The sequence below is a fragment of the Mixophyes fleayi genome, chromosome 2 (genome assembly GCF_038048845.1).
Source record: "Mixophyes fleayi isolate aMixFle1 chromosome 2, aMixFle1.hap1, whole genome shotgun sequence".
Classification (NCBI taxonomy): domain Eukaryota; kingdom Metazoa; phylum Chordata; class Amphibia; order Anura; family Limnodynastidae; genus Mixophyes; species Mixophyes fleayi.
In genome coordinates this window covers 272,195,975-272,340,153 of record NC_134403.1, presented here as the reverse complement: position 1 = coordinate 272,340,153, position 144,179 = coordinate 272,195,975, and the positions used below count along the sequence as shown (strand labels likewise).

Here is a 144,179-nt window from a genome sequence, read left to right as displayed (position 1 = left end):
GAGAACAAGAAATCTCTAAGCCTCACTACTGTCTGCATCAAATCTGCTTTTGTTCAGCACTATATTGGCAGACTTGATAAACTTTAGTCATTATGTTCATTAGGAGATCTGTAGTGTTAATGAGGAATAAAAATGTGTCTGGCATATAAATTGTATGATGCAATGGGCTAAACAGATTTACAATAGAACATCTATGTTCATGGATAAATTATTAACGAAAAAATATTTTCTTCTCAAATTTCAGTATAATTTTCTTCCTTTATTAATGTTTTACGCTATGTGCTCTCCTTGCAAGCTTAGTAAAGCAGGCGCATGTCCACTTTACACTTGTTGGTACCACACCTAATAAAAAAGTGGCTGCAGAAGGGGGTGGGACCCAAGATGGCCACATGCGCTTTTCAGTAGCTCTGTGCAGCCTATATTTCCAGCCGGGTCCATCACCGTAGGTGGACAATTAGCATACCCCATAAGGTCGGGCAATAAACTTATCCCAGATGCAGGGACATATCAACAACTGCAAGAGTAATCCCGCGCCATCCCTGGTGGATTTTCTTCTGGATGTTATTTTGGCAGGAAAACAACAAGGTGCTCATTCCCCCGACAGTGGCACAACAGACTCTCATCTCAACTCTGGACCCTGCATCTATCCCTATTGGCACCCATATACCCACCTACCATCCAGTAAAGCCCTGAGTTCCGCAGAAGCAATCTGCCCTCTGGCTGGGCTGGAGGAGCCTCATTTCCGGTGGGCTTTAAGCTGCAGCTGCCGGCACTGGCACCACCAGCTCTATTCTATAGGCCTGGGCCTCCTGCCCCCATCCAGGACCTGACGGGCAATATACCTAGCCAACGGATGGCTCTCCACAGGCACCACCTGCATTGTCACTGGGACTGAGGACTCTTTGTCTCCACCACCCACTGAATGCACAGCACTTCTGACCTGACACAGTCTCCTGCTTAGGGTAAGAGGCAGCTGCCTGCTCTTTTCAATATTGTTGCTGAGCCCACAGATTTAAGTTTGACTGGGACTTTCTGCCGCACTATCCTGGTGATACTGCAACCACTCCGAGTTACTCTGTGCAGCTACACCCCTCTATTGCCCCTCTGGGTACAGTGCCAGAATCCCCCTTAGAGATTTCAACCATTTCTGCATTCTAACTACCCCCTGCTAGGATCTGCCTCCACGTGTACTGCAGCATCGCCTTAGGATGCTGCTTTGTCTTGGCAGATGCTGTCTCCTGGACTATTTTGGACTTAGTATTATTTGTATTAGCCTTGCAGTACCTCTGACTCACCAGAGGTGCTGATATTATACTCTTGCCTCTTCCCTTTCTAGCAGAGTTTAACGTGTGGATTCTGTTAATTACTGCACCTGTTATCTGACTATGTATGCCTGCTTCCCACAGTTTATCTTTGCTGGTCATTGATGTTGTTGTTGTGTTGCTGATGTTACTACTGCTCTTGTTTCCTTGGACTACTGCAAGCTGTCAACTCATCCCTGTTCCTGGTTTCATCTCACTCAGCCAGTAAACCTGTACCAGCCATATTCTCTGTTATTTTACCTGCTTTCAACATCACCCAGAGATCCGTTGTTCAGTCTCAGCTATATCTAGTTTGCACCCTTTTCCTTCACTATTCTGGACTATTTTTGCTCAATAAATTGCTAGATTTTCACCATACACTGGGCTCCATAGCTGTCATGTCCAGCTTTTAGCACAGAAATGTGACAATATGACCAGCCTAAAAGACAGCATTGGAGTTATGTGATGATTTCGGCTTTAGATATTATTTCCTGGGACTCAAACTGCCAATTGTTTCCATTTATTTTTTCCCTGCAATATGTCTGCCTTACAAATTGCTGAACTGCTTTTGCTACAGACTTTACAAGCAGATCAAATTTTGTTACTCTCTCAGCTGGCTCAGTTTATTGCATTACTTACAGATCCACTTAAAAAACTGTTGGATTTTGTTTCTCCCAGGACTCCTTGTTCAAACGCTGTCATTTTGCCTCAATCAAATTTGTCAGCTTCTGAATCATTGCAAGCAGCACCTCTTAATATTGCTACCACAAAATTGCAATTAACAAAGAACTACTGTGCAGCAAACTCCAGAGTTGGTCTACGCCCCCAGCTGACCGAAGAGGAGCAGTGGCGCAGAAGAATCAACAAATTATGAGAAACCTCTTACAAAATCTACTATCTGTTATGGTTCTGTTCTAAACCAATTCCTTGATTACAGCCATGGAGCCAGACACATAAAATAAACGTTTAAACTGTTTATTGCAGTAAAGTATAGTCCAGGAAAGGCAAAAATAAACAGTAACACTTCAGGCTGAATGGAACAATGGATTTCCAGATCTTGGCAAACAAGCAGTAAATAATAAAGAAATGCAGCAGATGACTTAACTGAAACCAGTTTGCAGTAGTAGTCAGAAATATGCAGGTAATTCAGGAACAGAGCAACATGAGCAGGCTAGAAACTTCAATGACCAGCAAAGGCTTCTGGAACAAGCAGGCATAAATAGGCCACAGACAGGTGTGGCTGATTAACTAGCAGTAGTAGTTAACCCCTGATAGTAGGAAAAGGCCGAACAGCAGCACCTCTGGAGGATCACAGGTACTGCAGGGTAATATACACACAGGGAAACAAGGCAAATCATAACACAGGGTAAAATGCACACAAAGATATAAGGCAGATCATAACACTATCACTGGTATTCTAATCCTATCCGACTCCATAGCATGTTTCCCTCCTCCTCACCTGAATGGAGGGGCTGTGGCCACAAGGAATCTATTCTCCACATATGCTGGACCTGTCCAATTATCTCCTCCTTCTGGTACAGTGTACATGGCTTCCTAAATTCTTTATTTGAGGCTCCTGTTGCAAAGGAACCTTAGGTGTTCTTATTATGTTATCCTCCACAGGATCTTGACAAATTTTCTAAAAAACTAACTGAGCACAAACTGACGACTGCCAAATCCCTTATTAGGCATATGATTTCACAAAAGAGCATTTGTGCTGTGGATTTGCACTTATGTACTGTCATAAATGAGCCCTAGTGCTTTATTCATGTCTAGTATTTAGAAGCTAATAGGCAGGTAAGGTAAGTGGTAGGTCAGAGAGACTGGATGATTTTTATGTACTCTAAATAGGGAGACAGTAATGCAGACTCCATCCATAAAAATAACCATAGGCTCATATTTGCCGATAAAGTTATGAGTTCTGCTCATGTCTGCAATTCAATATCTCTGAGATCCATGCAGGCAGATCTTAATTTGTTTTTTATACAAAACAATTATTTGCAGGAAAGCCCATTTTATCTTATTTTAATAATCTTTTTCTGTAAATCTAGACACGCCCATATGCCTACCAAAGGAAGGGCTTTTTCTTCCATCGAATAATCAAATTTTGTCCCTCTTTCCATATTGCCATCTTTTATTCCATGTACCCATGCACTTCAGCATAAGTTGCGGTGTACTTGAGCACAAATAGACACAAGAAGTCACCAAGGAGGTCTTTTTAACTTTGTCTGAAATCTAGGAATTGCGTTTTGTCAGAATCAGCCTATGTGAGACAACCGCACTGCACACTCTCAGCCTGGGAGTGACTGGGAGCCACTGTATTCAGGGCAGGGACTGTAGTGCCTCTATTGCAGCAGGGAGAGCACCAGGCAACACACCTTGCTGGAGAGGCCAATAAGTCAAGGGTCCAATGCAGACACCTTCTGGCTCATAGGCACGTGTGTACTGCACACATGATAAATACATTACTAGTACACTTGCTACTTTGCTAGATACCCAAGAGATGGCTGTTCAGAAAGAGGCCTGTGTCTAGACACCAGAGGTTCGGTCTTGAGACAACTGCACCTATATTGGATGTGACAATCATATACCTGAATTGTGCCTCAGGATTCTGTTCTTGATGTCTGAGTTAATCATGTTACCAATTGGGTCATTACTTGGCTATTTACTATGTGTGCTGCTTTGAGATTGATTTCTATTTACTATTTGTGCTACATGAGGGTATTCAAACTCCACAATTTCTACCATAAAATTTCAGCGACTAGTGTTATTGCCCAATGAACCTTCTGTGGCAACACAAACTTTATGGTTGGTTTTGTTGAACATCTTTTACCTTGTATGGAATGGTGTAGGCTAAGGAACTAAAGTTCCCAACCCTGGACACGCTAATGGCATTGCAAAATTCCTGCCAAAAGTTTCAGAAAATGTTAAGCTAAGGCTTTGCTGACAGCCTGCAGTACTGTTTTAAACCTGAACTTCTGGTGAAGCTATTCTCCTGTAACTCACAGTAACTATCTGAACACTAGGTATGGATATTTTACTTTCTCCCTTTATAAGCCAGCTAGGCCTAACACATATGCCCATATATTCTTACCTGTTTCCCCATTCTGTATCTTGTGACCTGATTTACATCCTGCTCCCCATTCTGTATGCCAACATGGCTTCCATTTGACTATTCATTCATAGCCCAGTTACTGAGTGCCCTGAGATTCACTACACATACTCATGTTATTTATAATGCTATAATAAACAGCTTGTTTGTGCCATTTGGCTGTATATGGTACAGTTCAACAGAGAACCTAGAGGTAACTTATGATGCCACATAGTTTGCCACCCTGTACCATGTCCCACTCTCCAACCCCACAGAATAACAGTATCAAAAAGAACATGCTCAAACATATCTTATATGACAAATGAATTGTAATAATACTCTTGCAATATTTATAAGCCTTAAAAGATAGAAAAAATATTTGTATTTTTGCAGTTTTACTATATAACCTGTTTGCTGCCATCCATAACTTTCTCCTCACCAGTTTGTGCCCCACATGCTCCTCTTCTGGATGATAATAAAAACAATCATTATTAAAAGACAAAAGTTTCAAGGTCACTGTTTCTGAATCACTTATAATGTGTTTTGTCTAAACAAATTTCCTAATCCCACTGTGTGCATCATTTCATATTGCAATATTTAGTCAACATCTGCATAATGGTAATCTGAAGTCCCGGTATGCCATCCATCAACAATTTACCATTTACGTAAAACATTTGTCACAAAAAAAAGCTTACACTGCTTTATTGAGGACCATAACAGTACTTAAACTTCCAGTATAGTCTCCCTATATAAAAATTATTCACAAAACAACCAACTGAGGAGGATTGTCTTAGTGCACCTGACTATATCTGAAGAGGTTCTTGAGCTGCATCGATGCGCTTTACACCCCATAGTTTTTAAACTGCAAAAGCGTTAGTAATAGCTATGCTTTTTTAAGTGTGGTTTACTAGAGATAAGTATCAGATTTCCTATTTACACTATGCATCTGTTTCTCATATACAAATGAAGAAACAGATCTTGCCCACTTATTCGACTTCATTAATTTCCCATTGTGAAATGCACAATAGTTACTGGAGCTTATTTCTGAAGCACACTCGATCCACATTGCAAAATGCCTCAGTCCATACAGCGCACTTCAAGGTGTGAATTCTGCCCCAGCTCAAAGTTTGTAGATCTTGGTTCTCATAATATTGTTTTAATGGGACCCGTTTTGAGCCTTTACGCATTTCCATACGCACCTCAAGTTATGTAAATAAATAACTTCTCATATATACAATTGCAACCTGTAATAGAGACAATGTCCTTGTCCCCACATTACCATATCCCTACTGTTTTCAGATGGATCTGCAAGTGTTCTATGGGACTTATATCTGGACACATTGCTGGCCACTTCAGAACAGTTCAGCATCTTGTCTTGAACCATTCTTTGTGGTAATTTTATCAAGCTGCGGGTTTGAAAAAAATTGAGATGTTGCCTATAGCAACCAATCAATTCTAGCTTCATTTTGTAGAATGTACTAAATAAATGATAACGAGAATCTGACTGGTTGCTAAAGGCAACATTTCCACTTTTTCAAACCTGCAGCTTGATAAATATACCGTCTGGGGGCTTTTTGAAGTGTGTGTGGGCAAAGTGTCCTCCTGGAAGACCCATGAGCTTCGACGGAAACCCAGCTTTCTGATACTGGCTGAATACATTGTTTCAATGTCCTATTTACTACAACTTTAGCGCCCCCTTCATTAAAGAATTTTTATTCCTTTTTTTCTGCTAAAATTCTGTTCTTTCCACTATTATAAATTAGTCATGAGAGTGATAAGACATCAATATTATCTTTGTTACATGTGACATTTCTTGTATGTTTAAGTATATTTACTACATGGGTATGTGTGAGCTTATAAATGTACTTACACACAACAAATATGTCTGGATAGTAAAAAGAAAAAAAAGTCCCCTTAAGAATGTATAGGATAAATGCAATAGTGCAATAGCAGGCATCACCTGAAAACAACCTTTTTATAGCCACGCGGTAACCGAGGAAGAAGTAGGCAAGGGTGTTATATGAATACAATAGACAACTGCAGGAGGCAGCTGTTTTGACAAGTGGGCCAAGCTGAGTCACTTGGGTTTCCTCATGATCAGGCCCCATAGCATCTGATTGGACTTCTACCCTTATCATTAAGCCACTACACATGGGGCTTTGACAGGTGATTAAACCCACCCCCCAACTGCAAGCCCCATAGCAACTGCACCTCCTACTTCTATGTTAGTTCCACCTTTGCATGAAAAACATAAGGTAGTGTGAGCACATAATACTATAAGAAAGATATAAGAAACAGTCCATATTAGGAAATGCAGTAGAGTGAATGGTCAAATTGTGATTAAATAATGGATAATGTAATATGCAGTATAATCAAAGCTTCATAAGATGTTTTTGGTAGTTCATAAACATCTAGTGAGAATAAAACACATAGGTACAGTGCAGAATCTCATAGGCATCTCATAGAACTCATGGGGACTTGTGAATAAGCACAGCAGGGAGAAAGGTACCAAAATGAGTTATGTGTACTCATGGTTTACCACGAATCAATAGCCACAGGTTCTAGTACGGATGGGTTGTCTAATTCATAGGAAGTACAACAAATATCATTGGGGTATACTTGGGCTGTGGCATACCTGGGGTGCTCCAGGTATGTACCCACCTCCAGCTGTATGGATTGAAATTGAGTTGGGCCATACATGTGAAACACAGAGGTGAGACCCAAGAATAGATTAAAAGAATAATAAATAGTCCAATATGCCCTTATTGCCACCAAAATAAATGCCAAAGTATATACAAAAGTACATAAAAGATTTTATGAAAAACATTTTATTTACCTTACTGTACCTGCCCTTGTTCTATGCATAATTAAACAATGCCCTCTGTATTTCTGGTAATTAGTAGTAGTAATCAAAATGGTAAACTATATATCGAAAAAACATAGTAATCCAATGGTTAACATGATTAAAAAAAATCTGAATCTTTCTCAATTTTAGATTAATCTAACATTCAATGGTCATGCCATGCTGTGTGGAGTATTGCATCATGCCTGCATGTAGTGCATAGTACATAATATGCATACACACAGGTGCACATCATATCCAAATGTTGGCAACTATTCATACAATTATGTGCATTATACCTGTAAGCTATGTACAGTGCTGTATCAAGTTGTGGCATCTTAAAATGAAGGATAATTGAAAAAAAAAGAAGGTAGGCATGTTTAAAGACTTTACTGAATATGTTTTGTTTTGTTTGGGGTCATTGAGAAAAGCTATTGCAATTCTGCATTTATACTCTTGATTTCTGTTAAATTAAAGGGACACTATAATCAAGGTATAGTTTTAAACACTTCGCAATCAAACTAAATAATAGTATTATAGTATTGCTTTGTTCACTTCCTCCTCTTTTTCAGCATTTTGGCTTGTTTTGATGACTTTAAAAAAAAATAAAAAAAAATTGGTAATCAACATCACGCATTTAAATACATCGATTTGAAGATAAGTAAATACACCTATATATGTAGACGAGACCCATACATCATTTTAGAAATAACCTTTTTTGTTTTTTTTCAATGTAATATCTCTTTTAAAATATTCACCAACAAAACAAATGTACTCAGAATGAAATAGAAAATTATTTACTTTTTTAATTTTCAAAGTCTTAAACCCTTTTAAGTTTTATTCACTTATTTTATTTTACTTCATGAATACAATTCTTAAGGGCACGCTTAACAACTGCTAGGAATCAGCAATATTTTAATTAGCCCCTAAATGCAGAATTTTCTCTGTGCCTAGCCAACATTATACATAGTTATTATATTTACCAAAATAATGCTGGCTCCTCAGTTTTGTCTCAGCATAATGCAGCTATACACAAGTCATTGACAAATATCTGCCCAGAATATTAAGCTTAATGGTGTCTTAGTTAGAATTCTGTGTGCTGCTTACTTTTGTGGTTAGTCTACAGCACTTAACTTTGTTATTTTTTTATTGTAAAATATCCCTCTTTACTTGGAATTCACTGAGAGTACAAATACAATAACACACATATACAATCTCAAACATACAGTCATTAGTCCAAGCCTGGCCATCCTGTAGCTCTCCAGGTGTTGTGAAACTACATGTCCCAACATACCTTGCCAGTTATTGGCTAGCTATCTACTGGCAAATCACGCTGGAGCTTGTAGTTTCACAGCACCTGGAGAGCCACAGGTTGGTCAGGCCAGCATTAAACCATTTCACCAGTCAGCATTAGTGAACCTTGGGCCACATTTATGAAGCACACTAGGGGCCTGATTACCGAGCAAAAAAAGGAGCAAATTTGCACTTTGGAAAAACTATGTTGCATTGAAAGGGGAGTTAAATTTAAAATGCCTGGAAAATGTATAGTTTGGATAGGGCATGTACTAGATACACTTTAAATTTCAGTGTAAAAAAAGCTTTGAAGTATTTGTGTGCTACATAAAAAAGCAGGCAGTAATTTCCTTTTGTGCAAAAAAAATAATTAATTTCCACCCTTGCATTGTAAAGTGGTTTGTTCAGGAGCAAACTTACTCCTTGTTTTGCTTTGTTTCTAACTCAGCATCAGGTCCTCAATGCTCACTGCAAATTGCATTTGTTTTGTACTGGTGCTACCGCAACTAAATGTTGTACAGGGGCTGACTGGCAAGTTTTAGCCTGGGGGAGCAAGACCCGGCTCAGCAGCCTATTAAGAATATTTTAAAGGAAAAAAAATGCAGCTTACACAGTGACCCAGCCCGAGACAGCCCACTAGAGGACCCCCCTGATCAGTCGCCCCTGACGTTGAACTCCTAGCCTATGCTCTTGGAAGATGCATACATTAGCTAGAAATGTGCAAAGTTGTCGGAAGGAGCCAACAACTGTACAATGTTTCTTACAAGTGTTTCTTGTAAAGTCGCCGACTCCTTCCATTACTCGCTTAACAGCAGGAATAATAGTGTCGTGTTTGACAGTGACGTTATTTGCTGGTGCCAGGATGTGGATTGCTCGAAATTGTTGGATGTCAGTTTTTCAAACAGTTGTGATTATAACTCTGTCGGGAATGACAGCTTTGCGCTCAACATCTCAGGGTAAATGTTGTTGGTGTTTTGATCATCGATATAGTGACTACCACCCCTTACATAGTCGGACACACAGTTTGCACCACTATTGTTAGTTTAGATATCTGCTCAGGCCAGAACAAGGTCCTTTTTGATTGACCCGTCTGCAAAAACTTGTAGACAGTAGAGTATTTACTGAACTGAAAGATTAGCACAGCCACAATAAATCCTGTTGAAGTTTAATAATTGGACGGTGGTGATCAATAATTTCTGTACACTACAATAAGTTGCGATTAATGCACAACATTATTATTGTAGCAATATTTAAATATGTTTAATGTATCTCTATCATCTAATATATAATATAAAGTGGTGAAGATACAGTTTGGTATCTTTCTGTTCACAATTGCATGAGAACATTTCTGGTATTATCAGGCGCGGGCTGGCAGATGTCACAGGCGACCGCATCACATGACACGTGATGTGGCCGCCTGTGCCTGACGCGGCCGCATCCCATGTCATAGGATACGACCACCGGTAAAAACAGGAGCTAATTTATCCGGGGGCGGCCGGCCTGCCTACTGCACGGCCCTATCAGCGGTAAGACTGAGCGGCCCGGGCCGCTGCCCCCCTGCCCCCGGGCCAACCCGCCCCTGGGTATTATTTATGTAATGTTCACACATATCACTTTTCATACACCAAATAGCTAGTGCAGAGATATCATAAAAGAACCAGTTTATACAGGTCTAGAGGCAGGAGCCTGAGAAAAGGACACCTGAAAACCTCAAGGAACGATCAGATGAATCATGACCATTTGTTCTTTGAATTTGGACCCTAATACTGTAACTGTGTATCTTTGTGATGTTGCTGCTTTTTACTTCTGTACAGTGTATAAATTGTTCACACCTGACTTTGGAAACCAAAGCATTCCGATAGAAGTTTCCGTGTGCCAATGGCGCAAGCATATATATGCTAACCTTTGTGCTTTGGAACCACAGCAATCGCATTGGAAAATCTTTATTGCAACCGATACATACGGATGTAACAAACCTTACATGGTATTGTAAAACGGGAAAAGGGATGTGATGTTAAAGTAAGCATTAACTTAAATCTGCAGTGTCAGGATTGTTTTAAGTAATTGACTGTGCCTACAGTGGCTATCATTTTAAGACCAGCCACTCTTAGCATTTGAAAAAATCGCAGCATAATACATTTACCCCCAGGGGTCCCAGTCTTGTTAATTACCCCAGCTCCTACAGCCCAGGGGGTTTAGTAAGAGTCCAAGTGATATTCAGCATGGGGCTGGCAACCTAAAGGAGATGATCATGCCTTTTTGTGCACCCCTTCATATAGTTACCAACTCTGCACACACTAGCATGAACAGGTTTATATAATGGGAGGGGAACCCCACAGTCATGGTCTTCCTGTTATTGTAATAACCAGTTTTCGCTGTGTAGCACTGGTATTGGTTGTAGATTTTGGGATGAGGGTACACTGTCCCATTTTTACTTTTTTTTTAATATTAAACAATGTACATTACATGGGGACTGGTTGTTTACAGGTGACAATTCTGAGAATTATTTTTATCAAATCACTCAGCACAGGTCTGCAAATGAGCTTCTGCATAAAAAAAGACCCCATTAAAATTATCTGTGTCAGCCTGCAGCAGAGAAGCACATTACCAAGCTAAGCAAAAGCTTCATACACAAAAATGGGAGGTAAGTGTTTTATGCAGCACTCTCTGCAACTCGCCGATTATTATTATTGACAGCTAAATTTAAAATGGCAATGTCTTTAAGGGCAAACCTTATCATTTAAATTTGCCCAGCAAAGTAGCCGAATATCGGCGACTTGCAGAAATCGCAGCACAATACTTTTATCCCAGAATGTTCACTCACTCTCATAATTTAATAATTTGATAAGATTAATTTAAAAGGTGACTTAACGATAGGGTACACAGAATTCTTGTTCACTTTGGAGTTAATTACTAATGAACTGTGAAAGGTATGGTTATTAGAATTTGGCAATACTATTTATTGTAGTGTCCTAGCTGTTGCAAAAATATGCAAGTAGTAATGCCGCTGAGATTGCAGGTGCAAAACTAGTTTAGCCTCTAGCTATACAGTTATGGCCAAAAGTTATGAGAATGACACAAGTATTGGTTTTCACAAAGTTTGCTGCTTCACTATTTTTATACCTTTAAGTCAGATGTTGCTGTGGTATACTGAAGTAAAATTATAAGCATTTCATTTATTGACAATTACATCAAATTTATGCAAAAAGGCAATATTTGCAGTGTCTACCCTTCTTTTTGAAGACCTCTGCAATTTGCCCTGGCATGCTGTCAATCAACTTCTGGGCCACATACTGATGGCCGCCCATTCTTGCCTAATCAATGCTTGGAGTTTGCCAGAATTTGTGGGTTTTTGTTTGTCCACCCGCCTCTTGAGGATTGACCACAAGTTCTTAATGGGATTAAGGTGCGGAGAGTTTCCAGGCCATGGACCCAAAATTTAGATGTTTTTATCCCAAGCCACTTAGGTGCTCCATTATGCTGGAAAAGGCATTGTTCATCGCCAAACTGTTATTGGATGGTTGGGAGAAGTTGCTCTTGGAGAATGTTTTGGTACCATTCTTTATTCATGGCTGTGTTCTTAGGCATGACACAGTATTGATGGTATCGCTCACCTTTCCTTCTCCAGACAAGCGTTTTTCCAGATTCCCCAAACAGTCTGAGAGGGGATTCATCAGAGAAAATGACTTTACCCCAATCCTCAGCAGTCCAATCCCTGTACCTATTGCAGAAAATCAGTTTGTCCCTGATGTTTTTCCTGGAGAAAAGTGGCTTCTTTGCTGACCTTCTTGACACCAGGCCATCCTCCAAAAGTCTTCGCCTTACTGTGTGTCCAGATGCACTCACACCTTTACACCTGCCTGCTGCCATTCCTGAGCAAGCTCTGCACTGGTGGTGACCCCATCCCGCAGCTGAATCAACTTTAGGAGACGGTCCTGGCGCTTGCTGGATGTTCTTGGGCGCCCTGAAGCCTTCTCACAACTATTGAACCTCTCTCTTTGAAGTTCTTGATGATCCGATAAATGGTTGATTTAGGTGCAATCTTACCAGCAGCAATATCCTTGCCTATGAAGCCCTTTTTGTACAAAGCAATGATGGCTGCATGTGTTTCCTTGTATGTAACAGAGGAAGAACAATGATTTCAGCACCACCCTCCTTTTAAAGCTTCCATTCTGTTATTCTAACCCATTCAGCAGGACAGAGTGATCTCCAGCCTTGACCTCGTCAACACTCTCACCTGTGTTAACGAGAGAATCACTGATCTGATGTCTGCTTGTCATATTGTGGCAGGGCTGATATGCAGTGGAAATGTTGTTTTTGGGATAAAGTTCATTGTCATGGCAAAGAGGGACTTTGAAATTAATTGCAATTTATCTGATCACTCTTCATGACATTCTGGAGTATATGCAAATTGGCATCATACAAACTGAGGCAGCAGAATTTGCGACAAATAATATTTGTGTCATTTTCAAACTCTGTATGTGTTTTTTGTGTTTGTTTTTTAACACTTAGGTACCCATTCTATTACAGTGTGAACTCTTGGGTTTTCACATTTGTCACTCCAGGGGGTAAATGTATTGTGCTGCGATTTTTTTCAACTCGCCGGAAATCGGCCACTTTGCAGCTAAAATTTAAAGCGGCGATGGCTTGTAAAGACTTGTAAAGGCAAACTTGCCTTTACAAGCCATCGCCGCTTTAAATTTTAGCTGCAAAGTCGCCGATTTCTGGCGAGTTGAAAAAAATCGCAGCATAATACATTTACCCCCAGGGGTCCCAATCTTGTTAATTACCCCAGTTCCTACAGCCCAGGGGGTTTAGTAAGAGTCCAAGTGATATTCAGCATGGGGCTGGCAACCTAAAGGAGATGATCATGCCTTTTTGTGCACCCCTCCATATAGTTACCAACTCTGCACACACTAGCCTGAACAGGTTTATATAATGGGAGAGGAACCCCACAGTCATGGTCTTCCTGTTATTGTAATAACCAGTTTTCGTTGTGTAGCACTGGTATTGGTTGTAGATTTTGGGATGAGGGTACACTGTCCCATTTTTACTTTTTTTTTAATATTAAACAATGTACATTACATGGGGATTGGTTGTTTACAGGTGACAATTCTGAGAATTATTTTTATCAGATCACTCAGCACAGGTCTGCAAATGAGCTTCTGCATAAAAAAAGACCCCATTAAAATTATCTGTGTCAGCCTGCAGCAGAGAAGCACATTACCAAGCTAAGCAAGAGCTTAATACACAAAAATGGGAGGTAAGTGTTTTATGCAGCACTTTCTGCAACTCGCCGATTATTATTATTGACAGCTAAATTTAAAATGGCAATGTCTTTAAGGGCAAACCTTATCATTTTAAATTTGCCCAGAAAAGTAGCCGAATATCGGCGACTTGCAGAAATCGCAGCACAATACTTTTATCCCAGAATGTTCACTCACTCTCATAATTTAATTAAGCCATAAATATGGCTAAACAAAGGAGTATTTTTAGGAGAAAAACAAGAGTATGTTTAATTGAAAGGTGTGGTACTAAAGTGGTGGGAGGGTAACTTTTGATATGATGTATCCTCTTTTGCACAGCGCACCTACTAAAGATCTTTTCCAGAGAATAGGTGTGGCATCTTGATGTATGCTGAATTGAACACCCAGACACAGGTGTGTAAAAGCGGGGTCTCAGCTGACCTTCAAAATGTTCTCCATTGATTGTATATGGATGAAAGAAAGTGGGTGGAGCAAAATAGAACAGAGTTCCTCAAAATTGAAGTGTGGTTTGCAAGTAAAATTTAAAAAAAATAAAAAACCGGGGACTTCAAACAATCCTACTCACTGTGCCTTCTCTGGCGTTATTTTCTATACATCTTCATAACAATGATTTTTTCCTCCACCAGTTAATTCTCAGACAATATAATTTTGTTTTCTGGAATGCAATTTCAATTGTGGCTTAGCATACTGCATGATGAGTGCAGGGCAGTATTGTTACACCATTGACTTGTGGGCCTACCCTGCACCTATGTCGAGGGCCCGTCAGTACCCTTCTCCAGCCACAGTGGATGAGCTGGACCTCCATGTGATCCTGTGGCTCCCAGTTATTGATAATCTGGGAGAGTAGCATGAAGTGACCACATTATCGCGCAATTCGCTCCCAGTCTATAAGTGACGGAGAGCCACCACATCACATGATTTGGCGCAAAAATCCAACTATTCTACTCTCTACTGTGTGAGTGTCATTAAGAGGACCAGACTAACCTTGTGTGTGTAAGGTAAGTGAAGAAGGCAATGAAGAGGGTTAGAGAGATTAATAAGGAAGATACAGATTGGATCACAGTCAATGGTCGAAAGGGGGTGTATACGGTGATCTGCCGTACCACCACTTCCCCTACTGCCTTAATTATACAACTATTAAATTCCATTCACTTACATTCTCATTACAATTTTCATACCGTAACTTATAAATGTCCATACTGCCACTTCTAAATTTCTCAATGTTCATATAGATCACAGTACCTAAAGATACTTAGCAACCCGGATAGTTAATTCAAAAATAATTTGCTACGCTGTGTTCCTAGATGGAATTACAGTTATGAATCAGGTTAACATAAATGCCTTTGGGAAAATGTTAACTGAATCTGGCAGTAATCCCTATGTGCCTTAGTCACCACGTAAATGGGGGGTTTTAGCAGAGGGAAAGGGGTCTGGGGTAGCACTCCCTCAATGTGACATTCAAAAAAGTTGAGAGATGTGGACATTCCATATGTATGACAGCAGACAATTACTAAAATGTATTCTGGTAGACTTATGTAAGAACAAATACACAGGAGATGAATAAGGAAAACAAATACATATAAAGCACATGAAATTATTAACTTTACACAGTATACTGCAATTTTATTGCTCAACATTCCACTTAACATAGAAATACAAATGATATTTTTTAATTAAGCATTATACTGTATAATAATACTTATACTCAAACACAAACTCTAGAGATAGCAACAGGTCAGGTGCCGTATCAAAGGTGAATAGTCATATAAATGTATACCAATACACATGTTGTGTGCTTGTATGTTTATATACTGTATTTAGTTTTCTTGTACACTTTCTTCAGGATATGCTGTAATGGTTACTTTTCAATAGAACACAGTAGTTGTAGCCCAGACTCCTTTGTAGGTTATGCTGACACTGCTACATACCTATTGTGCTTCACCCCACTGAAATCTGGTTGTGTATGAGACAGACTCCGGTGGAATGAAGGACAGCAGGATATGTGGATTGTTCTTCACACCGGTGACCTGAAGCTGGTAATCCTGTGGTCTTCGAACTAGCAAATGTTAACATGCAGTACAATTTCAGGTTATCGTGATGTTAAGTAGGAAAAGAAAAATTGGAGTGCCAACTCATGTATTCCTATTATTATTCATGAAAAACAGGGATAACTTCTCATAAGGTTCCAGAATAGATTCTCCATGGCAAGCACTGAAATAGAAATCTGCCCCAATCTGAATTGAGTTAATCTGTGGCCTTGGGGGTAAAGAAGCTTGAGACAGAATAAATTGTAGTTTGCCATTTTGGGGATCATGTTTTGTATGACGGAGGTGGGCGCTCTTCATTACATTTTAGATTTGCATTTAATTCTTTTGTAACTCAATAAATCAATTAGTTATTGGCAACTTTATTTTAATTGCTCATCTGATTGCCATTAAAAATATATGAGGGGCCTTGTTAATAACTTCTCAGTAGTAGTTATTTAAGACCTGTTATAGCAACTTGACAAAAGTCACAGCATGGTAGAATTTCTTGTATCCAGGTTTGTAAATCTTTGACATGATTGATAATGTGGCAACATTAAAATATTTTTGCAATATTTACTCACCTCATCACTTGTCCTTGTTGACACTGTTTATAAAATCATTTCATTCATAAAAAAGTATAAACAAATTAATCTACTCAAATATAAAATACTTGATCTTCATCATCTCTTAAGGGGCTGTAGAAGCTATTAAAATTAGTTTCTATCTGTCTTTAAAGTTACTCCCATGTAACATCTAAGCATTAGGCTATATGAATGTGTGGGGGATCATGCAGACTTATACCATTAATAGAAAGGATGCATAAACTTGTGCGAGCATTTTAGGAGAATAATAGTCTCCTTAATATCTGGAGTACAATTTCATAAGTATCACAGACAGAAAGCAGTTCTCATAAAGTCATATCCTGAAAAGTTGACATTAAACAAATAAGTTCGGGACTATGTAGAATGCACTGTAAGGAATAGTGAAAAATAAATAAAGTGCTAAAAATCGTAGTACATTTAAACATAATTTATAGTAGATTCAACGCTAAACTCACTGCAGAGTTGAATAATTATAATCTTTATTTCTTGACCCCCTTGTATGTGTTGCAAGATTCTCATGGATGGCAGCCTTTTGCAGGACTTGAGAAACACAAACCTTGCTCCTGGTTGTTTTCACTGCCTTGCCCTTATTCCTGTGAAGACTTGTTGTGGATGAGCATTCTTGAATCACCATATATGGTATGGAACACACCTGGAGAGCCAAATTCCACCACGCAGTCTGGGCCTATCTGAAAGGTTTCTTCTTCTGGACATGTCTTAACGAGCTTTCACACAGTAAATAGTTTCCATTGCATGATCACGCAGTGGACTGGGAGTGAGCAAAAAAATAGCTGAAGGCAAAAAAACATCTTAAAAAACGCTTTGTTGGCACTGTGACGTGGACAAAGTTAGGATCCCCACAGTATTCCTCTGTTGATATACAGATTCCTTTGCACAATGTGAGTTTTCCCAAAAATCAATTGGAGAAGTTTTCAAAGCGGATGATAGACATATTTCCTCTTTGGATGTTATGTCTCATATTTGCCTTATCATGATAATAATTCAATATTAATTATGGATGTTCACTAAGCCATTTGAAAAAATAAAACACTTTTAGATATTAAAGAGACATGATCGCATTTCACTAACACAGCTTACCCACCAGTGCAAAATTGTATTATGTCACAGAAAGCGCATTACTGCTATATTATTTCCTTAGGATATTACATAGTTGCAAATATTACAGTGATATTAATCTCATGATATAAGAATTAAATAGTGAAAATTGCATTTAGGATACAAAATAACAGGAATGTTGCTATGTATATGTTCAATATTGAAAATCAGGGACCAAATCTTTAAAAACTGGAACTATTTATATCAAAGTAAGAAGCAATAAAGTTTATTGACAAAATGTGTATAAAAAAGTAGAACGTGCAGCTTATTGCAATAAAAGTCTGTAAAAAAAGTTATGTATACATATAAAGGCAAAGAGATGCTGTGATTTTTGCACTCTCTCATATAATATAATTAATAATAACGTAATTACTAAGCACTGCTTATAAGACATATACAACTGCTTATATGACATATTTTATACAACTAAATCACTTGTGAATCACAAGTGAATAAAAACTGGACAAACCTGGAAAGCTTCAAGTTTATCTTACTGCATGAACATGTGACAACTCTAGCTGCCTTACACTAGCTAAGTTATCTAATATCTATAGAACGAACATAAAAACATTGGAAGTTGAGGGAGTTTTTTTTAATGAGATCTACCTTATACAATGTAATCTTGCAGCTCTACAAATCCATACATTAAAGCAAACCACGTCACTCTGTGCTTGGAAGCCATCTGTAGCTTTGTGTTAAAAATAAATAAACCAGAAGTTTTTAATCAGACATCTGCAGAATAAATGATAACGTTGTGATTCAACATATTATAAACTTGGGTATTTAGATTGCATCTTAACACTAAACTATCTTATTTAAACTTTCAAAGAAAATCCTAGTGTTCAGTTACCTGAATCCTTAGAGAAGAGGTTCCACAGACAATTATGCTTCATAATCTCAAGATACATTGCAAAGCGTGATTTTATGTATTCAAGTGTTTGCACTATAAATGTAAATATACCATTAACCCAACAGATATTGAGAATGTATGTTTGCATCCCTGGGTCAAAATTTCAACTACTAGGAAGGGGATAAGCACTAAGATTTTATGTAAATATATATATATATTCCCATTAAAAGCTCCAAAGAATTAGTACTGTCAACAATTCCGTAGGTTGTGGTTAAGCAGATAAATTATGTGTATGGTAAGCATGATTAGTTAACCTCCATTTAAATAAAAGCAAGCAGATCTTGTTTTTTTTTTTTTGCTTTACACTAGTTTCCTACAGCAATATAAAGTGTAGGCATTTTTATCGCCTTCAGCAAAGTCAACCTCAATTTCAATTAGAATATCTATTCCTATATATGTGTGTACATAGGAGAAGGATGCTGGGGGAATCCAAAGAGAGATCAATAATTGGGTGCATGGTAGACTAGGTGGCAGATAAAACAAAAAATAGCGTCAAAATACCCTGAGTCTGCTAGTAATAAAAAAGGTGATATAATAACCAGGAAGACATACTGGTCAATATTTTAGTGCAAGAACGTACTGGAATTTAGAAAATAAGGTCTGAATCTACAAGAAGGCTGGGTAATGGCATAGGCAAAAAAAGTAATTAATGTAACCTTTTATTTTTAATTATTTGGTGCCAAAACTCTACATTACTATTTTAATGCTCTAATCATTACATATATTTTAGCTTTTCATCTTGTATTACACAACAAGTTAATCTCCCTCTACATTAGTGCATCTTTTTCTAGCGAATGTCTGTGCTATTGTTTTTATCCATTCATCACAAACATGTTGCTGTATCTCTGCAAAGTATAAAACACAAAGCATTTCCACACTCACCTTTCCGTTTAGGTAAAGAATCCGAACACTGAGCCTTTACTCTTCTTTCACTAGATAAAGTGCAAAGATAAACAAAGGAGCACAGGGGTAAGGAAAGATAAGAGAGAACAGCAGAACAGTCAAGATATATATTAGTCTACTAAGGAAACTCATCTGAAGAAATGCAAAAGGGAACTTTTAACACAGCCTATGTTATATTATGCCAGTTACTATCAGTATATAAAGTAATAATTTCTACACGGCTGTAGAAAAACACAGCAAAAACATTGTTTGTGATGCTAAGTAATTGAAGCAAAGAGGTAAAAAGAAAAGGAGCTAAATGGGAAACATTAGCAGGTTCAGACAGTAGTACAACATAAAGAAAGTTTGGCATTGCAAAGAATGAGTGATCTGCCCATTTTAAGGTGATGGCTTTTGTATGTCACTTAATTTAAAGCAATGTTGACAGACGGGGCGAGGTAGCCTATCAGGAATTGCATATTGGAAATGGGTGGTTTCAGGTGCTGCTTACCTGAGGGGGAGTTAATGATGCACTCCTTAAAGACCACACCTAAGTAAAAGACAGAAAAGCTTCTTAACAGATGTCTTCAGGAATTTGGAGGATTGCATGTTTTGCCGAATTGAATTATATAGAATTTGTTGGATTTTTTCACAATCACGTGCCTCTTTTACCCCTTTCTGCCCTATAGAACGTATAATCTTTGGTTCATGGGGCACTAGTGAATGTAATTAAAACGCTGTCATTATTTTATCCTGTCTTGTCCAAAAGAACAAGGGGGCAATCCTGCAAAGCTTCAATATTCCATACAAGTCAGAAGACACTAAACGTCCTGCACTTTCCTGCATTTATGATGCAGCATTTTTATGCATGGAAGCCGTACTAAGAACTAATAAACAGCTGATGCATTTTGTTCACACTTGAATTTTTCATGTGGATTTTGTGCAGATTGTTAGGACTTCTCTTCTCTGCAGGATGAATCCAATGAGAATTTGTATTAAAATTGCTGCATACTGCATAAGTATTGACTTTCTCTTGTTCACCGGGTTTTGATTTGGTCAAACTGTATAAAATTTGTCTGAAAAAAGTAAAAGGGTGAATGAGCTATAAAAGCATTGTTTTACATTATTGTATTATTTATGCATCAACATCTGATCCCCTTTAATTATGAAAAAAGAGAAAAAACTTAGGACACTTAGTAAAGGATAAGGAGAGATATTCACTATTAGTGAGTTGAAAAACAGGAATAGTGATAATTGAGATCGCAAGCTATCTGTCAAAATCTACATTTTGATAATGAATTATATCAAACTGCATATAATAATTGAGCAAAATAATATTTTCATGACACTAGTGCTGAGAAATCATCCACCAGTTTCGGACAGCAATGGTCTACATTTACAAAATTGTGGCTCCACAAATGCTATATTTGTTTTTTTGTGCATAATGCACTCAATTTTATGCAACGTGCATGAAATTACATATGAATGTGGTGACATATGAGGGGGTGTAAAGTTTTACGTCTACTCCATGGATCAGAGTGTTTGCAGGATAGGAGCTTAAACGCGTCTTCTTATGCACCCACATGCAGAAATATGATTTAATTTTGCGGGATCTTATCACAGCACAGTGGCCTAGTGGTTAGCACTTCTGCCTCACAGCACTGAAGTCATGAGTTCAATTCCCGACCATGGCCTTATCTGTGTGGAGTTTGTATGTTCTCCCTGTGTTTGCGTGGGTTTCCTCCGGGTGCTCCGGTTTCCTCCCACACTCCAAAAACATACTGGTAGGTTAATTGGCTGCTATCAAAATTGACCCTAGTCTCTCCCTCTCTGTGCCTGTATGTGTGAGTGCGTGTCTATAGTAGGAAATTTAGACTGTAAGCTCCAATGGGGCAGGGACTGATGTAAGTGAGTTCTCTGTACAGCGCTGCGGAATTAGTGGCGCTATATAAATAAATGATGATGATGATGATGACATTAAATGAGTTTTCTGATTGGAAACACTGCCTTTTGTGGAATTTCCCTAATAGGGGGCTGCACTGTTTTTCCCCCCAACAAAAGGATATATTTTTCAACTTCCAAGGTGGCAGAAACCAGGACTTAGCATATATTTTCAATAGGATGCATTATGTACCTACCAGACATACTTTATACTGGAAACAGCACATATATGCATAAAAGTAGATTTTGAACAGTGGATTTTGAACAATGCAATACAAACATTTAAACAAACAAAAGTAACATGTAATAAGAACCTTACCAATATGGGCTGTTTTTAAAAAAAAAAAAGTTTAAAACAATGAAGCGGTTGATCCAGTGGTTCCCAAACTTTTGCAGTTCACGGCACCCTTAGAGTCTCCATAATTTTTTCAAGGCACCCCTCCAAAATAATTACCGAGCAGTCCCATTTTATAAGTAGTCAAAAAGACTTAATAAGTATTTAGGTCAGAACAGAAATACTTATTTAGTTGTATACAAAAATAATACACATAAATCCAAGGGAAAATAATTTATTTATGTATATTTTTTTCAATTATATTTCTGTCAAAGAATAATTTACAGCTAACACACTCTGTGCCCCCTGCATCCACACACTCTGTGCCCCTGCATCCACACACTCTGTGCCCCCTGCATCCACACACTCTGTGCCCCCCGCATCCACACACTCAGTGCCCCCCGCATCCACGCACACAGTGCCCCCTGCATCCACACACTCAGTGCCCCCTGCATCCACACACACTGTGCCCCCTGCATCCACACACGCTGTGCCCCCTGCATCCACACACTCATCCACACACTCAGTGCCCCCTGCATCCACACACACTGCCCCATGCATCCACACACAATGGGCCCCCTGCATCCACACACACTGTGCGTGGACGCTCTGCCACCTCAGCCTCTGCGCTCTGCCCCTTCAGCCTCTGCCCGCTCTGTCCCCTCAGCCTCTGCCCACTCTGTCCCCTCAGCCTCTGCCTCTGCCCGCTCTGTCCCCTCAGCCTCTGCCCACTCTGCCCCCTCAGCCTCTACCCACACTGCCCCTGCCCGCTCTGCCCCCTCAGCCTCTGCCCGCTTTGCCCCCTCAGCCTCTGCCCACTCTGTCCCCTCCGCCTCTGCCCTCTCTTCCCCCTCAGCCTCTGCCCGCTCTGTCCCCTCAGCCTCTGCCCGCTCTGTCCCCTCAGCCTCTGTCCGCTCTGCCCCTGCCTGCTCTGCCCTCAGCCTCTGCCTGCTCTGCCCCCTCAGCCTCTGCCCGCTCTGTCCCCTCAGCCTCTGCCCACTCTGTCCCCTCAGCCTCTGCCCCCTCAGCCTCAGCCTCTGCCCGCTCTGCCCCCTCAGCCTCAGCCTCTGCCCGCTCTGTCCCCTCAGCCTCTGCCCACTCTGCCCCCTCAGCCTCTACCTACTCTGCCCCTGCCCGCTCTGCCCCCTCAGCCTCTGCCCGCTTTGCCCCCTTAGCCTCTGCCCGCTCTGTCCCCTCCGCCTCTGCCCACTCTTCCCCCTCAGCCTCTGCCCGCTCTGTCCCCTCAGCCTCTGCCCGCTCTGTCCCCTCAGCCTCTGCCCGCTCTGCCCCTGCCCGCTCTGCCCTCAGCCTCTGCCTGCTCTGCCCCCTCAGCCTCTGCCCCCTCAGCCTCTGCCCGCTCTGTCCCCTCAGCCTCTGCTCACTCTGTCCCCTCAGCCTCTGCCCCCTCAGCCTCAGCCTCTGCCCGCTCTGCCCCCTCAGCCTCAGCCTCTGCCCGCTCTGTCCCCACAGCCTCTGCCCACTCTGCCCCCTCAGCCTCTACCCACTCTGCCCCTGCCCGCTCTGCCCCCTCAGCCTCTGCCCGCTTTGCCCCCTCAGCCTCTGCCCACTCTGTCCCCTCCGCCTCTGCCCGCTCTTCCCCCTCAGCCTCTGCCCGCTCTGTCCCCTCAGCCTCTGCCCGCACTGTCCCCTCAGCCTCTGCCCGCTCTGCCCCTGCCCGCTCTGCCCTCAGCCTCTGCCTGCTCTGCCCCCTCAGCCTCTGCCCCCTCAGCCTCTGCCCGCTCTGTCCCCTCAGCCTCTGCTCACTCTGTCCCCTCAGCCTCTGCCCCCTCAGCCTCAGCCTCTGCCCGCTCTGCCCCCTCAGCCTCAGCCTCTGCCCGCTCTGTCCCCACAGCCTCTGCCCACTCTGCCCCCTCAGTCTCTACCCACTCTGCCCCTGCCCGCTCTGCCCCCTCAGCCTCTGCCCGCTTTGCCCCCTCAGCCTCTGCCCGCTCTGTCCCCTCCGCCTCTGCCCGCTCTTCCCCCTCAGCCTCTGCCCGCTCTGTCCCCTCAGCCTCTGCCCGCTCTGTCCCCGCAGCCTCTGCCCACTCTGCCCCCTCAGCCTCTGCCCCTCACTGTGCCCCCGCCGTGGAAAGGGAAAAAAAAAACAAAACCCAAAAACTACTAACCAATCCGGCAGCGCCCGGGACCCAGCATCCTCCTCCTTCCTCGCTTCTCACTGAAGCGAGGAAGGAATGCCGGACGTCACGCCCGGCATTCAGTGAGAAGGGGTGCCGCGGCGCACAGTTTGGGAACCAAGGGGTTGATCCTTTAGGGATCCTTTAAGTCTTAAGTGGTCGTGCTGAGTATTAAGTAATTTGCGAATATGGCGTAAACTTACTTCTGAGCAAGTGCACAGAAGCAACAGTTCCAAAACTTGTGGTTCATGCTCCCAACTGAGCATGTCCCAACTCTACCTACAGCTCAACATGCGCTAAACAGAACTTATCATCTTCCCTTATGCCAGAGTAACCACCTCCCCTAAAATCTCCCTCACTGCCAATAACACCACAATTTCCTCAGTCTCCCAAGTGCGCTGCCTTGGTGTCACAGTTGACTCTGTCCTCTGCTTTATTCCTCACATCCAGACTCTCTCCCAGTCCTGTTGACTCCAACTTAAAAACATTGCCAAATATGCCCTTTTCCTACTTCCCACCCAACTTGCTACCAAAATTCTTATTCACTATCTCATCATCTCCTATTTTGACTACTGCAACCTCCAGCTATCTGGCATTCTGAACAACCATGTATCTCCACTTCAATCCATCACAGGTGCTGTTGCAAGATTGATCTTCCTCTATCAACTTGCAAATCCCTACACTGGCTCTTTGTGTCCTCCAGAGTCCAAATCAAAATACTTACTCTTACCTAAGCCCTAAGCAACCCCACCCTTTATACATCTCAAATCTTATATCAAAACATTATCTCTACCGCCCTCTTAGATCTACCTCTAACCTGCGTCTTGTCTGGTAACCACTTTCACTACCAACTACAAGACTTCTCCTGTGCTGCTCCCCACTTGAAGAAATCCCTACCACACCCAATCAGGCTGTCCATAGACTTTAAGGGCTTGAGTCATTAAGGAGAGCAAAGCATAAAAAAGGAGTAACATTTGCACCTTGGCAAAACCATGTTGCATTGGAGGGGGAGGTAAATTTAAAATGTGGGGACAGATTTATAGTCGGGATAGGGCATGTCCTAAATCAACTTTATATTTCAGTGTAGTAATAAAGCTATTATTTGTGCTAGATGAAAAAACAGCCAGTATTTAACTTATGTGCAAAATAATAAACTAATTTGCACTCCTTGCATTGTAACATGGTTTGTCCCAGAGAACATTTACTCCTTTTTTGACTTAATGACTCAGGCCCTAAATCTCTAGATGTTCTCTGAAAACCCATGTCTTCTTTAGTGCTTAATTTTGCCCGATGATACTACTCACACTAATGTACCCTCATAACTGTCCCAATCTCCATTATGAACTACACTCACTCCTCTTGTTTCAGCTGTGCCCTCTTTAAAAATCAAAGAAATCTATGCTAATAATAGTAATATGGAGTCAGTTTAAAAGCCTGAAATAAAAATGTACTATGTGCTCCTTGTTATGTGTAAGACAGACAATTTGACACACTTGTGCAAATAACATTGTGTTATTTGCACCCTCCTGACCTTTATTGATACTCTTTATATACTGTAATTTTTCAGTAGTTTCTCCTCTGGTATCATAGATTTACATATTAGGCGTCTAACTGCTTTGAATCTTTTACAAGCTTCATGTTTAAGATTCTGCACAATTTTGAAAACCCTTCTTTGAATCCCTTCTATTTTGTTAATGTTCTCTAAAAGTGGGGTATACAGAACACAATACTAATGCTACAGCTAATTACTGTGTCTATGCAGGATTCTGCTCACATAACAACTCGCTTGTCTGCCCTGTTAAAGGCGGAAACCCCTGTAAAACTGAGGTGTATTTCTTTACCACAAATCATGCTGGTTACCTGTAATAAGTTATTCTGTGCTTTCACCATTGTGCACTTTATTTATCCCATGCTTCACCTACTCTCTGCTTATAAATAGGCAGGGGCAGAGGGTCAAACAGATGTAGAAGATGGAGGTGAAATTACACTGCTACTCCCGAGAACTGAAATGGCACTCTGGAACTCTGGATTATGATGGGAAAGAGTGTAAGATGAAGCTATATAGTATAGTACTCCATATAACACATGTTATTCTGTATGACCAGATTGGCTATTTGGTGGACATATTGGCTACCTAGTGGCACGTCAAACTATATGACCATATTGGCTATATACTGGCTTATGAGTTTAAATGCAGATCATTTTTTTAATGTTAGTCTATTTAGAGGTATATTGGTTAAGCTGTGACATATGATGTGAAGCCATATGCATCTACCTTGACTATAATAATCATATAAGCTAACTGGTGGCATATGATGTGAGGCTTTATGGTGATATATTGGTTATATAGGTGTATGTGGGCAGCACGGTGGCGTAGCGGTTAGCACTTCTGCCTTACAGCACTGGAGTCATGAGATTCGTGACCATGGCCTTATCTGTGTGAAGTTTGTATGTTCTCCCTGTGTTTGCGTGGGTTTCCTCCGATTCCTCCGGTTTCCTTCCACATTCCAAAAATGTACTCTAGTCTCTCTCTCTCTGTGTGTCTGTGTATATGTTAGGGTATTTAGACTGTAAGCTCCAATGGGCAGGGACTGATGTGAGTGAGTTCTCTGTACAGAGCTGCGGAATTAGTAGCGCTTTATAAATAGCTGCTGATGATGATGATGATGTGAGGCCATATGGAGCCTAATATAGAGAAAAAAAGTGTATCCTCTAAAACAGTGCACCTCACTGTAGTGAATCCACCTCAGAGATTTGGTGAAAACAACTAGGAAGCTATAATGTCCTTTAAGTTAAAAACATGATCTAGGGTATTTTTCCGATACTCATCATCTTGGGCATGCAGACATAGTATTACAATGTAAATATTTCTATAAATTAAAAGGAAAAGATAACTTTCACATATCTACAAAACTTGAATATCACTGTTCAAAGGCATTTAACTATTAGTTTATTACTATAAACCTTGCTGGACAAAGTAAACCTAAAAATAAAACAGGGTGTGTTTTAATTATGTGGTGAATCCTGGGCTGTTATATTTGGGAGTTTCTGGCTTTCAAGAATATTATTTATGTAAATAATTATACTATCCAATAGTAAGCATGGCGTTGCCCAAGCAATAAAGTATTTATAAGATTCTGTACTTACATGTTAAATACCTTAGTTCACCGCAGCTACAGAGCTACAGTTGCAAGACTTTAAAAAACTAAAGTTACATTTGTGAGCTACAGTTTCAGCCACAGCTCTAACCACCTCATTTTCTCTTTCACAAACACATAATTTTATCCGCTCTGATCCGGCACTTTCGATTCTCCTGAGGCCATTTTTACTTACACTCACTGACAGCCGTACACAGAATTACTGTCTAAATGAAAAAGGAATCATTGATCCTTATTGCAGCTACAAGACTTTTAAAGCATGGGTCAACTTAAATTTCTGCACTAGAAATGTAACTTAGCTCCCAATGCTTTCAGGATCTACAGTAATTATCCATTTTTATTCACAGGGGTGATTCCAGTCATATATTTTACCAATAAAAAAATTAAAAAGAATATTTCGAGCAAATTTTATTTAACATTATTTAGGCGGCATATTGCAGGTGGTTAAATGTTCATGAGGCTTTACCTTTATGGTTATCTTTAGCACTAAAGTAAAAGACAACATACAGTGATCAGCCACAACATTAAAACAGAGGTGACTTATTGAGGCATGGACTCCACAAGACCTCTAAAGGTTTCCTGTGGTATCTTGCACCAAGGTGTTAGCAGCAGATTCTTTAAGTTCTGTAAATTGCGAGGTAGGAATTCCATGGATTGGATGCTCAATTGGATTGAGATCTAGGGAATTTGGCCAAGTCAACACGATGAAGTCTTTGTCATGTTCCTTAAACCATTCCTGAACAATTTTTGCAGTGTGACAGGTCGCATATCCTACTGAAAGAGGCCACTACTATCAGGGAATAACATTGCCATGAAGTGGTGTACTTAATCTGAAGCAATGTTTAGGTAGGTGGTATATCTCAAAGTTTCATTCACATGAATGCCAGGACCCAAGGTTTCCCAGCAGAACATTTCACAGAGCATCACACTGCCTCCACCAGCTTGCCTTCTTCACATAATGCATCATGGTGCTATCTCTTCCCCAGGTAAATGATGCACACCCACCTGTCTGTCCACATGATGTAAAAGAAAACATGATTCATCAGATCAGGCCACCTTCTTCCATTGCTCCATGGTGCAGTTCTGATGCTCACGTGCCCATTGTAGATGCTTTCAATGGGGGACGGGGTTCAGCAAGTGCACACTGACCGGTTTGCGGCTATACATCCCCATATGCAGCAATCTGCAATGCACGGTGTAATCTGTCACCTTTCCATCATAGCCAGCATTAACTTTATCAGCAATTTGTGCTACAGTAGTTCTTCTGTGGGATTGGACCAGATGGGCTAGCCTTTGTTCCCATCAATGTGCCTTGACCAAGCAATAATGAGCATGTGTATCATGTTGTAGCTTCAGAGAAGCCCCCATATACGCTAGGCGGTAACACAGTCGCAGTCCCCAGTGAAAGAACAATAGCCACAGCAGAGGTGGACGCAACAGAGACTGGAGGAGGCAGAACACCAGACTAACTATCTATGGCCCCCGCTCTACTCTTCTGGGGGCAGAGCGTGAACTTCCGGAGGAGTGGTCAACCCCCGGCCTTGCTTACCCCGTTTACTGCGTTCCACCAGCCCTGTTTGGACTGGAATTATTCATTGATTCTCTTGCCAAATTTCGCTACAGGGTCAGTCGATTCTGTATTCTTCCCAGTCTACTGCTTCTATCCCTCTTCAACATGTACAATGTTCCTCAATTATGGTTCAGAAACACCCTGCAATAAAGGTGAATTCTGACTATATTTATAGAAACCACACAAGTATAATCACCTGTAGCCAAAAGCAGGGGTGGATTGGCCATAGGGCTTACCAGGAATTTTCCCGGTAGGCCGACGGACTAATGAGCCCCCCGAAGGCCACATAATGCGTCACTGTGGGTTTTTTTTGCTATTATACTATTTTTTTTTAAAATAGATTTTTTGGGTTATACATGGCGTAAAACCATGGGGGCGGGGCGGACAGCATTTGGGGCAATGGGGGGGAAACGCTTGAGCAGAGGGCTGGGTGGTGATCAAAGGATCACATCTTATTGCTGAGTGGGAGAGAGCTACACATCCATCTGTGATGACATCACCACAGATGCAGATCCTGTGTGTGAACACAGGGCAGTGGGACGAAGGGATGAAAGCTCCTCTGACTTCCTGACTTATGACTTAGTTTACATGAAGAAAAAGTGCAATACATATCAGGTTTGTTAACTCTGCCTGCCTCTAACTCATATCTGAATATCCAGTGTCAGCCTTAGTAATCACATGTGAAGTGGAGAAAAAAAGCAGTATTGTCACTGCACAAACTGGTACATATACAGATTTTTATGCTCTCTCTACCTGAAGACAATAATTGATAATTGTTGTCCTCGACTTCAATATATATGCTTCCCACCATCCACCTTCCATAGGCTCTAATGCAGTGGTGGGAAACAGGCAGTCCTCTGAACCTCCACCTCTGGCCCTCAGGGGGGGAAAGGGGTTGCAATCAAAGGGATCAACTGTAGTCCAGTCACTGGAGAGATACAGGTACACACACTGGGCACACTCCTACAGGGCAGACACACTGGGCGCACTCATATTGAGTAGACACACTGAGTGCACTCATACAGGGCAGACACACTGGGTGCACTCATACAGGGCAGACACACTGGGTGCACATATACAGGGCAGACACACTGGGCACACTCATACAGAGCAAACACTATGGGTGCACTCATACAGGACAGACACACTGGGAGCACTCATACATGGACAGACAGACTAGGCACACTCTTACAAGGACAGATACACTGGGTGCACTCATATAGGGACAGACACAATGGGGGCACTCATACAGGGCATACAGACTGGGCACACTTATACAGAACTGCCAGACTGGGCACACTCATACAGGACAGACAGACTGGGCACATTTATAAAAGGACAGACAGACTGGGTGCACTCATAGAGGGACAGAAGCACTGGGCACACTCATACAATGGCAGACAGACTGGGCACACTGATACAGGACAGACAGATTGGGCACATTCAAATAGGACAGACAGACTGGGCACACCTATACAGAGACAGACAGACTGGGCACACTTATACAGAGACAGACACACTAGGCGCACTCATACAGGGACAGACACAGTGTGCATGCTCAAACATGGACAGACACACTGGGCACACACATACAGGGACAGACACACTGTGCACACTTATTCAGGAACATTAACTCTGGGCACACATATACAGTCTTTTGCTAAAACTGAGGGAGGTACTGAGTGGGTTAATGAATATGAATAAAATTAATTTGATGATGTGGAGATTAATAAGTAACCTGGACAAGGGAGTTAATAATTATAAAAGGGGTATGATGAAGGGCTTTTTATGATGAGGCTGCACTTAATGAGTTTGAGTCATTAGGATGCTCAGTGTATTGCGGACACAAGAATGCCCTCTGCATTGTATGGTTGACACAAGAATGCCCTTTGTCAGTGGCAGAACTACCATCGGTGCAACAGGTGTGATGCACCGGGAACTAGCAAGCTGTGGCCCAGGTCCCCTCCTCCTCGCTTCCCTGCACTGAGGCTCACAGCTTGCTAGTTCCGCCTCTGCCTTCTGTAATAAATGGCATTCACTAGGATACTCTTTGCATTGTATTATGGTCACTAGGATGCTTTTTGTATTGTATGGCCAGTCATAGGAATGCTCTCATGCTCTCTGTCCTGTATGGCGGTCACTAGGATGCTCTTTGTATTTTATGGCGGGCACTAGGATTCACTCTGTCTTGTATGGCGGTCATAGGAATCCTCTTTGTGCTGACTGCCTACCTTGTGTTTGCTCCCCCTACATGTGCAATGCTTTACGAATTTGTGTGTTAGCTCCACCAACTGTGACAAATGGACCATTGCGTATTGCATTTGCCTTGCCTAAAAACCGTTCAGGCTAAGGCTAATGGAGTGCTTACTCCGCCTGCTATTTGCCCTGTCTACCATTTATTTGGTCCTGCCTACATGAGGCCACATTCAGATTTTTATTCAGGGCCACTTTAAGTATTGGGGGGGTTCCCAATACCCCCCCCCCCCGACCAGAAGTAATACAGTTTGCAGCTGAAAGCACCAAGCATAGAACAAAACTGTAAGTATTTAACTGTAACATACAGAGGCAACTTTATAACTAAACAATAATCATGTGTAATTACAGGTTTCCTAGCATGAATCACACATTACTGGTAGTTGCTTTACAATTACTGTGCAGATTCTATGCTTATGCGTCTACATGGGAGAAGACTTGTGTCTTCAAGTGACTTGTAAGTGAAATCACAGGGGGGGGGACATAATGTTCTATGAATTTATATATGATGAGCTACATGCAAGTCCAGACAGGTGTAATTTTCACTATACCATAAACACATTGTTCATATTAATACAAACAGGAATTTGACTTGTGATATATTGGTTTAGTGGCAGCTCAAGATAGTGGAAGGCTCTGCTGCAGAAATGTTAGCAAGGTCATACACCAGAAAACTTACAGTTATCAGATGCATATATTTGCAAAACTGTGTACACTGCTTATAATGAACTTCATATATGACATAGTAGTCATAGCACAACAGTCCCAGTATTATTCCATAGAATATGCACAACATTAAAAATATGCCAGCAATAGTAACATACCCATACACTTTAACGATAAATGCTCAGGCTCGTATCCCCGAGAACCGAACACATCCGAACTTAACAGATCCGAGTACTGAGCCGAGTCGGCTCGGTACTTTCACGCACCCTCGGAATTGAAAACGAGGCAAAATGTCATTGCTACGTCATCAGATCTCGGATCTCGCGAGTTTTGGTTTCTATAAGCACCGCCCTCCACGGTGATCCAGCACTATTTCACAGAGGGACACAGAAAGGTGTGTATGTCTTTTTTAAAATCCAACAAAAGGGTGGGTGGGAGGGCCCAAAGACAATTCCATCTTGCACCACTTTTTCTTTCAGGTACCGCTGTGTGCCAATGTTACCTACATGTGCTATATACTGTTGTCTGCTTTGCAAATATCAAAGACACCCATTGATGATGCAAATGACTCAGCACAACATTTAGACATCTGGGGGTAAATGTATCAAAGTGCGAGTTTGCCAGCGTGTTTAAATCGTGGAAAATCGCGGGTGTTTACCCGCGAGTTTTGAAAAAAGCCCTGAAATGTATCAAGCTGCGATTTTGACACTGATGTTCAAAATCGCTTGTCATCTCTGGCGATTTTGGGCGATGTAAACACTCCCGAGATTAGCTAACTCTCCTGTGTTGTAACAGTGAGTTGTAAACACTGCCCCTGTCATACAGCTGCCAGAGCTCACTAGTCAGGCAGCACTAGGGTTAAGCATGAATAGCAGGGGGACCTCACGCTTTTTTTTTTTCCAACTTTTATCTATTCTTTAACATTTTTACAAGCAGCGTGTTGTATCTGGCGTGTTTTGAAGCAAACTCTCCTGAGTTTGCTAACTCGCAGCTTCATACATTTGAGAGCTGTATAGCTGCAGTGGCAAACAGTCGGGAGTTTGATCTCTGGCGATTTTGCAGATAGCGATTTTGACAGAAGCAGAACTCTGGCGATTTTGCATGAAATCTCAGCTTCATACATCGGCGAGTTTCAACTCTCCCGAGAAAATCGCTGGAGTTGCAAAATCGCACTTTGAGACATTTACCCCCTGGTCTTGTCTACTGTAAAAGAATTGACCAGAAGCTCCTCCTTCAGTTTCTCAAGCTGCTTTTCCAATAGTCTAATTACGAAACTAGCAGAGTCTGCACTCACCTCACACGTCACAACTTCAAATGGTTTGAGCACCTTGCACAGCACTGAAAGGATTCCCCACTGTGCAAGAGTGAAATACATTCCCCCTCCTTTCCCAATGTCATGGCTTGTGCAATATGTTTGGATGGCTTTGCGCTGTTTCTCCATCCTCTGAAGCATGTACAAGGTGGAATTCAACCTAGTTACCACCTCTTGCTTAAGTTGGTGGCAGGGCAAGTTAAACTGCTCTTGGAGCTGCTGTAATCTTCTACATGCTGTGGCTGAATGCCTAAAATGGCCTGAAATTTTACGGGCCACCGAAAGCATCTCCTGCACCTCACGGTTATTTCGTAGGAAGCTCTGCACCACCAAGTTGATGGTGTGAGCAAAACAGGGAAATGTGTTAGAAATCACCCAGCTGTAATGCTTGCACTATATTGTTATCAGAAATGACATGTCCTGGGAAGAGTCTAAGTGGTATAAGCCATGTATCAATCACATCTCTTAGTTTGCGTAACAAATTGTCCACTGTATGCCTGTTAGTGAAGCCGGTGATACAAAGAGAGGCCTGCCTGTGACAAATGTTACGTAGTGGTGTAAATGCTGCTGCTGTTCCTGCTGGTGAAGGTGAATGACCAACCCAGTGGGCTGTCACAGTCATATAGTCTTTGGTTTGGCCTCTTACACTTGTCCACATATCTGTGGTTAAGTGGACAGTGGGCAGAATGGCATTTTTCAGCGCAATCTCTACATTTTTACACACTTTTTGGTATAGTTGTGGAATTGCTTTACGGGAGAAATGGTGTCGCAATGGAATTCTGTAATGCGGACACAACACCTCAATTAACTCTGAAACACCAGCTGCATTTATTGTGGATATTGGACGCAGATCTAACACTAACATTGCAGCCATGGCGTCTGTGATTCGCTTGGCGACTGGGTGACTGCTGTCATATTTGCTTCCCCTAGCAAATGATTGTTTCACAGTTAATTGCTGAAATGTAGGACTGCTCATTTTCTTGACCTGCCTCTGGGCTGATGATTTACCACCAGCAGCAGCAACAGCAGCAGCAGCAGTGAGATTAACGCTTTCTTCAGAGGAATCAATAATAGTGCAGGAGTCATCCAGCCTTAATAAGTGTGATGCCGGGCTAACTCCGAGCGCTTCTGAGGATATTGATGAGGATGGTGTGGTGGGTGTATTTTGTAGCCGTCGTGATGTCGGTGACCGGAGGGTCCTGGCTGATGATGGAGTGCTTGTAGTTTTTTTTGAAGAACTTTCAGCTTTTTTCAACACTTTGCCATGAACTCTCGTTAAATGGCGTAACATAGACGAGGTTCCAAGATGGTTAAGGTCCCTCCCTCGACTGACTGTGGCTTGACACACTACAAATGGCTAAACAATTGTTGTCTGGATTTGGGTAGAAATAATTCCACACATAAGAAGTGGATTTTTTTGTTTTATGCCCAGGCATGACAATGGCCTTTTTCTTGTCACGTGCCAGAACTGCTGCCACTGGTGCAGGACTTACACAAACAACCTCATCCTCATCAACATCCTCATTAGTGCCCTCGTCACCTACACAAATCTCCCCCTCATCCTTCTCTAATTCCAAAGTGGCATCCTCAATTTATGTATCACCGGCTACACTCGGGCTGTTCAGGCACACATCAGCAGAACTGCTGAAAGGTCCCTTCTTTATGGGTACACTAAAAAAATGCTCACGATTAAACATCCCACTGTTGGATGGACTCTCCACAGGGATTGGTGTCATTTGTGAATCAGAGCAAACATTATCCTCTAATGCCTTACTGTTATCTTGCAGCTCGTCTTTGACGTGTAACAGTAGTTCTGCACCAATTGTAGGCTTTTTTGGATCTGCCACTAATAGAGAAAGGTGAAGGCCTCATTCTCTCTTTGCCACTGCGTGTGTAGAATGGCATATTGGCAAAAAAAAAAATTATCGGCACTTAACTTTTCCTCGGTTACACTTCTTTTTCGCTTCAACACAGTAAAATTTTTTTGGGTGTGTGTTTTTTGGACTGATTTCGAAACACTGTGTAGTTTGACATCGCCTTGTCCAGATGACGTACTGGGAACACTACCATCAGGACTGGTGACAGAACCTGGTTGCTCATCCTGCTCATATGCGGACTGCTTTGAATTCCTTCTGAGCCCAAAGCACTTGTAGTGCTAAAAATTATTTGGTAGATACTGCTGACAAATATGACTTTTGACAGCCAGAAATATTTATGCACAATTATGGGTACACCCCAAAAGCACTTGGGAGTGCTAAAAAATATTTGGTAGATACTGCTGACAAATATGACTTTTGACAGCCAGAAATATTTATGCACAATTATGGGGGACACCCCAAAAGCACTTGGGAGTGCTAAAAATTATTTGGTAGATACTGCTGACAAATATGACTTTTGACAGCCAGAAATATTTATGCACAATGATGGGGGACACCCAAAAAGCACTGGGGAGTGCTAAAAATTATTTTGTAATTCTGCTGACAGATAATACTTTGGACAGCCAGAAATATTTATGCACAATTATGGGGGACACCCCAAAAGCACTGGGGAGTGCTAAAAATTATTTTGTAATTCTGCTGACAGATAATACTTTGGACAGCCAGAAATATTTATGCACAATTATGGGGGACACCCCTAAAACACTGGGGAGTGCTAAAAATTATTTGGTTAATCTGCTGACAGATAGTAATTTTGACAGCCAGAAATATTTAGGCAAAATAATGGAGGACACCAAAAAGCACTTTGAGTGCCAAATATTAAAAAAAAAAACTCCTCTATCCTCCTCTCTTCTCTAGCGATTTTTGTTAGCACAACTGGAATCAGAATATTGTATTCTCTGTCCCTGCTCTAATCAGCCTGTGAATACACCCTGCTCTCTCCCTCTGTCAAATGGCAATGGATTGCTGTGGAGGCGTGTATTTATAATCTTTAAGTATCGCGAGAACCGAGCCCCGAGATCCGACGACGTCACAGTGACGTTCGGCCTCGATTTGGATTCCGAGCGGGCGGGAGGGTACCAATCCTACTCGGCTCGGTACTCGGATAGCCAAAGTTCGGTTGGGTTCGGTTCTCGGGGAACCGAGCCCGCTTATCTCTAGTGTGAAGTAGATAATTGTAAAAATCCATTTTGTCAATGGTGCACTACAGATCCCAGGATGCCCACACTGCGATTAAGTGTTTGGGAATACTTGCTTGTGTAGTTCTACAAGCACCAGCAAACCCATGGCTTTCAGGGCATGCTGAAAGTGCCAGGAAACCATAATTGTCAACATGCCTTGGTACTGAGTGCCCAATGGAAACTGCAGTGCACCAGGGAAAAATGTCACTGAAACACACACACAGGTTTAAAAATAATTTATTTGAAACAAAAACACTCCTACACTACTCTCATCCACCATCCTTATTGTTCACCTATATCCAGGCATGTCATTCTCTTCATCTGTAATAAAACCATGGATCCTGGGCTTCGCAAAAAAGCTTATAATCAATGCAATACTAGCTGCTAAGAGCTCCCATTGAAAATTAGCTCTTAGCGGCAGTAGTCATATATAGAGTATAACATTTCCCACGGCCTGAACTCGAGGCATAAGTTCAGGCCGTGGGAAATCCTTATGTTAGGTATATGACTACTGCCACTAAGAGATCATTTTAAGTGTAAATTGTGTCCAACTCTACATGAGGCCCTCATAATTTAACAACAACAAAATCCATTGCAAATGCATTTCCTTGGGATTGTTTAGGAAAGACAGGAGATGATCAATGCGGTGAAAAGCAGATTCTGTATGTTTGTTATACTATTGTGTTTGCATATTTATTTTTGAAGTAAGATTTGTGCACAACAATGTCACCTATGTGAACAAAGATAACTGCTTTGCATTCCACTGACTGATGCTAGTCAATATACCGGTGGTTGGAGTTGCGACAGCCGGTATAATAACAAAATAATGTTGATGGTACTAATTCCAAAATATATAAAATGTAGACTTACTATTAAGAAGACAGACCACATCTCCCACAGGATTCATTGAAGGCTGCTATATGTTCCGAAAGAACGAAATGCAGGAACTTTAAAATGACGTCATTTACAATGGAGACAATCGTTTTTAAAGTGGCAATGCCAGGACCTACCGTCTATAAAAAGTACTCAGAGCATTAAGGTTAGGCTTAGGTTTAGGATTAGGGTTAGGGATTAGGGTTAGGATTAAGGTTAGGGATCAGGGTTAGGGATAAGATTAGCCACTTTAAAATGAAAGAGATATTGCCACATTAAAAACTAAAATCTCTGTGTCTCTATTGTGTAAGTGACATCAATTTAAACATTTCCTTATTTTTGAATGTATAGCAGCTGTCAATAAGTCCTGTCGGAGATGTGGTCTGTCTTCATAATAGTAAGTCTACATTTTATATATTTCACAATCAGTACCATCGACAATTTTTTGTTGTTATACCAGTTGTCAGAATTCCAACCACTGGTATAATGTACCCAACCCCCACGGACAATGTACAGATTGGAGATGACTGTTGGAAAGTGGTTAGTAGACGTGTGTTAAGACGAGTGTTAAGAATATAATATACAATCATAAGGACTCAAAGTAGACTCAGGGGATTCATGTTAGAGCCTAGCAAGGCTCTCTACGTTGGCAAGAGGATATCTTTTCCAGTAAAATTAACTTGGATTACGAGGTGTGTCTGAGGTTGATACAAAGTTGCAGTTTTGGTGGTGAAGTCTGCCAAGACATTTCTTTTGAACAGATCATTGTGTGTCCTGTGGTGTGCAGTGCATTTAATATTAACAGTTGTAAAAGGTGATAGTAATGTGTCTAGAAGTGTCAAGGTTTTAAAAAGTTTGTTTTGTAGTTTGCTGAAGTGAGGAACTCACATTGTTTCCATAGCTGCCCATGCTGCAGTTCTTACTGAAGGGACAAAAAGATGTCCAATTCAGCTTACATTGCAACAAATAAATAGGTAGAAGAAAGGAATAACATAAGACATCAGACACGTGTCCCAACATGCCATGACTCATAGTTCTTGGTCCAGGAACTATCTCAAGTATGCCCTTGTGATCGAAGTCTGTTCCTAGAATCTTCGAGGGGGGTTACAAATATTTTGTGTAAGTCCCTCTAATCAGTTCACACAGGGTCCTGATATCAAAACAGCATCCTTTTTGTCCTTTCACTCAAAGGAAGTGGTTTTTCAAGAGAGAAGAGAAGGAATGTTTTTCAATTGCATTTCCCACAGTCATGGAACTCAAATGAGTTTCCTCCAGACCTGGTAAGCGAGAACATTTCTCTCGATTCAGCAGATGCAAGGATTTTTCTCAATTCAGACAACTATTCATTTGCTACCACAATTTCAATTTCTCTTTTGTGTTACAATGTCCTGTATAACAGAAAAAAAATCAATAGAAACACAAAGCCTACCCGAAGTACAACTTCAGAGTAAAATAATAAAATCCATTAATTATCACCTCGACATGCACCTGGACAGACAAAGGTCAGATGTAGTTAGCAATAAGAAGGAATCGCAGGTTAGCCCTTAGGCGTTAAAACACCATATAGGGATTTCAAAGAATACTTTACATCTTTTGTGGTGCCAGTGCTGAAATCTGGATTGGTCCGTGCTTCTCAGGGCGTTCACCCCCCCCCCACCCTCGTCTTCTGACACCACATAATTGTGGAAGAAGGTCACAAATACCTTGAAATCAGGTACCTAATAGAAAGTTCACACTAGCATAGATTAGACATGCAAGTTAATAGACACTCTCTCATTCTCTTTCACTACACTCTTATTTGTAGCTTGAAACAAAGAATAGAACATGGTGCATGTGCAGTACACAATAAGACAACAGAGAAAACATCCTGTGTATAGTATATTTTCTTCTTGGTAATCACTTGGCTCACATATTTTAGGAACTAAAGGGTTACAGATATCCCTTTAACATACATATTATATGCACAAATTAAGGCATTTTTAATCATTTAATTGAGCTGCCAGATCATGGCCATTTGATTGACTTAAGACCTCTTTACCCACATTTAGAGATCAGCGGCCCAGCAGATGCGAGAAGTACAACAATATGTTCTGAATTTTAAATGTGGTGATCCAGAAGAATGAATAACAAACATCCAGTGTGCCTGCTGTATTACTAACCTTATAGAATGCTACAAATGTGCTACTGACACTTGTCTGGCTGTACATAAAGACTCTTGTTGTAGTGGAGGAAAATAGGGAGGTTGTGTCCTCATATTACCATCATAGTAGTTATTATGTAATGACAAGGGGGATGTTATTTATGTTATTTTATTGATGGAGATATTGGTAAACGTTCATAAAATATAATGTATTATTATTAAAGTAATATTGACTGATTTGTTTGGTGTACAGAGCATCTGTGCCAATAAGTCTTATTAACTAAGATCTCTGGGGCCAGCAAGGTTGTCAGACATGGGGAGCACCAAGCAGGAGAACCTGGATAGGCCAAACTCAGCCAGATTTGGCTAATAGGTGGTATGCAGATACTGTACATAATTGTGCATAATTGATGAAAAAAACACATTCTAACAACTGATGCAACCCTCAATGTCAGACTAAAACTTGGATCACTTACCAGCTGTAGTAGAGAATGGTCAAGCAAATATATGTGTTCATGGCAACCAATGCCAGCAATCAGAAAGAGGACATAAGTATATCATAGTTGTTCTAGAAAGTTCAGGTCCTGAATTTATTCACCACCAATGCATGACACAACTTATAATACTTACGCATAGTGTCAAACAGGTACCTATACATTGCTAGACATAATGCATATAAAATACTCCTAATCTGACTCTCATTTTCAAGTGAAGCAGCTGATTGGGCAAGTCATGGTGCCGTTTCAAATGAGTGAAAAGGACAATGCTCGCTAGTCTCACATTATCAATGTACAGAGAACGTGACCACTTTTCAACACTGCAGATTAGTACACCTTGGAAAAAGTGCCAAGGAAATGAACTGTATCTGCAGGTGCTAGGTTACGCTTAAAAACTGGCTGTAACAACAGTTGTTGTCAATGGAGAGCTATTGTCATTGGCTGGTAGGTTCCGCCCTTTATAAAACATTCACTACATACTGAGGCTGCGAAAATTCCTGCAAGTTCCGCTGCTAGTTCTGCCATAATTTGCACTTGCTGGAAGTGCTCACTGCAGCTCTATACTCCCAATTTTTTTAAAGTTGCTTTAACACTACAGACACCAAACAAAGAATGGGGTTGACAGGATTGGATCCCCTGCAGTCAGATACTGGCCTATGTGAACCCTCCGGCTCTTTTATTGTAAATGCCACCATCCAGTCTAATATTCTGTTATACAGTGTAGGATATTATAATGAGCTTACTTCAAGATGTAATGTTTCACATATTTCACAGTGTGTCCATTTCATAGGGAATTTGTTGAGCTTTTGGAGTCTAGCAAATTAAAAGTGTGTCACTTGTAATTAAAACATCCCCAGTGTCTCTTGACTGAGTTTTATAGTACGCTTGTGAGGATAAGACCAGCAGAAGTGGAAAATTGGTAATAAAACAGTTTTTTTGTTTGTGCTAAATTGGACACAATACCACTGATAAATATGTTCATCAAAGATCACCTTTTTGCATGTTTTATAATTCCTTGTATTTTCATTTTAGTAAGCTCAATTTATATTAGCTAAAATTATGTTCAATTACTTTACATTGAAAAGCATAAAGCATGCCATATTGATTATTTAATATGGCATCGAGTTCAAAGCATATTAAAAATTAGAAAAAAAAGTTCTATAACACACACTAGATACTGTATATGTTTGTCAAAAATGGTCACTTGGATTAATAGTCAAAGTAGCAGTTCAGCAAAATATTATTAACTATATTGTTTTCCCACTTTTATGACCATCTATCAATGCCTCAATGACATAGACAAGATGCACGTGGGCAAGGCGCTGGCACTCCCAACGCAAAATCCACCGACCCTGCTGGAGTTTGTGCATGTGCTGTGAGTCCTCTTTGAGGCATCATTGTACATGCGCCATTGCCCTATCTGACTCAGATATTAACGGGGGAGGTGAGCTCTCCATAAAATATTTTTTTTCCGGCACAGGTGAAATGGTGAAGGGCAATGTTAAGGGCTTATCCATCAGTCTGCATGTGTGACTCGTGGTATTATGTTCCTGTATGAAGACTTTCCTAAGCTTCATTTGACAAGGCTCATCAATGGGCAGCAACTAATTAATTTAGTTCCTAACATCATGATTGCTTGTACGTAGCACCTAATGTGAGTGCTACATTTAAATTGTGGGCATTACCCATCACTTCTACATTCATTGCTGGTTGGGTGCTAGGAAACATTGAGATATGGGAAATCCTTTAGAAGTATAGGGAAGGTCTAGGATCTCCATCGACATTGGATTTAGTGTAGCCTAAAAAGTCTCTTCTTCAGAAATCTAGGTGCACAAGGAGTGTGACATCACGAAAGATATGTCAATGTGTGCATCATAATTACCTAAAATAGTGTGGAACAAGAAACTAGAAGCTTTAGCTTATTTCTGCTTATAAGAACAACATTGTGGCTGGATTTCACACAAAACTATTTTTTTGCAGAATGGACTGTTTTGAACACAATTAAGGATCTTAAATTAAGAAGTGTCTTATTTAAGTCTCCTGGACAAAACCATGTTACAATGCAAGGGGTGCAATTTAGCTTTCTGTTTTGCACATAAGTTAAATACTGACTGTTTTTTCATGTAGCACACAAATACTTGATAGCTTATTTGTACACTGAAATTTAAAGTTGATATTTGTGTCCTACATGAAAAAACAGTCAGTATTTAACTTATGTGCAAAACAGAATACTAATTTGTACCCCTTGCATTGTAACATGGTTTTGTACAGGAGACTTAAATAAGAAAATTCTTCATTTAATATCCTTAATGAATCAGGCCTAGTATGTGGAACTTTCTGCCAATGAAATTTTTGAGGTTTCTCTTGCATAGCCATCCTGCTATGGCCATTCTACTAATGATGAGCGGACTCGGATTATCGCAATCTGAGCCCACCCGAACAGTGCGGATCCGAGGGTGATCCGAGCACTGTTCGGGTATTTCCGCCGCTGAGAAAAACTGAAAACGAGGCTATGAGTCCAAATCCCGCCGTCGGATCTCGCGATACTCAGATTCTATAAATTCCCCGCTTGCCGTCGCCATCTTCACTCGGGCAATGATCAGGGGAGCGGGAGGTTGGGTTTTGTTAGTGGTGCTGTGTCCTGTGCTCTGTCTTGCTGAGTCCAGTGGTGCTTTGTCCTGTACTCTGTCCTGCTGAGTCCAGTGGTGCTGTGTCCTGTGCTCTGTCCTGCTGAGTCCAGTGGTGCTGTGTCCTGTGCTCTGTCCTGCTAAGTCCATTGGTATAAAAAAATTATAAAAAAAGTATAAAAAAATTAGTACTGCAATATCTAACTACGTTCACTGTTCCTGCAGTAAAAAGGAATTACTACTGCAATATATAACTAAGTTCACTGTTCCTGCAGTATAAAAAAAATACTACTGCAATATCTAACTACGTTCACTGTTCCTGCAGTAAAAAGTAATTTCTACTGCAAAATATAACTACGTTCACTGTTCCTGCTGTATAAAAAAAATACTACTGCAATATCTAACTACGTTCACTGTTCCTGCAGTAAAAAGGAATTTCTACTGCAATATATAACTACGTTCACTGTTCCTGCAGTATAAAAAAAATACTACTGCAATATATAACTACGTTCACTGTTCCTGCAGTATAAAAAAATTAGTACTGCTACCTCGGTGCAACCTTTTGGCCTAAAAACAATATTGTGAGGTGTGAGGTGTTCAGAATAGACTGGAAATTAGTGGAAATGAATGTTATTGAGGTTAATAATAGTGTAGGAGTGAAAAAAAACAAAAATATGGATTTTAGCACTTTCTATGCTTTTTTTAAAAAAAATCAGAACCCAAAACCCAAAATCAGAACCAAAACCTTTAGTGGGGTGTTTTGGCAAAACAATCCGACCCCAAAACCTCAAGCTAATCAGAACCCAAAACACGAAAAGTGGCCGGTGCACACCCCTACATTCTACACAATAGTTGTCAATTCAGCATCATTTATCATTTATAAATAAAGTTGGGATAATGACGATATCATTTTATTCTTATTTTCGGTATAGTGAAATGTGCAAAATTCTACACCCAAATGCAGAATGAGGTGAAAACTCTGTAGGGCAGTTGTGAAAATTTGACTTGCTGTTGCCCATTCAACAATCTGCACTTCCAATAATAAAAAACTTAAAAGAAAAAATTTCAAAAAGCTAAATACTAATACAATGAAAGAAAAATAAACCCCCCTCATTCTTTTGTTGTTTCTCTGTGTAGTGTGTAAAGTGCTTCCTGAGTAAATAAGCAGTTGCCCTGGGCATTGAGTATCATGACACACATAGTTTTGTTAAGGACAATTAATTTTGCCAAATGAACTGCAGGAGTAAATGTGAAAGTAAATATAAAAGATCTGTGAAAGACTATTGAGTAAAGTAAGAGTAGAAGACTAGTGTGATTCTTTGCTCTATGTAATAGATGAAGTATAACACAAAAATATACCTCCAACAGTGCAAATGGCAACTGTCCCTGGTTTTGTGTAATTGTGACTGATTTTATGCAAGGTGCAAAAATGTTGCACCCTTACAATCATCTGATTGATGATGCTGAGTGGACTGAGGGGTGCCTTGCTGATTGAGGGCCCATGAATGTGCCTAATTATGCACCAACATGTAAATAGAAGATTTTATTTTGTGGGACAAGATTATTTAGGGGTGAAGGAGGTAAATTGTGGAGAGGATGTTCCCTGTTTAGCGGGACGTCACATTTTTCTCTCTGCAAAGAAATAGTTTTTTCCATATCCAATATTCCCAATTGATAAGATGATTTCTAAACATAATGGTTAACATTTATGCTGCCTTATGGTTGAGAAATATTTTACTTACCAGCGTCTTGTCATCACTAAGGGTAAAAAATGAACAGTGCGGTTGGAGTAGACCTAGCCATTCTGAGGTGATTTGTTAATTGATTTTTGTATGTTTGTTTAGTTTTTTTTATATTTTGGATCTAAAACTGCTGGTTTCAAAAAGTGGAGATGCTGCCTATAGCAACCAATCAGATTTTAGTTTTTATTTTTAAGAATGCAATAAAAAAATTAAAGCTAGAATCTGATTGGTTGCTAGGCAACATTTACACTTTTTCAAACATGCAGTTTAGTAAATTTATCTCTAAGTCTTAACAACCACTAATATGCTTCCTTCATTCATTTTTTAATTGTTTTACTGTGTGAGACCCCACCACAACCACCAGGGAGACTATTCTGTGGCTATATCACACTTACTGTATTCCTCCCTTCCACGTAAAAGTGTGTTCCCTTATTCTAGAAATGTTTTTACCTCAAAAAAAACTTTCTTATCTTTATTGAAACCTTTCCACAAACTAACAGAAATCAAAAATGTTCTGCAAAATATTTGCCTCGTTCCACTTTTGGCCGTGATATTTTGCATGTTTTGCCGGCTGCACTTGGCCTTGAGTATTTCCAGTCCCAGCCCACAACACAGCAGAAAGAGTCAGCCATGTTTACCCCAGCTCTGTTAATAGAGTTTAAATGATTTGAAAAGTAGCCAAAACAGTGTGGAATGAGATTCCACAGAATGGTGAAGCAAAACCTGAACCGGAAGATTATGTTTTCTGAAACTTCACAGCGCTGCACAATGGCCTGTTTTGCCGCAAAATTTCGTTTATGAGAAATTTCAGTGGAACTTCTCTTATCTCTGAAATGTATACTATAAAATACAGGACCTTCTGGAAAGTTTTCACCTTGATAAAACATGTTTCACTGCTGTGGGGGAGTGTGGGTTAATTTAAAAGGTGGAACCTATTTAGAATTGGAAGGAGACACATCCTAGCGAACTCTAAATCACAACACCAAATTTACGCTGAAGGACTGAAGCGGCATGAGATGGGCCTGACATTATGTTCTCATGGGCAGCACAGTGACGTAGTGGTTAGCACTTCTGCCTCACAGTGCTGGGGTCAAGAATTCAATTCCCGACCATGGCCTTATCTGTATAGAGTTTGTATATTCTCCCTGTGTTTGCGTGGGTTTCCTCCAGGTGCTCCGGTTTCCTTTCACACTCAAAAACATACTATTAGGCTAATTAGCTGCTCTCAGATTGACTGTAATCTCTCTTCTCTGTCTGTCTATGTATGTTAGAGAATTTAGACTGTAAGCTCCAATGGGGCAGGGACTGATGTGCATGAGTTTTCTGTACAGTGCTGCGGAATTAGTGGCGCTATATAAATAAATGATGATGATGATGATGAATTTTTAACAGAGTAGAAGGTAAGGGATGGAAAATTAGCACCACTTTTTAGTGCTATTTAATGTAGTCTTGCTTGTAAACCTGTTATCTATCTCACTGCAAGTTAGTGTACTGTCCTGTTAGGAACCTCGGTCATTGGTGGGGGGAGCAGGGTAGTTAACAATATATAAACATACTCACGTGAGCGCGTCCCTCCTCTCTGCTGCTCTGCTCCATTCAGACTGCATGCCGAGCGTGATATCATCATGTCACGCCCCCGGCAGTCAGTCTGCATGGAGCAGAGCAGCAGAGAGGACCAAGAATGAAGAGAGAAGAAAAGGAAAAGGTAAGTAAAAGGGGGAAAACAAGGGGGGGGGTTAAAAAACGAGGGGGGGCCAGCACAGAAGGGTTAAAAAACGAGGGGGGGCCCAGAACAGAGGGGTTAAAAAATGAGGGGGCCCCAGCACAGAGGGGTTAAAAAACAAGGGGGCCCAGCACAGAGGGGTTAAAAAACTAGGGGGGGCCCAGCACAGTGGGGTTAAAAAATGAGGGGGACAGCATGGCACAGTGGGGTTAAAAAGGGGGGGAGGCATGGCACAGTAGGGATTGAAAAAGGGGGGGGAGCAGCATCGTATAGTGTGATGAAGGGGAGCCAGGTGAAGGGGGCAAAAGCAGCATGGAGGGCGCAGTGTGATCATAAGGCATGACGATGATGAAGGGGCACATTATTGTAATGTTGGAACTGTGGAGGAAGGCCTAATTATTAATCGTGGGTGGTATTGATTTAACGCCAGGGTTGTTTGGAATTATCTAAATGTAGCCATTTTTTTCCAAATAGGACCCCCCAGCATTCCAGGATCCAGACAAGCCACAACTAAAGAGACCTGCAGCCACAGGTGGTGAAAGTGAGAAGAACAGGTAGGAGAGATCAGGACAGTATGTGAAATGTTGTGATTCTAGTAGGGACAATGGCAATTTTTGGTGAGTGTTGTGCCCAATGTAAGGTGCAGGCCAAGACTGAACTCTTTGTGTACACACTACATTCTTTGTATACTACACTGTGGTGCTAGATGTCCTGAAAGTCAGGAGTGCTTGGACAAATGTGACGCTCTGGAGTATTCAGAGGCTAGTGATTTTGATTTGTTAGCCACGCCCCAATGGCGCATTTGCCACACCCCCAAAATGCATGACCACATCCCTGAAAAACCTTTTTTCATACTTGACTATAAGGGGGGCCCCATGAATTTGTTGTACCGGGTCCCTGAATTCCTCTTGGCAGCCCTGGTTGTGAGCTGTGGCCACCAATCATTTGCTGTCTTTGCTGGCTCACGGTCATATGCAGCGCCCTCTTTCAGAGCTCATATTCCATTGTCAATAAAACCAGTAATTGGCATTTAATAGTAGTTTGCAGATCCTTTAAGGGTAATTTTAAATTGTGGATTCTGCCAATATATGTTTTTGTTTCTTTGGTTTATGAAATAATACAATTTTTATATGGCTTTAATGTTTATGTTATGATGCCCTGTAGTGATCAATAACAATGTTTGCAAATAATAATAATAATAATTTTTATATATACAATAATAAATTTGTCAAGACTTATCAGGGTGTCATGGCTGCTGTGCCGCATTTTTATATTAGCTATGAAGAACTATGTTAGTGGATGATGCATATATGCAAAAAGCAGTACCTGCTTTAGCTGTCACTGAATTGAAATAAGGAAAAAGAATGTTCACTTGTCACACAGTCAAGCTGCTCCCCTCTCGGTTTTTAAACCAGGAGCATTTCTACACTAACAAGAGAATGGAGCAGCAAGTTGGGACCTGTCAGTTTTACAACATATATCCTAGGCGTTCACTCTCATTCGTACATAGGCCTGCAGGCAAAGTAAGTTATTAGGACCTGCAGACTTAATGGTGCTGAGTTCATTTCCCACCAGTGTTTGTGCTAGCACATACTTTTCTAGTCCAAGGTTGTGTTTTTTTGTTCTTTATTGGTGCTGGCTGGATAAATAATTTCCCACTGCAGTAAATGCTTGTTTCGGTTTCTTGTATTTCCAAGAGAAAGAAAATCATAAATAATGTTTCAGGACTAGATTCGTCTTAACAATACAACTAAATGTTGGTCAATGATATAAAATGCAGCCATATATTGTGATTCTGCTGCATATGCATCCAGAAAATCTAGCTGCTAGACAAAGAAACTGGTCTAGTTTTAAGGTTTATCACACATTGGGCAAAGCTGGGCCTGTCAAACTATCTGGACAAATACATTGTATATCTCACAAGTGTTGCATAAAACATGCCTAAAGGTCTTTATTTCACTAAAGTTTCACCATCAATTCTGGATTTTAGTTTTTTATTTATTGTCCAAATTTTCTAAAAAGAGATGTATAAGAAAACAAACAAAGAAAGGGGAGTCCAGGTACATACCCAAGTTGTAATCAGGTTGGGATCTGGAGTGTTTTTTACAGATTCCTACCATAAAGCGGAATGCAATTTTATTGGTTTCTGTAAAATGTCGTGTGTATCTAGTTTTTTGCCTTTGCTACAGTTTTGAAAGTTGTTGTTTCATTCTCATTGCTTATAGAAATATGCAGAGTGTGCTTATTGCTGAACTAGGACGTACTCTACCTCTTAAGCACTGTTCCCTCCAGAATATAACAGCTTCCGGAGCTCTGTAAAGCAAAGTAGGAGGGAGCTGGTACTGAAGAGACACAGCTCTACCCAGTATGACTCCCTCATGCTAATCCCTATTCAGTTACTTAACTGTTCCAGAGAGCCAGGAGCTGTGGTGGTGTAAGAGGCGGCAGAGCACATCACAGTGTTGCATTAGCATACTGGGCATGTACTTTTTAATTCTCTACATTTTTATTGTTCCCCAATTTGTTACTGCAATAGATAGCTGTCTCTGTTTACCTTATTATATTCAGGCACACCTATCACCCTAACAATAAACCCAAGACAGCCCAATTTTACTGTAGTTCATCATGAAATCAGGTTAAGTGGAGACGTGAGGATGCAAGGAAATGGATGTCTAATTGCTGCCTATGAAAGGACCCTTCAAATATTGTGATTTACTGTAAAATATTCCTATGGAAAGTAAAATCATTACAGATATTTTTACTTACTAATTGTTTAACTAGCTGCCCAATTTTAGCAGTTAATCAATATTGCAGTAAATTAATAAAGTATCATTTTATAGCACCTCTAAACTGCCCTTTTATCATGCTAGCCATCTATTTCCATTAATACATACTTTTGACACTTACAATACTTTCTCTTGCCTTGTCTGCCTAATGTCAATTATAATCAATGATCACAAGAAGGGAAGAGTTGATATTTGAATTTTAAACATGACTTTTGCCATGGGGAGTGGAATAATTTTCTATCTGTAGCTCACAGTCAAGAAGTCTATAATTGATGTCATATAGGCACCCTTGAATTTTTACAGTGTGTGGACATGATGAACAGGGCCAGGACAAAGAATAGGCAGAAGAAGCACCTGCCTTGGGTTCAACAATCCACCAATGAAAACAGAATTCTTTTTTATCAATAGATGGACAATATCTACCGTATGAAGATCATCAATACCAAGTAGGATTCCATGCTTTTCCATGGCATAGTAGACTGATTTAGACCCTTCCATAAACACAGACGGGCAATATTTAAGCACAACAGCATCATATTATATATTATATATCATTTTCATCTTGTGTGTCAAAGCACCTTGTAACAGTATTTTATGTTTAAGCAAGATGAATGACAGATTGGACTATCTACCTACTTACACTAATTATGAATTAATTGATTGGACTGTTATATCATTTAAGGCAGAGGTTAGTTAGTGTGAATGACTGAAATTCACATTCTGCCATTAACTCAGTTATTGCCCAATTATTAATTGCAGAGTAATAAGCAAAGCATTTAAACTTAGCACTGACTTAACAAGAACTCATCTCAAGTTCTTGCAGAGTTTTTCTTACGTCTTGAGACTCATTTAATACAAGGAGACTTTTTTTTAATGTGTAAGAGAATTGGAATTATAGTGTCTTTGAAATCTGAGAGGGAACATGTCATAGTTTGTGGTGTGTCTCAACAAGAGCAACACCATTTCAATTGGGTATATGCTACAAACAGTAGCCCATTGTATCTTTGTAAGGCAGTACTTATGTTCTAATGTTTACTTAAAACAAATCAATGACATCAAATCTATTCTATACTTGCTCCTGATCTATTCACTATTGGTAGTAACATTACATAGAAGAAAGCTTGATTTCTAGAGTGTTTAATATAAACCCGAGTGTCATTAAATAATATTAAAAGTACGATATAACACAATCTATAACAAGGCATTCATAGCTATGGTTGTTTCCAAGCCTGTGTTTCCAAATGAACAAAAAGTAAATCTGTAGATCACTGGCAGAATGTGAATAATTGCTCAGGAGCAGATGGGTTTGTTGGAGAGAGAGGCATAGAGTTACAGAATTAATCTACAGTGTGGTGTATAAAAGGCATGACTCTAGATGAGTATCATATTGTTACCTCTCTTGCTGTCAGCAAAATTATAACACTTTGCATTCCAGTAAGGTGGAATAATATGTGGAAAATAATTATAGGAATTGAAGACACTTATGTACTTATTATAATGCTATTGATAACAGCACATTAACATGTGAAGTGTAATCAATGTTATTTAGGCATTCACTAAAGCTACTACTAAATGCACCCCAAAAATGACCCCTCTTTCAAAGTCACTTTCAGATACAGTAGCCCAAATTACAGGCAAAAAGGGCACTCTGGTGTATTCTGTATATGTGCCTGACTATGCTGGGATGTTATTTGCATGAAAATCGTTGTTTTCAATATGCTTGGTAGTCTCTATTTCCCTATGTGTTTCCATTTTTTGTCATGTACCTATGTTTTAAAATTTCTAAGTGAATTAATAACTCTCTAGTGTTCTAGCTTGCCTGGGATTGTCCTGCTGTCAGGATGCCTTCTCCAAAGCTCTAGGCTGTCTCAAAATGTTCAATTTTTGCAAACTTACTCTAAAAACGAGGTCGTGACATTGGCAGACTGGTTGCAGGAGCAGGGCAGTGTGTGGAGTTCATGCTGCCCTAGGCAAATCTGCGTACTAACACCATCTACTGCAGCACAAAAACATATAAAAGCCCTCACTCACCTTGTACATAAAATAAAACCCTTCTGCTTTCAGTTTCTCTCCACATATCACATAGTAAAATTAAAAAAATAAGAACATATTTCAATAACTATAAATAGTCTAAAATAATTTTTAGCTACACATACAATTTCATTTGGGGTACAACCCATATTTCTTATATGCTTCCCCTTCCTTGATCCACAGTTTTTGTGTGCCCCATATATCTTACTTCCCTTTGTATGTTCTCTACATCTCCTATATGCTTCCCAATATTATCACTCCATATTTCCTATGTTTCCCCACCTGCTCCATATCTCTTTATCTCTACTTATACATGTGTACTCACTAATCCCCACATGTTTGTTGTCCCAAGTGTCCCCTTTTCTACTCTCTCACACTGTGTACTGTAGTAGTGTTCTCTCCAGAACTGCACCACCTCCTCTTTTATCAGCAGAGTGGCTTACTCCGTAAGTATAGAACATACTTGCCCACCCTCTTGGAATGTCTGGTGGGAGAGCAGGTCATTCTCCTGCATCTTCCCACTTTCTAGTGAATTGGTTAGAATGGGGGTCTCCATGAAGGGATTGTCTGTGAATTGTGTCATTGTGGCCCCGCTGTAAAATGACGCATTTGCATCACTGTGTCAGGATTTGCTGCGCGACGCCCTGCCCCCTTCCGTCCTTACACCCCACTTTAAAAAATTGGCGAGTATGACATAGAAACATTTCAGATTGTATATTTTAGCACTGTGTAATGACACTACACTATACATTCATAATATAGACAGCTTCTACAGTTAAAGGGTGGGCTGGGGGGCCTTGCAGAAGAGGGTGAGGTGCCATGCAGTACAACTGGGTCATGGGCCTAGTTGAAACTTAACCCTGCTGCCACAATACATAAAGAATTGTAAATCTATATTAGCGGATTTGGGGGCTGTCACCAATTAAGTACTGCCCTAGGCATGTGCCCTCCAGCACCTATCTGGCATTATAACTATAGGCAGGGCCCCTACAATACAATTACATCAGGTGTTCTAGAGAGGTCTGGCTAGGGCATTTCTGCTATACAGCTATTAGATTTTTTTAATATATTTTACTCTTTATTAAAGCAAAACACTTATTTCACGGTAAATGTAACAGTTTGCTTAAGTCTCTGAAGAGTGAAATATGATTAAAAAGCACTATATTAAATATGACGTGACTGCAATGAAATGCCCTATTCACAGCTGTATGCTTGTCTTATTAGAAAGAACAACTAGTCAGGTGATAATTGTTTCTTAACAGTTTCTGAATGTTTGTTTAAAAACTTGATTAAACTTTGCATTTCCTAACGTGCCCAGCTAAAACAAATTTCGTGACCTTTGCTATGAGGCCATATCTGATACCAAGTTAAAGTTTCTTAGTGTATTTACATGTTAAAAAATATATATATTTGCCTATAAAATAGCCAAAACAACTAAGCAGCACTTGCATGCATATGGCAATGCATGTACTTTTCTGGAATATACTTTTAACGAGGTATACTTTTGCATTAATGAACATATTTACTGTGAAATGAAGGTATTGCGCCTGAATAGAGTTGGACGCAATTTACACGTACATCGTAAGTGTAAATTGCAATCCATAATATACATAGGCAGGGGAGGGCTGAAAATTTTTTGCCCGAAGGGCAAGACTCAACTCAGCAGCCTATTTTAATGGAAAAAAAATGCAGGTGACCCAGTGTCCCAGCACAAGGTAGCCCATTATGGGACGGGCCAACCCCCCAGCCCAGCCAGCTCCTGTACATAAGATTACCAGCTGCACCAAACCTAGTGCTACCAATATAGGTTGGTACTAGCAAAATCGGGAGGGCAAAAAGTGTAGGGTCCTATTGAATTTACTATTACCAGTGCCATGCTGGGCTGGTGGCACTAAAGCAGGGTAAGCCGCAGTGTGGGGTCCGCCTACCTTAATGCCAAAGCAACCATAGGCCTGTCATCTAGATTCCCTAGGGAGAATGGGCCTCCCAAACTCAATCCTTGTGAAATTCCCATGTTATACTGTATATACGACTGATCTGACACAAAGAGTTCATTTTCGACAGCAGCTCTTAGCAGCTAGTATTGCGTCACTTAGGATGGCTTTTTATTTGGCAAGCGCAGGATCCCTGGATTTAATACAGATGAAGAGCCTGGATCCAGGTGAGCAATAAAAAGGGTAACTATGGCTGCCAGGGCTAGCATGCCCTGGCAGCCATGGGTCTGCTGGTGCTTGTAGTACTGCAAGCGTCAGCATGCCCAAACACTTAATGGCAGCCTGGGCATGCTGGGATCTGTAGTGCACCAGGGACAAAATGGATTTATACATTTAATAGTTTCATGTTACCACACAACCACCGCCCCAAGGGTGTGGAAAGAGCCCCAGTGCTATCAGCACAGGGCTGGTTAAGCCTAGAGGACATGGGGCTGATTAACCAAGCTATAGTGCCACAAGCCCAGTTCGGCAAAGTGCTGATAATAGTAAATTCGGGGGGACTCCACTTTTTGTCACTGTTTGGGAAGGGACCTCCTTTTTTATTAAAAAAAATTATTTTCAGATTTTTTAATACAGCAAGGTCTGTGTTGATGGTCATCAACATCAACACGGATCTTGCTCCAGGAGAAAGCACCTGCAACAGATACATCTCCTAGAGACCTATCTGCGGCTAGTTCCAACTCAACGTAGCATGTAAAGAACTTGAACAAGCCTTTAGAATGCTATACTCATCCACTACCTCCCCAATTCTGCCTCTCTAAGAAGTGCAAGGGGGAGGTCCGTCTCAGTCTGAGAGCAGACTAAGATGGATCCTTGACTAACGCTCATGCACAGAAGCCAAAAGTGCTTACGAGGCGGACTTACGTCCGACTCTACATCAGGCCCCCAGAAATAAAAACAAAAATGTTTCCATCAAACTTTTTATAATTGCACAAACTGTGTTAAAATAACCATTTATATAATCCAGGCAAAGTTATTTATTCTTCGGTTTTGCCTTACTATTATAGTATATGATCGAATCCCCCTTCAAAAAAAAGCACAAAAATTTAATCTGCAGTAAATATATTTTATTAGACAAACATGGAATTGTGATGCTGCTTATGATACATATTGTTAACTTTTTGTTGCTATTTTTTTTTATTATTGTTTTATATATTTAAATCTATTTACTGCTCGGTTTTGTTCTGATTGTGCAGAACTTTTTTTCTTTTTTAACTAGCACTTAGCAAAATTAGCAATATATTATAATAAATCACTATCTGCATCTTTCTAAAAATCCTTCTTACCCTCTTTCTAAAATATTGAGGAGTTGATGCTTGAGTAAGGAGCAAACCAAAAAAAGGAGACAATTTGCTCCTGGACAAACCATGCAAGTTAGGGGTCAAAATTATTTTTTTTTGCATACAGAAAAAATTCTGACTGATTTTGCATGTAGCACACAAATACTGGACAGCTTTATTTTTCCACTGGAATTTGAAGTTGATTTAGGACACACCCTATTCCAACAATAAATCTGTCTGCACATTTAAAATTTACCTCCAATGCAACATGTTTTTTATATTTGCTTCTAACTTAGCATCAAGCCTTGAGTTTTGAAGCTTACATTAGACAGTGTAAGGCCGCACCCTTTCAAACCAAATAGTCAAACATTGTATAATTGGTCAAACTTTGTCTGACCGATTATACAATTGGTCAGACAATGCTAAAATGCCTTTTTCTGTTTATTGGTTTTCTATGAATGTTTTCAAGTTCTCCTTCTATAGGCATTTATAGTGTTTGCCGTTAGAGATCTCTATCTTGAAATGATTATTTTCCACCAATTCAAGTGCATTTAAATTATCAAGATAGAGCGAAAACATGTTCTATATTTGTTTTAGTTGAAATGAAACTCACAAAGAGGTGGCTGTACCTAATAATCTCTTTCAAACATTTTAGAGCCCAAGTTTAAATGAAACTATTGCTGTTAATAAATGCTTCTGTTCGATGGCAAGTATACAGGTCCAAGGCAGCTATAGTTACAATAACTTTTAATGCTCATCAAGTCTGTACCCATAACAAGGTAGATCAATACAAGTTCCCTATCATGCACTACAGGCCACTGTAGTAGAATAAGCGGTTTAAGCCTTGTTTCCAGTAAATCTTGTACTAGAATGTGTCTTGGCATGTCTGACTATAGTTCATCTCCTCTTAAGCCTCGACTGACTCTCAGTCAGCCTATATGAGCCAAACCCTTTCCCTTCAAACAGATTCCTTCTTAGACAAGAACACACACGCCATGCTATCTGCCCATTATTTCCACGCAAAGCCTCAATAAAGCCTCTGGCAGAGTTTTTTTTCCCTTTCATCCTAGTTAGCAGTTCACTGCTACAGCATGTTTGCTGACAGCCTGTTAAATGTGCAAAATCCACACCCTGCTCTGGTCATTTTGAAGTGACTTTTATGGAGAATCAGTTTGCTGAAGGATCAATAATTGTTTAACGAGCTATTCATTTATTTATATTATTTGCTATTGTTGTTATGACTTTTTTTGCAGTAGGATGCAAACAAAAAACAAATGTAAGAATGTTTTATCATGATGCCACTGATTACATATCTAATAGCCCAGCATGCCACAGATTTGAAATGATTATTTAAAACAATAAAGCATCACTTGATTTGCTCAGTTGACTTCATATATAACTGGTTGGCCCACTAATTTAAATTAAACGAATAGCTATTTCAATGCATTCTTGCTGGTTATAAATGATAAATATACATTTTTTTCTGTATTGAAGCACTAAAATGTGTAGTCTTTTTTATTTTTGAATTGTCAATCTGCCAGCGGCTATGGTTCTACTGTATAATGAAATTGATAATTAAAACAGAATTTGTCAATATTGGGAGCTGTCTTCAGATTTTGTTGCTATTTTCATTCTTGTTCCAGTATGTGAAACTACATTTGAATGGCTAAAATACTAATACTTTAGTATGTCTAAAGTTCACACATTGCATTCATTGGTTCCTATGGGTAAACCCTTGACCCCTTTAAATGGCCTTTGCTATAATACTCAATGCACAGATATAATACAGCAGGAATGTGTTGCCCTGCACATGTTTGTGTGAATAGACAGTTTTCCATGATCTGACGATTCAGAACATGCTTTAAATTAGAGACGTGCGAATCGAGTTTCACGGATGAAAAGGCATATTTGAGAGGTGCAAAGTCAGACGTATACAATTCTTGCATTCCGCTGTTGCTTCGCAGAGTGTCAGTTTATGCTGTATTTGTAAATTCATATTTAGCTCAATTTATAGTCTTTGAGTAGAGCTGGAGCGACAGTGCCTAATAAATTCTGCTGCGTGGTGTTGCTGGGAACCTTAAATGTAAAATCCCACTGGAACAGTTTTGAAAATTTGTTCTGTACTTCAATTAAATTCCAGTGAATGGTTCTGCCTTCTGAGCTGTAACAATATAAGAATCATAATACATAATACATTTGAAAGAAAGAAAAAGCCTTAAATTATTTTTCACATTGATTTATAAAACATAGAGTAAGAGGAGAAAAGAAGAACAAATGCAATATTTAGCTGTTTATTATATTGATCAAAAAAATGAATATTAGCAGTAATATAATTACATAGAAGCCAATGAAGCAAGGGTCAGAACTCAAAATACTAAGAGAGCAAGCGTAGCAAATGCAATTAGGATATTAACGATTAAAGTGCAGGCAACAAATATACATTATAGTTGGTCATGAATGTCTAGATTATATTTTAAAAAGTTCCTCAAAACTCTTTTGCAGTTTCGAAGCCTAAGGGCTCGTTTGAACAGATTTTTGCTCTGTGTTAGTGGCAGGACCAGACTTTGGACCCTTGAAGGTGACTTAAACAAATGTCAAAACACACATCACTAATCCCTATAGTGATCATGACGTCAGCACACATTGATCATTTTTCAGATTTGCAGAACTAGCTCCCGGAATTGCTGGCTGGCGGCATAGAAATGTGTGGCAGTGTCTGTGTGGCAGTGTCTGTTGAAATCATATGGTGACAGTCGTTCAAGAAATGTCTCACTGGCCTTCATTCTTCTGGGATTGTTGTAGTGGAAAACTACTGTGAATGTTATTATTTGTGATTGTGATTTTGATTTTGATATGAGCTGTATTGTAACATATCAGTGACCAAGGGCCTGATTCATTAAGGAACTTAGGCAAGAAATTTCTTACTTAAGTCTCCTGGACAAACCATGTTAAAATGAAAGGGGTGAAAATTACTTTACTATTTAGCACATAAGTTAAATGCTGTCTGTTTTTTCATGTAGCACAAAAATACTTGATAGCTTATTTGTACACTGAAATTTTGATATTTTGATATTTGTGTGCTACATGAAAAAACAGACAGTATTTAACTTATGTGCAAAATAGAAAACCCCTAGTCTCTGCCTATTCAAATCATCATCATTGTTTATTTATAGGGCACCACAGATTATACAGTACTACACAGTCAGCATACAAATATATGAATACAAACACATATAGTATACATACCTCCCAACTGTCCTGATTTCAGTGGGACAGTCCTGAACTTAGGGCTCCGTTTGTCCCGCAGGTGGAAATGTTGGGGGGAAGGGAGATATCTAATGGGCAGCCCTCTGGGGTGTGGTCACGCCCCCGTCGTGACATAGCCACGCCACGCTGCCGGGCACTGACATGTTTGCGAGGTATGAGTGAATAGTATATAGTATAGAATAGTAAAATAACATACAATTTAGCATAATAGCAGACATGTGGTTCAAAACCAAAGTATGAGTAATGCTCGAGCAATTACAGGTAGCACAAGTACAAATTCTGTGATATAAGTAAACAATCAGCATAGTGATCACTCCAAGAATTCAGCATAGGACATCATCATCTTTTTCACTCCTATTCTGTTCATTCCTGTTCTTGGTCCATAGCAGCAATGTCTAATTTTATTTTTATTTTACATCCTATTTTTTTTTTAGCCCTATAGTTGTTGTTATTATAATTATTATTACTATTATTATTGTTATATTTATTTATTTATATATAATCATATTACACATAGCTGACGTACTAGCATGGGACTTGACAAGGGCATACTTATCAATATATATATATATATATATATATATATATATATATATATATATACATTTTTATTGCATTTTTTCTTTAATAGAGAACATTAGATATTTCTTTATTTCTCTAAATATTAAACCTATGGACATGGTTCATCTTCAGGTTCCGTTTGAATTGATGAAATTTCTAGAAACAAAGTGTCATTACACAAACTTTTTTTGTATTTGTAACACCCAATACATTTAAAAGAAACAAAAAAAAAAAACCCACTCAGAAACCATAATATAACGGTCATACAACAATAGTACCAAACTTACTTTTTACAATTCTATTCTGCTTCCTGGAAGATTGGGCTGAGAAAAAAGAGCAGCAATCTTTTAGAACTGGTAGAGGCACTTGCAGCAAGCTGTGTGTGCTGGGTTTGGCCTTAACATCCTCATCAGAGGACTTCACCATAAAGGCAATAGCCATCCCAGTGCAGGCAGTAACATCTACAATCTCCATTCTGTTCCTCCATTCCGCAGCTGTTAGTAGAGGATGGGGCCCATGTGCTCTAGTGTTCAGTCCTTTCACCCAACAGTGCTGCACAAATTTAAGCTAAGCATCATCATGCCCTTGGAATTCCCTATCGGCAGTGCTAAATACTGCTATACCAGAGGCAACCATTGACACGACTCCAGCCTGCCCACATCTGTAGCAGGTGTCACAGCATGGAGCCAGAACACCCATGCTCACCTGGGATACTACAATGTTTGTAGCAGCATGTGGATTGATTTGTTGCCACTGTCCCAGACTCACAAGGAAGTCATGGTATTCCCTGCTGTCATCTTCCAAACTGGGACCACCCACCAGGTTGGAAAAGCCAACATTGCTCGGTAGAACCAGTCACTGCTGTGCACTCTCACAGCAGTCACAAGTAGAGCAAACAGATGATGTTTTAGTGCTGCAACTACTGGTGGTATCAGCAAAAGGTGTGGTGCTCCATTTGTGCAACCTGCTTCTCTGAGGTCATCTGAGGTGGGGGATCACCTGGTCAAAGGACACAATGTCTTCTATTCAGCCTTTTCCTCATTAAAGTTATTAAAACATGCACTTGTAAAATGTGAGCAAATATGGTATAGGTGAATGCACTCTTGATGCACAATAGGTCCCACACACCATGATATGCCTACTGATTGAAACTCACTAGCATCCAGGACATTTTAATAAATGCACTGCATTCAAATATTGTTCAAGTCATATAGTCACAATTGTTACTATAATAACACAGCAATATAATTTATGTTAATTTAGGAAGATGCAGTACTTATATGTATTTTCTTATTGATTGCTTCATCTGCTATATCTGGTGTCTGAGCATCAGCATTCACTGATTTATTGTATGAATCAGTGAAACCAAGGTGCGCTCCTTTAAATTAATGAAATATGTGTACAAGTAAATAAAATCATTTGAGAATGTGCTGCCAGGACAGTTGATTGATTTATTACATGGTTAGTACATAATGTTTTTATTAGAGATGTTCAGGCTCGGTTTTCTGAAAACCGAACCCACCCGAACTTAGGGGACCCAGGAAGGCTCGCGAGCCGACTCGGTACATTTGCGCGTCCTCGGATCTGAATCGAGGCAAAACGTCATTGTTGCGTTGTTGTATCTCGCGGGTTTTGGATTCCATAAGTACCTCCCTCCCCAGGAGATCCAGCACCATTGCTCACACAGATACAGGTGTAGCAGTGTTCTTGTCACTCTTCAGTCTCCAGTGCCATTGCTCATACAGAAACAGAAGGGATAGCAGTGTTCTTGTCACTTGACAAAAAATTGACTGCAAATGACTCAAAATGAATGTTATTGAGGTAAATAATAATGTAGGAACAAAAAAAGAGCCAAATTATGTGATTTTAGCAAAAAAAAAAAAAAGGATTTTTGAAAAAAAAAAAAAAGGATCCAAAACCAAAACCAAAACACACAAGGACGTTTTTGCCAAAACCAAAACACGAAGTTAATCAAGATCCAAGACCAAAACCAAAACACGGGGGTCAGTGAACATCTCTAGTTTTTATGTAGTTGTTTGTATTTCTGCAAAAAAACAATAAATGTGATTTCAAAAATCTACAAAACACAACACAGAAAAAATAGATGAATTTAAACTAATATTTGAAGAAAATCTAATAAAAAGAAACAAACAAATTAATTACAAAACTGACTATAAAGACAACAAAATCCCAAACCAACACAATTCTTTTAATACAAACAATAGTGAGCTCCAACTAAAACAAACACTCAACAAAAAGCTACATTTTGACTTTTAAGCACCACCCTAGCTCTGACACACAGGGCCTGATTCATGAAGGAAAGTAAAGGAAAAAAAAAGGAGTAACTGTGCACCTTGGCAAAACTATGTTGCAATGCAAGGGGTGCAAATTAGTTTATTATTTTGCAAATAAGGAAAATACTATCAAATATACTAAATAAATAATATTGTATTATATATTTATATTGCAAAGTACATTTAGCAGATAGTGTGGCACACATTTTCAGTGACAATGAAAATGCTATAAACATATATATTTATTTTCCTTGCTTTTATGTTGTTACATAATGCATTTGAATCACACAATCAATATGTTGTAATTCACAAAATAAATGAATATAACTATGTTTTTAATAAATTCTGTGAACTAAACATGAGATTGACAAATATGCTGCTATTGTTCCCCGGTGTCTAGACTGGTGATCAAAAGATAATGTGATTTTAAAAGAAACTAATGGAATGGACATATTCATTTGTCTAGAATTTGCAATAACTGACCCTCATCCTCAACACTGGACAGGTTGCCACATGCACTATCTATGTGTTGCACAATTGATGATGCTATAGTTGTGCAATAAGGTAAAATAGAAAACATTGCTTGTAGCCAATGAAGCACAACCAAAGTACCATCTAAAGGATTCTTGAGCTCAAGACCATACAGCAATTTAAATGTTCCTGTGATGAAAGGCAACCAGAACAACAGGCACAGGCATGTTGACCTTTACTGTGCAAGTGTCTGACATTGTTTTTCAAAGACAAATTTTTGCTTAAACACATTAGAAGTGTGTATTCATTATACCATAACAGTAATAAATGTCTTCAGAGAGTAAAAACAATATGTTTCTTTGTTGGAAAATCTAATGTATTGTTAGAGAAAGTGCCTATAATCACAAAACTTATTAATAAAACATTAGTTATTTAAATGTTTGCTTAACCTTTTTCTTTTCACTCATTACAGCTATATCATATTCTGCTGGGATTTTGGGAACAGGATACTAATCTGCTTATCCATGTCGTGTGTAAACGTGGGTGGCATGTTCCATGTTTGAATTGCTTATTGGTGATAAGATCGCAACAGTTGATTAAGTAGCATTAAATTGCCCTGACCCCTTTGTATATTAAAACATTTAAAATGCAATGCATCATTTGAAATAAAGGCACAGCACTTGTGTATGGCAAAATAAGGTCAACGTTTTTATTTCAATTTGAATTAAGTTAAATGGTGGCACAAAAATAAAAAAACTGGCAGACACCTGCTGCAAAACTGATGCAGCACTTTTATGCCTCCTGCGCAAAGGTCCTCAACTGTTTCACTCATCCCCTCCTTTGCAATGTACAGCAACCCCAACAAGGGTGGTATTTTGCACATTATTATATAATCCATTGAGGCTGGTCATAATGTTTTTCTACCAATGCTAGGGCTTGACAAGGTCCAATCAACCGTCGCCCAAGCTGTGACCTATGCCAGACTTCTCAGTGCCTTGCATAACTGCTTGTTGAATAATTGCAACCCCCTTTTTTTAATTGTATTCCTTTATGCCTGTACAAATATGCCCCATTAAATTGTATTTCCCTTTGGGAGGGAATTCCTCCTGAAGCATTTAACTTCTCAATAAATTAATTTTCATTTTTGTGCGCTTCATCTAAAGATGCACTACCATGCGAACACTGCCAATGAGTCATGCCAATTCTTTTTGGGAAATATGTCAGACCAAAATGTGTGTACCCCCTTAAACTGTCTTTTTACCCCAGTAATGTCTGCATTAATGTTGCATATTAAGTCTACTGACTTATTTTTACCTAGGTCATTACAATCCAGGTGAATTATTACTTTGCTGTTGCTCAGGTAATGTACAAAGCTTCAAGTGACTTCCACTGTGATTTCTAGCAGCCCAGCATATAAATGAGCACCCATTCAGGGTTATTTTTCATAGCAAAGAAAGACGATTTTCTAAGACCCTGCCTTGACTATTTGGGCTCAACAAATTCCTACTTAGCTTCCTCCAGGAGACATCATTTTTCATCTATCTGGATGATATACTAATTTTCTCCAGCACACTTGAGGAGCATCACGACTGTGGGAGCAGTATTGCAGATGCTCGCAGATAATTGACTATTTGCCAAGATGGAAAAGGATTGCTTCAAACAGTCCAGAGGGAACTTGGGACACATAATTTTGCTATAGGACATAGAAATAGAACCAGGGAAGCTCTCTGCTGAGCTAGGCTTTTGACAAACTAAAATCCCTCTTCTCCTCGGCGCCCATACTCAGGTATCCTGATCCCAGTTGGACCTATTCAAGAAGTAGATGTGTCTAAGAATGGAGGTGGAGCCATGCTTTCCCAGAGTGATAATAAGGACATCCTTCATCCCTGCAGCTTCTTTTTAAAGAGTTTCAACTCCCCCAAGGTCAAATATGAAGTGGGAAATTGAAAGTTGATGGCCATCATCATGTAGCTCACTGAGTGAAGGCACATTATGGAGGGGCTAGGTTCCCTATATCTATCCTCACCCACCACAAGAACCTGCAGTATGTTCAGGGGTTGAAAATTTTAAACTCTCTGTAGGCACAGTGGAGCTTAATCCTAATCAAGATTGACTTCATCATAACATATTAGTCTGTATTCAGCAACATCAGGGCCAATGCACTCCCCAAGCAGTTCTCTCCAAAATGATCTGTCATGGTGGGGGAACCCATTATAATTCCATGCTTCGGGAGCGCCCATCTTTTTGGAGAGGAGATGCTGTACAGGACCTGGTACAAAACACCAATGTGTCTAAGGCAGGTTTGTTCCTTCTGATTACTAGCTGGAGGTCATTACTAGGATGCTACTCACAATTGGTAGTACAACCGTATATCAGGAAAACTATAAATTTGATCTTCCTGGAGGTCTAGTGGCTGACTTAAAGGAGGAATGTCACCTCCTTTGTCCAATCCTGCACTACCTTTGATTGCACCAAGGTGTCATGTACCTTTTCCTCTGGGCTCCTGATGCCCCTGCCCATTCCAAAGAGGTCATAAACTCATGTCTCCACGGATTTCATAATTTAATTATAGAACTCCCCAGCTTTCAAGGTAACACCACCAGCCTAGTGGAAGTGGATCACTTCTCCATGCATGTCAACTTCATGGCCTTGAAAAATTGTCTCCAGCACACCAACTCTTCCAGATCTTCATTAGAGAGGTCATCCTGTAAGGACCTCCTGTAGAGATTGTTTCCTGGGGCAGGCAATTAGTGTGATGTATGATTTTGCATGTTTTTTCCTGGCAAACAGAGTTAGTAATAACAGAGCAGGCCAGCAATTACTTTGGTAATCCCTGTTAAGCATTGATAAAAGCACTTTCTGAGCAGTGTATCTGCTAATCTAGTTTCTGTAATATTGGTCACATACTATGGGAACTGGCCATTTGATTCAAGTAACAAATGATAAAACGTGTAACTAATTTAGCCATATACATGGAAGGTCAAATTGGACAGATCTCCTTTATCTAGTAGCAGGCCAAACAATGAGATTGCATAGCCTTTTCATCCTCTGTAGCTTGGCTGATAACAAGCCAATTCAAGTCTGATCCAATGAATCCCTTTTTTGAACAACAATGTCCCATTTAAAAATAATAGTAGTGGTGTCAAAATACATATTCAGCCTTTTATTAAAGCACATTGCATTGTACTTTGCAAACTTCAATTAATTATTACTTTTTACAATACATATTCCCATGTATGATATATTTAGGAAGCAGTCGTAAATTCCACTGGAGACATTTTGCCTACTCAAATCAGGCTCTGCCCATTATTTTCTTTTGGAAAAATACTATCATTGTAGTCAATAAAGTCATTAGATTCTATGAAAAAAGTACTGCCTTTGAATGTACTTCATTACTTTCTATATTACTATCTATATTTCTTTCTATATAAAAAGTACAATAATTGTCAATAGACCTATTGTCAATGTAGAAAGGAAATAAATTTCTCCATTCACAAATTACTATTTATGTAAAACAATGTAATTTTTTTTTTTTTGGCAATGTAACTAAATTTTTTTAATTCATGGTGTTATCAATTTTTATTTTTTTTAGAAAATTGGTGCTAGTCTCTCTCCACTTTGCAATCCAACTTGGATTGGATTATGCCTTAATAAACTGAGTGCACTATTTATTATCATCATCATCATCATCAATTTATTAAGCGCCAGCAAATTCATAGCACTTTACAGACACAGTAATAAAACAATACTGGGTAATACAGACAGACATAGAGTAAGAAGATCCTGTCCGCAAGCTTACAATCTATGGGAGTTTAAAACATGAGGTGCTACATATTGCATATTAGTCCAGTCAGATTACAAAGATAAAACCTGCTTAGTGGGCTATATGATCCTGTCACACAGCAAAGTTGGTCAAAGGGTGGTGAACAGTGTAAAGGGAGGTAATAAGGTAACCTAGAGAAGATAATCTTATTGTGTCAGGGATGCAGCAGAGAAGTGAGGAATGGACTTTAGACTTTGGAATGATCAAATCATTGACAAGCTTAGTCAAAGCAGTCTCTGTGAAGTATTGTGAACGAAAGCCTGACTGAAGAGAATCCAATAGGTTTTGTGAGGATAGAAATTGTGTGTGGTAAGTGTAGGCAATTATTTTGAGAATCTTGCAGCTGAATCGGAGCTGAGATATGGGATGGTAATTTGAGAGTTTATGTCAAAATTTAGTTTCTTCAGAATAAATGTAATGATGAAAAGATACCAGTATAGAGAGAGATTACAAATTTTATTTAGGGATGGGATAAGTATAGGAGACAGGTTTCTGCTGCTTTGTAAAGGTATAGGATCAAGAGGACAGGTGATAGAGAAGGGATCAAATAAAGAGAGGGTGTTAGAGGGTGCTGGGAAGGAATTAAGGTGGTGGTTTGTCGAGGAAGATGATTCCATTTGCCACGGCTAACATCAAAGTTGACACGAAGTATGAAGTGTCGCTGGAGCCATTTGATCAAGGGCTGTTGCTAAGGTTTGGTGAAAATGATGTACTGCCTTATCAGTGGAGGAAGATGTAGACAATGGGGATAGAAAGTGTTGAAGAAAGGTAGAAAACTGTTAAAAGTTAATATAGTTAACATTTCTGCTGACATGAGGAATCTTGGTAGAGTTAGACAGCAGAGAGGTTAAAGTACTAGATGAGAACTTGTGCTGAAAGGTGATGATCCGAGAGCGGGAAGGGAGTTTTGAGGAAATCAGAAACTGCTCATAGTCTAGAGAAAACAAGATCAAAGCAGTGGTCATGCTGATAAGTAGGGAAATCAGTTCACTAGTACAGGCCGAGGGAGGAAGTTAGAGAGAGTAATTTGGATGCACAAGTTGAATATCGATTATCAATGGGGATATTGAAACCACCCATGATAATGGTGGGGATGTCAGAGTATAAGAATCAAGGGATCCATGCAGAGAAATGTTCAAGCAACTGTTGGTATGGTCCAGGGGGGTTATAGATCCCAGCAACACATTTGGTAAAACAGTAAATGTGCGATATGGGCAAAGAAGTAGTCCAAACCCACCTCCTCATCTGTTTCCAGGTCTGGAGATATGGGTAAACTGGAAGCCACCATGTGAAAGGGCTGAAGGTGTGGCAGTATCTGATTGTATAAGCCATGTTTTTGTTATTGCCAAAAGGTTGAGGTTGTTTGAGAGGAAGAGGTCATCTACACAGTTAAACTAGTTACTAACTGAGCGTGCATTTTAGATTAAAAGTTTGTTTAACCAGAACTTAGTTGGGAGTTTTAACTATTGCTATCAGTAATGCAAAAAAAATCTTTATATGTGTGAAAAATGAGGCAGTTTTAGGTCTGGGCAATAAAAGGGGCATATGATCAATAGCAGAAATGTAATTGCTTTGATTCTTTTTAAAGTGTGCTTATCTGGACTCCACCCTGGGCAGGTGGAGGACAGTAAGACCAGTAAGCATTGAAGGGGGGCCCTACTTTTACCAGGCACCACACCAGCCCACATGTGGCAAAAAATAAAATTCACGCGGGCAACATAACCCCTTAGCATCCGAGTCCCTAAACAGAGCAGGGATCGGATAGACGCTGGGGTATCGGGGAGCAGCGCATGTGCAGTGAAGCCCCAAAGGTGCACAATATCCAGCATGGGGGGATCTGTTGGAGATGCCAGTGCTGGCCCTGGTAAGTTTATTTAAGGATTTGAGGCCATACAACATGGAATCTTTTTGAATTAGCATGTTGCATCATTTAAAAGTTTTGTTTCATGACTGTACATCTATACAAGTCAGGAATCACCCTTTCAATTTTATCATCTACCTTTCAGCGCAGATTTTTTTACTCTATTGTTTATTCCCCTTCAGTAGTAAGCCAGCTAGGCAATACGCGTTACCAATTGTGTCTATTTTTTGAAGCAATCTTTTTTCTTGTGTCTATCTTCAATAACAACCTACATGATAAAATTGCTATTGGGTTACTCTATTTGTTATGACAAGAACTAAGACTGTGTATCGGATTACCTTAGATTCTTGTTTATACTGTACGTTTATTTATAGACAAGCTATATACCATAAATTCAGTTAATGTGGAGCCAACAGCAGACTCCAAAACAAACAAATAATAACAAAAATTGCATAGAATTGGACTGCTTTTGAAGCAACAGGAAATGTGAATAAATTTATATTAGGTGGAACAGACATGAAGGTGCATGCTATGCGTATGACTTCAGTCTGGAATTATCAGTCAGCAGGTTCATCCTAAGGAAGCTTGTAATATTCTGTTACTCTCGAGGGGGAAGGGAATATAGATCTCTTACATTTCATACACTCATAGATCTTCTCCATGCCAGTACATGCAAAGTTTCAAAAGGATGACAGGACACACTGAAATTCCAGGTTTTTTTTTTTAACAAAAGGAAACCTATAAAGGAAAAAGAAATGTAAAAGTAATATTTTAGATAGATACAATGATGATTAAGACCTCTCAAATAGTTTTACAATGTTCTGTTTTTTAAAACAGTTGAATTGTTGTGCTTGTGCTTGAAATCTAATTAAGATACATGATTTGTTAAAGTAACATTGCACTAAAACATTAGGAGAGAGATGTACTAAATTACAGTTTTGCAAAACCGCATGCATGTTTTTTTGGTGGTTTTATGAGCGTTTTATAAACCGCTACACTTACTAAAGGCAAAACCTCACATCAAAGTTTTGAAACTGCCATCCCAATATTTTACATTGAAAGAATACATATTATGCAATGTATGGAACTGCAGTTTGCAAAAATGCACACAAAACCACCAGATAAAATGTACATTGTTTTTAAAAAAAAATGGTTCTGATAGCGACTCTTATCACTGGCAATGGGGGTACCTATCATCATCATCATCATCATTTATTTATTAGCGCCACTAATTCCGCAGCGCTGTACAAAGAACTCATTCTAGCAGAGCTTTCTCCAGCAGTAACCACTTGGTATATAGGGCTTTTCTTCATTTAATAAATAGAGCACTAAGTGTTGCCCTATCATAAATAAATTGTTATTGCACTGCTATAATATAGTCATATTGGCACCATAGTAAAAGTATAAAATAATTGTGCCCCCTTAATAAAATAAAAAAATAATATTGTTCCCTTAAAAAAATGTACAAATGAATTGTGCATCCTTAACAAACATAATAATTAGGGGGGGTAATAATTATTTATCAGTGTTGTCTCTCTTGTTTTCTGAAAGGCCAGATGCATGCAGCATGCATGTTGTAGCTATTGCACCTATCACAACCATGTCTAAAAAATTTGCCTTTTTCTGGCAGAATGGCCTAAACAGCATATTGTTTAGATGTTTGCAAACCGCCATTACATGCAGTTTGAGTTTTTAGCCTCCAAACCACAGGTTAGTAAATCCTGCGGTTTAGGGCTGAAAACATGCTTGTGATGTCTGGCAGTTTGCAACAATAAATGGACTTTAGTAAATTTTCCCTAGGACTCATCTACCCACATTGCGTATACGTACAAATTTTGCATTAAACAATAGCAGCCACTCAATCACTTATGTTCATTGTCTGACTTTAGACACATGGAAGCTCACATATAATTGGTTGCTGTGAGTCAGTGCAAATGTTAGTACATGAGCTACATTTTTTTTACAGTATATGTAGACATCTGTTTCATATTTGCCCACTCTCCTGGAATATCTGAGAGACTCCCGAATTCCAGGTAGGTCTCCCAGACTCTCGGAGAGCAGGCAAGTCTCTCGCATTCTGCAAATCGGTAACCAAAATGACACATTTTCATGGTGGATTGCAACATTTTGGACCTGCCCCCGTGTCAAAATGACAAATTTGTTGCAGAGACAGTGTCGAAATGACCTGATTCACTGCGGCCCGCTGCCTTCCACCCTCCCACCACATCCCCTCTCCAGGATCTCTCAGAGGCCACCTAAAGAAAGTTGGCAAGTATGATATATTTATGTTTTTTAAAGCATATTGTCACTGGGGCAGTGTTCCATTTATGTCTATTAATTTGTGTGTATTGCCCTTTACACAGATTACTGTATAAATATGATTCTTATCCTTTTTCACCAGTTAAACTGCCAGCCTTACAATGCTGTAAAGTGAGATAATTAGCTAAAGAGACCATGTTTAAGTAAAATGTCAGTTTTGTGTATTGTGCAGGAAATTGAAATAATAATAGTCGCAGATTGAATGGATCAATATGGCAAGCAAAGAAAATAACTATAGTAAGTGACTTAACAGCAACAGAAAGTATCATATTCAAGTTTCAAGTAGAGTGTACAAGTTAAAGTGATTGTCTACTTTTGGACAACTCAGGGTAGTTAGGTACTCTTCAATGCAGATTTATTGTGGTGCTTACCCCTGTATCAAACCATTACCTGCACACCGCATCCTGGTCCTCTGCATCTGACAACATGTAGAGGAGAGCATTGTCAGAGGTGTAAGATGTATGGACTGAACCTGTTCTACTGTGGCTACTCAAGCTACTTGGATCTGTGTTTATAGTTAATGTGCCATCTGATTGGACTTTTTGCATCACATTTCCAGTTAAATGCCTCTTAAACTACACACCTAAGGCGCTGAGTAAATTTGATAACCTACAAATAGCTACTGACATTGCTCTCTTCTTCTGTACTAACAGTTCATGGCAAGTTATGTTGAGGCAGGAGGGGTAAGCTAATCTAAAAGTCTATAGGGTGGGGGATTATTAACTAGAAGAACTACCCAATGTGGATAATTACTTTAATGATATCTATTGCTACATAAACAACTGTGTTCAGAAATACTCTTCTGCCATAAGACAGCTGTAATGCATGTTTATCTGAGCTACTCTCGCCTTCCTATAAGCTTGAACTATATCTGGTCATACTCCTCTGGCCTCTCTTATTATAGCAAGACGTGTTTGCCCACAGAACTGCAATTCAGTGGATGCTTTTTATTTTGCACACCATTCTCTATAAACAATCACAAGAGATCAGCAGTCACTGAGATACTCAAACCACCCCGTCTGGCACCAACAATCATTCTACAGCAGGCCTGTCCAACCTGCGGCCCTCCAGATGTTCTGAAACTACAAGCCCCAGCATGCTTTGCCAGTAGACAACCTGTTGATAGCTGGGAGGGCATGCTGGGACTTGTAGTTTCACAACATCTGGAGGGCCGCAGGTTGGACAGGCCTGTTCTACAGTCAAGTCACTTAGATCACACTTCTTCCCCATTCTGGTTTTTGGTCTAAATGCTGTTGTCTTGAAGAAACAAAAGACACCTGAGATGTAGCACAGCAAAAACAAATGTAATCCATCTGTTGATTTATTTTGTTAATAGGCAGTTTCAGTATGTTCTCAACAACTGTACTATTTTTTTTTAGCAGTTTGCAATAGCAGATACATCTATATAACATTAAAATTATAGATTATGAAAGTCATTAAAGATATGTAAGTCAGTTTGCCAACACCTATTGGTGCAATATTGCAAATTGCCGTAGTAATTGAATTGCAGGATATTAACTCCAATTGTTAATATATAAAAAATCAGAATTTTGTATGTAAAATGTTGGGTATGCAACATGTAGTGTCCATATAAGATAAACTTTTCAATGTACTTCTTTAAAAAAGATCATAAAAAACAAATACAAGACATTATGGGCCTGATTCATTAAGGATCTTAACTCAAGAAACTTCTTATTTCAGTCTCCTGGACAAAACCATGCTACAATGCAAGGGGTGTAAATTAGCATTCTGTTTTGCACATAAGTTAAATACTGACTGTTTTTTCATGTACACACAAATACTTGATAGCTTATTTGTACACTAAAATGTAAAGTTGATATTTGTGTGCTACATGAAAAAACAGTCAGTATTTAACTTATGTGCAAAACAGAACACTCATTTGCACCCCTTGCATTGTAAGATGGTTTTGTCCAGGAGACTGAAAAAAGAAGTTTCTTGAGTCAAGATCCTTAATGAATCAGGCCCTACATGCCTTCAGTAATTTCTGATATTAAAAAAATAAAAACTTAAATATCAAAGAGTAGTTTATTGCCAATTTAGGCTAAGCACTATTCAGCAGACTTCATATCACGATCAGGAAGTCAGGAGCACACCCGTTCGGTTTGCTTGTATTGGTATTACCCTCCAAGAGGTGCAAAATCTAACGGAGAGGGAGGTATTTGCCAAGGATCCCAGGGAGTTTGGGGTCCCTGGCGAATGGAGTTTGGATGCTAGGGAGTTTGGACTTTGCGGCTCCCTAACCACAGGTCGCGGTTCTCACAGAGGGCAACGAGCGAAACCAAGGGGAACCAGAAAATAGGAGAGAGGAGGATGAAGAGATCCTGGGAGCTGGGAAGACCCTATAATCAGGATCACAGTATGGTGCAATGATCTGCAGTTGAGGTTTGACGTAGAGATTCTAGGGAGCTGGGAGACCCCCAGAGTCAGACTACAGAAGGGTGTGATGATTTGCAGATGAAGTTTGTTGCGGAGGTCCTGGGGAGCTGGGAGGCCCGTTGAATCAGGATCACAGACTGGTGCGATGATCTGCAAATGAGGTAGTGAAATGCACATACTGGAGACTGGGAACAAAACAGGAAAAATACTCTGCAGACACTGGGGAGAACTGGAGCCAGGAAGCACATGTCTGATCAAGAGAAGAGACTTGAATATCTGGCACCCTAAGTATGCAGGAGATGCCTTAAATAGAGGAACAGCACAGCTGATAAGTTAGAGAGAGAAAGCGACTGAATAAATAATTCACATTCGCCGGGTCCTCGCATGTGCAGAAGGTTCAGCAAGTTGGAGCCTGAAGAGGAGAGCCGCGGTGACTGTCAGAGCAACGGAGGAGGGGAGTAAAAGTGGGGGGAGCCGGCGGGTATCAGCGGGACAGCGGACTGACACTGCACCCTGTAGCAAGTGACATTATGATTATAACTCCTGGGATTTGTTAATTACTGGTGGGATGGGAGAATTAAAAAAATGGCCCAGCCAATCTCAAGGAACAAATACATAAGTGAAAGATAGAACCTAGAACTCTTATCGTGGTCCAGATCCAGCGCCTCAGATGGGGAGTTTAGTTTGACTGAGTTTAGACTCAGATTCCAAGTAGGAGACTAATGAGAGTCATATGAAACTGCAAGATATCTAATATTAGCGGTAATGCAGCAAGGTGAAGACTGTTGACTCAGCCAACATAGTGAGTAAGAGTGTGAAGCCCGGAAACCTAAGCATAATGACAGAGTCTGGGTACCTGTAACCTCTGTGATAGACCACATTTATTTTAAGAGATACAAGGAATATTCAAGTAATGTGGAGACTGACCGGATATTAACAGATCCGGGAAGCTATTGAGGAGGATAGTATAGAGGTTGTGAGTAGAGTATGAGTGCTAGGGGAGTTCAATATGGGAGTGAACATTGTCAAAAGATTATCTGGTGCCCATTATTATAACAATGATGTCTTGCTCTTTCTAACTGTGTCATTAACAACTGGTTTCCAACTTGTATGTGTAAGTGCCCTTTTCACCATCTAACCCACAGAGCCTGGGAATAAAAGAGAGAGAGAATGAGTTAGCCTGGAAAAAAATTGAGCAAGAGTGTAGACATGCACATTAATGTTAAATGGGCTACAATAGCATAACCCAGTAAACCTGCAATTACAAACTGGCCATGACCCCAGTGTATAAGTCAACTAATATTGTATGTTCAACAACATTTAGGTTGCCCAAGAGACTGCTATCCACACATACCTACAAAACTTTCATCTTTCCCATACATGGAGCGTTTTATCCATGTAACCCATTATTCAGTAAGTTACAAAAAAGTAAGATAAAAAGTCATTAAGAACTGCTGTCATGTAATAAAACATGACATCACTAAGTGCATCCTCACTGTGAGAAGCACTGCTAAACCATTTTATGTGCAGGGAAATACCAAGGGGTATATTTACTAAACTGCGCGTTTGAAAAAGTGGAGATGTTGCCTATAGCATCCAATCAGATTCTAGTTAACATTCAACAAAATGACAGCTAGAATCTGATTGTTTGCTATAGGCAACATCTCCACTTTTTCAAACCAGCAGTTTAGTAAACATACCCCCAGGTATATTTTTATTTGTATGTTTACTTTCAACTTTGTATGAACCATGGTTAAAATGAAATAACTTTAAAAAGTTAAAATGCCATAAGTTCAATTCCTTAAATGCTCTCTGAAATCCCACCTATATATTTGAGTCTACCCTACTCTGCCTATACTTCTTACACTTGTACACCTTTCACTATTGTCTCATTCACCTCATGTTCCTCTTGTCTCAATTCTGCCCATTTCCCACTAGATTGTAAGCTTTGTCTCTCTAACCATTGTTTTCTCTTCTTCCTTAATTTTATCTACCTTGTATGTCCTTGTATTCTGTATGTCATTTTCCACATTGTCCGATGATGTATCTGTAATGTGTCAACTTACAAATCAATGATGATAATAATAATAATAATAATAATAATAATAATAATAATATAATAATAATCATCATTAAAAATATTATAGAATGTTATAGTATTTAACTGTAAATGTTCAGTGAATAGTCCAGAACCTAAAATCTAATGCTAAATATATTCTTCCCGCACACATATTCTGTGCATATGTTTATCTGCTGATATATTGCACATTATGTTTTCCCTGTTATGTCCCTGTTGTCAGATAAAGGACTAGGGAAGGCTCAAATGACTTCAGGAATCTATAGCCTCAAGTCACATAGAATTGAAGATGAGACAAGAATTTTCAAAGCACCTGCTTTTAATAAGTGGTTAGAAAGGTTAGGCGTAGGGTTAATATGAGTTTCAAATATGGAGAGTTCAATTACAAAAAAATGTAATGTTGAAATATGATACTTGCAAATAGATTGTTGATTTAGGAATAGTATATCAAATTTAAAAGCAATAATTTTAATGGGACATTTTATGAATTGTATTTCAGTATACTGCATGCATTAAAGGATAACTCAATCCCAAGATGAAAATGTAATTTCGGGAACAGTTTAATAAATTAAACAATAATACAGGCAAAGGTTAAAATGTGCCAAATGTTCCAAATTTGTGACCACACTCTCAGCTCCTTCCACCATACTATATCACCTTTTGGACAGCCAAAACATGGACCTAACATTCAAAGTAAACAGCACTGCTTGAATGGTGATAAGAACATTCAGGTATGAGCATGTGTCTCTAACATGGCCTCATTTTTTTCCAACACTGATTTGTTTTAGTATATATGCACTTTTCATAAACTATTTCTCATAAGATAAGCATTGCCAAAAAAAGTATCCCAGAGACTTTACAAGGATAAGTATCAGCTGGAAAACTATTCATTATCTTATTAGTGATGAAAATGTGTGATGCATGATGTTAATATCATTGGAGGTTTGAGATACTTCCATGAACTTTGGATCATATGGGTAAAATCATTCACATTACATTCTTTTTTGAGCAATTTAATTTTTTTATTAATTATATTTGATAGTTTTGGTTAATTGAACTTCGGTATGGATTTCTGTAATATCACTTATGAATTATTTATTTACTCCTTCAAGTTAATTTTTGATGTACTTCTAGAGTTACTTTCTTTTTATATTTGATAGGATTGCTATATCGGTTTCATTCTGTTAATAAATCAATTTTAAACCATTTTAGTCCTTATTTTTTTAATTGACTTTTGAGCTCTGGAAAGTTTTGATTGTATTGTTTTTATAGTGAATATTATCTATGCACGGTCAAGCATTTCTCCTAGTGGGTCCCTCATGACTTTTATTGTCTCTATCATTCTACTCAGGTGAGCTTTTCTTCAAACAGACCATTGGCCTTCATTTGTACACTTCTCATTTGCATGAATGCGAAATTCATGGAGGAGGGGCGTTGACAACACCGCTTCCTGTATGAAACATGCAAGCGGCAGAAGAAGCAATGAGAGCATGGCTTGATCATTATAGACATTGGGGACCTGCCGAATTGGAAGAACTGCGACAACCCAGTTATGTGATATTCATTATTATTTTTTAACATAATGAACTCCCTAATGAAATTATCCTTTAAACATACTGTTTATAGATACTCATAGTTCCCTAGCATACTGGTATGTGTAACCACTTAATGCCTGAGCCATTTCCCCGTTCGTGACTTGACCAGATTTAACTTTTTGGGATGTGTCAGTTTAAATGGGAAAACCTCTTCAATTTTTGTTAGTCTGCACAAATTAGTATTTTGAATTATGCTTTGGCATACTTATTTTTTTAAATGATTTATTTTTGAACTAAAGGAGGAAGCATTATATTTGCTTTGGTGAACAGAGACAGTATGATATGTTTGACCTTATTTGAGCAGTGTAATAATCTACAAAAAGAAATAAATGGAATGTTCACATCATGTCCATGGTTTTTCATACTACCTATAGCATTTGTGATCACAGTTTATTTGAAATTGCTAACAGTCACATTTGGTTTCTTTACTGTTGAATATTGTGGATTTTGTAACTAGGTGATTTTATCTTTTGAATCAGCATGATGGCTTATTACACAAGAGCCTTTCCGTGAACAATACATATCTGCCAATGTTGAACAGTGCTTTTGAGAAGTGTTACAACCAGCCATAAAATAAATTTATACTAGGTTCAAGGCTGAGACAAGGAGAAAACAATCTGGGCCTGATTCATTAAGGCATACAAAACAAATGTAATATGCATTTATTTTAGAAAAAAAAAAAAGCACATAATTCGGGCATATGCAGATCTGCATCCAACCAGGAGGAGATCTGAAGAAACATTTCTTGTTGAATACGGGTCTAGGTACGCTCCACTCTGACAGACAAGACACTGCTCTGACAGACAAGACAGATTGCAAATTTAAAGTGGTTCTGGAAAAAAATCTGAAACTGGCATCATGAAGGCAGTAATAAATGGTAGGCTAGGTCAATACAAAATTAGGCATGGTTAGCAAACCATTATCCCTAGCCACATTGGTGGTATACAAGACCAATGCAACACTCAATGGAAGACATTTTAGGGACCTAGATATAATACAGGAATCATTTCATTGACTGATATACAATGCAGAGTGCATCCCAGTTACCCATATAGAAAACAGAGAGTATCACAGATACCACCTTACAATACAGATAGCATCCTGGTAACCTCCGTACAATACAAAGAGCATAAAATAAATGTTAAGATATCTAAGTAACTGTCATCATCATCATCACCATCAGGTATTTATATAGCGCCACTAAATCCGCATACAATACAGAGAGCATCTCAGTTACTGATATATCATACAGAGAGAATCCAAGTAACATCCATAAAATACACTTTACATATACAGCAGGTAAAGGGTCAGTGACTAAGATTTTCAGTATACTCATGTATACACTGAGTAGGGTCTTGGTCATTGATATATATTGGTGTCAGTGACTCAGAGCTCAGTAAACATACTGATCAGTGTGTTGTAGCAAGACATCATCCTCCACTCAAATACTTGAGGCTCTGCAGATGCTGATGTCCATCTTGGCCTTTCTCAGTTTATTCTTCTTGAGGGCTGGTTGCACAGTGGCGATGGTGGAGGCCCCGTTACGGCTGAGGGTCAAGCTTTAACTAAGCAACCTGTTGGAGTGAGCTAGTTCTCTGCTGGAGAAATTCCCTTCTTGGCTGCTGGACATGAGGCGGAAGATGGGAATCTGAAGCTTGGGGCTTCTTCTTAAGGGGAGGGGGATGTTCCGCTGGCGCAATAGTTTGGAGAAAGTGGAAGCCAGGAAGTGGCTGGTATAGGGAGGGTTGAGGGTGGAGTGATGTTTCTATGCATTTCTCCTTGGGAGATCTTCAGCAGAACAAAGTAAGGATTTATTTCTCAGTTCTCAGCCTGCATCTCACAGCTGTCTCTCTCTCTAACAGATCTGAGCATACCTCTCTCAGTTTTTCCATCTCTCAGCCTGTTTCTCTCTTTTCATGGGTCTCCCTCTCTCTCAATCTTCCTCAGCTCTCACTCTCTCTCAACATGTCTTTCTCATAGCTGTCTCTCTAAACTCTCAACCTGTTCTCTCAGTCAGTTTATCTCAAGCTGCTCTCTGAGTGTGTCTCTCCCTAAGCTATTAACCTATCTCTCTTTTACCCCTCACCCTGTCTCTTTAATAGCTGTCTCTCTCTCAGCTTGTCTCTCATAGCTGTCTCTCACACAGCTGTCTCTCTCTAAGCTCTCAATCTGTCTCTTTTACCTCTCATACAGTCTTTCTAATAGCTGCCTCTCTCTTTCAGCCTATCTCTCTTTTACATCTCAGCCTGTCTCTCTAATAGCGGCCTTTCTCATACCTCACAACCTGTCTTTCTCATAGCTACCTATTAGTTTCCCTCAGTCTGTCTCTGCCAAACACATGCCTAAGCTCTCAATCTGTCTCTCTCAGCCTGTGTCTCTCTCATCTCTCAACCCATGTCTCACTCAACAGGTGTTATCCAGGTATAGCTGGTCAAACCCAGAGAAATGGATCAAGCAGCCAGCCTTCCTCAGACACATAACCACTAAATGAAGGTTGCAGGGTCGGCAATTGATTACTAGACCTGCAAGTCTGCTGAGCAGGGCCTGCTGCAGCTCACAATGTGCACACAGCCTATCACTGTCTCACTGCCTCCAGGCGGCCTCAGAAAGTCATTGACCTACCGGAAAAACTCCCAGTAAGGTCTATGGCCTCTGGGCTGGATACGTCCAATGCATAATTTATGTGGAACATAAAGTCCCAGCAGAACATACAGAAATAAAAAAAAAAGTATTCCATTACTGTCATCTGTTGATAATATAGCCATTAATAAAAAAAAACATAAAACAATTCTAATTATATACATTATTAGGATGTTATTAATGTGCACTCTACATAAAATGCATTTTTACAATTGCTTTTAATTGCAAACATATGTCTTAGTATGCATACGCATCCGTCACCACAATAATTCCGCACTAACACTCGAACTGTAGCTGGTGAAAGTGATAGGACAGGAAAACACGTACCTTTGAGAGAGGCCCAGAGCTTGAATTGGGTGCTGCTGCGCATGTTTGAGCTTGGCATGTCCTTACTGTACATTGACTATGTACATATGCCCATTCGCCTCCCTATTCCGCTAGTGAATTCATAGGCTGTTGTAAGCGGCTTTTGCGCCCGAATATGAATTGAATGTTCTTCACTGGTGTATTGCCTGGTTCTTGGCATGCACAGAGCAGCATATAGGTTCCTAAATGATCAAGGCTGCCATCAAATAGGTAGTGGGGGTTCAGTGGCATGTGCCCATATAGACTAGAGGGTCTTTTCATTCTTTTTCCCTCTTATTGTTATTACAAATTTATATATGCTGTTCTGAGGGCTGACATCAACGGGATACAGGGGTTACTGGAGTAAGGGGTCCAATGGCATAAACAACAATTTTACTCTATGACTTTTCTCATTTCTTAGTAAGTTTATACTGTTTTGCTCTGACACAGAGGAGAGTAGTAACAGTAGTATCTAGGTTACTGGTCTCTCTCTGCTCTGTTATCACCTAAACAGTACTGTGAGTCATGATTAGATACACCTCATCATCATCATCATCAAAGACCAAGGAAATTATTTTAAAATGTTGAAATCTATTATAACAATTAAAGTAAATCTGGGAATAGTAAACATTTGTATTACTTATACTTAGGGCCAGTGTAAGGCTTCTCGACGCCCTAAGCAAACCTTCAGCTTGCCATTCCTACTCTTCCAATACTCACTGCACAGCCCATAACATTCTTGACTTTGTAAAATTAAAATAATAACTCTTGCCTCCTCTTGGTTGGCTGTTCTGATCTCTCCTAATTGTTCTTGCAACTTTCATTACCTGCGGCAGCTGGTGCCTTAAGCTTAGTTGCAGTTTGTCTTGATTCTGGAATGTTGGTGCCCTATTTGTAAAAAAGACAGGTTCATAAAATTTAAAATGCTCAAATGTTAAATCGGTAGCACCCACGATTAATAATTAGCCTACAACTCTGCAACCTACCCCTACTATTAGATTAAATGTCTAGTATTCACATTTAATAAATAGCCCTATTTGCCCCCAACTATTCCCAATATTAAAAAATAGTATTCCCATTGAATAAACATATTTCCCTCCCCCAAACAGCCCTGGCAATAGAAAACATTTGCATTTAATAAATATATCTTTTTCCCACAACCATCCCTAACATTAAATAATTCACATTTAATAAATTAACCCTCCTTCTCCCCAAACACAACTTAAAATTCAATTGATAGTTCCCAAACCACCATAGCATTAAATTATAGATCCCATCACCGCACCTTAAATGAATAGGTCCCACTATTAAATACCACACTATTACTCCACAAATTAATTAATATCATCCATTAAAATAATTAGCCACAAGCCATACTCTGCTATTAAATTAATAGCCCACCAGTCATCCTCATTACATTAAGACATCCCCTATATGCCATCCCCCATTACATTACAAAGAAACATAGAAACATAGAATTTGACAGCAGATAAGAGCTGCTTGGCCTATCTAGTCTGCCCAATTTTTAACCTATGGTAACCTCAAGCAATTTTTGATCCTTTAATATTTGTAAGGATATCCTTCTGTCTATTCCAAGCATGTTTAAATTGCTATACTGTATTAGCCTCAACCACCTCTGATGGGAGGCTATTCCACTTATCCACTACACTTTCTGTGAAGTAGTTTTTCCTCAACTTTCCTCTGAACCTACTTCTCTCCAGTTTCAGTGCATGTCCTTGTGTTTTAATATTTATCTTCCTTTAATGAATGTTTACCTCCTGTACCTTGTTAAAACCCTGGATATATTTGAAAGTTTCTATCATATTCCCCCTTTCTCTTCTCTGCTCCAAACTATACATATTTGGATCTTTTAGTCTTTCTGGGTAAGTTTTGTGCTGTAGGCCATGTACCATCTTAGTTGCCCTTCTCTGTACAGGCTCTATTGTATTTATATCCTTCTGGAGATATGGTCTCCAGAATTGAACACAGTATTCCAGATGAGGCTGTACCAATGACCTATAGAGTGGCATTATTACTTCTTTCTTTCTGCTACTGATTCCTCTGCCTATGCAATCAAGCATCTGACTTGCCTTCCTCATTGCTTTGTTATATTTCACCTGAAATAGTGACTCCTAGATCCCTTTCCTCCTCAGTAGTTTCCGTTATAGTGTGATTAATATATTTAGCCTTTGTGTTTTTGACACCCAAATGCATGATTTTGCATTTTTTTGGCATCTTAGAATCCAATTCCAAGCTTTCGAGTTTATTTACAAGTCTGCAATGTTTTTTTCATTACATTAAGACAAACCCCCTTCACCCTTCCCTAATTACATTAAAGCAAACCCCCACCCCTTCACTCATTTACATTATGATCAACTCCTTCTTCCTTCATTACATTAAGATTTCCCTCACTACATTAAGACAAAGTGGGAGGGAGGAAGGCCGCATGAGGGTGGCTGGTCCCAGTGGAGGGGTCAGCCGGTTCCACCCCCTTAATCCGACTCTGGGGAGGCACTGTCCAAAGACTGGTGCCCTAAGGCTACCTATCACAATCTGCCTCCGGCTGCTTTGCAACATCTCCCTATAGGATGCTGATTCCCTTTAGCAGCTCCTGTTTGCCTAGAACTCTATTAGTCTTTGCCGTGGTTGTGTTCCTGAATGCAGTACCTCCATGTCATCAGAGGTGCTGCTCTTCCACTATCGACATTTTCACTCACTAGAAGGAGTTAATCTCTGCTCCTCGTTAATGGTACACCTGTGTCTCTCATTATTTATTTCTGTTCCTTCCCATGCACCATACTGGTCATTGTTGTTGTAATATGTTGCTGCGCTGTTCCTTGTTCTGCTCCCAGTTCACCTGCTCCCTGGGATTTCTACAAAATACATGTTCACCTGCATCAGTCGTGTTCCTGTTATTTGCTTTCTGCATCCCCCTGCAATCCCTGTTCTATATCTACACCATCCAGTTTGTACCATACTGCATTTTCTGGAAGCATATGCTAAGTCACACAGGGCAGCACAGTGGCCTAGTGGTTAGCACTTCTGCCTCACAGCGCTGGGGTCAGGGGCGGATTGGGAACTTAAAGTGGCCCTGGAAAAATTCCTGGAAGTGGCCTCATGTGGGCGGGACCATATCAACTGTAGGCGGGGCAAGCACAAAAGGAGGCGGGGCTAGTACAAAGTCGACTATGCCACCAGAGGTCTGTAAAGTGCTACACTCCCCTTTACATAGCACCCTTCATCCAACATTCCCACCCATGGGACAAACATGTTCCTGGGCGGGACAGAACCCTAAATCAGGACTGTCCCGCTAAAATCGGGACAGTTGGGTGGTATGATTATTGGTTCACCCACATAATGGCTGCCTTCTCTGTGTACGAGTGATGGGTACACTTTGACTAATACATAGTAAGTAGGACAATATGAGCAACTAAATTTAGCAGTAGTAAACCAGTAACAGAAAATGTCATCACAATATATAGTCATGGCCAAAATTTGAGAATGAAACAAATATTATTTTCACAAAGTCTGCTGTCTCAGTTTTTATGATGGCAATTTGTATATACCCCAGAATGCGGGATCGAGGCACCACCAGTGCATAACTTTCTCAGTATTGGCAGCAGGCAGGTGTGAGTGCACACACAGTGAGGTGAAGACTTTTGGAGGAAGTCCTGATGTCAAGAAGGCCAGCAAAGAAGCCACTTCTCTCCAGTAAAAACATCAGGGATAGAATGATATTCTGCAAAATGTACAAGGAATGGACTGCTGAGGACGGGGGTAAAGTAATTTTCTCTGATGAATCCCCTTTCAGATTGTTTGGGGCACCTGGAAAAATGCTTGTCCAGAGAAGAAAAGGTGAGGACTACCATCAGTCCTGTGTCATGCCAACAGTAAAGCATCCTGAGACCATTCATGTGTGGGGTGCTTCTCAGCCAAGGGAGTGGGCTCACTCACAATTTTGCCTAAGAACACAGCCATGAATAAAGAATGGTACCAAAACATCCTCCAAGAGCAACTTCTCCCAACCATCCAAGAACAGTTTGGTTGTGAACAATGCCTTTTCCAGCATGATGGACACCGTACCATAAGGCAAAAGTGATAACTAAGTGGCTCAGGGATCAAAACATCAACATTTTGGGTCAATGGCCAGAAAACTCCCCAGACCTTAATCCCATTGAGAGCTTGTGGTCAATCCTCAAGAGGCGGGTGGACAAACAAAAACCCACAAATTCTGTCAAACTCCAAGCATTGATTAGGCAAGAATGGGCGGCCGTCAGTCAGTATGTGGCCCAGAAGTTGATTGACAGCATGCCAGGGCAAATTGCAGAGGTCTTCAAAAAGAAGGGTCAACACTGCAAATATTGACTCTTTGCATAAAGTTAATGACATGGTCAATAGAAGCCATTGACACTTGTGAAATGCTTGTAAATTTTACTTCAGTATACCATAGCAATATCTGACAAAAAGGTCTAAAACTTTGTGAAAACCAATACTTGTGACATTTGGCCATGACTGTACATATTTCTGTTTATTTAATAACAAGGTGCAAAGGAACTGCCAATATAGAAAAATACAGTTGGCAGACTGTCCTGCTCTCTCTTACCTGTTCTTGCTGCTTTCCCTACCTGTGGTTTCTGGTGTCTCTTGCTCAGTTTGCCGATTGTCTGGATCCTGAAATGCTGGGGACCCCATCTAGAAAAGAAAATGGGTACATGAAATTTAGAAAACTCTAAGGAGCTCTGGTGTTAAATCAAAATAACTCACATATAATGATAAGGCCTCCCTCCAACCCCAACATTAAAATACTAGCATTCACATTGAATAAATAAACCTCCCTCCAAGAGCCCCAGCAATAAATTAATAGCATTTGCATTTAATAAAAATAACATTTCTCACAACTATCCTGGCATTAAATAATTCATATTCAAATTTAAAAAATAGACCTCATTGTCCCCAAACTCACCCCCACATTCAATTAATAGCCCCCAAACCACCCCATTTTAAATTAATAGGCCCCACTATTAAATTACATTACCCCATCACCCCACAAACAAAATAGCACCTTTTAGCCACCACCTACCTCACACCCACATTACATTGCCACACGCCCCCTTGTCATCACACACAGCACTGACATCAGCCCCCCCTACACACACACACAACACTGACATCAGCCCCCCTCACACACACACAACACTGACATCAGCCCCCCTCACACACAACACTGACATCAGCCCCCCCTTCACATACACAGTACTTCCATTATTTCCCCCTTCACACACACACAAAACACTGACATCGGCCCCCCCTTCACACACACAGTACTTCCATTATTTCCCCCTTCACACACACACACAAAACACTGACATCGGCCCCCCCTTCACACACACTGTACTGACATCAGCCCCCCCCTTCTTCACACACACTGTACTGACATCAGTCCCCCCCTTCTTCACACACACTGTACTGACATCAGCCCCCCCCTTCACACACACTGTACTGACATCAGCCCCCCCCTTCACACACACTGTACCAGTGGCGGATCCAGGGGGGGGGGCGATCGGGGCATTCGCCCCCCCCCCAGCAGCAAAAAGCTAGGTCCCAGCCGCCGATTAAAATGGGAGGGGTGGGGCTAAGCGTGAGCGGGGGGCGGGGCTAAATGTGGGCCAGCCAATCAGAGTGGTCCCAGCCGGCGACCACAACGGGAGGGGGCGGGGCCAATCGCGGGTGGAAGGCGGGGTTAACGCAGGCCAGCCAATCAGAGCAAAGGAGGGGGCGTGATTATGCAAAATCGCCCCCCCTAAACATAAAGTCTAGATCCGCCCCTGCACTGTACCGACATCAGCCCCCCCTTCTTCACACACACTGTACTGACATCAGCCCCCCCCTTCTTCACACACACTGTACTGACATCAGCCCCCCCTTCACACACACTGTACTGACATCAGCCCCCCCCTTCACACACACACCTGTTATCAGCGCCCCCACTTCACACTTACCTGTCATCCGCTTCCAGCCGCTCTTTCTGCTCTGATCACATGGGACGGCACCTGTCACATGGTGCACGTCCCATGTGATACTTAGGCCACGCAGAGGGGGAGGGAGGGACAGATCCGCGGCCACTAGAAGGAAGGTGGTTGGTCCCGGGGAAAGGGGCCAGCCATCTTCCTTGTTTAAAAAAGAAACAAAAAACGTCAGGCGGCACACGGGCGGCCTCAGGTCATCGGCCTACCGGTAAAATTCCCGGTAGTGCCTATGGCCAATCCGCCCCTGGCTGGGGTCATGAGTTCAATTCCCGACCATGGCCTTATCTGTGTGGAGTTTGTATGTTCTCCCTGTGTTTGCGTGGGTTTCCTCCGGGTGCTCCGGTTTCCTCCCACACTTCAAAAACATACTGGTAGGTTAATTGGCTGCTATCAAAAATTGACCCTAGTGTCTGTCTGTCTGTGTGTGAGTGTGTGTCTATATTAGGTAATTTAGACTGTAAGCTCCAATGGGGCAGGGACTGATGTGAATGGGTTCTCTATACAGCGCTGTGGAATTAGGGGCACTATATAAATAAATGATGATGATGATGATGATGATGATGATGATGAAGTCATCAAAGTAGCCCAACCGTTATGGAATTCAGTTCTAGTCAGGTGCTTGCCTACATTTGCTTTGTTAAGAGAGTCATTACAAATACACATGTTTAAAAAAATAAATTTACATTCCAAATCAGCTTAGATAGAATATATAGATAGAGCATATAAAGTCCTTATGTATCACAAATGAGCATTCTTATGACTGACATATTTAGCTGGTCTATTTTGAATATTTTGTGAGCTATGTTTACAATAATATAGCCTATTTGTAGTGGGAAAATACATGGGGTGCATGATGCACAGTCAGGAGCAGCGTTATAAGTAGTAAATAAGTTTCTTCCTCCATCAAGCTTCAAAAACCCTGCAAGTAGGCTGCAGTAACATTAAAGAACATGCTTACTCTCCCAGAACACAACTAGAAACTGAATCACTTCCTCCCACCACATTTAGTGAAAAATTAAGCACTGTTTCATTGTTTCAGTTTAAATGGAAACCTTAATGACAACATGGACATTCGTCCTGACAGGCGCATTTGCAAACAGTGTTTGCCTCATTGAGTGCAACAATAAAGCAAGCATTGACAGGTCAGAGACACCTTCTGTGTGTATCATGTAGAGATAGGCGGGTCCGATTCCCCGAGAACCGAACCCACCCAAACTTTGGGAATCCAAGTACCGAGCTGAGTAGCTCAGTACTCTCCCGCCCGCTCCGAATCCAAATCGAGGCCGAACGTCATTGTGACGTCGTCGGATCTCGGGGCTCGGTTCTCGCGATACTTGAAGATTATTAATACACGCCTCCACAGCAATCCATCACCATTTGACAGAGGGAGAGAGCAGGGTGTAGTCACAGGCTGATTAGAGCAGGGACAGAGAATCCAATATTCTGATTCCAATTGGTGTAACAAAAATCGCTAAAGAAGAGAGGAGGATAGAGTTTTCTTTTCTTTTCAATATTTGGCACTTCCCAGTGCTTTTGGGGTGTTCCCCATAATTGTGCATAAATATTTCTGGCTGTCAAAATTACTATCTGTCAGCAGTATCTACCAGCTAATTTTAAGCACTCCCCACTGCTTTTGGGGTGTCCCCCATAATTGTGCATAAATATTTCTGGCTGTCAAAATTACTATCTGTCAGCAGTATCCACCAAATAATTTTTAGCACTCCTGAGTGCTTTTGGGGTGTCCCCCATTCTTTTGCATTAATATTTCTGGCTGTCAAAAGTCATATTTGTCAGCAGTATCTAAAACAATTTTTAGCACTACAAGAGCTTTGGGCTCAGAATGGATTCAAAGCAGTCCACATATGAGCAGAATGAGCAACCAGGTTCTGTCACCAGTCCTGATGGTAGTGTTCCCAGTACGTCATCTGGCCAAGGCAATGTCAAACTACACAAAGTTTTGAAATCAGTCCAAAAAACACACCCCAAATTTTTTTTTACTGTGTTGAAGCGAAAAAGAAGTGTAACTGAGGAAAAGTTAAGTGCCGATAAAAAAAACATTGCCAACATGCCATTCTACACAAGCAGTGGGAAAGAGAGAATGAGGCCTTCGCCTTCCTCTATTAGTGGCAGATCCAAAAATGTTACCGTGCCTACAAGTGGTGCACAACTACTGTTACGCGTCAAAGCCGAGCTGCAAGATAACAGTAAGACATTAGAGGATAATGTTTGCTCTGAATCAGAAATGACACCAATCCCTGTGGAGAGTCCATCCAACAGTGGGATGTCTAATCGTGAGCATTCTGTTAGTGTACCCATAAAGAGGGACCCTTTCATCAGTTCTGCTGATGTGTGCCTGAACAGCCCGAGTGTAGCCGGTGATACACCAAGTGATGATGACACTTTGTCTTTAGAAGAGGATGTGGGGGAGATTTGGGTATCCGACGAGGGCGCTGATGATGATGCGGTTGATTGTGTAAGTCCTGCACCAGAGGCAGCAGTGTGGCACCAGTGGCAGCAGTTCTGGCACGTGAGGTTCTGGCACCAATTTGCACTTTTTCAACACAAGCAGGGATGACGCAGGTGGCAGACCACAACAGTTTGATATCTGGACTGGTTTGAAGGATTTGTCCAAAAAATGTGTGACCTTGACCATAACTCCAATCCTAATATTAACATGCAAAGGATGGTGGAGGGCCTATAAGGGATTAAACTGTATTTTTCCTAATTTTCACTAATAATGTTTGGGTGTAATATACACCCAAAGACGAGTGCTCAATTGCTAAGAGTCATTGATGAAGAGGAAGACAAGCAGGCTTGTCTGTAGAATTTGCAGGCAAATTGTGCTGCATTATATAGGTAACACCCAAAGAGAAGAGCTCCATTGCTCCATTGCTAATTGTAATTGCTGAAATAGAAATAATAGGGCTGACAGTCTTGGTCTAAATCTGCAGTTACATTTTATTGTACCATAGCTCACTGCGAAACAGGACAGGTTGCAGGGTTTAGTGATAATCTTCCTCAAACAATACTAATTTATCCCACCATCATTGAAGTCTGTGTAGTGTGATGTCATTGCCGAATAATGGCCTTCCAAAGGGAATGACTAGTTGATTTTAGGGCAGAGCTGTCACGATTTTTGGGCAATTCTTTTACAGCAGAGCAAATATCAAAATGTTGTGCGGACTCATCTGCATCACCACTGGGTGTCTTGGGAAAGCAATTTTTTTACAACAAGCAGTTGCCAGAGAAACTGAAGGAGAAGATGTCCAAACAAGATGTTGATAAGTCTGGGATCCTTGCAAAGAAAATTAAGTATTTAATCTACAATTAAAATGTAGTTAGCACATTTACTTTGTTTTATTTCACACTATAATTTTCTGTAGCACCTTTTCAAAATGTATTATTAAGGCAATCACTTGACTCAAGCTAATCGTGTCTGCACTTTCTTCACAGGTAACTACTTCGCTGGACTAAAGTATATTCCCCTCAAATGCTAGTCTTCTTGCAGCTGCTGCATTCTCCTACATGCTGTTGCAGAAACCAGATATTGACCATAAATGTTTCTGGACACAAACAGCATCTCCTGCATGTCATTTTTAAAAAGTTCTGTAACACCAAGTTGATAATGTGTGCAAAACAGGAAACGTGATGGAATTCAACCCCGCTGTAATGCTTGACCAATATTGGAGTCGTAATAAAAAATTACATATCCTCAGGAGAGTCCAAGCAGGATTAGCCATCTTTCAATGACATCCCTTAGTTTTTGAAACAGTTTGTCAGCTGTTTGCCTCTTACTGAAGCCGCTGATACACAGAGTAGCCTACTTCTCAAAAATGTGACGTACCTGGGTACATGCTGCTGCTGTCCATGCTAGGGGAAGGCGAATGACCAACCCAGTGGGCTTTCACAGTCATATAATCTTTAGTTTGGCCAGTTCCGCTTGTACACATATCTGTGGTTAAGTGTACAGTGGGTAGAATGCCATTTTGTCGCCCAATAATTACATTTTTAGGAACTTTCTGGTACAGGAGAGAATTAGCTTTTCTAGTAAAATGGTATAGTGATGACATTTGCTAACAGGGACAGAACACCTCAATAAAATGTCTTAAACCAAATGTATTAATAGTGGACATTGGACGCAGATCTAACACTAGCATAGTACCCAGGGCGTCTGTGATCCGCTTTGCGACTGGGTGACAGGTTTCATTCTTGCTTCCTCTTGCAAAGGATTGTTTAACTGCCAATTGTTGGTTCAGGGGATATTGATTATGAAGGTGTTAGGGGGGAAGATTGCAGGTGCTGGGATGTAGATAAGAGAAGGGAGGTAGATTATGCTGGACTGCTTTTTGCTATTTTTTTTAACCTAAGTTTCTGATTTTCCCAACAGTTTTCCAAGAACTCGCTGAAAAATGACGAAACATGGATGAGGATCCCAGATGGTTAAGGTCCCTACCTCTACTGAGTGTGGCTTTAAAAATGCTACAAATGGATAGACAACTCTTGCCAGGATTTGTGTAAAAATAATTCCACACTTAAGAGGTGGATTTTTGGTCTTATGCCCAGGCATGACAATGGCCTTTTTGTTATCCCTGGCAAGAACTGCAGCAATTTTTCTTTTCAAGTGTATGAAAATCATGTTGTGACATAGGAAGTGTTTAAAATTGAATAAAAAATTACTGGAAATTAGTGTTACTGAGGTTAATAATAATGTAGCTACAAAATAATACCTAAATTATGCTATTTTAGCACCAATAAATGTAATTTTTTTAACAAATTGCAAAACAAAACCAAACAAAACCAAAACCAAAACACGCAAGGGCAGTTTTGCAAAACCAAAACCAAAACCAAAACGCGACGGTAATCCAGATCCAAAACTGAATACAAAACCAAAACACGGGGGTCAGTGACCATCTCTAGTATCATGTGTACATGTATGACCTCCAGTGACGATAAGGAGTGGTTTTAATAAGGTATTTATGGTTTTATATAGAGAGCTTTTTCATCAAGTAACTGCAGACAACTCTAAGAGCCATAAGAGCCAATGTGAATGTTATTCATGTATAGCGCCTTCTCACCTCTTTGTCTGTTTTACCCAGTTTGTTTATTAGTTTACTATGTTTGTCCCCAATTGTAAAGCGCTACGGAATATGTTGGCGCTATATAAATAAATGATGACGATGATGTATACATTGCATTAGTAATGTCCTAAACAATACATAATATCCAATAATATTTGAAGCATAAAATATTACACATAGGAATAACGAGTTATAGCTCAGCAAGAAATTAAAAAAATGGTCATCAGATGTATGCTTGATTAAGAGCCAAGTTAAAATTTTATTATCAAAACTATTAATTGATATAAAAAGCTTTGAGCTTTTTCTGCCCTTTCCTAAGATCATTTTATTAGCGTTCTATCTAAGCAATGACAGCCTCCTTGTTTTGCTTACGATGGGTATCATTAGATTTAAAGCCATCTAATAATTTGTATTAAGACTACTTGAGTGAGTAATCTTAAACTACTTAAACATAAGGCAACAACTGCAACAATACAAGTACATTTTATGTGCAAACAGACTGTTTCCTGAACTATTGCTTCAGAGTGACCTTTTATATAAAATGTGCAACTATTTAAATCAATGGTTTTCACGCATTAAGAAAATACATGCGCTTGTGTCCAATTACTCATCTTATAAGTCAACATAAGCAAGATAAATGTGGGGAATAACTGTCAACACACTAATCAAAAGAACAGTGCAAAGTGGAAAGAGCATTGTCAGAGCTCTAGCATATAATTCATTACATTCTACTGCCTAGACAAATCCTGCTATTATCTGTAGTGCGGTGTACAAGCAGTACATATATTAAATTACATCATTAAATGCTTAAACATACCAAGCTTGTTTTTGAACATGGTATATTATTGAAATAAATATATGAAGTGCTGCTAATAAATGAGCTCTCTCCAAGTACTGTGGGTTCAGTCCCAAGCTTTTCAGATCAATGATTAATTTTTCTGGAGTACTGCCAGTACAAATGGAAGATCAGTTCGATCAGTTCTGACCAGATTAAAACGAAGGATCTCAGTGAAGAGAACAGTCTACTCAATAATATTGTTTTGAAGCATATGAGCTTTTTTTTTTTTGTCACGTCATCCTTTTTTTCTTTAATGCTAACATTTTAACAGGATGCACATGGATCTATGTTTCAAGATGGTCACATGTGCAAAGTTTTGCATCTTCTGATGGGAGGAGAGAGGATTGGACCATCCTTCGTAAATCTGGGCTAAACATCTTCTATTGTGCCCACATGCAAAAATTAGATTTCGCTTTACAGGAAGAGCTATTTAAATGAGTATTAAGAATGGAGAGGGCACATTTACACACGTATTCCCTTGTTAGCGGGGAGCAGAAAAACCTGTTCCTTCCAGCAAAACTTTTTTTACATGTCCTTGTGGATGGCAAAGACTGGGCGTTGACTTGTACTTTCAATTGGATGCCTGTTGCATCGTACTTTGTATGTAAAGTGCATTATAATAAAAATGTATTATAGCAACATGTGTAATAAAGACAATCTTCATGTATTTAAGACATCAATGAGGATTTGCTGACCAGTTTCTTAAGAGAAGAACAAAACGTTTAAATTAATGAAAGGATTGGGCTTTAAGCAACAACAGAATGGAATTTGCACCATGCATCTTACCAGATGGAAAAGCCCCCTGATTCACAGAAAATAATTATTATGTTCAGAGGGGGATGTGGGATGCAAGCGTATTATATAATTTACAGTATATTATATCATCTATTATACTGGACCATGAAATAATGGCAGAAGGTGGTCAGGTCTGACTTATACCATTTTCTTTTACATCATGCTGGGGGCATGTGTGTCATTTATCTGGGGAAGAAATAGCACCAGGACACACTATGGGAAGAAGGCAAGTTGGCGGAGGCAGTGTGATGCTCTGGGCAATATTCTGCTGGAAACCTTGAGTCCTGGCATTCATGTGGATGTTACTTTGACATGTACCACCTACCTAAACATTGTTGCAGACCTTTATGGCAATGGTATTCCCTGATAGCAGAATAATGCGCTCTGCCACATTGCAAAAATTGTTCAGGAATGGTTTGAGGAACATGACAGATTTCAAGGTGTTGACTTGGCCTCCAAATTCCCTAGATCTCAATACGATTGAGAATCTGTGAGACATGCTGGAAAAACAAGTCTGAGCCATGGAGTCCCCACCTCACAATTTAAGGACTTAAAGAATCTGCTGTTAATGTCTGGGTGCCACAGGACATTTTCAGATGTCTTGTGAAGTTCATGTCTCATTGGGTTAGAGCTGTTTTAGTTGCACAAGGGGGACCTACACAATATTAGGCAGGTGTATTTTATTGTATGCTAATATTTACTTTATTCTCAGACAGAATCTTGGGAGTGTCTCATATGGGATTATTATTATTCTATAAATATCCAAAATCGTTACATTTTTTTGGAGGACCAATTAAAGAATTTTCAAATGCAGTAGATTTTATTTTCATGCCAATTTTATATTGGTGCGAGTCTATGTTAGCACACATTGAATATCTCCAGTAGTCCACTAGAGTCCAATTCTCCTGAATTCAGCTAAATGGTATGAAGTAACTTCTTCTTCCTTCTTAAGTAACTGGTAAACTGTGACTTTATGTCCTTCGTTTCACTCTGGAATAAAATGACGATTGCCAAGCATATTCATAAATGTGAACACATAGTTGAAGTGTGAGAGGGTACCCAGCCGAGGGGTCTGTGAAGAGGGCGAAGAGAGAAAAGAGAAGAGAAAGCAAGAAGAATAGAAGAGTACACTTACCAATCCTCGGATCCAGCACAGGTAAGTTCCATTTTTCTTCTAGGCAGGCCCCGGGGACAGTTGGCAAGTGAGCCAATCCGGGCTCACCTCCGGGCGTTGTATTTTTGTCCAGAAAGGCTGCAGCATCACATAGTGACATTGGCATGATGGCGGATATTTAAGCCACTGTGTCCGGCACCAGTTTAGAAGTCTGGTGGCGGTGAAAGGAGACGGACGTCAACGAACGTCCAGAGGCACCATGTCAAGAACAGAAGAAGTCGGCTGCAGAAAGCCCTTGTAAGCACTAGGAGCACCCCTACGAGAAGACCGCCAGAGAGGAGTCACCATGTCAAGAAAGTAAGGCAGCAGCGGTGGCAGGAAGTCCTTGCAAGTGCTAGGAGCACCATTACCTGGAAGACCTGGAGGCAGCAGAAGAAGCACCGGAAGATGCCAGATATCATGCATTAAGCATGTAAGTATAATTCCTGCTAGTTAGGATGAGCATAAGGCCTGTGGCCCAATTTTGAGCACTAGGCCTGTGGGCAAATAGTTGGCACAAGGCCCAGGCTAATTAGAAAAAGGGTAATGTTTTTTTTTGGGTGCATTCTAGTTAAGTCTCTGATCTTATCATGGGCACTATGCCTGAGCCTTTGGTAGGAGAGCACAAAGCCCATTGCAGTTAGAAGGTAATCCCTCAGAGGTACCAGTAAGCCCCAAGTACCAGGCATAAGAGGCCTAAAGGCACCAGTGAACCTCTAAGTATCAAGCATGAGAGGCCCAAGACACCAGTAGCAGGTGGAGGCCTAAGACATAGACATGCAATAGGCCTGAGGCAACAGATTAACCAGGATTAACTGGAGGCATGACTAGGATTAGTCTGTGGAGCCACCCACTAAGCTGTAGGCCTGTGGCAGAGTTTAGGTGGGAGGCCTGTGTGTTTGAAGTGGCATTAGAACAGTACTGTAGGTATTAAATTCCCCTGGGAATTCAACTAAATCTTGTTTCACCGACTTAGTTGACCCAAACCAGACTGGTCTCCTTCTAAACAGAGAAACTAGTAGGGCAAGACAAACAGAGTAATCAGTATTACCAATTACGATAATAAAATCTTGACCCCACCATTGTTAGCTTTAGATGCAGGCTTCTGATAGGATTAATAGGGAATTTATGTTTCAAATACTAAAACAGATTTACCCAATTGCCAACCCCCCCCCTCCCGATTTCATTTATTATACTAAATTTCAATAATACTGCACAACAGCAATATTTGGGAAAATGGGATACTTTCAGATAAATTTCATTTGTCAAATTACACACAACAAGGCTGCCCACTCGTACCACTTCCATTCATCTTAACTAGCAGTCACAATCAGATATAGTAAACACAATTCAGGATTTACAATGGGCAAGAGAGAACACAAACTTACACTTTCGTAAATAATACATTTCTCATCCTTATATATCTGAAGAAATCCTTCCCCCAGGTCTCCAGGCTTTAGACAGATTTAGCAATCTATCATTGTTGATGAACGCTTCTAAAACAGAACCACTTGGGATATATATGCATCAGGGTGACATACATACCTTGAAAAAGATTTATCCCTTGCACTGGTCTTCTTCACACATCCCTTACTTAGGAATTAAATTGACCACTTGAACAACAATGAAACAATACCTGACTACTTAGGATGTCCCATCTATATCTTGGCAAAGAAGAATGAGCAGTATTAAGATGTCTGCCCTTTCAGTATATCTTCTTCAGACTCTTCCCATTAAATTACCAAAATTTTATCTTTCTACTCTGGAGAAACTAATATCGTCATTTGAGTGGAGGAACAGTGGATTCAATTGATATTTTAAGAGGTAGCAAGAGCTGGGAAATTTTGGGACTCCCAAAAATGGCAAGCACCTAACTTGAGTGGAGGTGGAGAATTTTATAGTGAGCAGACACCTTTGCATAATTTGCCACAGATTGGCCAATCATCTCCCTACCATTAGCCCAGTTCTTCAAGTATGGGATGAGATAATACAGACAAAAATTCTATCTAGTGCGTGGTTGCCCTTAACACCACTGCAGAGAAAGACTGCTTTTTCAATTATTTTATATCTGTGCTTTTTGTAGGCATATTTTGTATTGGAATAAACATGTACATGTTTTTGAAGTGTAGTGGGTCAATCCATACGATAATAAATTTGATAGAAGCCCATATTTCCAACAGAATAGCTATATTTGATACTAATATTTATACGTACCCTTTAAAGTTCAGTTTTGCAAGCTGCTAAACAAATACGCTGTGCCAGATATAGACAAACCCATACAAATAGTTTTACATTTACTGGATTTTACACCATATTTCCTTGCTTCCTTAAAAACCTTAATTGGAAGTTAATTAATCTTAAATGCCTTTCATTTGTTCATAACCCTTTCAAACTACATGTTTTAACTTCCATGAGCCTCATTCATCGAGAAATGCAAAACAAACATAGTGTGAGTTTTTTTAAAAAAATGCACGTATATCGGGTGTATGCACATCCATATTCAACAAGGAGTGGATCTAAAGATACAGTACATCTGTTGATGAATATGGGTCTAGGTCCATTCTGTTCTAACAGACAAAACACTGCAGGATATGTCCAATACATATGTGAAATATCTAGTCACAATAGAACACACAGAAAAAAATACCTATTCAATTAATAGTCATAAATAGTCAATTAATTAGTCATAAGTCATAAAACATTAAAAAATAAAAACAGTTTTTTCCTCATAATTGACATTTATTTAGGATGTTATCAATGTCACTGTTCATAAAATACATTTTTACAGTTGCTCCTGTTTTAGCTTGTATATACAACTGTCATCACTAGTAATCGGCACTTACCCTAGACCTGTAGCTGGTGCAAGTGATACGACAGAAAATCACATATCTTAGAGATGCCCAAAGCTTGACTTGAACGCTGTTGCGTGCGCTGAAGCTTGGCACGCACTTACTGTACCTTTGAGATACCCAAAGCTTGAATTGAACGCTGCTGAGTGCGCTCGAGCTTGGCACACACTTACTGTACATTGACTACATGCATATGCCTGTCACGATACTTACCCTTCCACGTTCCCCCGCCGCTCCGTCAGGACCCGGAAGCCGCACTTCCGAGTTCGGCGGTCACGTGACCGCTACCTAGGGTGGTCACATGATCGCTACCAGGGCGGGGAATTCAAATGGGGCACTGCATAAATACATAACTCTGACACTTGGAGAGTGTCAGAGCAACTTACCAGTTCCTGGTTCCTGATTCCTGTGTCCTCCTTGTTCCTGCTTCCTGTCTGCTTGACCTTCTGTGTACCGACCTGGCTTGCTGACCCTTCTGGATTGCCTGTGCTCCTGACCCAGATTATCTCACATCTCTCTCTCCATACGTTTATCTGCCATTCCTGTGTACCGACCCGACTAGCTGACCACGCATCTGTTCTTGTGACCCGTGTATCGACCCGGCTTGTTTGACTCCGAGATTGCCTTCTGATTCTGTCTGCATTGCCTGCCTGTGTACCTACCCAGCCTGTCCGACTATTCTCATCCTGCTCCTATTCCGCTGTACTACATCTTGGGGCAAACCTGAGGACCGCGACCTGCGACTCCTGGCAGCAAAGCCCACCCCGCCTTGCGGCGGTTCTTGGTGAATACCGGGGAGATCGTTAGACTCCGCACCTCAGGTAAGCCAGCGCTAATCAAGATTAGTAGTGTATCCAGTAATCCGTAACAATGCCCAGTCCCATCCTCGTTTCATAGGCTATACTAAGGGACCTTTGAGCTCGAAGATGAATTGGCATTGCTGTGTTCTCTGGCGTATGGTTCATTTTTGAACATGCGATTTTGCGCAAAATACAGCACGAATCAGCCCTACATGTTTAACTTGTATGTAGTTTAAGAACAGCTGGGTATTGTGCTCACTTGCTTTCTTCTATAATCTGTTTAACATTTTCTATTGATCCATTGCATTGCTCTTGTGCAGACTTTTTTTATATTTGTTTCTCACATCCTTCCAAGTATTTGAATGATGATACTGTCTCTTCTGAGTAATAGAATCAATGGTCTTCCTTTCTGTTTTATTTCTTCACTGACCTTTTTGCTTATCCAAATTGGCTTTGATTTATTTTCTTGCATTAGTTTACCATGTGCATATACTGTAAAACATCTCTCATGTTTTCAGTGATGTCTATATTATTGTCAGCTTACTATATTGATGCACTTAGAAGAGTAAACTTAGCCATTTTAGAATTAAAATATTTAAGTTGGATTATATTGATTTTGGAGGAAATATTCCAAGAATATCAGGATGACAGTTCTTCATTAAGTAATTATGTCTGTTCTTGCCCCCTTACATTAAACTTCTTAACCAGCCTTGTTTTATAGAAATATAAAATATATTGGCTGTAACATGCCAACATGAAATAAGCAAAGAGAGAAAACATATTGTTTTCTCTTTAAAAAAATTTCATTTTATTATAATTCATTAAAAGAATTGGTGCTTCCTAGATGAGGTGAAATATTATTACCCTATAGATAAGTAAGAAAGTTAAAGAAAATTGTGGATTAAAAGAACAACTGTTATCAGCAGTTATAGTCCTCTATAAAGGAGGGTACTAGAAATATTATATATTATATTTCCTTACATTTGATTTATGATCACAAGTATCATGCCATCAGAATATCTGTTAGTCTCATGTGTATAATAGATATACAAGTTTGCTATAATAAGCTGTTAATATGTAGTTAGTATATGTCATTTCTTAGGGTTTCTAATGGTAGTTCCTGGGTTACTTATTTTAGGATAAAGTCACAACACTATGGAATATCACGTTTCTGGAAAAGCTTTATTTATTGTGTAAGGCCTGGCGAAATGCTTTTTTATCTGCTTGGTAAACTTAATGGGCCTAATTCAATAAGGAAAGTAAAGCTAAAAAATTAGTAACTTTGAACCTTGGCAAAATCATGTTGCAATACAAGGGTGCAAATGAGTTTATTATTTTATTAAATACTGCCTGTTTTTTTTTTATGTAGCACACAAATACTTGATAGCTTTATTTTTTAATGACATTTAAAGTTGATCTAGAACATGCCCTTCCCCAATTATAAATCTGTCCCCACATTTTATATTTACCCCCAGCCCATGCAACATGGTTTTGCCAAGGTGCAAAGTTACTCATTTTTTTGCTTTACTTTCCTTAATGAAATAGGCCCAATGGCTATTGTTCCTCTGTTACTCAATAATACTGGGCCTGATTGATCAAGGGACTTAAACGTCTATTTTGTGCGTACAGTTCGCAATATCACTCAGAATCGGACCATACATCACAGAACGCAGCAACGTTCAATTCATCTTAGATTGCAAAGGGCACTTACTACAACCTATGATTTCAGGGAGAGAATAGGGCAGAGGGAAAGGGCATTTGCCCATAGTCAATGTACAGTAAGAGTGAGCCCACCTCAAGCGCACGCACTAGCATCTGATTCAAGCTCTGGGCTTCTCTCAGGTACTTGTTTTTCAACTGTATCTTTTGCTCCAGCTATAGGTCTAGTCTAAGTGCCGATTACTAGCGATGACGGATGTGTATACATGCAATATCATGTGATTGCAATCAGAAGCAACTGTAAAAATGTATTTCATGTACAGTAGACATTCATAACATACTAATAATAACTAAAAAAACTTTTTATTTAATTTTTAATGTTTTATCAACATTAACTGGTGACATTAGTTGAAAAGTTTATTTTTCCTGTGTGTTCTTTGGTGAGTTTATATTCCTCATAGGGATTGGACGCATCGTGCAGTGCGTTGTCTAGTTGAGCAGAGCAGACCTACTCCCGTATTTATCAACACACGTATCTTCACATACACTCCTTGATGTATTGGGGCTCACGTATAACCGATTTACGTGCGTTTTAAAATAAATGCACATTGTGCTCAGTATTCGTCCCATAATGAATCGGGACCTCTGAGTTTACTCATGTGGTACACCTTTGGGCACGCGACGGTAACTCTCACTTTAGTGAGACACTATCTGCAATTCCATTCAGAGAGAGAGATGAACTGACCCAACCAGAATGAGACCAAAATGTACTAATAATTTTAAAGGAAAAACTTTTATTTAGGGTAGGAGATAAAAGTGGCCAAACTGTAGGGAGTGATGATTTTATAGGAATTTTTAAGTTATTTACTTGAAATTATTATAGATGATATCTGAATATGACATACTACATCAACAAGACACATCGTCTTTTAACAGCAGGTTATTTATGCTATCAATAATCCTTGATAATAACCTAAAATTCTATTTCCCTACAACTACAAGTAGTCCAGTTTGTTTTTTTATTGTTTCTATGTTAGTTATAAACAAGAAGGTCTTTCTGTTAACTATTAATTAGTTAGCTCAATAAAAATTAAATTCCTACTAAATCTGATTTTTCTGGCATAAATATAAACACAGGAACAATATTGAAAAAACAATGACTGCAGAGAACAGGACACACAATGGACATAAAATAACAGGATAGTCTGGGTAAGGCAGACTGGGTAAGCCAAAAACTTCAAATATGAGAGACTGTGGGAAAGACTAGAAACAGAATCCAGTACAGTTTCATGTAGAAATTAATTGGAGACTCAGGATTAAAGGAGTACTAACGCAAGGAACTGATCTTTCAGAAGGGAGCAACTAAATACTCTAGAAATCATGAGCCACCAATCAAAGTAATTAGCCTGACACACAGGACCCTACGCATAAAGCAGTCTGTCTCCACCTACAGTACAGATGGCAGACTGCAGCATCTGTACACCATAAAGACTGCCACCCAGAGGTAGCCACACAGCAAGACATCCTGGCAGAGCTATTGATGTCTTTCTTGGTCCTGCCATCTATTTGGTTCAAATTAGGTTCAAATTAGGAAATTATTTCAAAGATCCAAAAATAGTAATAATTTGTCAAGATATCTAAATTTAGTAAATTTAATTGCAAATATTAGACATTCGCCACATGTCAATATTATTATGTTTTAACACCACTTTTCTTGTCCAGACTCTTCAGTTATAAAAACAATCACCCCAGTCTGGGAAATCATTTTTTTATGTGTATAGCTTATATAGAATAAAATAGCCTTTTTTCGTGTACCAGCAGGACTACCTAACATCATTGATTTTGATATACAAAATCGATTTCACTTATCTCTGTCTATATAAAGGCGCTATTGTGCCTTTATTGCTCTGCTTCAATCTTGATGCCGTACATCAATAATTCTGGTGTTGCTTTATGTGCCTTGTGTAAAGCCTGGTGAAATGCTTCTGATCCGCTTGATAGAGTTAATGGCTATTGTCCCTCTGTTACTCACTGATTCCGATATAAAACTTCTTCCTGGTAATATCTACAGACACAACATTGGCCATTACTTTGATATATGTGCTGCAGGCCTTTGCAACAACAAAAGGGAATACTGAGATATTGTTCCCGGCGTTGTTCATTTCAATAACAGTGTTGCCTGGTGCAATTTTGTCTTTAATCCATGCCTTATAAAAACCATCTATGAATGATATTGTGCTGCATCCGGTCTGAAATGCAATCTACTCTGATCCCATTCAATTCACACTTTCAATAAACCTTTGTGGATAAAATACTAAAGGATACGCACCAGTGCTTCATCTTCTCTAGGCTGCAGCGAGCTTGTAGGTTTGCTGGGTTTTTTTTTCATTAAAAAAGATAGCTGAATATTGGTAACAATATTAACTGTCATGGGATGGGGATACTTTATTGAAGAGTGAAATAAATGATTACTACCTAAATAATAGTAAATAAATCCAAACTCAGAATCTTTAATTTAATTCTTTCATGCTGGCGAGTTTAATTTAACAACTTAAAAGATAATGCAATAAAAGCTGTACACTGAAAAAGAGTGGACAACCAACAAGGCAATAACAGTTGTAGAGTACACCTCTGGATAGCATGACAGCTCTTGAGCATTAACCTATGAACACAAGGATGCCTACTGTGTAAAAAAATAAATGACCGGTAAATCACAATGACACCAGCTCCCATTGCATTAGCATACACTCAGAGCCTAGGGGTCCTAACATATCAGATGAAGTTTAGCTATCCATGACTTGTCAAAGTAGAATAGTTTACTGTCATGGCAAAAAAAAACAACGGCTGGATTTCAATGAACCCTTTCATGATCAGGTGTAGTTTTTTCTTTATGACATGAACAATTGTATTGTTTTTTATGCTGCACCAGCTGAAAAACATATTTTTATTTAGTAATCTAAGGACATTTTAGATCATTTTATGGGGATATATCACAGCATATTAGAATACATGTATTTATCTTTGTGGAAAAAAACAGCCGAACTCTAAAAAAACAAAAAAGCACAAAAACATTTGTCATTCTCAGTGTAAGGATACCACATATAAGTACATTTCTCAAGGTTTGAGGTAGTTAAAATACCAGGATCAATAGTTAATGATCAGCAACATTTTCAAAACTGGTTTGCCTCAATTAGCATTTGGCCGCAATCCCATGTTTCTCTGGCTGAATTTGGCCTTAAGAGTCCATGGCCTAATCTGTGTGGAGTTTGTATATTCTCCCTGTGTTTGCGTGGGTTTCCTCCGGGTGCTCCGGTTTCTTCCCACACTCCAAAAACATACTGGTAGGTTAATTGGCTGCTATCAAATTGACCCTAGTCTGTGTGTGTATGTTAGGGAATTTAGACTGTAAGCTCCAGTGGGGCAGTGACTGATGTGAATGAGTTCTCTGTACAGCGCTGCGGAATTAGTGGCGCTATATAAATAAATGGTGATGATGATGATGATGATGAAGAGTTCCCAGTCATACGCCCAACCCTACCACACAGCAGAAATAAATGTCCTTTGTCATTCCACCATATATTCTGATATAAATAAATAATACTATTAAAAAAAAACTGCAAAAAAAGTATTCCCAGTTATTCTGCCTCCTTTCCCTCTGACCACTTCCCACTGTGCAGAGAGATTCACGGAGAAGCCCTGAAGGGGAAACCCAATATCCCTATGTAATGGATGAGGTCATGTTCAGCAGTTGTATGAGTGATCATACCACTGACTGACTGATACCTGATACTGATATACATGTCCCTTTATAATATGGGGGGCGGGTATTTCTTCTGGGAATGTGTCTGTAACAAATCAGGGCTTTATGCTGCATGTATTCAACGTTATAATAGTAGATTAATGCTCCAACTTCGGAAGCAGTATTTCTTACCAGGGAGATTTCACTCTGATCACCCCACCCCTAAAATCTCATAGAAGCATCTTAAATGTAAATCTGACACCTATGAAAGCCTGATCAAACTGTCTGCTGGCAATTTGGCAAAAAAAAACCCAGAGCCTTTCCTGCTTACATTATGCCTGTTCTAAAATGGTCTCAAGGCTGATGAAAACATTTGTCTCATTCTGCACATCCTAAAGGCCAGCCATGGGATGAACATGGGTCTACACTGATGGTAGGAACCAGGTGTGGGTGAACGACTCTTTAAATCTGGGGTCTGTTTTGCCCTGCCCAACAACAGGTCACACAAAACTGGTATGACATGCACTGTCCCAGCAGGTTTTCGCTTCATACTATAAACAGGTAAACTGATAAAAAGCTCTATTGAAATAGACAGCGCTAGTTAAAGCAGTGAAAAGGTTAACAGATACATTCTGTTATCATAGTTGAAATTTATAGGAGCCTAGGGCTGTGGCTTGTTCTCAGGCAGGTAAAGCATGTTGTATCCTGTGTGCATTCCTGGGCTAAAAGCAAGCCTGTGCAGCACAGGGAAAATTCCAGTATCATTACATCCCCAGGAGGTACTCTGCGGCCACATAGCAAACACTGAGGTGTTAGCAGAGGCATCCAGCTTGCTCTAATTTCTCAGAGACTCCTTACAGCAGCATATTTAATATAAGAGTCTGAGAGTAACGATGTTAGAATGTTACACACTAGATTACTGTGTTCATTGGCATAGCGTACACTGCTCTTATTTTATAAATAGATTTTAGTTATGATAAAAATCTTTAAATAGCAATCAGTCTACTGCTAGAGAGAATACCTTGATGCTCAAATAAATACAGAGAATATTAGTTTAAAACTTTTTTTTTTTTGCAAACGTTAGCAAGGTTTCTCAGTAAATCACCATTGGATTGTGCTGCAGTAGCAAAAAGATCCACTTGTTTGCAAGAAATTAGTTTTCATAAAATATTGAATACTCCTTCTAGTGCAGGATTATAGTCATTGGCTGGCAGCCCATGTGTGAACTGAATTAATAAAACACTAGGGAGCTTCAGCAGCCTGTCTGCCATATCAGGAAGCATGACTTGGCTTAAAAAAGGCCTCCCAATATCTGCACAAACTGCTAATATTATGTGACTGTACCAGGGATGGTTTTCGACATATGCCCTTTCCAATTGGCAGTTGCACCAACTGTAGAAACCAAAAGTGTTCAGATGCTTGAAAGGATGCAGCTGAGGTGGCAGAATGGCAGCAAGGCGTGACATTATATCAGATTCAGCTCCTTTCAACATGTGCCAAACTGACATATTGTACATGCTAATTTAGACATTGGGACTATATCTAACATATCAACCATTTCACAAAGGGTGTTTCCCACATGTTTTATCAAAGATGGCAAAACCTATTGCAAATGTCCATCTGCTTAGATGTAGCAACAGGAGAATAAGCTTGCACACAAGGCAGTGCTTGGGCATTAAATGTCCAGATCAGGGACCTGATGTAGTACCCTCATTAGTGCTTCAACAAATCATGCATTTTTGTTATGTTCACTTTAGTATTTACTAACTTGTTATATGATACTAAAGATACTAACTGGTGTTAAACTAATCTTTCAGTTTTTGTTTCTTCAGATGATGTATAAATACATGCATGTTTTTGAAATAAATAAAGGCCAGAACAGTTTATATTTGTAGTAAGATTTCTGTGTGTATGACATTTTTTAGTATAATGTAAATAATAATATTATGCTATACTACTTTTCAAAATATCCCAACTTCATGCATATCCTCTTATTAAAGGAGAACTACATTAAAGTATGTTCTATTGAAAATGTGAATAAAAAAACAGGTTGTGTTTTGTATAAATCTTCACTACCTTACTTGATCTCATGTTCAGATAATCCACAAAATCCAGCTCTAGTAGACCCAGGATGTTTGAGATTTGCATGACTGATAATAAATAAAGAAAACAGGTGGGAACTCTTCACTTGACCCAGAACAGCATCTAATTCCACTGCCCATTCTCACTATTGTCACATGCTTCTCATAGTAACAGATTACTGGTTCATTTATGTTACATCCTATTATACCGCTTTCATACTGCCGCCCCGGCAATATCCCGGGTTTTTCAAGCCGGGTTTTTGCCGGGGCTCGGAGCGTCCCAGCTCAGAAATACCATTCATACTGCACCTTGGACCCGGGAATTTCCCGGGTTGACCCCATTCATACTGCACAAGTCTGTGCCCTGGCAATTTGTGGGAGTCATCACCAGAGCAGTTTTCATTGGCTGAAAAATGGTGATGTCATTGATGCCATTTCTCCTAAACTCCTTCTCGAATCTTCCACGGACTCCCACCGATGACATCATCCTCCAGAGACAGGCAGACAGCCAATCAGCTTGTTTTCTGTGCAACCCGGGTTGAAAAACCCGGGTTGCACCATTCATAGTGCAGGCAACCCAGGTCCGACCCGGGAATTACCCCTCGATAAATCCCAGGTCGTTTGAGCTCGCCCCGGCAAAAACCCGGGATTTTGGTGCAGTATGAATGGGGTATTAGTGAGTCTCAGTAAAGCAAAAAAAAAATACCACTCAGTAATAACATATATGTAATATATCAAACAAGATTCAAATTTATACCATTCATTTAAATAAAATATCTGGACATATACTGGCACTAAAAGTTTATTAACAGCGTCAGTTAAAAATACAAAGTCCTGAAAAAAATGTAACATACTTTCAGAGCCTATTATCATGTTAAGTGGGAAATTTGGATCAGAACTTTGCACAGTCTCTCCAGTCTTTATCAGCAGGGGGTGTATTTACTAAACTGCGGGTTTGAAAAAGTGGAGATGTTGCCTATAGCAACCAATCAGATTTTAGCTGTCATTTTGTAGAATGCACTAAATAAATGAAAGCTGGAAAATTATTGGTTGTTATAGGCAACATCTGCACTTTTTCAAACCCGCAGTTTAGTAAATATACCCCCTGTTGATAAAGACCGGAGGCACTGTGCAAAGTTTTTGTTGGTATGTAGAAATCTGTCGCCAGTCTCGCTTTTGTATACTTTGCTCCATGTAATCTTGATGAGCACAGCAGTGTTCTCCAATTTTCAGAAAGGAGTTGTCAACAATTTTTCTGCCGCAGTTAGTAATCCAGATCTTTTTGCATAAAAAAAATTCTAGGGTCTTTATCTTTAACACATTTGTGTGCTGTTAATAGCACTTTCATCAGAAGGATGTAGTGTGTCGGTGAGTTCATGAATTCCTAGACAGTTGCAATATAAAACGTATCATTTTAAATATCTTTAAATTGATATGTTTTATACCACAATTGTGCAGTACTAGTGCACTCTCTCTGAGTGCTCTGATTAATGAATCACCAATGGGTAGCCAAAATCCTTCTTTAGTGATCTCAGCAATGTCTTTGGGGTCTGCAGCTGCTGGTGCAACCTTTAATTGTATGTCTCGACCTTTCTCAGTCTTTCCGCATTCCAACCATAGCACACCATGTATTATGTGCACAAAAGGTGTACATCTCTGGCAGCTACACAGAAATGCCTTTCACCAATGCCTGTTTTAAAAATAATAGCTGCTATTGCTCAATAACCACTCACACTTTTCAAACCAACACACATACATTTTGTTTTTATTTTCTTATTTATACAGACTGTCAGATTGTTGAAATTACCTTATTTCTGTAACTGTTAAACCTGTGATAAAATGTTATTTATCAGAAACACTATAATCACAAATCACACTACCGTCTTCATAAAACACTAATGCCCAATCTCATTTAAAAAAAATATATATATATTATTTTAAAAAGAAACCATAAGCTTTTTAAAACAGTAAGCTATAAACTAATATGTTTTATAACTCTGAAGCTATAATGTTCATCTGCTATCTGCTTCAAATCATGTAATGGGGACTGCAAGAAACAGGAAAAGCAGCAGCGCAGCAAGCCAGGGAAGCTGGACATGGGACACCAGGAAACACTCTGCTAAGAGATTGGTTAATATCCAACATATTGTACAGATGGCAGAAAGCTGCAGATGTTTCCCCACCTATCTCTCCACAGATCTAAATACACTACACTAGTCCATTTTTGTGACATCTCCAAATAAAGACCCATTGCTAGTAAAGTTTGCTCCAGGAGCCAAGCCAGTCCAAGCAATTCTATTTTGTCAGGGAGGCGATATAGGGGAAGGGAAATTGGGCAGAACAGCACCTGTAAATACTTGAGGAGGTCCATCATCTGACCTGTATCTCAATGCACTGAAAAGGATGCTGGACATCTGGCATTTTAACTAGGGATGTTCACTGTTTTGGTTTTGGTTTTGGCAAAACTGCCCTCACGTGTTTTGGTTTTGGTTTTGGATCTGTGTTTTTTTTAATAAAAAATTGCTAAAAAAATGCTAAAATCACATAATTTGGCTCTCTTTTGTTCCTATTAACATCAATAACATAACCAATCTCCTGTCGTGGCTCCTCTCTTGTCTCCCACTGATGCCTCCTCCATGCTCATGCTCCCCTTCATCTCATCTGATGCCCTGCTCCTCACTTGAAGCCCCCTAACTCTCCACAACCTTCTCCCTGGATCTGAAACTCCCTGGACTCTGCCTCAGCCCCCTGGAACTGTGACTCTGCCTCACCCCCTCAGCTCCCTGGAACTGAAACTCCCTGGACTCTGCCTCACCCCCTCAGCTCACTGGAACTGTGTCTCTGCCTCTCCCTCTCAGCTTGGATCTCATCTTCGTCCTGCTCCCAAGCAACTCTAGGTTCTTCTTACTACTTTGCTCCACTGAACCGTCCTTCTCACCGTGACCCTGCTTCATCCCCTTGGATCTACACCTTTGCCTGCACCGTAGAGTCGACTGGTACCTGGTCTATTTTACCTGTAACTATCCTTATCTGTGATTATTTTTACCTGCTATTATTTTATCTGCCATTATTTTGTTTTCCTGATTTTACATTTACCTGTAACTACTTTTTACCTATTACTATCCTATTATTTTATATGCCACTATTTTGTGTTCCTGATTTTATATTTACCTGTAACTACTTTTTACCTATTACTATCCTATTATTTTATATGCCACTATTTTGTTTTCCTGACTCCATATTTACCAGTAATTACTTTTTACCTGTTAATTTTATTACCTGTCTTCATTGTCCTTATTATCTCATTGCACTATTGCTCCATGCCTTCCACGCCCTAATCTCGTTATTGTCTTCCACCTTGTCATTGTCTTCCTGCCATTGTTCTTACCTGTTTTCACTGTCCCCATTTTCTCACTGTTTTGTTACTCTCTCTTCCTACTATGCCTCCCCACTCTCACTCCATACCCATACTCTCCCCCCGCCACACCTCTCTCGTTCCTCCCCGCCCTCCCCCGTGCGCTGCTCATCTTGCTAACCTTATCCCGATCTCCCCCCTCTCCTCTCCCCCTTTCTCCTGTGCCCTCTGGAATGCCAGATCCGTCCGCAACAAGCTGACTGCTGTCCACGACCTCTTTCTATCCAGCTCCTTTAACCTTCTTGCCATTACTGGAACCTGGCTCTCTGACTCTGACACTGCCTCCCCCGCTGCCCTCTCCTATGGTGGCCTCTCCTTCACCCACTCTGCCAGGCCTGGTGCCCGCCCAGGCGGTGGAGTGGGCCTCCTCCTTTCCTCCACCTGTACATTTCGTGTCATTCCCCCTGAACCCTCCCTCTCCTTCTCCTCCTTCGAAGCCCACTCCATCCGCCTCTTCTACCCCATCCACCTCCGCGTCACTGTCATCTACCGCCCCCCCTGGCCCCACCTCCCTCTTCCTTGACAACTTTGCTGCCTGGCTTCCTCACCACCTCTCCTCCGACCTCCCCTCAATCATTCTCTGTGACTTTAACTTTCCCATCGACAACCCCACTGACCCTGCTTCCAGCAAACTGCTCACCCTCTCTTCCTCCCTTGGTCTCACCCAATGGACCTCCTCCTCTACCCACTGCCTTGGTCACTCTCTTGATCTTGTCTTCTCCTACCTTTGTAATCTCTCTGACTTCTCCATCTCTCCCTTTCCTCTATCTGACCACCATTTCCTCTCCTTCTCCCTCTCCTCTTCTCCTGCTCCCCTCCCCCTGCCCAAACCTACTCTGTCCATACGCAACCTCGACGCTCTCGACCCTGTCTCTCTGTCCTCCTCTCTCGATACCCTCCTTTCTCCCCTTTCCTCCCAGGCCTGCCCCAACCAGGCGGTCTCCCTCTACAATCAAACCCTCACCTCCGCTCTGGATGCAGTCGCCCCTGCCCACTCCGTCCACCCCCGCTGCACCAAACCCCAACCCTGGCACTCCAAATTTACCCGCTTCCTCCAAAAATGCTCCCGTACCGCCGAACGTCACTGAAGAAAATCTCGCTCCCTGGCTTACTTCCTCCACTTTATATTCATCCTTTCATCCTACAGTTCTGCCCTCTCTCTCGCCAAACAATCTTTCTTTAAATCCCTCATCTCTTCCCAGTCCTCTAACCCCCGCTGCCTCTTCGCCACATTCAGCACTCTCCTGGCCCCCTCCCCTCCCCCCCACCCCCTCCTCACTGACTGCCTCCGACTTCGCCTCCTTTTTCTCCTCTAAAATTGAGGCCATCCGACTTGAAATCTCCTCCTCCACTCTCTCTTCTACCCCTCCCACTCTTCCGTCCTTCCCCCCTAAACAGCTTCCCCTTCACTCCTTCCGCCCCACCATGGGCGAGGAAGTCCACTCTCTCATTTCTTCCCCCCCCTACTACCTGTCCCCTGGATCCCATCCTCTCCCACCTTCTTCGCTCCCTTTCTCCCACCACCTGCTCCCACCTCGCTCACCTCTTTAATCTCTCCCTCTACTCCGGCATCTTCCCCTCCTCCTTCAAACATGCTCTCATATCCCCCATTCTTAAGAAGCCTAATCTCGACCCGACTTCTCTCTCGAACTATCGCCCCATATCTCTTCTCCCCTTTGCCTCCAAAATTCTCGAGAGGCTCGTCTGCAGCCGTCTCACCTCCTACCTTTCAGAACACTCCCTCCTTGATCCTCTCCAGTCTGGTTTCCGCCCCCTTCACTCCACTGAAACTGCCCTGGCTAAAGTCACCAATGACCTCCTCTCTGCTAAAGCCAGGGGCCACTTCTCCCTTCTCATCCTCCTTGACCTCTCTGCAGCCTTCGACACCGTTGACCACCCCCTCCTCCTCCACACCCTCCAGTCTCTTGGCCTCTCTGGCCCTGTCCTGTCCTGGTTCACCTCTTACCTCGCTGACCGATCCTTCTCTGTCACCACCACTGAGTCTCTCTCCCCCCCGTCCACCCTTCCAGTCGGGGTCCCCCAGGGCTCTGTTCTGGGCCCCTTACTCTTCTCTCTATACACCTCCTCCCTGGGTGAACTCATCAGCTCCTTCGGCTTCAACTACCACCTTTACGCTGACGACACTCAACTATACCTCTCCTCTCCTGATCTCTCTCCCTCCCTCCTCTCTAGGGTGTCTGCCTGCCTCTCTGCCATCTCCTCCTGGATGTCCTCTCGATTTCTCAAACTCAACCTCGCCAAAACCGAGCTGATAGTTTTTCTTCCCCCCTATACCTCATCCCCTGTCGACCTTTCCATCACTGTCGACAACGCCTCTATCTCCTCAGTCCCCCAACTTCGCTGCCTTGGCGTCACCCTCGACTCCTCTCTCTCCTTTGGCCCCCATATCCTCTCTCTTGCTAAATCCTGCCGCTTCCAGCTGCATAACATCGCTCGCATCCGGCCCTTCCTCTCCCAAGATGCCACCAAATGCCTTATTCACTCTCTGATCATCTCTCGCTTGGACTACTGCAACCTCTTCCTTACTGGACTCCCCCTCTCTCATCTCACTCCCCTTCGATCTGTACTTAACGCAGCCGCTAGGCTTATCTTCCTTTCTCGCCGCTCCTCTTCTGTCTCCCCCCTCTACCAATCCCTCCACTGGCTCCCCTTCCCCTACAGAACTCTGTTCAAGCTCCTCACTCTTACATACAAGGCCCTCGCCAACGCCACTGCACCCTACATCTCCACACTCCTATCTATTCACGCTCCATCCCGTCCTCTCCGATCTGCCAATGACCGTCGCCTATCCTCCCCCTCATCACCTCCTCCCACGCGCGTATCCAAGACTTTGCCCGCGCTGCCCCCCTCCACTGGAACAAGCTCCCTCCCTCCATCAAGACTTCCCCTAACCTGTCCAGTTTCAAACGGGCTTTAAAAACCCACCTTTTTCTTAAAGCCTTCCAGTCTCCCACTTAACTACCTACCTTATCCTCTGCCTCTCCCCCTTCTTTCCCCTTCCCTGCCTCCGTCCCACTACTCTCCCTCTCTCCCCTGCGTTTCTCCGTCTGTCCACCCCTCCCCTTAGATTGTACGCTCCTCTGAGCAGGGCCATCTCTCCTCCTGTTTCCACCACTTCTAACTCTGCTCTCCAGCTACTTTGCCCTCCTCCTCAAGGGCCCTCCTCCCCCCTCTGGGGGTCTTCCTGTCTTCCGCGCCCTCCTTTTGGGCCCCGTCATTTGCAGATACTCCCCCCGCCCTCACTAGCTGTGCATTGAGCTTACTGAGTTACTGTGCTTTATGTTTAGTGTACTGTGCTGTCTCACCTTGTATTGTAATTCGTTTTTGTCCCTGTACGGCGCCACGGACACTTTGTGGCACCCTATAAATAAAAATTAATAATAATAATAATAATAATAACATTAATTTCCAGTAATTTGCAGTCAATTTTTGTCAAGTGACAAGAACACTGCTACTCCTCCTGTTTCTGTATGAGCAATGGCACTGAGCAATGTCACTGGAGAATGTAGACTGACAAGAACACTGCTACCTCTGTTTCTGTGTGAGCAATGGTGCCGTATCTCCTGTGGAGGGAGGTACTTATGGAATCCAAAACCCACAAGATCCGACCATGCAACGATGACGTTGTGCTTCGATTCAGATCTGAGAACACGGAAGAATACCGAGCCGGCTCAGCTCGGTACTCGGATTGGCGATGTACAGGGGGGTTCGGTTTTCAGAAAACCTGAGCCTGAGCATCTCTAATTGTAACCCAATGAAGTCACAAGATCCATAGTCTAAAGTTGTTCAGGGTGAGCAATGCGCATGTGTTCTGCCTTAATGTGCAGCAGTGTGTCACAGTCACCAAAAGATTCTATTTCACAACTGGTACAGCGAACACAGACCTAAAGCTCTCTGCTATGTCACTCACAAGGAGGAAGTGATGATACTCCCTGCTGAAATCTTTGTCCTCCAAAATGAGACTCCCCTACAGGTCTTAAAAGCCAACAATGCTTGCCATTTTGAGATTTTACACTCGCAACAGATGCTGTCCTAATGCTGCCCCTGGTGGCATCAGCAGAAGGTGTTGTCACTACTGCTATTCAGCCTTCTCCCCATTATTATACAAAAAATATACTTTTGAAAAATAATATATCTGAAATTACCTTTAAACTATATCTAACGAAAATATAACAACTAAGAATTAACAAAATGTAGGATAAAGGATAAATAAATAAACACACTTAGCTAAACTCTAACTAGATGCCTAGATTTCAACTTTTAAATACCCTATCTAGTTGTACTCACTGGGCCTGACTGATTAAGGAAATTAAAGGCAAAAAAAGGAGTTTTCTTCTTTACAACCCATGTTAAAATGCAAGGGCTGCAAATTAGTTTATTATTTTGCACATAAGTTAAATACTGTTTTTTCATGTAGCACACAAATACTTGATAACTTTATATTTACACTGAAAATTTAAAGTTGATCTGGGACATGCCCTACCCCAAACTATAAATCTGTCCCCCACATTTTAAATTTACACCCCCCTCTAATGCAACATGGTTTTGCCCAGGTGCAAAGTTAGTCATTTTTTTTTCTTTACTTTCCTTAATGAATCAGGACCACTGTGTTGTGCTGCTCCTATCGAGTTAGTAGATGGATGATGGGTGGGTGGGGTAAATCATACCTGGGATCAGGTGATTCCTAGTTAATTTAAGAGAATCACAAATTTGCAAACATAATTAGAAAATCATTGGCTGAATTGCAGTGACCAGAATTTTAAGGGGCTTTAGTCAACCCTATTAGTCATAACAACCAATGTAAATAAAAGATAAAATTCTAAAAAATTTGTGTTCATTATTTGATGCAAGCAACCAGTGTTATATAGGAGAAAAAGGAAACTTTCAGATTTCTAAACGGGGTAGTCCAATGTAATGGAAAGCAGTTCTTCTGTATTTAAAAAAAAAGAACACATTTGTAAAATGTTGTGAAAAGCACTGTTTGAACAGCGCGTAGCATGCAATAAGGTACACAGAGGTCGTGGAACTGTTTGAATAGCATGTAGTATGCAATAAGGTACACAGAGGTGGTAGCACTGTGAAGGTAGTAAACAAATGGCTACAACAGAGTATATTGCAGTAAACCTGTAGAACAGACATAAAGTAGACGAGATTGGCGCAACTAAATACAGTGGCACAGAGTCTTAGACCCCCACCATGGATCCCCACAATTTGATGTGCACTTCGGTTAGTGGTGACCCAGGTCGCCAGCCTGTCTAGTTTGTTCCCTCTGTAAAAACAACAGAATACTGGTATGAGAAAAAACACAGCAGATGGAAATGTAGGTATTGGTGTGCTGCTGTGATTCCCCTCATGTGTCATCAGTACTGGAGGTAAGTGGCTCATGCAATCAGACACTGCCTCACCTGCAGCACTTTCACATGGTGGCCTCCATCTCACCCAGACCTGAAGGCAGACAAGGAGGTAAGGTTGGACTACTTCTCTCCTCACAGTGCACATTCACAGTTCTACCAAGTGTCCCATCACTCACGTTCACATCTTTTGAAGTACATGCTATTCGCATTTTTAATCCATTCTCTCTACGTGCTGCGGTGATCTATCGTCCCCCTGGAGCACACCAACAATTTATTGAGGATTTCTCTGCATGGCTCCCTCGCTTCTTATCTTCAGACATCCCCACCCTAATCCTGGGGGATTTCAACATCCCCATTGATAACCCACCTTCCAAGGCTGCTTCCAAATTACTCTCTCTAACCTCCTCACTTTGCCTCTTGCAATGGATTGAATCAACTACTCATCAGGATGACCATTGCCTTGATCTTGTTTTCTCTAGACTATGATTACTTTCTAACTTTCCTAACACACCCTTCCCCCTCTCAGATCATCACCGTATCAGCTACACGCTCACCCCCACTGCTCTAACCTCTCTACTGTCTAACTCTACCAAGCCTCCTCATACCCGCAGAAATCTTAATTCTATTAATATTCAACAATTTTCCACTTCTCTCCAACACCTTCTCTCCCCTATCTCTACATTCTCCTCCCCTGAGATGGCAGTACCTCACTTTCACCAAACCTTAGCAACAGCCATTGATCAAGTGGCTCCAGCGACACTACACACTACACGTCGACTTCGATGTCAGCCGTGGCACACTACAGCAACGCGAAATCTTCAAAAACTTTCCCGTAAAGCAGAACGTCACTGGCGTAAAACTCGCACCTCTAAAGACTTCTTCACATATACTTCTATCTACCGCTCCTATCGAAATGCTCTGGACACTGCAAAACAAACATACTTCCAATCTCTTATCTATGCTCAGGCTTCCAACCCCAAAGGCCTTTTTTAAGACATTTAAAGCTCTTCTCAATCCTCCCACCCCAAACCCTCCGTCCACTAACAGTGCCCAGGATCTTGCTTCCTATTTCAAGGACAAGATTGATTAGATCAGACTAGAAATGGTATCCTCTTCCTCGACAAGCAATTGGTTCAATTCCTTCCCACCAACCTCTGACACCCTCTCTTCATTTGACCCCACAAATAAAGAGGACATTTCTACTCTCTTCTTATCCTCCTACTCTACCTCCTGTCCTCTTGATCCTATTCCCTCGCAAATTGGTCGATCCCTGTCTCCTGTGCTCATCTCACCTCTAACTAAAATCTGTAATCTCTTGCTCTCTACTGGCATCTTTCCGTCACTATACAAGCATGCAGTGATTACTCCTATTCTCAAAAAACAAGATTCCGACCCAAACTCTCTCAAATTACCGTCCAATCTCTCCGCTGCCGTGCCCCTCCAAGCTTCTAGAGAGACTTGCCTACACTCACCTCACATGCTTCCTTTCCGCAAACAACCTGTTGGATCCTCTTCAGTCTGGCTTTCGTTCTCAACACTCCACAGAGACTGCTGTGACTAAGGTTGTCAATGATCTGATCACTGCTAAAACTAAATGCCATTACTCTCTCCTAATTCTCCTGGAACTCTCGGCTGCATTTGACACCATTGACCACTCTCTTCTCATACAAACGCTGCAATCCCTAGGGCTTCAAGACACTGTTCTATCCTGGTTCTCATCCTACCTTTCTAATCGCTCTGTCACTGTTAACTTCTCTGGGGCCACCTCTGCTCCGCTTCCTTTATCAGTTGGAGTACCGTAAGTCTCAGTGCTAGGTCCTCTGCTGTTCTCTATCTATACCGCTTCTCTTGGAAATCTAATAAATTCCTTTGGATTTCAGTATCATCTCTATGCGGATGATACCCAAATTTATTTATCCTCTCCTGATCTCTCGACATCTGTGTTGTCCCGTGTAACTGACTGTCTTTCTGCTATTTCATCTTGGATGTCCTCTCGCCAACTCAAACTTAATCTTTCTAAAACAGAGTTAATAATATCCCCACCCACCAACAAGAGCATACCTGACATTTCTATCTCTGTTGATAACATGACCATAAATCCCACCCCACAAGCTCGCTGCCTAGGTGTAATCCCTGACTCACACCTATCCTTTGTTCCCCACATTGACTCTATATCTAAATCATGTTACATACATCTAAAAAACATTTCCAGAATTCGCACATATCTCACACAAGACACTGCAAAATCCTTAATTCATGCACTTATCATCTCCCGCATTGACTATTGCAATTCCCTCCTTACTGGCCTTCCCAAAAACAGACTGAAACCCCTACAATCTATTTTGCACGCTGCGGCAAGATTGATTTTCCTTGCAAAACGTTATTCCTCTGTTGAATCACTCTGTATGTCTCTACACTGGTTTCCTGTTTTCTACTGAATCCAATATAAAATACTCTTACTAGCCTACAAGGCCATCAACAAAGCTGCACCAACATACATCTCCTCTCTTGTCTCAAAATATCTCACAACTCGACAACTACGTTCTGCACAAGATCTGCGTCTCTCATCCACACTCATTACATCCTCCCATTCCCGATTACAGGACTTTTTCCAGGCTGCACCTACTCTATGGAATTCTCTCCCTCGCACAATAAGACTCTCCTCTATTCTTCAAGCTTTCAAGCGTTCTCTGAAAACCCACCTCTTCAGACAAGCTTACAATATTCCTCAACCACCCTCTTAACCTCAGTACATTACCCTATTACCACCTGTTATACAACTTCCCCTTGATCACCATTGTTGTGTGACAGGATCATTTAGCTTATGAGTCACTTTTACCTTTGCAGTCTGGCTGGGTGGACTGCAAATGTAGACTTAACCTCATGTGTCAAACTCCCATTGTCCAACAGATTGTAAGCTTGCGAGCAGGGCCTTCTCACCTCTTTGTCTGTTTTACCCAGTTTGTTTATTAGTTTATTATGTTTGTCCCCAATTGTAAAGCGCTACGGAATATGTTGGCACTATATAAATAAATGATGATGATGATGATGATGGTAACACCTGAGAGAGGGTAATTCCAGCTGGGTTCTGTTAAGGTTTCTATTTGGGAAGCAATCAATGGGCTGATGAGTTTTGGAGGAAGGTCAGTGATGTATAAGACTGCTGGCACTGACAATATGTGAACCCAGGGAAAGATAAAATCTTTCAACAATGGAATCTGTATATTTCGGTATATAGTAATAAAGTTAATGCCTTATTAAAGGACCAAGCTTTTATTTTGGGGTAGAGTGGGTGCAGGAGCCCATAATTAAGAAAGGAATTTAGTTTGCATTGGATAAAAACATATATATATACAAGTGCTCAATTTTTAAGTTATGGAGGGTAAAGTGTACTGATTTTTTTTAATAAGGATGGACATCCACCTAGATTGTAATGAATAGTATATATAGGGAGAAAAGTTTTATTACCCTCTAGGTGTTTTTTCTGTTGTTAAGAAATGTCAGCTCCGTGTAAGGTTTTGAAGGACCAGAGTCCTTTTGACTTTGTCATTCATTCCTTTTACAACCCATATGAGAAATGTGATGTATGCATTCGTCATAAACCAATGGAACAAATGTATGAAACAAATCAATGTCAATGGACTGTGTAGACTGGTGCTGCAGTACCTCAGGGGCAACAAAATAATGTGCTTGTTCATCTGCTACCACATACACAGCTTTGAAGGCAGAGCATATTTTAGCATAGCATATTTCAGATTTAGGTATTTAAGAAAACACTTGACAGAGGTGAACTGATCTTTTTTTGTTCTGGGTCTCCAAAGAGAAATCAAGCGAACCAAAAATCTGGGCATTTGTCAAGTGGATTGGGGCCTTCTTCTAAGTCAAATGTAGCACCACGATTCAGTCACAGTAGTTAAGAAATTTGACATTTATAGTCCATGATGAAGGCCATGTTCAAATTTGGTGAGCACATTCAAACATGTCAAGAACCTTTTGGGCCTGATTCATTAAGGAGCGTAAATGGCGATATGTTGCATATTGTGCACAAAATTACTCTACACACCCTCCCTGCACTGGACCATATGCCAGAGAAAGCAGAAATATTTATCTTTGAGTGCAAAGGACCCTTACTGCAGCCTATGATTTCAGGGAGGGAACTGAGATGGGACAAGGCATATGCACATAGTCAGTGTACAGTAATGGCGTGCCAAGCTCAAGTGCATACAGCAGCATCAGTTTCAAGCTTTGGGCATCTCAAGGTACGTGATTTTAAGTCATAACACTAGCACCAGCTACAGGCCTGGTGTAAGTGCTGATTAGAAGTGATGACGGCTGTGTACACATGCTAGAACATGTGTTTGTCATCAGGAGCAACTGTAAAAATCTTTGTTATGTGCAGTAGGCATTAAGAACATCCTAATAAATGTATTTTGCTTTATGGTTTTTTTTTTATGTTTTTCCATTAATGACAATATTATTAACAGGTGACATTTATTGAAAAGGTATTTTATATTTCTATGCGTTCTTTTGTGGCTTGATATTCCATATATGTATTGAACGTATCCTGCAGTGTGTTATCTGTTAAAGCAGAGCAGACCTAGATCCATATTCATCAACAGACGTAAACATAAAACAGGGGCATACATAAATCAAGGACATACAAGGCAGACAAAATAAATACAGACATGAAAACAAAGGATATAGAGGACCATGCTCATTAGAGAGCTTACATTCTAAGTCTAAGAGGACACAGCTGAAACAAGAGGAGCAAGTATGGCTTAGAGTGGAAATTGGGACAGCTGGGAGGGTGTATTAGTGTGAGTAGTGTCAACAGGGATAAGGTAAGCTTTAAAAAGAGATGGGTTTTCAGAGAATGTCTAAAGATTTGAAGGCTGTGGAAAAGCCTAATTGGGTGTGGTAGGGAATCCCATAAGTGCCGCATGGGAGAAGTCTTGTAGGCGCGAGTGAGAGGTGGTTACTAGAGAGGAGACAAGGTGCTTGTCAGAGGTAGATAATCCCAACCAAAAGTGTTGGGGTGTAATGGAATTAGTAGAAAGTTGGGTGCGAGAGTGCCTGAGGGTGGAATGGAATTAATAGGCGGGTAGGTGGGTAGGGACAGTAAGATTAGTGAAATGTTTGTATGCGAATGGGGATAAGAAAATAGGGGGTGGGAGAACAATCTCAAATAAATCTAGTGAATTGCAGACTATGTGCACAGTAGTGAATTTAGGTATAATTATGTGTAAGTGGGTTAGGCCCAGGCATAGAGTTGAAACAGGAAAAGGGCTGGTGCGTACCGAACGGCCAGGTGCAGGGTGGCACAGTACAGGGATAGTACATGTGGTAAGATGAAGGAGACAGATGGTGGTGCAGGAAAAGATTGTTAAGGGTCAGAGGAGAGGAAAATGGGAAAATGGAAATGGGTAACTAGGAGAGTGATATAGTAGAGGGTGAAGGATTGGGGGAGCAGGGTGTGGGGATAGGGAGAGGATGTGAGTCTATATAGAGTGGTATAAACCAAATGAAGTTCCTAAATGATACAGGTAATGTGAGGATATAGGGGGTGGAGGGTATAGAGAGAAAAGAGATATAAGTATGCAAAGATTAAGGTCAGTCTGAGCAGAGTACAATAATACAATTAAACGATGAGTATAGAAATAAAATAAATAAATAAATAAATACAAGATAAACGTGAAAGATATACAAGTATAAAAATAAGAGAAATAACCAATAACGGGGTGTAAGGATAATGGCAAACTGTTTTCCGTAGTATAATTAGGTTTTTTACCAACACGTTTCACCACTTGTAGTGGCATCCTCAGAGGGTTCTATATGCACAGTGGTCAGCCATCTTGAGATGCCACCTATTTATATTTTCCGGCCCAATTTGGCACAAAAATAGCTTGGATTTCATTGGTTGGTGTGATTGTTGGTGATATAGTGTAGTCCTATAGGTTTAAGATCTTAAAAGCATTGGTTTTATAGTTGGCGGGTGATGCCTTACTTAATTGTGGGTTTTTGGTGCCTTGCCTGTTAGATTTAACAAGTTTTAATTCCGTTGGTGGTATAGTTGGGTTTAAAAATATACAATGATGTAAAATAAATACATACATACATACATACATACATACATACATACATACATACATAAATACATAGTTAGTATACTACAATCCAGGCAATATTAAACACAATTTGGATAATAAGGGGTGCCCAGCAAGCTAAATGCCTATTTTCAAGGTCCTGACACACATATCTTGTCACAATCACTTATGTTGGCAAGTGAGTTGTCCTCAATAAAATTATGTTAATTCCTGATATACTTTCCAGTGTTTACCATTTCCTTAATTACGTTTTTTGAGCATTTCAAGCTCTAACATCTTCCTGTTCACACTACAAGAGATAGTAATATTACCAAACTTTACCACTCATAATGAACGGCAAACTAACTGTGAATTACAAATATTAAATTTATTGATGCCTGCTTCCATCACAGTATCAGCTAACTGATGTCAGTGGCTTTGAAAACCCCAAAACCACTGACGTCAACAAATAATGTAGTGGAGGTAGGCATGTATGCAAAAGTGCGTGCTCAGCCAGCTCTCTGATGAGATGGCTCTTAAATGTATGCTTATTAAGATACTGTTTAATATATTTTGCTAGCAAGTAGTGCAAGACCCCAAATTCAAATGACCACCCTTGCCTATAAGCCTAGGCTATGAGCGTTTGTGCCTATAGCACTTTTAGGAGAAGTGCACGCACTTTTTTAAAAAATGATTTATTGATTGGTTGGATAAAAACATTAACACGCCAGTCATTATCATCAAGTTGTTGATGATTGGCGTCTCTCTACTGCGTGATAAGCTTAAAGCATATGATATGTTTTAAGCATGGTTTTCTATAAATACACAGTTTCCATGGTGTACTGAGTTGCATGTATCACAAGAGTTGTAGATATTTTTTTGGATGCATTAAAGAAAAAAACATGCAATAGACCACAAATACATAAACCCTCCACATTTGGTGTTACTAGTGTCGACTCCCCGCCGCTAACTCCTACCTGCATCCCGGGTGTCATGACAACAGCCGGGACGTCACTTCCGGGTCCTGTGTCTCGGCCGTTGCCAGGGAAACAGCTGGGACGCTGTTCTAGTCACTGCCGCGTTCCATCAATGCTGGGCAGTCGGGCACGTGCGCTCTAAGTTTAACACCTGTGGGCTAATTAATGACTTTATTAAAATACTCATGGGACTCTTTTAGTTTCACCGCTCCCCTCCATCCCGATTGGTCCTTTTGAGTATTTAAGGCAGCAAGGGCTTAGCCTCCCTGCCGGTTATAGCGTAGATTTTGTTATTTGCTGACCTGCTCCTGTCCTGTTCCCTGTGTTCCTGTGGATATTCTGTCTCTCTGTTATTGGACCTTCCATTTTGACCCCTAGTCTGTTTCTGGATTCTGCTTACATTTTGGTGACCCTGACTTTTTGGCTTGTTATTCGGACTTCCCTGTTCGCTGCCAGCCCTGGCCATTTGGCCTGTCCCCTACTACTCTGCTTGCTTCGGGCTCCTGACCTCCGCTTATGTCTGACCACCCGTTATTATCTTGATTCCCTCCTCCGGCCTTTCCGGTGCAGTGTTATTAATAAACTTAGACTACAATACAGTTAAGACCTGGGGCATCCGAATACCTATTATCGCATCAAGACGGCTGCTATAGGCGAAGACCTCTATCGCAAATTCTGCAAGTCTATTGCGAGACCTGTCAGCCGAATAAAAGGCAGGCATTTAGCTGGCAATCTGCAGAGAAAGGATGCAAGCAGAGTGACACGTTTGTGCAGCAGTGCACCTAGTTTAAAGATGAACAGTTGGAGGATGTATGTGTGACAAAATAATGGTATAGAGTCTGATTTAACTTACATGGTTTGACAGTGCTTTCTCCCACAGCTACAGGGCCTGTCAGCAGTAAGAGTAATCCAACACAAGAAGAGATGAGACATTCCTTTCAAAGGGAAGGTGGGAGTGTCACGTACCCATAAAGCTAGGGCTGTGGGAGGAGTGGCACTTATAAAAACCTGTTTGTTTCATTGTTCAGTGTGACCAATGCTGAAAAAGTTATCCAGTCTTTAGAGAGCTGGTCTCTGTTTATTTAGTGTTTAGGGTCTCAAGAAACCATATGGAATCATTATGTTGTCCATTACTTTACCATCCTGACATTAAAACAAAGTAAAATGCTAGCATGTGTTTCGCCAGAAGTGTGCCCTTGCCTCAATATATATATATATATATGTTTTTATATCGAACTTAGTTTAACAATGTTTTTAAATGATAAAAACATGACAATTGTCAAACTAGTAAAAGGGTTTAGGTTGACAAAGAACTTCCACTTCATGCCAGATGGCATGACAGAGGCAGAAGAGCAATGTGGTGGCAGAGTGTTGAGATTAGTTAGAACAAAAGGTCATGGGGCAGTCACAATGAGGAAATGGTGATAGCAAAAATTTAAAGGAATGTAAAAGTGAATAAAAAGTGTATGTAAGCCCCACTGTTTATTGAGTATCGCCAGCTGCTAAACAGACAAGCACAGCCCTAGACAGCTCAGCCAACTCAGGAGATATGAGGAGCTTGTCAGTGATTATCAACTAGAAAAACTACCAGCAGCCTTGAATTGCAAGATATTCCGGGAGCAAGTGGCAGAAACATTCCTGCAGAGTCACCATCATGAACTCTTCTGGCAGGACCAGCAATATGAAAAAAAGGAGGGAATGCACATCAGAAAAGAAGAACCACAGGCCAGTTACAGTCAGGGCCAGCAGAATGCGGTAAGCGGGGTAAGTAAGGCGGGGGAGCGCCATGCTGGTGAGTCTCTTCCCCCGCCTGCCTTCTCTGCTTGTTCACCGGCCCAGAAACAACAACAAAAAATAAATTACTGGCTGCGGCACCATCCTCTCTGCTGCATGCTCACTGACAGTATCAGGAGTGATATCATCATGTTCCAACACTGTAAGTGAGGATCCACACAAGGAACAGCACCGAAGAAAAGAGAGAGGAGGAGAAGGTCATAGAAAGGTAAGTAAACAATGAAGAGGACAGTATAATAAAGGGGAAGGTGTGATGAAGTAGGGCACAGTATATTATAAGAGAAGATGTCTCAGTGACAGTTGCATAACTAGCACTCATAGAGAAAGGCGAAGGCCTCATTCTATCCTTTCCACTGCATGTGTAGAATGGCATGTTGGTAAATTTATTTTTTTCTGCAGATAACTTTGCCTGGATTGCCGGTAATTTTTTCTTGACCAAGGTAATAGGTGTTTTTTTACATTTTTGCTTCCCTGACTTAAAAACACTATGTACTTTAACATAGGGTTTAGCACATGACGTAGAGGGATTACTATCATCATGACTGGTGCCAGCAGCTGCTTGGTGCACCTGCTCTTCTGTGTACTGCTGTGAATCCATTTTGATAACAAAGTACAATGTGACTATAAATTAAGAAGACCAAGACTGCCAGTCCTATTATTTCTATTTCAGCAATGACAATTAGTAATGGAGCAATGGAGCTCTCCTGAATGTCACTGGAGACTTTGAAGAACATTGCTACCCCTCCTCTTTCTTTTCTACCTATGACGCTGCCCAACTGCACAAGAGACTGCCAAGAACTGTGCTACCCCTTCTGTGTCATTCTGTAAAATGGCGCTGGATCACTGTGGAGGGCGGTAGTTATAGAATCCAAAGCTCACGAGATCCGATATCCGATGATGTAACGATGACGATTTGCCTCGTTTTCAATTCCGAGGGCGCGGGAAAGTACCAAGCCGGCTCGGATTTGCTAAGTTCGGGTGTGTTCGGTTCTCGTTGAACCGAGCCTGAGCATCGCTAATAAAAATGCCACTGAGGACTTTCAGACATAGAATATCAAAAATATAGTTGCACAAGATGTGGGGAAAGCCTTATTTTTAAACAAACATTTAGACACCTTGGAATTGTAAAATAAATGTTTTGTTAGCAACCCCTTTTAAGTCATTAAAATGTTGGGAAGGCAGCAGTAGTACTAGTGAGATCTTATAATGACAAATAAGGCCAATAGAGGCATAACAGTGAAAAAATTTCACTTATTTTTTTTATGCACTTTGTTAAATCAGAAACAAATCATTTAGCATTTATGAATATATGCCAATTACAAAAGAATATTTAGAATGATGTGTGCATAATAAAGTGGAAAGGAAAAATGCAATACAACACTCTTTAGATTGACATGCAGTAATTAAGGTGTTGATATTTTATGTCTGCTGATGTTTTTAATGCCTGCACTATGTTTAGCATGATTTGTTTGCTTTATGTTCCTTTTGGAATGTGCTTTGAGAAAAATCTGAACAAGCTCAAAAACCTGGTAAATAATGAACTAATATTTTTATGATAAGAAATAATGTCATTGCTTTGTAACTGGGTATCAAATTTAGAATTACTGTTTAGAAGTGCATTGGATTAGGTTTGTGATTTAGTCTGCACTATAGTGTTTTAGGGCTGCTAACTAGTATATCTGGTCAGGTGCAGTGTTTAACTGTTATCCAGTAATATAGATGCAACTTAAAATTGTATATAGAGGATACTATTTAATGACTAATTCCATGTTGAAATCTTTTGGGACACAAACGTAAAATGTGTATTGATTTCAATGTATTTTTCTGGAGAAAATCTGTACATGGAAAAATTACTACTCAATAGCATTATAAATATTAGTCAGAGATATAATTTAGCATCTACCCGGGTCGGATGATTAGACCCGGGAATTTTGGAGGGTTATTCCCGGTCCCACCTGGGTAGCCTCCAGTCTGAATGGTGAGAGACGGGTTTTTCAACCCGGGTCTCAACGAAAGCTATTGTAAAGAAAAAAATTTAAAGTAAAAAACATCACAAGAGGAGCCAATCAAAGCTCCTCTATTGATGTTGCCAGGGAGACCCGGAATGAACCGTGTTCAGTGTGAACATGGTCTACCCAGGATTTTCCAGGGTGCCCTGCACTGTCACCCGGCAATAACCCGGGTTCATATTGCCAGGGCGGCAGTGTGAAAGTAGCATCAGTAACCAACTAAGGGGCTAATGCTGAATTGGACATACACTAGTTTGTGTAGCATCAAATTGCCTTATTGCAACTGAAGAGACGGGATTGGTGGGTGCGGTAAACATAGGCCAAGTACACAGGGCTGGAGGAACGGGTTAGGAATGTTTGGGGCGCCATGCTGGAGAGGCACTTCCCCATCCTGCATTTCCTGCTTGTCCACCGGCCCAGAAAAAAAAAAAAAACACTGGCGGTGGCAGCCCTTCTCACCAACTGTCAGGCGTGACGTCATCACGTCTCAACACTGTCAGTGACTAGCCGCAGAGAGAGGAGCACCAAAGAAAAGAAGACAGATGAGGAAGAAAAGAAGACAGAAGAAGAGAAGGTCATGGAAAGGTAAGTAAACAAAAGAGGAGACAGTGTAATAAAGGGGAAACAGTGTGATTATGAAGGAGGGCACAGTGTAATGATGAAGGTGGGCACAGTGTAATGACAAAGATGGGCACAGTGTAATGATGAAGGAGGGCACAATGTGATTATTAGGAAGGGTACATTGTGATTATGAAGGAAAGCATAGTGTGATTATGAAGGAGGGCACAGTGTAATGTCAAGGGGTAGAATGTAATGAAGGGGCACAGTGTGATGATGAAAGGGCATAGTATGATGGAAGAGGGCACTCTGGAATGAAGGGGGCAAGTTAATGATGAAGGGGTAACAGTTTGATGAAGGAGGATACAGTGTCATGTAGGGTCAAAAGTGTGATGAAGGAGGGCACATTGCGATGAAGAAGGGGGTATTTTTTCTCTTCTATACGTCTCACCAAATTAATTTGCCAAAAATGTAAACTTTTATTGCAAAAAAATATACATTCTTCAGTTATATTATTCATATTGCAAAAAATGTCTGCTGTTTAATGAATTTATTTGTATTACTCTATTAAAGTTTATTATATGATTTGTATTGAAAGAAACAGGTTTATTGAATGAACAAATAATTTATAAAAGAGGAGGGCGCAATTTTTTTTTTGCAGGGGGGCGCTAAAAATGCTAGCACCGGCCCTGGCTACAGTCTACTATCCAGTGCCAGGAGTCCCTGGAAAACAGGATTGTGTACCAAGGAGACTCAGTAATTCATTGAATGCCTAAAGGATCATGTTGTGAATTATGCTGATAACTGTACAAAAATTTATACAGAGAGACGTCAAAATTACAATTTTGAGCACTCAGCTGAGAAAGTATATACACTGTTGAAAGCATTACCTGTGATTGAGTAACTATTAGATACTTGAACTAACTAAACTAACTCAATGCAACCAGGGGGAAAACTGAGTATCTCATGGTTCTGACAGGGTATTAATCTACATTATCTGAGAAAAGCAGGCAAAGAAGTAGATCACCATTTAAATATGTAGAGTTCTCAGAGAAATAGTTATATTGATAGAAGTATAAAATATTTTTAGCAATTAATGATAGTAATAGTAGCACTATAATTAAATGTGAATATTTTGTTTTCTCTCCATTTCATACTTTTTCTATTTCCTTTTCACTCCGCTGGTCAGCCCTATTTATTAAGATGTGGCAATTGGACTGTTTTTTTATTATCCCTGCTTATTGCAACAATAGAAAACCACATATTATCATCATTTATCTATAAAATACTGGGCATGGCTTAACTTACCACTTTGCATGGTGAGTCTCGGGGGGATATGCACATGTGTGGCCCAGCTATCCGGTTCACAAATGTGCAGTGTAACTGACAGTCAATACTTAGAATTAGAAAAAAAAATAGATTTTTTTTAAAAAATATTGAAAATATGAAAGTATTTTGCTATTGATTTAGTTCTGCTGTCATTATCCTAAGATCCTTGTTAAATAAGCTTCCCGATGCTTTGCATACGGAAGATTTCACTGAAAAGACCTGGCAAAAACTTTTCTCTGGCGTTGTCTCCCTCTATTGCTGCCTGTGACCCTTTGATAGATAGGGCTTTTCTATTTTTAATAAACAGTGACCTGTGTCTCTCTGTGATTTTGTCTCCAAATGACACTAAATCCACTGCCTTCTCACATCAACACTTAACACAAGTGACTAAGGGGTATATTTACTAAACTGCAGGTTTAAAGAAGTGGAGATGTTGCCTATAGCAACCAATCAGATTATAGCTGTAATTTTGTAGAATGCACTCAATAAATGATAACTAGAATCTGATTGGTTGCTATATGCAACATCTTCACTTTTCAAACCTGCAGTTTAGTAAACATACCCTTGAGTCTTTTATAGTGTGTTTTACGATAGTGAAAAAAAGATACATCATTATATGGAACGGAACCAATAATGGAGAAATTACAGCGGGCAACAATTATGATAAGAGGAATTCCATATAGAACACTTTCAGCTTGGGAAAACATAAGAAAACTCTGCAGAGAAATATGGAATGAGGCTAATATTCCACTGCACAGTTTTGACATTTTTGGTCATCTCTACAACAAACCAACAAATATTTCAACAATTGTTTTACAAATATCACTAGGTGGCAGTACTCAACTTTAAACTTATTCTCTTACAGAGATATGAAATACATAAGACACAAGACGAGGTTTATATGTGAGCATCGATTTAAGTTAACAGAATATCCTGTGGGTTCAACGTTATAGCATGCTTGATACCATAAAAATATAGTAAAAATTACTAATCTTATCTGTTGTGGTCCTTGGTGTTCTTATGATAGAGATATAACTTTGTATTGTTATTATTGTTTTATTATTATTATTATTATTATTATTATAATATATTTGCAGAAGACGTACAGTATGCTAAACCCCACTCTTTCTCCTTATGCAAACCTGAAGCCAAAGCATCTATGTGCATTTAGATATCTTACCTCATATTCCTCTAGCTGGGAAAAACAAAGGTTATTTACAGTGTAAAACAAACAAATAAATACCTCCCAACAGTCCCGATTTCAGTGGAATAGTCCTAATTTTAGGGCTCTGGTCTGACCGGGGACATGTTTGTCCCACGGTTGGGAACGTTGGAAGGGAAGCACTAGGCAGCCTTCTGGGTGAATGCCCACGCCCCACCATGATATGACCACACCCCCACCGTGACGCGATGACGCTCCCCTGACCCACTGCCAGGGTATGACATGTTAGGTCCTGTGAGACAAATTTATGGAGTTCCAGAAAATAGGATGCATTTGTCAGATCTGGCAATAAGTTAGAAAGCTTGCTATGCTATTTCCAGACTTGTTGCTCCACCAGGGGGCGCTAGGGCAAAACCTAGGTTTTAACAGCACATTGAAAATCTATTCTCAAAGCCTCCTTACAGCATAGCATACTAAATACTGAGAGTTAACTTTTGTGAATGATGAAGACGATGTTATTATTGACAAAAGGCTAAGCAAATGCTCTAAAGGCATTAAAGGGCCCTTTGCAGACTGTAATGTTCGTTTGTCCGTTCCCTCACAAAACTGTACAATGGACAGCACCTTGCTCCATCTACACATATTCCCCCTAAAGGTGTGAACAACACGAGTCATTTCACTCAGGATACATTATAATACTTCTGTTTTCCCCACTACCCTTTCCCACAGTGAATTAAAATGAGTTAATTCAGTAAGTGAGGCTAAATAAAATAAAACAGATAAACACCTTTAGCAGAATGTGAAGGGGATATAGCTAAATGATGATATTAGCTCCTGGCTCCGTTACAGGATACAACCGACAAAACCTATTCACTGACCATGTTAATTAAGTTGGGGAAATGAATGTAAGAAGTTGCAGCATACCAATGTGTTCCTTCTAAAATATCACCACTTTTGGTCTATAGGGCTCACTTTACTAACATTGTATTTAGGTGGAAAATCTGAACAAAATCATAGCGAATAATCAGACAATTTTCTAACTATTGTCTTACTATTGCAAAATAATGATTTTGCCACTGATAGCAGTGACCTCTTTCAGCGGGATAATGCGCTCTGCCACACTGCAAAAATTGTTCAGGAATGGTTTGAGGAACATGACAAGGAGTTCAAGGGGTTGACTTGGCCTTCAAATTCCCCAGATCTCAATCCGATTGAAAATCTGTGGTATGTGCTGGAAAAACAATTCAGAGCCATGGAAGCCCCACCTCACCACTTACAGGACTTAAAGTATCTGCTGCTAATGTCTTGGGGCCAGATACCACAGGACACCTTCAGAGGTCTTGTAGTGTCTATGCCACGATCAGTCAGAGCTGTTTTGGCAGCAAGAAGGGGAACTACATAATATTTGGCAGTTGGTTTTAATACTGTGGCTGATAACATATAACTGATTACTGCAGGAAACAAGAGTTTATTTGTAGCCTGATGACCTAATTTCTTCATGGTGTTCCTGTGCTATGCTAATTGTTGTTCATCTATTTGAATGTGTCAGTGGTTTTTAGTAAGCAAAATTTGCCCCCTTTGCCAATTTCACGGGGCAACCACTGCGCTGCAGACTGGTGAGAAATGGCTCATTCTTATGGTCTACATTTGTGGGTACAATATAAGTGTCTCTTTTCGGAAATTTCTTGCTCCCTGGAGAAGGCTGTCAGTCTCTATGCTCTGTATAGCAGATAGTTAAGATCAGTCTTTCCTCTAAGCTGAGCAATCTGGAAATGATAGTTAAACCTGTATCTTACTAGGAAACATTCTGCAGATTGTGAATCCAAAAAATACTCGTAGGTAAATTGGCCTCTGACAAAAATGGACCCTAGTTTGTGCATGGTAAGGAAATTAGACTGTAAGTTCCAATAGGACAGCAACTGAGCACTCCCAAGATGGCCGCCCCACCTTATGCAAATATGTAAAGTGTTTTGAGTCATACTGGGAAGAAAAAAGACGCTATACAAATAATACAATTCTTATTATGGTTTCAGCCATGGATTACATAATGTGCCTTAAAAAAACCATATCCATATAATTTAACATTAAATTAAAGTTTCCTCATATATAAACACTCCATTACTTCTGTACTGGTACATTTTCACTACTTATTCTACAAAGTCATTTTTCAAAGCCATTTATAGCTTTCTATAAAATACAGCAGATAATTAATCTCCTCAATATCATTAAGCATATTGTTGAAGTACGTATACCTATAAAGCTTCAATAATGCAAAAGGATACAAATTTATGTCCATCATACAAGTTTACCTCAGCAGTCTGGTGAAGAAAACACAAACAATTTTTATTTACTGCACACTACATTCTTCAGCTGCATATCTTCAATTCCAGTTTATAAATTATTTCTATGCTAGGAGTTTCAAATGCCTATTGCTATTTGTGCATCCTAAATAATCATGTTGGCATTTCAGCAGTCCAGGGATTTATCTCTAATAGATAAAGTTTGGTAAAACAAATAGTTTAGTATGAAAACAATAATGACAGAAAGAGAATATAATCTATGCTCCTTTATGAATCTTTTTGTATTTCTATTTCAAAATTTTGGGAATACGTTACCCCATTAACTGTAAGATATAAATAATTTATAAGTCAGATATTACAGCAGTTGTTAAATTATTCATTATATTTCATAGTTGTTCTCTATTAGAAAATTGGAACAAATAAGACAATCGCCCTGATCAAACCACCACTCGTACTACACTCATTTTAATCAGGAGGTCATATCCCTTTTGAACTCTGAAAATCATACTGCCCACTGAAAATTGGGGCTGTTGAGAGGTATGCTTAAAACACACAAGTTCAATTTTAAATAAAACAAGTTGATTGGTGAAGTAATCCTCATATCTAAGAGGATTTTAGTTTTACCCTGACAGCTATACATTACATCATGGAATGCACAAATAACATTACTGCCTGCCAAACATAAAAGGAATATAGTAACCTCTACTGTCCATATTAGAAATAAGTAATGAATTTTTTTAACCTTTTAGAAGCGAGAGTGCACAGGCTAAGAGCTTTTACAAAGATCACAGTGCTCCCAAGTAACTTCTAATATTATTTTTATTTTCAGTAGAATAATGCATTACACTTATGCAAGCCATTGGTACATTGGTCATTAAAACATTTATGCTCTTAAAGGGATAATTTAATGAGGCGCCAGGTCCACAATGTCTTTTAGGAAGGCTTTTAAGTTATAGAAGCAGCGCCTCCTTAAATTATCCCTTTAAGACCACAAATAATACTGTCGGCTTGAAAAGTTACGTCATTTACAGCTGCCTGCGTGTTATGTGATCGGAATTCTTGCAAATCACTGCAATAAACATTCGGCTTCAGAAGTATGTAGGAAAAGTGACGGTTGGGTAATCCTTGTCGGGGCAAGTACAACCGGGTTGGTGGTAGTCTGTGAAATGACTACCACCCACTGCCACAATCTCAGCATCTGACTCTAGTTGCATTAGTCTAGGGAAGGGGAAATATGTTGGTGATGAGTTAACCTATTTGATGTCACTCACTTTACATTAGTGTTGGGGGCATTTACTGGGACCCAGGTAAAGGGAGGAGAGGAAATTGTATTACCCTTTTGGGACCAAAATCGTTCAGGTGTATGTTGTGTACATAAATGACAATTCTGTGTTTTAATGCTTTTAAGTACATTATTGTACAGTCCTAATATATAGGTAGAAATCTGGATCCTGAACTTCTCATAGTCAAGAAAATGTACCAGTATGTACGTGTGTGTCACATTATCCACAAAAACTCACAGATATTTGTATTTTAGTGGGGGCGACTTGAGGTGGGCAGCAAATTTGGTCCGTTCATAAACAACCCTGCTCTATCTATACCTGTTTCGAATTACCTTATTATATTCAGTATATGACATTTCATCATTTATACTTCATTAAGAAAACTGATAAGCCTGTAATTGTGGGATAGGTAAGAGCTTGAATCCCCCTCTTATTATTGCTCACTCACACTTTATCATCATCATCATCATCATCACCATTTATTTATATAGAGCCACTAATTCCGCAGCGCTGTACAGAGAACTCACTCACATCAGTCCCTGCCCCATTGGGGCTTACAGTCTAAATTCCCTAACACACATCAACCCACACAGACTAAGGTCAATTTGTTAGCAGCCAATTAATCTACCAGTATGTTTTTGGAGTGTGGGAGGAAACTGGAGCACCCGGAGGAAACCCACGAAAACACTGGGAGAACATACAAACTCCATACAGATAAGGCCATGGTCGGGAATTGAACTCATGACCCCAGCGCTGTGAGGCAGAAGTGCTAACCATTTAGCCACCGTGCTGCCGTCAATATCATTTTCCTGATGCTCAAGCTCTTGGGCATCAGTTCATCGCTTGTATAACATGATTCCCTCTATTAGCAGTTTCCTGTGTAATTTTCCCCAGATTGCAGATGTCAACAGTCAGCTCTATACTTTTTTTCTACACTCTATCTGCTCAGCAAGGCAGCAAGTTTCCGGTCCCTTTCCCCTGCAAAGCATTGTCCTCCACCAGTTACTGAAACTCCATTAGCGTCCCTTGTCCTGTGTCTGTCATTTTCAGCTAAAACAATCAGGTTTTAACTTGATTCAGTTTTGGTTCAATGTTCAAATTCATGTAACCAATGTTGGGGATCACTGGTATATACAAACAATATAAGCGTTTTGATTTCAATTCAAAATTATCTATGTTACAAAACACATTACATTTTATTTCACCATATTATATAATGTATTTAATAATTCATAGTGTTTCCAACTTAATCTCTTACTTTCCACCTCCTTTTCACTTTCCATAATCATACTTATTTCTTTACCTACTCATTCAACTGTTTCTCTTAGTGCTGCTTTTCTCGACCTGCAAATTACTCCCACATTAGACCGTTCGTGTTCTTCCCTACCTTCATTTGTAATCCCTATTCCCCTGTGTTCTCTTTCAAAATTCCTACCATGCTTTAATACATGCCTTCAACACTTGGTGCATTCATCTGCTGCGTAGTTTAGGTTTCCAGTATGTTCTATAGCATTGTTCATTGACTTCTCACTGTAAACTGCTCTCACGTGTTCATCAGAATCTAATTATTTATTGCTAGGCTCTAAAACTTTTCGCTTTAGTTTACCTGCTTCACTTTCCAAATAGTTTCAATTTCATGTTGCTTCATCATGAGGCTCTATGTCCTGCTTTTTCCCCTGTCAGTCACCTCCTACCAGGGGCAGATTGGCCATAGACCTCCCCGGGAGTTTTCCCAGTAGGCCGATGCCCCCCCCATGACGTCATGAGGCCGCTTGAGCTGTAGAACCAGTCCCATGCTCAATGATTTGGGACAGAAGCTGGATTGGCTCGGCCGTGCGCTGCTCTGCCTGTTCCCTTACAGAGTCAGCCACGGCCATTTGTAAAGGCACCGCAACCTCTGTGCACATGCGCATTTCTGCCCCACGTCGACGTCTGTGAGTGGCCTCATCAGAAGAAGTGCCGCGGGCTGCTCCTCCTGCTCCTCACATCCAACTCTCTTTCATTCTTCTCACTCGCTGAGGAAATGATGCTGCCTGTTCCTGTACCAAGTAAGCCTGCACACCTTTACATACACGCTCCTCTGTTTTCCCCTCTTTGTTAGTTTCACCCTCTGTTTATGTTTGTAGCAGTCTGCTCCCTACCATTCTGTGTCTGTCCTTGTCAACACCTATTTCTGCCCCCCGTTGTGCATGTGCCTCTGTCATTTTGTGTATGTGCCTCTGACCCCCCCCCCCCCCTTTCCTCTGGACAAGAGGTGGTTGTCAAGCAATGTGCCCCCACTTTGCACACTTTCTTTAACTGTTATCATCCACTGACTATTAAGATTCTTTAAATTTTCCTTATTAAACACTTTGCAATTATAACTTTGTTCCCCTCCTCTGTCCCCCTCCCCTGCCTTTGTGTGCATTCATCTCTGTCTCTTTATTGTGTGTGTCTGTCCCTTCCTTTCTCCATCTTTGTGTGTCGGTCTCTGTCTACAATTTTGTACGTATACCAATGTCTCCCCCATGTGTCTCCCCATGTTGTTCTCTATCCACACCCCAAATTGTTTCTGTGTCTGTCTCCACATTAAGGGTGACGGTCCCTTTCTTTTTTCCCCTAAATTTGTATGTGTTCCAGTGTCCCTTCATCTTATGCCCCCCTTCTCCCATCTGCCCCCACAATTCACTGGCCTCATTACGCCTTTCCTTCCTCCTCCCCTGTAAGGCGATGTGGCTGGCATGGCTGCAGATCAGAAGTGCCGTGGACGAACAGAAGCACAACCGTATCCAATGCCATAATTGAACGTAAGGATGGCAGGTAATCTCCTGATTTAATAATTTGTGCTAAGTGTCTGAATACATTTTTGTTACATTATGGGTTTTATTCATCATGCTCAAAACCCCATTAGTGCATGCGCAAATGGGGTTTTGAGACACTGCTGCTCAGGGATTCCTCAATGAAGATTTTGCATGAGGGGCTGATTTATTAAAGGATGGACTACTCTTTAATAAATCAATAGGGCTTTTGTCACTTCAAAGGTTTCTCCATGCAAAGGCATTCTCTTCACTGGCAAGGGGTACTGCTAGTAATAGCAGTATAATTGCTGGCGGTAACCCCTGCCAGTGGAAAGATTGCGTTTGCATGGGGAAGCATATTTAGCAAGTATTGTTCTGTTGTCACTATCTCAGTCACTGGCCTGGCTTACCAATGTTATGTTTAGAGGCATGGTAATCCTGCCTACTTTGGTAGACCACACCTACAGTTGTGGCCCCGCCTACATGAGGCCACTTTTAAAAAAATTCCAGGGCCACTTTAAGTTCCCAATCCGCCCCTGCCTCCTACCTACTTACTCAGTTCTGTTACTGTTTGTGTAGTTTCCTATTCCCTAGTTAGATCTGCAGGTAATGATATATACAAGTCTGCAATCTCTCTCTGAATCCCTGTTTTTACTGCATGTTAATATCATGCAGGTTCAATGTTGCTAAAACATTCTGAGCTGCCATTCACAATCAGTTCATAGCATACTTACCTACTCCTGGAAACAAATTTCCGGGAGAGGGGCGTGACTAGGGGGCAGGGCGCGGCCAAAACGCGTCATTTTACGCAATTCTCGATGAATCGCGCCATTTTAACAAATGGATTCCGGTATGCGGGAAAAATGCCAACTGTCGCGGGAGCCTGACCCGAATTTCTGGAGTCTCCCGGACTTTCCGGGAGAGTTGGCAAGTATGGTTCATAGCTTCCATTTCATTCTCACCCATTTCCTGCGCCCCATCATTTCTTGTAATTAATTAATTTCCATACCACGACCACTGAAAATAAAAAAAAAATGCTGAGATGAGTCCAGTTTTCAGATTCACTATCCATACTCAGTACTGTTACTTTCTCTGTATATTTTCACTGTCGCCTTTCCATTTCATGTTCTGCTTTCACTCGTTCTCCTTCTCTCCATTACCTGGCTTACCCCATCCTCCTCCCAGTTCCAAATTGTGGAACTACCTTATTTATTAAGACACCCTCTGCTTGATCTGTCCTTGCTGTGGCCTAATTTAATTCTCATTTGTCCTGACATGGATCTAACCCTGTATACCTGTACTTATCATACTACCCGACACTTTCTCCAATAGACACAACATTCCTATAAAGCCCTCATTGTTGCTAGCTTAATTAGGAGAAAACTCCTCTAGCTCCAGCTTACTACCTTCTGCACTCCACCAATTCAGGGCCGCCGAGATGGGGGGGACGGGTACTAATTACCCGGCCCCGGCCCCAGCCCTCACTGTCGACATTTTTTTTTTTCTTAAATCTATTTAATCTGTTTTATTTCTCTTCTTTTTTTTCCCCAGCATTTTTTGAGGCAGTGGGGATGGTGATGGCTCCACCTCCTTCATTGGTGGGGGGGGGGGAGCAGGCTATTTTAAAAAACAAACAAAAAATAAACCACATACTCACATTGCGGCGCCGGCGTCCCTCCTCCTTCCTCTCTGCTCCGTTCACACTAAATGTCGAGCATAACGCCATCATGTCATGCCCGACATTCAGTGAGGAGTGACGCAGAGAGGACCCAGAAAAGAAAGAATACAGAAAATAGAAGATAGGAGATGAACGAAACCAATAAAAAGGTAAGTAAAGGAATGGAGGCAAAGGGAGGAAAACAGAACAACAGAGCGCTGAGTGATGAAGGAGAGCGGGGTGGAGCAGCATGGCACAATGATGGAGGGGGTGCAGCATAGCACAGTGATAGAGAGGGGGGGAGTAATATGGCACAGTGAAGGAGAGGGTGGGAGCAGCATGGCAGAGTGAAGGAGAGGGTGGGAGCGGCATGGCATAGTGATGAAGGAGGGGGGAGCAGCATGGCACAGGGATGAAGGAGAGGGAGGGCAGCATTGCACAGTGATGAAGGAGATGAAGGAGAGGGGAGAGTAGCATGGCACAGTGATGAAGGAGAGGGGGGGCAGCATGGCACAGTGATGATGGAGGGGGGGAGCAGCATGGTACAGAGTGATGAAGGGGTGCAGCACGGAATAGAGTGATGAAGGGCCAGGCGAAGGAGGAAAAACCAGCATGGAGGGCGCAGTGGGATCATAAGTGGTCACAGCATGGTTGTGATGAAGGAGCACAGTCTGATATTGAAGGGGCACAGTGTGATCATAAGGAGGTACAGCGTGGTGATGATGAAGGGACACAGTAATGTGTGTGATGGCACAGGGGACTTGTGGTAGTGTGTGTGTGATGGCACAGAGGGCTTGTGGTAATGTGTGTGTGTGTGATGGCACAGGGAGCTTGTGGCAATGTAGTGTATGTGTGAGGTAGGTGGTGGGTAATTAATGGTTGCTATTATGTTTGTGGGGTGATGGTGGGGCAATTTAATAGTGGGGACTATTAATTTAAGATGGGGTGGTTTGGGGGCTACTGAATGTGGGTTTGAGATTGGGAAGAATGAGGTCTTTTTATTTTTATTAAATGTGACTATGAATTATTTAATGGCAGTGATGGTTGCGGGAAATATGTATATTTATGAAATGTTAATACTATTAATTTATTGCTTAGGCTGTTTGCAGGGAGGAAAATAGGTTTATTTCTTAAATGGGAAAACTATTATTTTAATGTTGGGGCTGGAGAAAGGCCTAATTATTACTCGTGGAAGCTATTGAACACTGGGGGGTAAATGTATGAACCTCCGGATTCTTCAACTCCGGCGAGTTCAGCGTCTTCAGCGCTTAAATTTAAACTTCCCTCTACAAGGCAGCACCGCTTTAAATTTAAGCGCTGAAGACGCTGAACTCACCGGAGTTGAAGAATCCGGAGGTTCATACATTTACCCCAGGGGCTGGTTTGAATTTTCTACATGTACCCATTTTTTTTTCCAAATAGGGCCCCAACATTCCAGGATCCAGACAAGCCACAACTAAAGAAACCAGCAGTGACAGTGACAAGAACAGGTAGGAGAGAGCAGGACAGTCTGTGAAATGTTGTGATTCTAGTGGGGCAATCCCAATGTTTTATGACTTTTCTGCCCAATGTAAGATGCAGGCCAAGACTGTGAACTCTTTATGTACACACTGCATTATTTATGTACTACACTGTGATGCTAGATGTCCTGAAAGTTAGGAGTGCATAACAATGCAGATTTTTTTTGTGTAGGAGGGTGGCCTAGCACCTTTCACCTGCTAGTCACACCCCAATGATGCACAGTCACGTCCCCAATCGTATGAACACACACACTTGCAGTTTTGCACCGCCGCAATTTTTTTTACTATGCTCAACTATAAAGGGGGGTCCATGAAGTTGTTGTAACGGTGCCCTGAATTCGTCTTGGCAGCCCTGACAATACCCGATTACTTTCACCCCTAAGATAAAAAGTAATCAGTACCTCTGATATACCACAGTTGTCCTGCCATCCCATTATATGCAACATGTAACACAGCTCTCTGCTTTTAGTAAATATAAATTATTTACTAAAATAATGTATGTTTCTATTCAGATAAGTATTAGTTATTGATTCTGACATTTCATGCCATGAGCTCATCTACTCAATTTTGTTTAGGTTTATAGTTTGAACATCTCCAGTTTAAATTCTAACAAAATGACCCCATTCTCACTTTATTCAGTTTGAGCATGCTTACTTTATTTGGCATTCAATATGAACAGCTATTGCCTTATTTTAAAACTGTTACTATGTTCTATTATCCATTAAAAAATCCAGTCTCTTTCACACCACTAATCCAAAGCTTGGTCCTCCATATGTTTATCACACCTCCCTGATTCATCCTTTGATCAATCATTCTTTTGATTCAACCACATTCAGTCTGAGTGCCTTGTTAAGCCATACTTCTTTGAAAGCATACAATACTACCTCATAACTCTTATTATTACTATTGAAATGCTTTATTACTATTAATGTCATTATTGTTATTGTTATTATTATTATTATTATTATTATTATTATTATTATTATTATTATTATCATAGATTTATAAGATACCACAGTGCTATCTAGTGCCATACAGTAGAACAACCAGACATGGGACAGTTGTGAGGGTGCATTAGTGTGAGTAATATTGGTGGGAGTATGTTAAGCTCTAATAAAGAGATGGATTCTCAGAGAGCCTCTATATATTTGAATGCTATGGGAACGTCTGATTGGGCATGGTCGGGAAATCCATAAGTGGGCGACAGCATGGGAGCAGTCTTGTAGACAGGAATAAGAGATGGTCAGCGCAGGTCAGAGGTGGATCTCAAAGGACGAGATGGATAGTATTTTCATATGAAATCATAGATGTATGAAGGGGTGGTGTTGTTGCAGGATTTGTAGATAAGTTTGTGAAATTAAAATTAGCCCTTCAGTCAAATTTAACACCTCATTGACCCATCCTTTATCTGATCTTAGAATCTCAGCAATTATTTTTGAGCATTCAGTACTTCTTTATAGATCATACACCATCTAAGCTGCTGTAGTACATTTTTGAATGATGAATTTGTTCAAGTTACACACACATTCACTCACTTCAATCTGCCTACTCTTTAATTAATTCTGCATAACACTTCTGTGGACTTTGTCACAGTGCTGTGAGCCACTTGGTTGGGGAAGTCTTGCAGCAAGGTGTTCTGTGAGAACTCTGCCCATGTAAGCAATTGGGACCATTCAAACTGGGCTTCTAAGACAAAGTACAATAGGAACAGTTGAAAGTAATGCTTAGCCCACTCTGTCTGTTCGACTGTTAAAATAGGAGCACATGCGCTAATGCCATAAAACTTAAGTTCGGCGTTGCGCTGACACTTGCATTAGTGTCTGATAGTGAATGAACGCACCTGAAGGATGTTAAATCCAAAGTATATTACCAGTGGAACACAAACTTCAGTCAATTCATTCAGGGCCGGAGAACATAAGCACATGCACAGGTAGGTTGTAGAATATACTCTGAGTTTATCAAGACAAATCATCCTCTACATATAATCTTTCAGTCACGTAGACATTTTAGCACTTCGCAAGTGTGAATTACAAAATGCAGCATTAACAGATATTACAAAGAACAAAGAAAGATATACATGTACTGGGAATTTGGACTGTTATAATTTATAGTTGCAGTTCTTGCATGTCCTTGAAACTTGCTAATAAAAGTAAAGCCTATTGTTTTTCAACACATACAGTATTTGTATGATTTAAACTATAATAAAAATGTGAAGCACTCTTAAAGATATAATACACATTATCAGATGACTTCTATATTATATTTGAAGCAATCCTAAAGGCACAAAACACATTATTAGATGACTTCTATATTCTAACTCCTCAAGGAGCTGCGTACTGTGTCTATATAAAAGTCCCTAAAGCAATCTAGATAGTGACCAGAGGCTCCATAACAACAACAGGAGAGTCTTGTCCCCACACATAAGTACTGAACAGATGTGCAGAGAGTACTAGTATATGACAGCATACCAACCTGCCTGCATCCATATGCATATAGGAGTATACCTGATACATATACAAGAGTGTATATGTGCATAACTATATACAAGACTGTATAAGACTGCTGCTGTACTACAAAGCATTACCAAATGTGAGTACCAGCATAATAAAGTGTTGTTACCAAGTTCAATAAACAGCAACCTGTTTAAGTTAAAAGCGTTTGTGGCCTCACATCCACCTAACACCAATGACACATTTCACAACATCAAAGGTATAACTAATATCCACTTCAGGTGTATCTGGATGAAAAGTGGAATGAAATTCCAAGCCCCTTGCAGAAGACCCTCCAAAACTTAGCCAGAACTAGGCCCCTCGGTCACAGACAATTTCCAAGGGAAATCTACTAAACTGGGAGACTTGGCAAGATTTGTGAGAGATAGCAGTTATTCTAAGGCCATGGACATGCTTGAAGAAGTGATCAATGCAGTGATAAAATCCATGGAGACCTGGCTTCATGGCTCTGTGGTGTCTTGGTGTGTGCTCAGGTTATTGCAGGATTGGATTAATAAGATAATATCATTCAATAAAAGTCAGTCACCAGAATGTCTAAGAAGCAAATGTATAATTTACCTGATGCTGGGATGCCCTGCCAATTCTGAGTCATGTCCCTATTGCGGAACCAACAGCTAGCAGCAAGGGGGAAATGCACTTTTTTCCTTCGGGTACCTTGGTCAGCACTGTCATTTCAATCTGATTCATGTCCAACAATTTCAAAGAGATGGCGCCTCCCAGAATCAAGCGTGGAGAGATAATGGCTTTGATCTCCATGATGTATCAATGAGGAGAGAACTGCTGGCCGAGTGCATCATCCTTGACATTGCTAGATTGAGACCAGTGTGCTATGATGAAGTTGAACCTTGTTAGGAATAGTGCCCACTGTGTCTGCCAAATGTTTGACTTCTTCACACCAAGTATACTGCTGGCTCTTCTGGTCAGTGAAGATTGAGAGGAGGATTCTAGCACCCCCCAAAAAGTGCTCCCAAAATGCAAGAATCATTTGGCCAGCATCTCTTGATGTCCTACATCATAGTTGACCTCCTCGTAAGTGAAGCTCTTATAAAAGAACATACAAGACTAAAGAACATCCCTGGAGTCAGTCTGGGAGAGGACAACTCCTACTCCACTCTCACATGCATTAACTTTGAGGGTATGGGTCCCACTGGCGTCAGGGTATCAGAGGATGTGCGCTGAGGTAATGATAAATTTCAAAGTGTCAAAAGCCTGTTATGTCTACAGAGTCCAGGGGAAAATGTATCAAACAGAGTTTTCTGGCGGGCTTGAAAAGTGGAGATGTTGCCTTTAGTAACCAATCAGATTCTAGCTATCATTTTGTAGAATGTACTAAATAAATGATAGCTAGAATCTAATCGGTTTTTCAAACTCGCTGGAAAACTCTCAACTTGATACATTTCCCCCAGGTGTCTTTTGGAATCTCTTGGTTGGTCAAGATAATTTTAGGGCTAACAACTCTTGAGACAATCCAGATAATCATCTGTAGCAACTACTAAACTCCACAGGGGGGCAGCAGTTCCCTGGGCCGCTCTGTCTAACGGCTGTTCGGGCCGGCCGCCCGCCCAACCCCCCCCCCCCCCGTGGATGCAATACTGGCTGAATACTACCAGCGGCCGCGTCAGTGCACAGGCGGCCGCATCGCATGACACGCGATGTGGCCACGTCATAATGACGTGGCCGCATTGCGTGTCATGTGATGCGGCCGCCTGTGCGCCCCCCCGGGCTGCAACCTGCTGCCAGCCCGCGCCTGACTCTGGACTAGTTGAAGGAACACTACTCTATCTTGGAAAATATTTCCAATTCCTTTGTCACTTTCTAGAGAAAATTAGGCTACCATCCAGGACTGATGCCAGTTGGTCTTATAGAGAGATTTCTCATATAATTAGCCTGGTATTCTTAGTGTCCCTTCTTCAGGTTAAAGGCTCTTTGACATTAAATCTCCTCCCAGACACGGATCAACTTGCAGACCCCTTGCAAATCCAATTTGTTGAAGACTATGGCCTGATGGAACTTCTTGAAGAGGTGCGACATTAATGGAAGAAGGTACAGATTCTTGATCATGATTTGTTATGCCCCTGAAAGTTGATGCAAGGACTGGAGAAAGTGTTTAATAACCTTCTTTGCCATGAGAAATTAACCCGCACCTGTGAGGAACCTGGACTTGTGATGATCCTTCAGTCCAAGTTCACCTGTATGTAGGACGTCATAGCCCTTGCTTCAGTTTCAGACAGGGGTTAATTGGGCATTGTCAGTGTTGAGGGTACACTGCAACCTGTCCATAGAAGGTATTGCAGCAGATCTTCACAGGCATTTAGTTAATTAATGTCACAGTTTCATTGCCTAGACCTTCATTCTTGAGAACCTTACTACTCAAACATTCATTTTTGAGCAATTAATTTGAGCAATCATTATGATTAATATCAATTTAACTAATCTTTTTTCCATTAAAGTGTCACATTCTATAGTCCTTCAATTAATTCAGTAGCGCTTCAGAGTAATGAATTAATTAATTAATTAATTCATTCATTCATTCAAGTGAGCCTATCTCTAATAATTCAAGTTTACTATATCTTCGTTTACCACCTTCTGTACTACCTGCTCCTCTTAGTACCCTTAGCTCTCCAATGAATTGCATATCCTGTTCTCATTCTTTTATTTCCTATGTTGTATCACTTTGCCAGGTTCATGCTTACAATCCTCTTCCTTTTACAAACTGGACAACACTATTCATATCAAGCTGATCAGCCTTAAGTTTGATTTATAAACCATTTATAAACCCTTGCAGTCTACATTAACCATTCCTCCTTTCACTACCATATGTTTTCCATTACTCTCTTCATACTTAGCTTTATCAACCATCATTCGCAAATAATTGAAAGCTATGTACTACTTTTTGGATTTTGCTATAAGAAAGAACCTTAAACTTGAAAGATTGTCTTCAAATTTTACAGATCATTTTCTCAATCTCTCTCTTCCTTACAGAGACTTTGACATTATTTTTTGTTATCCAATATATTTATATTGTGACTAAACATTATGCATCTCTTCACAAATAATTTACATCAGTCCCTCTCTCTTAAATATTCAGTTAAATAAATAATAATAGAGCCATATAATTAAACAGCATAATCAAATAATGCTTACTTTATACTTTTCTATCCCTAAGACATACCCCAAGATAAACATTTACAAACCTATAACTTTTAATGTTCTATTTTCTCAAAAATGTTCTTCATAACCTCTCATTCCATACCAAAGAGTAACTGACTTACCTCTGCTAAGTAAATAGCAATTCTGTCACCTCCACCTCCACACCTGACCCATTTTACTACTCTTATCATTTTATCTACCATAAGAACAGTTGTATCTACTTCAATAGACGTCCCTTTTCATGGTATCAAGGATCCACTTTCCTATCATTCAGGAAGTTCCTTCAGAATGCATATTTTCTCTTACTCTCAATGAATTCTCAAGACCAATGTTTGCACCTTTTGATCCTCACTAGGCTGGCCTATTTCATAATATTAAGTTGAAACTACCTTTAATCTGTTCAAAACCTCTGTTCCTTAATATTCAAGTCTGTCTAACACTCAATATGCAGGCACCTAATATAATGTAAATGTAAATTACATTTGTGTTAATCACTGATAAAGAATTACCTTTGATTATTGAAGTATCTGTACTCAAATTCTAAATCTGCCCTAATTACATGATTTATGTTCTTTGAATGATTGATTAGAATATTGAATAACATATCAACATATCATGTTCTTTGCCAAGTTAATATATGACAGGCTATTGATGAAATATATTTTTTTATTTATTGATTCCTCTAGAAATGTTTAAATTGCTCACGTATCATTACATAACATAGATTATTATTGTCCTATCATTATATACATCTCATTTCACTAGATGATTGGTATCATATTTTTAGACTGAACCAAAGTCATTCCCCAGTTGTGTGATTTTTTTAATGTTTTATATTCTTTCTGTTTTGGTGTATGTAAAAAGTGCAATAATATTGTATATTATTTTTTAAGCTTTACTGTACTATTTATAAAGTAGGTTGGCTGTGGAGTTTATAGTTAACTATTAACTGTCAGTTTATCACACCCTTTTGTAGACTGAAATTGAGTGAATCTATTATATTGGTAAAATACTATAGCATAAGGCAATTATTTTTAGTTTCAGTGCATACATGCAAACACGCAGATGCACAGGAATGGCTCCATCATCATCATTATCAGCAGCAGCAGCTATTTATATAATGCATCCATCTGTAAATATATACATTATTTGATGTAGAGATAATATATAGAGTAAACCAAAAATATATGGCTATGCTGGACTATTTCTTGTGTCATTGTTTTACACACATTGTAATACTATATGGTATCCACAAATCTGCAAATGCAGCAAATTATTATTTGGTGTGCTTTACAGTAGAGATACAAGAGCATACATAACGCATACTTAAATTGTGTAGCTTAATAAAAGAAACCTCTTATGCCCATGGTATAATAATTGTAATAGTGGCAAGCAATAAGGTTTATGCAGAGGCTCACTAATGACTGAAGACTACTATTTTAATGATAATACCCAATAGATTGTAAGCTTGCGAGCAGGGCCCTCTTACCTCTCTGTCTGTATGTATTACCCAGTATTGTTTTATTAATGTTTGCTCCCAATTGTAAAGCGCTGCGGAATTTGCTGGTGCTGTATAATAAATGTTGATGATGATGATAATACCAGGAGTCACTAAATATCACAATAACACTTAGACAAAATGCTAGACCACATGCAGAAAGTAAGGCTTACATTGAAACCTGACAAATGCCAGATCAGGGTAGTCAAGATGAAATATTTGGGCCATTGGGTGGTGTGAAGACAGTTACAGCCAGAACCCACCCAAGTATAGGCAATAAACAAATGACCTACCCCTTAGACTTAGAAGCTAGTGTTAGCCATGTTGGTAACAGCTGGTTATCATTGAAGTTTTGCCCCCAATTGTAGGATTAAAGACAAACTCCTGACAGATTGAACCCAAAAGTATACTTCACCTGCCATGCTATGTAGATGTGCCAACGTGAACACCTTATAAGAAGGCCATAAGGAGGCCCTAGTAGGTACACCAGTTTTTGTTGTGCCTGGTGCACATCAATGCCTCCATCTACAAGTTGGAAGCAATGCTCAGTCAAGGTGAAGTAGCAACTTGTTGCTTACAATGGCTGCAAGTTCCAAGACTAAGAAATAGCCTATGCCAACATTTTTGGACATTTACAAATTCAAACCATAACTTTATTAAGGGAAATTCAAAATGATGACTAACCACCACCCCTCTCATCTGTCTGATTCGGCTACTGGATGATAATAAACACTTTCTCCATTTTCATCTTCACCATTTCATACAGTCATAATAAACATCAGAATGTTGACAAGCTGCCCTAGCAGTAAGACCAGTAGCTACCACTAAGAAAGCAGGCTATTGTCACAGACCAACCATGTAACACATGTGGGATCCTCTTTGTTTCATAGCTCTGAGGATTAGAGATGTTGTGATAGAATACTACTCTTCCTACTAACAAGTTTTCCTTTATTAATCTATTGCTGCGACCTGATGATATTACATTTTACTTAACATTTTATCTATTCAGAAAACATCAACCAAACACAAAGAATACATTTAGAAACAGTATAGATATAAATACAGAGATAAAAACAATATAACTTAAAAATTAAAGACTTATACACCATGGGCCTGGTTCATCAAGGAACGCATAATGCAGACACCATTTCTCCTAGGAAATCAGGTGACTGATTTGGCATTATGACAGGGGGACTCCACGTTGCAGGTTTCCCGAAAATAGTGTAACCAACCCAGGCTGGCAAAGCCTGGTGCTGGTGATAGTTATATCATGGGTACCCCATGCTTTTTGTGGCCTCAAATTTGCAAGTACCAGCATAGACTGGCAGCACTAGGGATGGTTTAGCTGTTTGTTTGGGGGGGGGGGGGGGGTCACAATTTTTTTTTTTTTTTTTTTTTAAACCTTAATACACATTTTATTTACATAAATTAATCATTAATCAAACATACACACACATTTTTCAAACTAATAACTAAAATGCTTTATTTAACTTTTAATTGTGTAGAGAAATGTACCAATTAATCATTTAAACTTAATAAATGTAGGTAATTTTAATTAACTAAGATTTTTTCTTTTTTTTTTTTAAAAATACTTTTTAAAAAAAAAATATTCCAGTTTAATGTGCTGGAGTATAACTGTGGGCAGGGCAAGTGGATTAGTGGCCGTGGGAAATCTTCTAGAACAAAGTCTAGGAACTTGGGCTCAGGTGATAGTCCGGAGCTGTTCTTTGTCAGCAGGAATAAAAATAAAAAAACATTAAAAATATTGCACTCTTGCTAAATTGATAAAACATATGCTAGCTCTATGGGTGTACTTTGTTCACACATTTCATAAGCTCAGTAAAGTTCACAAGTGATACATTAAGGGAAAATCTGGGCAAGAGTTCATGGTATGCTGAACACAGCAGTAGCCAGTGGAACAAGAGATTTTGGAGGCAGTGGCATATATATATTGTGTGTGGGGGGAGTTTGTTTTCCTCAAAAATTTGTCATGCCCATGATGTCAGACATCTATGGAATGGAAAAATATGATCATGTCCAGGGCAAATCACATTTTGGAAGGAAAGTGTTTCAGAGGACAACACTATTATGCTGATAAAACTAAATGTAACAATTATACCAGATACTTCCTTTTTTCCACAAGTACCTATGGATCCTCCTTTACATCTTCAGTTGATGGAGTAAAAAAGAACAGTGAGAACAAAAATGTTTCCAGCTGCTCCTCCTGGGACTTCTCATGCTGGGGCTCCTCCTCCCTTTCATCAACTTGAGGTATTGTTTCCTCCTCCTGCCCCTCAACTTGATGCTCCTGGCCCTCGTCTGGGGCTCCTTCTCTTTGCGGTAGTGGCAGTAGTGGCCGTTAAGGCGTTCTGTTGGAATAAATATAACCCATTAGTTTATTTAGAAATGTTATCTCTGTCTCAATTATACATAGACATCCAGCTAATGTTAGGTTGCATTGTGACATACCCAATACCACATATGGACCATCATTGGACAAATAAACATACCAGTACACCACTTTCATATACACTTGACATGGGAGATATATATCAATCACATACCGATTCTAATATATCCCTATTATTTAGGTGGTGTTGTTA

The 144,179-nt window shown here is 40.2% G+C and overlaps 2 long non-coding RNA genes across 3 annotated transcripts; both read right to left on the bottom strand.

The window, feature by feature from the left end:
- Window positions 1-16,835: 16,835 nt before the first annotated feature.
- LOC142139003 (uncharacterized) lies at window positions 16,836-19,719 on the bottom strand. 2 transcript variants are annotated; one of them, XR_012688149.1, is made up of 2 exons: window positions 19,332-19,719; window positions 16,836-18,271 (listed from the first exon to the last, which is right to left on the bottom strand). It is a non-coding gene; the product is annotated as an uncharacterized LOC142139003 (long non-coding RNA). The 2 variants fall into 2 exon arrangements; XR_012688150.1 differs by having other exon boundaries at window positions 16,836-18,227.
- A 34,542-nt stretch (window positions 19,720-54,261) lies between these two features.
- On the bottom strand, window positions 54,262-125,038 carry LOC142140391 (uncharacterized). Its single transcript, XR_012688445.1, has 3 exons — window positions 124,963-125,038; window positions 66,423-66,526; window positions 54,262-55,672 (listed from the first exon to the last, which is right to left on the bottom strand). It is a non-coding gene; the product is annotated as an uncharacterized LOC142140391 (long non-coding RNA).
- Window positions 125,039-144,179: the final 19,141 nt, after the last annotated feature.